At 46.2% G+C, this 114,080-nt stretch overlaps 1 protein-coding gene across 6 annotated transcripts; it reads right to left on the reverse strand.

Annotated features, from left to right (window-relative positions):
* Positions 1-2,921: 2,921 nt before the first annotated feature.
* Positions 2,922-108,232, reverse strand: TET3 (tet methylcytosine dioxygenase 3). 6 transcript variants are annotated; one of them, XM_083453566.1, is made up of 11 exons: positions 106,843-108,232; positions 83,154-83,210; positions 39,507-42,222; positions 29,706-29,796; positions 25,438-25,531; positions 24,572-24,780; positions 20,117-20,267; positions 19,070-19,159; positions 17,178-17,315; positions 15,627-15,963; positions 2,922-12,851 (listed from the first exon to the last, which is right to left on the reverse strand). In XM_083453566.1, exons 1-11 carry the CDS (start codon positions 107,155-107,157, stop codon positions 11,011-11,013), a joined length of 6,039 nt encoding a protein of 2,012 aa, XP_083309692.1. In that variant the 5' UTR covers positions 107,158-108,232; the 3' UTR covers positions 2,922-11,010. The 6 variants fall into 6 exon arrangements, with proteins under 6 accessions (XP_083309692.1, XP_083309694.1, XP_083309695.1 ...); XM_083453568.1 differs by lacking the exon at positions 106,843-108,232 and adding an exon at positions 84,032-84,121; XM_083453569.1 differs by lacking the exon at positions 106,843-108,232 and adding an exon at positions 83,639-83,833.
* Between the last annotated feature and the right edge of the window lie 5,848 nt (positions 108,233-114,080).

Raw genomic sequence — 114,080 nt, forward strand, 5'->3', positions numbered from 1 at the left:
TAAACCACAGAGCCTAGGACTTGCCGATCAGAAGGTCGGCGGTTCGAATCCCCGCGACGGGGTGAGCTCCCGTTGCTCAGTCCCTGCTCCTGCCAACCTAGCAGTGTGAAAGCACGTCAAAGTGCAAGTAGATAAATAGGTACCGCTCCAGTGGGAAGGTAAACGGCATTTCTGTGTGCTGCTCTGGTTCGCCAGAAGTGGTTCAGTCGTGCTGGCCACATGACCCGGAAGCTGAACGCTGGCTCCCTCGGCCAATAAAGCGAGATGAGCGCCGCAACCCCAGAGTCGGCCACGACTGGACCTAATGGTCCTTTGACCCTTTTTACCCAGATGCTTGGAAAGTTGGTGCGAGTTTTAATGTTTTCAGTCTACAGTTGTTTTAAACTTTTTAAAGTCTTAAATTATGGTTATTCTTCTTTCTTATTGATATTTTTTCTTGTATCTTTTTAGTAAACTGCTTTAACCATTAAAAAACAAACAAACCAGCATATACATTTTGTGAAATAAACAAACGAACTGTGGTTGCTGCAACACTAAAAGATCCATTTCTTGCAAGTACGGAATGAAATCCTGGGAGAGCTGTTGTGCCCTAAGAGCACAAGCCCACAGCACTCTGCATGCATTAGGTAGGTTGTGTCCGTATATGTGCGAAGTCTCCAAATTTTCCTATTTCATTTAGGGAACCGGCATCCTGGCTCATTGAGGCAACAGGAGAATGCTAGCTTTGCTTTTAAGGCTTCCTTGATCCTCATTTGTTAGGCCACAGCACCCTCTTGTGTCTTTGTGCAGTCCCTGCGCCCTCCTATGATTTCCCCCCTGCACCAACTTCAAAACAAGACCTCGGGGTCAAGGTGGTGAAGATGCCACCCAAGTGCATGGCAGCAACTGTGAAAAAAGTGCATCCCATCCTGAGGATCGCAAAACTTTAATCAAAAGATCTACAATGAGCCAAGAAAGACTGAGTAACCTAGCAATACTGTCCATGGAGAGAGCTTTCAATGTAGATTTCAAGACTGTTATTGAAAAAGTTGCCCAAATTTAAACCAAGCAATTATAAATACATTTAAGTATACTATCATTAAATGCATCTTATTTTAATTACATCAGTATTTTCTTAAAATACAATGCATATGCTTGGGGGTAAGAAGGGGTTCAATACTGGACCAGTGGAAGGGACTCAGGAAGTGCTAACGGTCCACAGGTTGGGGATGCAATGCTTGCCTTGTCCTGGGCATTGGCAATCCACGCTATGCCCCAGAGAGTCACTCTCCAAGCCCAAGGCAGAGGGAGATTGCTGGGGTAGCCCTAATCATCACCTGACTGAGAAAGAGGAAGGCAGTTTGTGTGTATGTGACACAGAGGAAAACAGGCATTGGACTTTGCATCACAGGCATACTTAGGCTCCCTAGCACCCTGGGCAAGGAGCCGTATCAGCACCCACCCCCAGTCCCTTATGCTCCTCCACCAAGGTGGCCAGAGGAGACTGCACTCCTCAGCCAGCCGGCCAGCCAGCCAGCCAGAGGAGCAGCTCAGAGAGCCTCCTAAGCCAGAGTGCAGGAGCATGATTTTTGCACCCCCTGGGTAGAGGCGGGTGTAGGGCCGCACAACTGGGGGGGGGGGGGGGCACCGCAGGGTGTCACAATGAAGACTCGGTGGACATGCCCAGGAAAACTAAGTGTGTCCAATGCTCTTTTAGACCTCCGTAATAGGGACGCGGGTGGCGCTGTGGGTAAAAGCCTCAGCGTCTAGGGCTTGCCGATCGAAAGGTCGGCGGTTCGAATCCCCGCGGCGGGGTGCGCTCCCGTCGTTCGGTCCCAGCGCCTGCCAACCTAGCAGTTCGAAAGCACCTCCGGGTGCAAGTAGATAAATAGGGACCGCTTACCAGCGGGAAGGTAAACGGCGTTCCGTGTGCTGCGCTGGCTCGCCAGAGCAGCGTTGTCACGCTGGCCATGTGACCCGGAAGTGTCTGCGGACAGCACTGGCTCCCGGCCTATAGAGTGAGATGGGCGCACAACCCTAGAGTCTGTCAAGACTGGCCCGTACGGGCAGGGGTACCTTTACCTTTAATAGGAAACTAGCCAAATGAGTTGAGCAAGCAGTCCAGCCACATTATTCTGTGTATCAGGAAGGGTGAAGGACAGGCATCCCACATGCCCATTGTTGTCCATGAAGGAGGACCACGCAGTTGAGTGAGTGTCAGCATGGCCAGGGCAGGATTCTGTCCTCTGAGGCCCAGGGCATGAGGGGCATAAGGCAAATGGCAATTCAGCCTGATGACTTCCATTACTACTTCAATACCATTTAAATGTAATGTGAGAAGAAATCTTAAGCTTGGATGATGGAGAGGGAAAAAACACACAGAATTTGAGTGCAAAAAATAAATATAAAATTTATTAAAACACCCACAATAGTTTAAAGATATCGGGAATAATACATTTCACAAACCAGTTGGTTGTGTAACATAATAAAATACAAATTAAAAAAAAGAAGGGTCCATATTTGCAATTTTTAGGCATCCTAAAAATAAATTTTCAGAGACACTGAAGGGAGAAGTGTGAAAGGAAAAAAAATACAGACAAGAGGGGGAAATTATACAAAATAAAATTATCAGCATAAATTTACCATACTAAGGATATCTACAGTTTAATACACAAGTCCTATTGCCTTGAGACATTGTAAAATCTACCATTTGTCAACCAACCCCAGATAAACTTCATTTCAAGTAGCCACAGTCACAAATCAACAAAGAAATCTTCAAGTGTGGTCCACAAGGTGGCCTCCACTGGAGGTCTCCTTTACCAAATGTGAATTCAAAGAGACAAGAAATCAAATACGTCGAGAAGTTACAGCCTTCGGTTAACTGAACTGAATTAGTCTGCCAAATCCAACCTGTTTCTTTTCCTCATTTCTCTTAAATTAAAAAAATAATGTATTTAGAAGTCAGCTTTATACCTTTTTAATTAGTTTTACACGCAAAAAGAAAATCAAAAGCCAAAAGCCAGCTGGACAGCAGACATTTTCCAAAGATTGAACAGCAGTGAGTAAACTCTAAACAACAGGTGTCAAAAAAGGAGGAAAAGGATGGCAAACAAAAATCACTTGTAAAATATATCCCTGATATTGGAGCAGAAGACAAAACTGGCCAATTTGCTTTACTATTCTTAGGCAAAAAAAGAGAAACAACAATTCACATCTTGACCATGAAATATTCTTAATGCAGGCAAGACTCTTGTTGCATTCCACAGAGAACTGCCTTCCTAAGAGAATGCAGGAATGTTGCTCTCTGCTAATTACCGCAAGATTTATAATTTGCTGTCTGGAAAAACAAGTCACATACTGTCCATGAAGTGGGATAGCTCTAAGAGCACTATGCTGAGCAATATGTCCCAATCTAGCACCAACATTTCATCTTTGCCCCTGGAATCTGTTTCTTAGTCCACCCAGCGTTGTCATTTCTGCATTTTCAAAACTACTTAGTGGAGTAATCCAACTGGATGGCATATTTGAAAAAATAATGCACTTTTTGCTGGCGGGGGGAGGGGGTGGTGATGAATAAAGTCAGGATTTTGCTGTCCCCGGATCAAAACCTCATTGGAAACCTTTGCAAATTCTGCAGCAAAAAGAGTTTGAGAACATTCTATTGGGGCAGATTTTTTTTAACCAAACGTGCAGAAACTATTATTTGATTACTGATAATATAGCTGCTTAAGATCTTATTTCTAAAAATGCTTTCCCATGTGGGCCATACACTGTTCTGAGGTACTTCAGTAAAATCTACTGTTTACTGAAATGAAAGCACCACTCTCCCGGTTCACCTTTTTATTAGTTCTGTACACTGATTCCTCATTATGTTTCATTATTTTGAAAGTGAGAACTTGCCCAAGAATAGAACAACAAAGGCCATACAGTTTATAAGATGTCAAGTACAGTGTTGACGTAATAAAATACACACCTTGTTTCTAATATTTGTATCAATCCCATTAGCTATAACTGAATCACAGGTTGCCACAATACTCTGTTTTCTGAGGTATTTTTTGTATGTATTGTGATAACAGCAAGCTTATTATATGATGAAAACCTGGCTTCTGTACACACGTAAAACAAGTCTTGTGAACAAAAGAGAGAGAAAAAGTGAAAGACAGAGTGAGAGAGAAAATAAATAGCACCAAAAAGGTATCTTGTAAAACTTTCAGACACAACTACTCACAAATAGCAATATACAAAGAAAAAGCCATCATAAAGTAGCAGAATGAAGCAGGCATTTTAGACTAAAGGGTAGCAAATCCATGTGTGGCCAGACCCTGGTTCCCTTCTCCACTATGAACCTTCAACAGGTTGGGTCCGTTGAATTCTATAGATTAACATCTATAGAATAAACCTGTTTACACTGAGATGCAGATGTGGTCCAAGAAGGATTTTTCCTTGGTTAAGGAATGCAGGACTAAGTCATAACTTTTTGCTGTTAACTATAAAAGCAAGCAAGCAAGGAAGCAAGCTGGAGAAGACGCAACTACATTGCTTTATAAATAGCTGCTCTGTCTTGGAGTGACCTCAAAACTTCCAATTCACCACCCATTGTTTTTGCATAATAATTACCAATACAGAATGTTACATATTCCTGCACCGTGCACACTTGCTAAACTGGCACAAGTGTTATCTCAAAGTAGTTTGTAGTACCTTATTTTCCAGCTGCTTAAGGAAAGCATTTTAAATTTTACTTATTCATAGTTAAACTTCCTTTGAGCTTGATCCCAGAAGCCCTTTTCACTGGTGGTAGTTTTGCCAGCACCTGATTCCATCGTGCGAAGCAGGACTACTTAAATGAGTAGAAAGATAACTCTCAGCATCTGATCCTGAGCTGTGCTGCTCCATTTATATCAGCTTAGGATCGAGCCCTGGGATGTGGATAGTTGTCATTTATACCAAAGTAACCTCTGCTGGATCTACACACATGTAAATGAGCTAAAAATTATGTAGCTGTAAATTTTAGACTCAGAGCATAGACTTTAAAAAAAACATGTATTTAAAACATTGAAACGTTCTATTATCAGTTCTCTGGTTTGACATATACTGTAGCACCATAGCAAGAGGGAATCTGGCAAAAACAAACAAGCCCAAACACCCTTTTTTAAAACAAACCCACCAAGATAGCACCATTTCATCAGAAGATTTCGGTTATTAAAAATTATGTCTTTAGCCTACAGTGCAGACATTGCACCAGCTGAAGCAACTCAGGGCTACTTTGCTCATTTTTCTCTCTCTTTGCCTTTCTATGGGACACAGTTACAACCTATGATAAATAGAAAGAAGGGAGCTCTCTAACTCTACTGATATATTGGGATAACCTGTGTCTCATTGATGCAGCTCCTCAACTGTCTGCTAACCAGAGACAGCAACACAACATTCCTGTTACACACACACAAAAGTTCATAGCAAGTTCACAAGCAATGAGCCTTTTTGTCACCTTCCCAAACTGGACCCCCTGTATGCGGAATTGTTCCTTTGCCTTCTATACTGTTTGGTCCATGCATTTTTTCTTCATAATTTACCATGATCTGCTTGAGCTCTTGATTGACTCAGAAGAGTAAGCGCCCCAAAGCAAATATTTTTAAACAGCTGACACTCACGGTGGCCCAGTACCTCAGCAAAAGCATACAGAGGAAATAAGAATCCACTTAAAGAAGGGACCTTAACGGACCCAAATTTCTCCCAGAGAGGTTTATGGGGAGTTTGCTAATAACTTCAGCTGGAGCACCACTGAATCCCTTTTTCAAGATTTTTTCCCCCAGGGATTACAGTTTTGTTTGTAATTTTAGCACCATCAGCTATTATGATTGAGGGTTAGTTGCTGTTAACTTGTTTCACATCACTACCCCCAAAAAATACATTTCAAAGAAATTTCTCACTACTGCCTGCAGAGGTTGCTTGGCCTTTGACAAGGGCTGCAGTCAGGATTCATGATTTCTGAAAAGGCCAACATGATGCTCAAGGCCCTGGTGGTCTTGGCTTCCCGTACCTCATAATAGGATGTTCAGTGGGCATATAGAGATGTACGCGCTAAGGCAGCCTTAGTTTCGTGCTCTCCAACTCCCATCACCTATGACCATGGACTGTGCTGGCTGGGGTTGATGGGTCCTTCAAGGGCACCAGACTAGGGAAGGCTGCTCTATGCAACAAACAGCATAATTAAGCTCACAAATGTTGCTGCAGATTGAGGGAGACCTGCCATAATGGCACAACCAACTTCCTATGACTGAGAAGTATAACCCATTGGCTTTAGTATGGTCAGGCCAACGTGGTGCCCTTAAGACACCTTTTACAAGCACCTTTGTAAATAAATACATATCTGTTTCCATTTACTTTTCTAAATGTCCTTGACCACAACAGGAGCTGTACTTGTCCATGTGTAAGCAAAAAGATGACTGCCAAATAAAATAATTCTCTTTTTCTTTTTTAAAGCAGGAGTAGATAATCTGTGCACAATTCTATTCATAAATCTGAGGCATGGTAACTTTTCCCAACAACTGAGATTCGAGGTAGGTTATATACGTAGTGAGAAACAACCTCAGATTGCACCCTACTCGTAAATATACTAAGTACATCAATTTATTCAGGATTTTGAGAGTCAGGAGTTTTGCTTTTACTTCTAGTAGCCTTGTTTTAAAGTGTGTGTGTGTGTGTGAGCACATATAACGCATGTGCTGCAGAAAATGATGGTGGCATTAAGATAATGCTGCTATAGATTTAATACTGCCATTGCCAGAATCAAATAACATGTGGATTGCCTCCTATCTGCACCAAGATCAACCAATTATACTGGTAAACACCTGGCACAAAGGGGTTGGAGAGCCAGATTTTTATTTATTTTTTAAAAGAGAGAGAGAATCTCAGTCCAAAAGTCTTAGAGAAACCCATCTAAGATGAAGCAAATGAGAATTTTGCCTTAGACACACAATTTCAATAGGGAGAAATTATTCCAGTTTTATTCACTCTGGACTTGCGTCAGTGTGAAGGGAAAGCACCATTTGGTCTTTTGGATTATTTGTGTGAGACAAATAAAGGACTTGCCCTGCCAATTTGTTTTTCTCCTTTTCTCTATTCCTATTGTGAAAAAAACAGTGGAAATGGACACAGGCAAATTTGGAATAATTCATGGGTCTTCCTGCGTTGCCACCTTCTGACTCCCAAGACAGCTCCTGTTCTTTAAACTTGCCTCTACAAAAAGGTATTTCCCTCATCCAGAGATCTTAAGGGCACCATTGCTAGGTCAGAAAGTTACAGCTCCAGAGCCACATTATGCCATGATCAGACAGCTCAGGAAAATACCTAAACGGAAGCTGAACACACAACAGGATTTCAACAGGTCAGATGCACAGCGACATCCCTCCAAACGAAACACCTCCCTTCCCACATATATTACAATTTCTTGCTCTCCAAAGTCATGCAAATGAAGCTTCCAAGGCACCCCTGCAACACCTTTAAAATAGGAAAGTCAAATGAGACGTTAACAAGGAAATTACAGAAACAAAAAACCCAAACTAAAATGTTTTTGGAAAGAGATACAAGTCCAATGCTTTCCCCCAACTACAGCCAGCTAACGGATCCACCCTACATCAGTCAATAGCAAGCAGCCATTGGCCTAAAAAGCCTGAGAAGATAGAATATGTGGTGATTTAACTGAGGGCTGGAGCTACATGCTTATGCAGAGAACTCCTGGATTTGGACCACATCAGACTTCAGATAGCAGACGCCTCAACATTAAATAGAAATAAACAACCCTCCCTGCATGCAGAAATCTAAAATAACAGAGAGAAAGCTGTTCCACTTCGTGTAGTTGTTTATGGGGTGAGGGACCATGTGAATCTTTAAAGAAATGTGATTTTCCCACCTGAAAGCCTGAAGTGGTATAATCGAGGCAGGCCTACCAGTCCATGATTCGACAAACATGTAGAATGGCCTTCAGAGCAGCCCCACTGAAATCAATGGCTGATTTACAGAAGTGGAGGATCAGGCCTTGCGTGGGACGACATCACTATCATCCTATGACATTCAGAACATTTCCTATAAATCTGACTTGGAACAATTCTTAACAAGCACGATACGCTCATGGGTATGCATATGAAATCAATTATCATTCATTGATTTTCCCCTTGCCAAAAAAAAAAAAAAAAAAGCATCTTTACAGAATACAGTAAAAACAAAAAAAGGACGGAAAAGCATGTTAAATATTTTGTTTCTATTTACATTTCTCCCGCAATAATCTGTTTTAAAACATACTGCTCTTCAAGTTATTGGGTAATTTTTTTTCTTTTAAATCTTGGTGAAAGTGCTTTTTTAAAAAAATCTTTCTCTATTTACAGTTTAAAATCAGAACCACATAAAACACTCAGGATGCTGTATAGAGATCCTGGTGCTGTTTAGTTTTTTTCCTGTTCCAGCGCGTGAGGATTGAGAAGGTTCCCTAGTAAACAAAATGCTATGTACAGGTTTTAATTTGCAAGCCATTTTTTTTTTTCTCAAAAGGCACCTGTTAAGTGCAGAAGGAGGTGGCCAAGGAATAATCAGTTTCAGATCTCGAACGTGTTTGATCTTCTGGCCTTCTGCAGTGTTGAGAAATCGCATGCACAGGCTTATCAAAGCCATAGGGGACCTACTCTGCTGAAGGAGTCAGACCTCCCATTTTTTCTACAGAAAGACCCGTAGTATAAGGCAGCAAAATACTCTTGCACCCATTGCCAAAAGAGTTGCCGCCACCCAATCTGAAGATGGCACCCATTTTGAGGAGATGCTTTGAAGGTGCTGCCTCAAGGCTGGAAGGTTCTACCCCCCAATTCCGATGGAAGTTCATGGAGATTTTCTGAGCAAATTTAGTGAGAGCACCTGAAGCCCAGCAGGGACTTCATCATTAACATTTTCCCAGTAAAGGATGAAATTCACACAATATGGAAAAGAACCACAGACTTCCTCTTACACAACACTTCTGTCCTTGAGCCCTGTCCTATTAAGATTTTTTAAATAAAAACAACAACAACAACCAACCCTGATATAAGTAAACTTTTTGGTGTAGTTTAAATAGTACAAGGGTTCTGAATGAGAGTGAATTTCATCCTAATTTAGGGAAGATTTCCTATCATCATTTTAGCAACACAATGCTTCTGTCGAGGCTTCAGAGAGTGTAGCCACTTACGTGAATCAGCTATTCTTAAGACAACTTGCATTACTGATGGGGAAAGGGAGGTTAACCTTAAAAAGTTGTGATTCAAAGTTTTAAAAGCACCAGCTGTTTTGCAGTAATCAGTTATCACACAACGTTGATATTTCCTCTTTAAAAAATGGCACAAGAAAAAGAAAATAAAACTTACAATAAGCCAATTTCATTTTTGCATTTGAAAATGTCCACGTGTAAAGGTTGGTGTGGTGTGGACATTTTCATTTGGTAAGCATGCACCTTTTGAAAACACAGCACAAAGGAGATCTATTGTGTCCTTCCTTTTCATTGGACTCTGCACCAGAGATGATAAAAAGAGGTTTGCCATGATGGTTTCTTAAAGATACAGGAGCTCAGCCCGAGATTCTTTTGTTTCCAGAGTGGCTTTTCTTTTACCACTACAGAATAAGAGATTCAAAAGTGAGGCAAACATCAGTTTGAAATAGTCAGGCCTAGCCTACAGAAAAATTAAGTGTGGATGGTTACACTGTATGATAAATTTGGCAAGAACCAAAACATTGCTAAGTGCTATTCTGTGAGTCCCACAGAGTGAGAGACATGAAAATCAAAAGGTCACTTCCTGGGCAAACACAGCACCTTCCAAATACTGTTTTATGATGCTTCTCTTCTACCCAGTCCTCCCCACCTCCCCTTCCACCTCAAATCTCTCCTTTTCTCAGTTCCTTCCTTCATGAATTTAACTGGGTAAGATATTTATGCCAGAACAGTTAATGGAGAAGTTGAAGTAGCTTAATTTTACACAGGCTGCACAGCCGCTGCCTCTTGCCTTGGCAAAAGAACTTCACTCAAGAACTTGCCTTTAAATAAAAACGTAACCACATGCAGTGGCAGAAATAATATCTTTATCTTCATTCCTTTCATTTCCACCTCCTCTGAAACTGGTTAAAGTTAGGCCACAAGCTCACAGCAAACCTGACTTTTCAGTGGTTTACAGCACGACATAATTTTTACACAGACAGCAACGTGGGCCAGCTGCACTCATGCCAGAGGACTGGTACTCCCCTGAGATGCTCTAGGCAGACTGAGTTGTCGTGAGGATTGAAACAGGCAAATTGGGTCACCTTTTTACAGCTTCCCCACTGTGTGAATCCATCTATTCTGTTGAGGCCCCCTCCCAAGTTAAGAGAAGTGTCACGCAAAATTTTATGCTCTGTTCAAAACCAATGAGGTGGAAACTGCTGCCTATTTCTAGTCTCTTGTCTTCTCTACTTAATTCTTCCACCAACCTTTTTCCTTCCTGGAAGAGATCTACTAAATCTCTAAGAAACCATCACACAGCAAATTATACAATTACTTTAATTGTAAGTCTTGGTTTCTGGGAGGTCTCTAAAGTGAGATTTCTACCCCACCTGGATGTGATGGACGGTGCATATTCTTATTGGCTTAGGGTGCAGCTGAGTTTTAAATTTTGCTTCTATGTCACATAATCCCCTTCAGAGTTGTAATAATTTCTGTTAAAAATCCAATATACACATGTGTATTTTGGAATGGAATTAAAAAGCTCTCCTTTGCGAAAGGACACTACAAATTTCTCTTGCCATTATCATGATGTACAGATTAAAAATGCACAGATATAAATATTTTTAGATTACTGAAAAATGTTAACAGCAATAAGTTTCTTCAGCTCAACTCCCAAGTGCAGATAACATACTGGAAATGTCACACTTGGCCTGGCTTCGTATTTCTCTCCGACACACGAAGGAAAAAGCACCACAAACCAGCACTGTGTTCCAGTGCTGCAGACTTTGAGGTAAAATGGCCCCATGCCAGCTGCGCTCTGCTCAAATCCAGCGACTGTACGGCCCAGTTACCTTGGTGTAGGCATAAGAGGACACAGTGATAGCTGAGTTTGTTGGGATGGCCAGGGCCTGCCGGGTTGGGACAGTGTCTTTCTTCTCCTTCTGCTGGGGCTCAGTGGCCAAGCTGCCGCCCCATTTCCGCTTCTTGCCAAAGGCTTTGATGTCCTGCTGGAGCCCAAGCCTGGCTGCCTCCTCCTGCCTCGCCCGGGCTCTCTCTGCCAGCTGTTTCATCTTTGCTTCCCAGAGGGCAAGTCCATGATTGGGCTGGTTTAAGTTCTTGTGCTGGTAGAAGACCAGGGAGATGCGTGTGGGGTGACACCGGTTGGGCTTCTTCAGCGGGGTGGTGGCATGTAGCTCTCGCCTTGCACACTCTATGAGGATGGAGCCGTGGGCCGGAGCCACTGCCACCCCGCCAATGTTCTCATCCAGAAAGTTGTGTTCACTGTCTGACCACACCTCTTCATCCTCCTCCTCTTCTTCCTCCTTGATGTTCTTCTCGGGTGTCTCTTCCATGCTGTCATCTAAGCTGAATGAGTCCCATGGCCTTTCTTCCTGGCCAGCATCCAGAAGCATTGTACCACCATCGGCTTTCAAGGACGGGAATGGCTTCTCCCCACACACACCTGAAGCCACAGAGGGCAATGAGCCAAAGGAAGCCCATGGCCTGCTGGGTAATCCTGTGCCCGGTGTAGGAGTCCTCCTGTCATCTGCTTTGACAGAACCCCAAAGTTCATCTTGAAGTCTGGAGTTTCCCTTGATGGAACCAAAATTCAGCTGCCCCAAGTTCCAGGGCTTCTCCTGAAGGTTTGAATTCACTGAAAAGGCTGAAGAGTTCTCGTTGACTTTGCAAGGGCTCCATGATTTCCCCAGCACATCAGGGCCAGGTGGCAAAGGCTGTCCTTCTGTAGGAAACATATTCCACTGTTTTTCCAAGAGGTGGGACTGTGGTAACCTGGTAGCATTTGAGTGGGAACCAAACAAGCTGGACTTATTCTGTGTGTTTGCATTGAGAACGCCGGCATTGTCATTGGGTGTAAACATGTTCCAAGGGCTCTCAGCATGACTAGTCCTGTCCGAAGGGGACTCATTTCTGTTGACTTTGTAAGGGCTCCACTGTTGTTCTGGGCCTCCATTCTGAGATGACATGGACAAATCAGATAGGTTCAGATTTGGATTTTGGCCATTAATAGCAGCCGCTCTCTGAAAAGACTCCATGTGTGACAAAGAGTCCATTGGTTCTTGCTTGATTGTTCGGTGATTGAAGCAGTTTGTGTTTTGTGCAAATGACAGGGCTTCTGCAGGGACAGAGTTACACCTCTGGGGCACAGCCGTGGGCTTGCCTGGATGCCTGCTGGATCTCTCGTAGGTGCGCTGGTGGTGGTTTTTGTTTCGTACAGTGGGTGGGATTTCATCTAAATGTTCGGAATTCTTGTAACCATGGCTCAAGTTATTTTGCAACATTTGGACATCAGGCTTCTTCTCGTAGCTGGTGCCTGCCCAGGATGCATTCCTTGTGTCACCATAATTCAAAAACTGGGAGTGAAACATGTGATTGCTGGAAAATCCATAATACCCAAAGGATGGAAGAGAGAACTTTGAATGCAACCCATTCATGGAAGGCAGGTTAGGCTGTGCATAGTAGGAATGGTAGGAGTAAACACTGTTCATGCTGTATGGGTCAGAGGGCCTGCAGTTCCCCAGCACCGAGTAGCTTTCCACGACAGCGTTCCCGTTGTACTTGAAAGTGTTGTAGTGGTTCTGAGGTTCCACTTTGATGGAAGGTTTGACTGACCGCTGGGAATGTCCACTTTTCAAAGGCGTATCTGCAGATGCAAAACAAGAACCAATGTTAATTTGCAGAAGCAGGATTGCTTCTGGGTCACTCTTCTGGCTAGCAGACTTTCTGTCCCTTGTCTAAGAACACCATTTAGGAGGGGGAAACTTAACCAAGTGGCTACATGCACATTGTGATAGTCTGCACTATCCTCCTAAGTGGCAAAATTTGACCACATTCAGGAAAACTTAGAAATCCCCTCTCTTTGCGCACTTGACTTGTGCAAGGCCTTTGCATAGTGTGACTGCGCTGCCTAAGACACATTACTAGTGTCTAAGATACATCATGGATATATCTCCTCCCCCACAGACAGGGTACGGGCGAGGGAATCTCAAATCATCCTGCAAAGCACATTCCAACCATATTTATTTCCCTTTGCAAAACCCTCCTGGCAAATCCTGTGATGTTGGCAGCAGTGCTACAATCCAGTCCCCACCACAAAAACAAAGGAAAGAGAACACTGGAGCAAGTTGTGATGCTCCAGAATTTTTATGGAACATGCCGTTCGCTTCTTGCCCTGGGGCTTCTCACAGAACTGAAGATAAGCTTTCTGAACAGGATTTCTGCCACCCAAACCAACAGTGGTCATTCGCACCATAATTAATTATCAATGCTGATAATTTCAAAACTAAGACAACCTAAGAGGCTTATATCTCAAACCTGGAAGGATATGTCTATTACATAATTACCTTACCGTCCTGGCTACATTCAGACATATTTCATATAGGCATCAATTTCATATGGTTACCTACTTGGACATCTGGATGGCTTGTATTAACTTATATGTCTCATTTTAAGATTTGTGTGCTGATGGTAACTGTATCTACAATGTGAATGGATGATGGTCTACTATTATTGGTATTATTAGTATATTATTATGATTATGCTGATTTTTTTGTTCCCCCCTTCTTTAATTTAATTTATTTTCTTTCTTTCTTTGTGCAAATATCATCATTGTCATCAACCCAGGTTCCATGAAATCCTCTGCTTTCCTGGCAGCTTTAGAGATTCATCAACAAGAATGTGGATGAGACAGTCATTGTGGTATAGTGGCTAGAGTATTAGACTAGGAGACCCAAGTTGAAAAACCCACTCAACCTAGAGGAAGCCTTGAGCTAGTCACTGTTTCTCAGCCTAACCTTCCTTCCTGCCTGGAGACGGTTGGAGGATGGATGGCGGCTAATGGATTGAAGTTGAATCCTGACAAGACAGAAGTACTGTTTTTGGGGGACAGGAGGCAGGCTGGTGTGGAGGACTCCCTGGTCCTGAATAGGGTAACTGTGCCCCTGAAGGACCAGGTGCGCAGCCTGGGAGTCATCTTGGACTCACAGCTGTCCATGGAGGCACAGGTCAATTCTGTATCCAGGGCAGCTGTCTACCAGCTCCATCTGGTACGCAGGATGAGACCCTACCTGCCCGCGGACAGTCTCGCCAGAGTGGTGCATGCTCTGGTTATCTCCCGCTTGGACTACTGCAATGAGCTCTACGTGGGGCTACCTTTGAAGGTGACTCGGAAACTACAACTAATCCAGAATGCGGCAGCTAGACTGGTGACTGGGGGCGGCTGCCGAGACCACATAACACCGGTCTTGAAAGACCTACATTGGCTCCCAGTACGTTTCCGAGCACAATTCAAAGTGCTGGTGTTGACCTTTAAAGCCCTAAACGACCTCGGCCCAGTATACCTGAAGGAGCGTCTCCACCCCCATCGTTCTGCCCGGACACTGAGGTCCAGCGCTGAGGGCCTTCTGGCGGTTCCCTCATTGCGAGAAGCAAAGCTACAGGGAACCAGACAGAGGGCCTTCTCGGTAGTGGCGCCCGCCCTGTGGAACGCCCTCCCATCAGATGTCAACGCGATAAATAACTACCTGACATTTAGAAGACATCTTAAGGCAGCCCTGTTCAGGGAAGTTTTTAATCTGTGATATTTTACTATATTTTTGGTTTCTATGGAAGCCGCCCAGAGTGGCTGGGGAAACCCAGCCAGATGGGCGGGGTACAAATAATAAATTATTATTATTATTATTATTATTATTATTATTATTATTATTATTATTATTATTATTACAGGGCTCTTTCTTATGAGGAGAGAACCATGAATGCTTGACATGAACTGCTTGGAGGAAGTGTGGAATAGAAATGAAATTTACAAATGAAAATAGTAATTGAGGACAGCAGTCTTCCAGGAATGACTCATCTACCATTACCAATCTTCCTCTAAGTTGTGCAGAAAGTGTTTCTTTGCCGTGCTCTTGAGCCGTGCTTTCCAATTGGTGGTGCCTTTGGAGTGAGTCGGGTGGCAGGCAACTAACTCGAAAAATATTGTTCTACAGTAGCATTTCCGGACCCAATGCCCTTTGGATGTTTTGGACTACAACTCCAATCAACTCCAGCCAGCACAGCCATGCCGATATGGCAGTGCAGGCTAGGGCTGATGGGAGTTGTAGTCCAAAACTTCTGGAGGGTCCCAAGCTAGAAAAAGCTGATAGAGAGTACACAGGCTGCACAGGAAAATGGTGAGGCCCAAATGGCCTAGCTAATAATCTGATTGGCGCCCAAGAATATGTCCCAGAATCCTTTGCTTGTGCCTAGCAGTGCCTCATCAGAGACATTGATTAATAAAGCATTCCCAAAGGGCAGAAACTCTGAAAACTATTGATCAGACTGCATCCCAACAGCAGCTGGGTAAGAAACCTAACCAGATTAGCACATCAAAAGCACAAGACAAGTGGCCTTCTCAGCTTCCAACCCCTGTTGCCCTCACCTGCATCCTGCTGAAGTGGTGGCATCTCAAAAACCTCCTGCTTGATTTTCTCAGGTGTAATCAGCTTCTCCTTCTGCATTTTCTTTTTCTCAGCAGCTGCCTTCCTGGCTTCCAGCTGCCTCTGCCTGCAAGACTTGGCTGGCTCAGGAAGCTTCCTCACCTCTCTGGGGAAGGAGGTGAGAACCTGGATTGCTCCCGTGCCCACCTTGGCAGCTTGATTCTCCTCGCTGCCAAACTCATCGGTGGGGGACATTTTATACAGTGGAAGGACATGCAGCTGTTCATCCTCAGGGATCCTCCCAGTGGTACGATTGTCTTCTTTTGTCAAGGTACACACCTAAAGAAGTGGCCAGACAACACACAGGGAGTCCCAGTTAGCTACTTCAATGGGGACACACAAAACGGCAAGGCCAGAGTCTAAAAGGTGACTTCAGGCATGCCTAGAAGAATGAGAATTTCAAGATGGCATATCTATTGCCAGCTGGTTGAACAAATACTTTCAGCCAATTAATCACAGGTTATACATTTAGGTCCAAAGGTAAACCCACAAGCAAGACTTGAGCACAAAAGGACTCTGCTCTCCTGTGCTTTCTAGCAGCTGGTACTTAGAGAAGGACTGCTGCCTCCAACTGCAGAGCCATCAAGAACCTTCTCCTCCATGGAGAAGGAGGAGAAGGTGGCCATCAAGAACCTTCTCCTCCATGAATCTTCCAACCAGCAAACATGACACGGATCACAGGGTCATCCATCCATCCCCATTCAGGCATCATATTTCATTTCCTTAAGGTGGCCTTCTCCAACCCGGTGCCCACCGGAGGCTGCTGGATTACAACTCCCGTCAGCTCCAACCAGGAGAGTTGTAGCCAAACAACTGGAGGACACCAGGTTGCCGAAGGTTGTCTTAAGACCTTTAATTTGGGTCTCCCTGAGCTGCGTTTCAGTTTCTGCTTCACTTTCACACAATAAAGACAAAGTATCTTTGCTTGGCCAACAAGCCCCCTACTCTTCCTTCCACAACTGCAGGGACACCTTAAAGTTGATTACGTCAGAAAGTTTCCATGGATTAGAGTTCATTTAGTCAAATGCACGAAGTCAGCTGCATCTTAAATTGGCTGATGGAAGCAGTTGTCCAAAGCATTTGGAAAGTTCCATGTTGGTGAAGAATGGCTTACAAGAATGGCTCACAAGAATGGCTTACAAGCTTTGCTGTAACAGGCTAAGACAGCCACCCCTGTGGAACTTTCCAGAAAGAAATGCCAAAAAAAAAGGGGGGGGTAAACCACACACACTAAAACCAAAATGAGAGCCAGATGTAGTGGTTAGCATGTTAGACTAGGATCTGGGAGAGATCAGGGTTCAAACCTCCAGCCATGAAGTTCACCTGGTGACTTTGTGCCACTCACTGCCTCTCAGCCCAACCTGCCTCACAGGATAAAAATATAGAGGGTGGAATCATGTAGGCCACCTTGAGCTCCTTGAAGAAAATGAATGCTGTTACTGTATCTTTTATGCAAGGAATAATTAATAAAATGAGCGATGATGCTTCCTTACCACAGTACACCCATTGTAAAGGTTATGCTGATCTTTGTGAGCGTGAGCACAGAAGTCCATGCACGCTGTCACACCAGAGAAGGGCCTCCCCTCTTTCAGTCCAAGCCGGCAGTCTATTGCTATATCCTCATTTGTAACCTGATGAGAGAAGACAGCAACAACTCAATTCACAGCAGTACCTTGGGAAAGACCTATGGTTTATTTGTTTATATTAATATGTAACTTTTAAAATCTGTTGTTGTCTATTATTATTATTATTATTATTATTATTATTATTATTATTATTATGTAATACAAAGCATGAAGTTGAACAAAACAAGAAAAACTCACCTAATTTCCCTAACCGCCCCCCCTCTCCCCACAGAACACAGTCAGGAGTAGAATAAAAATAAGACGATACTGAAGTCACCCTGGAGTTGACATCAGATGGAGTTTAATTATTTTGTAACAATTGTCTTTCATACATTTTCAAAATTTTGTATTTTATCTGTGTCGTTTTAATTTGTGTAAGCCACCTGGGAGAAAGCGGGCTATAAATAAATGTAAATGTGACAGCAGCAGCAACTCAAATGGCTTACATTAAAATAAAATAAAAACAACAAGTAAAAACACAGCAACACAAATAAAGGCTAAAAACATAGCTTTAGATGGAAAGAGGAGGCAGTGCTTACTACAGCTCCCGCACCACTAGAAGAGACCAAAAACCTGGGGAAAGGTAAAAAGCCCCTGCCTCCAATCTAAAAGTGGGCAAAGGTGGGGCTAGGCTCTCTTGGGACAGCTTTCCACAAGCTGGGAGAGGGGGGCATTTGTTAGAGCTGTAAAGGGACAAAGGGCTAAAATCTGAGGGCCAAGACAGAAGCAACAGCCACACTTTCAATGGACTCCTGCAGTCTTTCTCAACCTGGTGCTGTCCAGACATTTTGGACTCCCATCAGCCCCAGCCACCAGAGCCACCCTCCCATCTGCCCTGGAATCCAACATTATGCTGCCTGGAGCTGATTGGAGTTGCAATCCAAGACTGGACTGTCCTTGCAAACAAGACTGCACTGCAGAGGGTTGGCCTAGATGGCCATTTGGGTGCCTTCCAACTCTAGAATTCTATGATTACACAAAGACCTGAACCTTCATTTACCTAGCCCCACCCTGGGCTCCATCTTTTGTTTGCTCAATATTTTTATACTGCCTTCTTCTAGTGCCAATCTGGTTCTCTCCAGATGTTGCTTCCATCAGCCCCAGGCAGTGCTGGCCAATGTTTGGGGAGCTGAGTTGAGTTCCAACAACATCTCAAAGATAGCAGGCTGGGCAAAGACTGCTGTAAACCAGTCAAACCAGTATACAACGAATCAGAGCATTTCCTGCAACGGACCTTGGCAACAGCCTCATAGACAGTATAGGTCAATGGTTCTTAAAGGCTGTGGCACACCAGCAGGAGAGGATGGCAAGCGTGGTGGGAAGATTTGAGGATAATCAAAGAAACATTTAAACATTTCAGTATTGTATAGTATCATTTATTTATTGCAGAATATGGATAGCTATCTTTTAACATGTGAGCATCAAGTGATGCTGCGAGCTCACGCCTCTCACTGTGAGGCACATATGAAAGAGGTCCTTTATAATAATATTTTGGAATGACTTATGTTCTTATGTAGCTGCATTGTTTTATACTTTCTGGATGTCCCGTGAGCATATCAAGTAGATGTGTTCAATGTTACCAGTCAAGCACTGCTAGAAGCTGGTCCCCACCCCACCCCCAGCCAAAAATTCAGTGTGGCACAAGCAAACTTTTATTCTGAAATATGGCCCAGAGAAAAAAGTTTGAGAACCACTGGGATCTATACCTAAATCAGCAGCACAATAATAACAAGAGCTGTATGGTGGGTCATTCCAGGTACCTGATTTTTGTAGGCCTGCGGTGCCAGCCTCCTATAAAGTGGGGCGACTTCTGTGGCCAGGTCCTGGAAGCTTCTTCTGAGAACTTCTTCCTGCAGGGAGAGATTGGGAGAGTCATAGCTGCTCATTGATGAGTCAGACTACCTAGTTCAATCTCCTATGCCCAGCAGCCAACAGCATCTCCCTGAGGCCCAGAGTCATTTCCTACCTCGCTGTCACCACCTGTGATCCTTTTTCATGGGAGATGCCAGAGATTCATTCAGGCTGGGACTTTCTACACACAAAGCAGCGGCTTTTCTACAGGACAATAGCCTCCAACCCTTTCACCTTTTTTTAATGGATCCATAGTAAAGCATTTCAAAGGGGCTGCATCAAAAACTACTGCCGGCAAGGACATTTCCGAAACAAGGGGTAATACTTCCAAGCGTTTCACCAGGACCCAATCCTTTCTACCAAATATTAAAAGCTAGCATCACAGAGTTGTAGCCAAATGCCAGTCCTACTCACAGTAGACCCACCAACATTCATGGGCATGACAAGCTTAGGTTCATTCATCTCACTTGATCTACTCTGAGCAGAACTTAGTTGGATGCAATCCATAGTGATCAATAACCTATATTATTTATAAGAACTGTGAACACCTTTTAAATGAGGAAGCAAGAAATTCATTCTAGAGTAATAAGTACAATGGTTACAATTCGTGATGCAGTTTCCCTATTAGTGCCGCCAGCAGCCCCCTCCTTCAGTTCTTAAGTATTTTTGCCATTAGGACAAATTCCAAAACTTTTTCCATCCACTTATTTTTGGTATGGTTTGTAGAGGTTATTTTCCAGCCCTTTCACGTTTACAAGAAGGAAGCAATGACTTGCTTGACCAAATGCAAGCAGGTATTTGGTCAGCCTACTTTGGGGGGAGTCTCCCATAAACTTTGCGAGAATCCCATGTCATTCCTCTTCCCCTTAAGAGATGCTGGTGGAGCCCTAATCCCCTGTGAAAAATGAACAAGCAAAACAAAGGGAGGCGCAGTGGTGGGTGGGTGTCGCACTAACCTCTTTGGGGTTGTCTCCCTGAAGTCTGAATTTCCTGGGGGTTTTGCTTCGAGCGTATTTGCACCCATTGAAATACATGCTCCAAGAGCAGCCGAAGGAGAAAGAGGCACCACAGGTGTTGGGGTCTTTGCCTTGACATGCACAGGTCCGGCTGCAATGAATACAAAGGAAGGCATTTCAGATGCTGTCCACAGCAGCCAAATGGAGCTACTGGCCTGTGCTCTTGTCATTCCCAACCCACTGAATCCAAAGGTGTCAACCACAAATGAGTTGCGAGGGCCAAATCCCCCCATCAGGAGGTGCCCATCAAGGGAGCACAACCACAAACCAACACTTGACCTCTAAAAAGCATTGACTTATAAAGCAGTTAAGGGGATTTCCTTTTCTTTCCTTTCTGATAATCAGTGGCGTAGCGTGGGGGGTGCAGGGGGGCCGGCCGCACCGGGCGCAACATCTGGGGGTTAGGGTTAGGGGGCGCAAATCCACGGGTTAGGGGGCGCAAATCCACGGGTTAGGGGGTGCAAATTACTTGCCTTGCCCCAGGTGCTGACAACCCACGCTACGCCACTGCTGATAATGTGGGAGGTATGGGTTGTGTTCATATTAATGTGATGTGAAGTTTATTCCCAAGATTAACTCTTTTTTATATATATTATATTTTTATTAGTTTTCAAATACAAAAACAAATTTATGCATTCCATACATCTTAATTACATCTTACTTCTCTTTTTTTGACTTCCCTCAATTTGTCTGCCATTCCTTCCTATTGTTACTTTTTACACATTTCTGCCCTTTTAACCCTTTCCCCTCACAGAGCTTCCTTTATTCCCAAGATTAACTCTTAATGTGCTTGCAACGTAGTGTGTTATGTATGCCTGTCTTATCAGTGGCTAATACGTTGCAATATTTTAATGAGCTTAAATCTTTCTCTAAAGAAGTATTCAAAATCACGGGAGCTTTCTAACACACATTGTGTACAGGTAACTCAAAACTTACATGCAGTTAACATGTGCAGTTTCAACTTTACCTGGCTGAAGGCTGGCTGGCTAAAACTACAAAAATTGAATGCACAGAATGCAGAGAGCTTAAAAGCTATTTTTGTACAGGGTATTCCCCAGCACAGAAAGAGCTTTTAAGCTCTCTGTCTCGCAGAGCCGAAAGAAATGCCTGGTACAGCCTAATAAAGGCCTCACACAACAAGGACACATTCTGTTTCTGGTGTACCATATCAGGCCTACTGGAGCATGAGTGTAGTGGGCCAATTTGTACTGTCAAACCCCAAGAATGGACCCAGTACTACCGCTCCCTTTTCCTAGACCAGGATACTCAGCTTAATCACCCAACAGTATCTCCAGAAAACTTACCAGCTTGGGCCCCAGTGTCCACGACTGAGGTAAAAGACCTAATTACGCAGCTAAAAAACAATAAAGCCACAGGCATTCAACACCTGCCCCCAGAACTTTTCAAGTCCAATATTGACTGGTGGGCACCTCTGCTTGCGGCAATATTCTCTCACATTGATTCTTCTGGTTTACTCCCTGACAGCTGGGCAATTGCGGTAATCATCCCAATATTCAAAAAGGGCCCTACTTCGGATCCGGCCAGCTACAGACCTGTCAGCCTCTTACCGATAGTTAGTAAATTATATGCAAAACACCTCCACAATAAATTAATCAACTAGATTGATGTTGAGGCTATCCTTGTGGAAGAGCAAGCAGGATTCAGGCAAGGCAGATCTACTATAGACCATTGCTTCATCCTAACCCACCTCATAGATAAATATGCCAAGCAATCTCGCGGTGTGCTGTATGCTGCTTTCATTGAATTGAAAGCTGCTTTTGACTCAATCTCACGAGTAAGACTATGGCCTAAACTGAACACCTCAAGCATAGACAAAAGATTATTATATCTGATTAACTGCCTTTATAAAGACACTGTGCTGAAAGTGCGTTGCTCTACAAATGGCCAACTTACAGGATCCGTACCAGCCACAAAGGAATTCAAGCAAGGATGCATTTTAGCTCCGCCACTCTTCAACCTATGCATAAATGACATGGCCATCTCCAGAGTTCCATGCCCCTAAACTGGCCTCAAAACCAATCTTTGTACGATTAAATGCTGATGACACAGTCCTCTTATCCCAAACAAAAATGGGCCTAATAAGATTGATAAGAGAATTCTCAGTGTATTGCCAGAGAGAACACATGGTCGTAAACTATCAGAAAACCAAAGTTATGGTTTTCTCAAGAAAATATAGGCCCCACAGTTGGCGTATGGACAAACAGCCAATTGAACAGGTCAAATATTTGGGCCTTATCTTCCAGTCCACGGGGTCACGGGGAGCACACCAAAATGTGCAAAAGAAAAAGCATCCCAAAGTGCCAAGACATTGACTTGCTTTTTCCATACAAAGGGTGGCAAACATATACCATCAGCCCTAGAAGTCTTCCAATCTAAACCCCTAGCACAGCTACTATACGGGGCTCAGATTTGGACTGGTAACCACCTTAGCACTTTGGAAGCTGTTCAATCAAAGTTTCTAAGGCAGATTTTTTCTGTACCGCCATGCGTCCCAAACGCATCACTGAGACTGGAGGCGAGTCTCCCTTCAGTAGAAGTACAGACTTGGCAAAGAACTCTTAACTTCTTGCTCCGCCTAAACTCAAATCTCCCCGGTTTACTATCCCTAGTACTTCAAGACTCCCATAAAAGTGCCTGGCTTAAAACCATCTATCAAAAACTTTACTCTTGCGGCCTATCCCCACAACACCTACTCACTATGGGCCCTACTAAAGCAAACAGTCTAATTGGTCAACGTGTAAAAGATATCGAGCATCAGAACAACCCAGCCACTATAAGGAAATTCTGCCCTTGGTATGTTCATTTTCCACCTCTCCATTTTGATTCTCTGGCCCCATATCTACACAAACTTATTATCCCAAAATACAGACGTGCTTTTACACTTGCAAGACTGGATGTTTTGCCATCTGCGGTACTTGAGGGTCGATTTCAAAAGATCCCACCTGAGAAATGTCTTTGCCCCTGTGGAGATGGTAGCATCAAAACATCGGCACACGTCCTCCTGTCTTGCACTCTCTACAAAGACCTGAGGAATGAGATCATCACCCCACTCGTACTAACCATCCCAGGGCGCTCAGCCACGGCCACAATGTCCTTTCTTCTGTCAGATCAAAATGAGCAGATAACAGCAAAGGTTGCTAGGTTCATAGCAGAGGCAATCAGAATAAGGGCCACTAACTGACAGCTGATTCAGGACTTTAAATTGTGCTCTTATATCAAATTTCCTTTTCTGCGTATACTGTAATGTTTTACTGTTGCTATGGCCACTGGCTAATGTGAATAAAGTTTTATTTTATCTCTGTCTTGCTTACTGGAAGGCTCTCATGTGGGCTCTGAGAGGCTCTCATGATGTCTCACACATCCCTATGAGAGCCTCCCGGAGCTGGTAAGCAAGGCAAAGAACTTAAAAATTAAGAAAACCCTTTGCCTTGCTTGGGAGGGTTAAGGCCCATTTGGCACAACAGCTCCAGAAGGTAAAAGTGCTCTGGTGGGGGCGGTTCCATTGGTGTGGTTCTAGTATTTTTTTGTCTCATGTCAAGATTGTTGTTTTTAAAAAGGGGTTGCCAATTCCCGCTATCACTGAATCTGATAATTTTAAGCAGGGAAGAGCTCAAAATGTTGGTCTGGAGGGGGCAAGTTTGATATGGACCTAAGGATCTTTTTAAATTGTATTATGATAAATTAAAGATTAAATTGAAGAAGAGGGAAAGGATTTGTTGAATTAGATAACTTGAACTAGAATACAAAAAAGGGAGGTGCGAGGAAGTCGAGGAAATAAGCTAATGAAAGATGTGGATATAAAATTTGGGTATGTGTTTTTACTTTTGTTTCTTTTTCTTATGTTGTATTGTTGTATTGTTTTTATTTCAGTTTCTATTGCGGATGTATTGTTTGTTGAATTTATGTATTGCTTTTTTCTTTTTCTTTTGTTTATTTTTTATTGTCTTTCTTGTTATAAGTATAAAATACCCAATAAAAATCTTATTAAAAAAATAAAATGATATGGACCTAAGGATCTTCTAATTGGCCCCTGATCAATGGTAGTCGGGGGAGAGAAGGAAGGAGGGAAAGCAGGAGAAACTTGTTAGTTTTTGAGGTAACATGTTCACCTCTTCAGAAGCAGAAACCAGGAGTCAATAAAGGACCCGCCTCTCCCCAGTCCAAGGAAACTTTCAGTAAATCAATTCCATTGCTCAGGGAAGTGAGGCAAACTTCATATTGCAGAGTAAACCATGGGCAAATAAACACACACACACAAGCAGAACAGGGCTGTGGTTAGCTGCTTTGTCTCCTCCCGGCCAGGATCTCTGAGAAAATGCTGTGTCCCACCAGCCTCTTGTCTCCAGGAGCCTGGCCAGGGCTAAAGGAACTTACTCGTCGTTCAGCCCACATCGCCGGGTGGTGGGGTTTCCATATTTCGTGAGCGTGTCAGTGAGCTCCTGGTACAGGGTGTCCCCCAGGGCACGAGGGATCCCCTCCCAGGCCAGAATCAAGATAATGATGACAGCATTCTGGCAGTGATGACCAGCACGATGTCGCACCAGGCACAAGAGCTTCTCCTCTAAGTTGTGCCTCCTGATGACCTGGAAAACAGGAGAGGGTACTGCTTGGTTAAGGAAAATACAGCCTCCAACCTCACCCTGCCATCCTCCCCCAAAGAGGCCAGAGGGGCTGCCCAGCCTCTTGGCCAGAACTGCCCAAAGAGAAGTCAACATTAATGGGACAAAGCGACACATTGTAGACTTATTTTCCATACAATTGAAGGAACTGCAGTTGCTGCTGACTGCCCTGGCATGGCAGTGCTGCACTTTTGCTGGCTGGTGACAGTCTCTACATCAATGCCTGAGCGTAAGAGACACCTAACTGCTGGATCAGACTACCAAAAGCCCACCCAGTCCAGCATCTTGTTTCCCATGGTGGCCAGCCGGATCCCTCTGGAAAGACCATAAGTGGACTGTAGACACCTTCCTCCATTGCTTTGCCCAAGCAACTGGAGTGAAGTGGCATCCTAGCTGAGAGCCCTTGCCCCTCTCCTCCTCCTCCTCCTCCTCCACTACCACCACCACCACTATGAAATTGTATCTTCCTTCCACTATTCCTGCAATGAGAGTTATTGAGGGTCTTTTGGGCAGAATTTGGGAACATTCTTGTTTGCTGGCAGTGACTGCATAGGAACTGCTATTCGGCCAGGTTTCTGGGATAAATGCTAAATGCCAGGGGAAAGGAGGGCAGCCACTTACCCACTTCGCGATGGGGCAGCCGCGGGAGCTCTTTCCTTCCTTCCCTGTGTAGATCACTTTTTCAATTCTGATGGCTTTTCCCTTCTCACCATACCTGGTTGGAAAAGTCACAACATTAGGAAGACAAACAGGGCACATGACTGAGAGCTCTGCTCTAGAGGACTATCTGAGTGAAACCTCTTCCTGAAAGACTGGAGAAAGATTACAAGGTGGGTTGGGCTTCCACTTGCCAAATGGCTTTCAAACTAGCCAGCAGGGCCATCTTACCCATAGGCGCTAGGGGTGCGGGGCACCTGGGCACTGGGATCTCAGGGGTGGAAGGCCAAGAGTCCGGGGCCCAAGAGTTGAGTCCGGGGAAGAGCTGGCCTGTTGGTCGGAGCGCCACAGTGGGCTCTTCTGCTGCGGGTGGTTCTGTGCTGCAAGTTCAGGGGCGACCGAGCCAGCAAGACGCTGAGACGGCCAGCCAACTCCACCCTCCTGCGTGCCTAGGACTGTGCAACCTGGGGAGGCAGGTGCCGGGCGGATCTTTGCACCCCAGCGCCACAGCCCTTCTAGCCAGGATAGTAAGCTAACTTCAAAACCATGGTTTAATATTCTAGCTCGTATGTGAGCTGTTCACCATAGTTTAGGAGTTTGGATGCAACAGGAAGCTGTGGTTAGGAAATGAAACATGACTTGTTCAGCTTCTGGTGTGAAAGGAAGAGCAAAGGGAGGCTACATGCAAGTGCAAGGCTTATGAAAGCCAGGACTGGTTTGTGTATGTTTCACCCAACATGTACTCTAAAATGCTTGGCGTGGTTATTGTTTTGCCATCCCAGTGCTTCGGGGCATCATAGCTATGAGACAGGCAAATACTGCCTTAGTTCTATTAATTGCAACTCAACCTTCCCAAAGAGCAGCATCTCCAGGATACCGGAGGTCACACACTGGGGCTTTGCTATTCACTGGGAAAAGGTTGCATTTCACTTTATTGCAGAAGACGTGCTTCTCAAAAGGACTCACTGAGCGTGGGAGATGTTCTTCATATCAGTTATTGATGCACAGAGGTACGTTTCCCACCTCCGCCTTTAGGATCGTCAGCCTCCCAGCCCTGGTTGTGCTGCCTGCGATGGTGATTCAGTGGCAATGTGTTTAGAGGTGACTCAGCTTCTTCAGCAGTCTATGAGTCGACTGCAGGGGAGTAACCTAATGAGTCTGAACATGTGTCGGCCCACCTGCAAGCAGTCTGCAGCACTAACCCTCCCTGTTGCCTGGGTAAATCTCCTCAATGGAAACAATAGGGGAAAAGCACCTCTTTCTTGTATGTTATACTTAAAATTCAAATGACCTTCTGGATGAGCCAGGGAGACAACACTTCTACTGGCAACAATTAAAAGAAGTACCTGAACATCTTACATTTTTAGTGCTGAGAGGATGTGAGCCTCAGCCCAACCTTCCCTTTTTTAAAACATGGCAGTCTTCAAACAATTCTCCAAACCATGATTTGGAGGATGAGAAACAAGCTGCATGCTCCCTCCTCCCTTCTCAGAAAACTCATGCGGATTTTATTTATTTATTTACTTTATTGTATTTATATCCCACCGTTTTCTCCAAGGAGCTCAAGGTGAAGTACATGGTTCTCCCCTTGCTTAATTAAATCCCCACACCAACCCTGCGAAGTAGGACATATGTTGTCTTCCAATAGATTTCTACCACATTTCACAAGTAATTATTAAACCTTTTAAAAAAAAAACAACAACACCTTAATTTGGGAGGTTTTTTTAATAATCTAAAGATTAGAGGCGTATCTTCCCTTTAAAAAAAAATTTAACCAAATTTAAAATTGAAGGGTTTACTTTTACTGAATCTGAATATGCAAAAAAGATGTGTGCTGCCCCCCCCCACCCCATGTAAATAATATCAGTGGGTCCTACTCAGAGAAGATCCATTGAAATGAATGGACATGACTAACACAGGCCCGTTAGTTTCAATGCTTCTACTGTGAATGGAACTTAGTTGGAGGCAACCAACTAAGAGATAACAGACTTCAACAACTGTTACTTTTACATACACATATATAATTTGTGTAGTATAATTTATATTAAAACCCTTCTCTCTAAAGGAGGAAACCAATTTGCTAGTATGTTTAAACTGTTTTCTCATGCGTTTTTAAAAGTCTAGGTGGTGGGAAAGAGTGATCAGGATCAGTAACACACAAACAAGTTCAGATCGGTTCAACTGGGTTGGCTGGTTTCAGACCACAATGCATGTTGCCATATAACAGGAAAATGAAGAGGTCTGCTCAGGCCCTTTGTCTTTGGGCTGAATGCCTGACTCAGCATATATGGACCTGCCAGTCAAAACAGAGGACTGAGACTGTACGCCTGCAGCACTAAGGGCTAAAGCAGAAAGGAGAAGAGGCAGAGAGGTCTGTAGGTCCAGAGGCAGAGGAATCTCCACCAAGGCTGCACCAACACTAAAGTATTGCACTTGGGCAAAAAAAATGAGAGGCACAAATACAAGATGGGTGACACCTGGCTTGAGAGCAGTACATGTGAAAAGGATCTAGGAGTCTTGGTTGACCACAAACTTGACATGAGCCAACAGTGTGACGCAGCAACTAAAAAAGCCAATGCAATTCTGGGCTGCATCAATAGGAGTATAGCATCTAGATCAAGGGAAGTAATAGTGCCAGTGTATTCTGCTCTGGTCAGACCTCACCTGGAGTACTGTGTCCAGTTCTGGGCACCACAGTTCAAGAAGGACACTGACAAACTGGAACGTGTCCAGAGGAGGGCAACCAAAATGGTCAAAGGCCTGGAAACGATGCCTTATGAGGAACGGCTAAGGGAGCTGGGCATGTTTAGCCTGGAGAAGAGGAGGCTAAGGGGTGATATGATAGCCATGTTCAAATATATAAAAGGAGGGAGAAAGGTTGTTTTCTGCTGCTCCAGAGAAGCGGACACGGAGCAATGGATCCAAACTACAAGAAAGAAGATTCCACCTAAACATTAGGAAGAACTTCCTGACAGTAAGAGCTGTTCGACAGTGGAAATTGCTGCCAAGGAGTGTGGTGGAGTCTCCTTCTTTGGAGGTCTTTAAGCAGAGGCTTGACAACCATATGTCAGGAGTGCTCTGATGGTGTTTCCTGCTTGGCAGGGGGTTGGACTCGATGGTCCTTGTGGTCTCTTCCAACTCTATGATTCTATGATTCTATGAACACTAGGACATTCAAGGTTTCAGGCATATATGGATCACTGTTTCCACATTCACATTTGTATACCTTCAACCATCTATGAGCGCTTTCAAAATTATTATGCCTCCCAAGCCCATCTTGGTGCTTCCTGTCCACACTAGTGGGTAGCGCCTGATGGGATGTATTCATGCTGTGTGCTGCTGTTTGCTTGTTGCATTAATATCCCACCTTTTTCTCCAACGAGCTCATGGTGGCATACATGGTCATCCAATTGCCATCACCCCTTCAAGATAGGTTAGGCCAGGCTTCCTCAACCTCAGCCCTCCAGATGTTTTGAGACTACAATTCCCATAATCTCTGACCACTGGTCCTGTTAGCGAGGGATGATGGGAGTTGTAGTCCCAGAACATCTGGAGGGCAGTTTGCCTATGCCTGCTCTAACCACTACACCACACTGGCTCCCAAATAGTACCGTACTTCCCCCCCACACACACACTGTAAGTTCCAAACGCCTGAGGCCCGTTATGGGCACTGTGTGCAAGTATTTGGTTCTTTGTGTGTAAACACTTCTTTAATTTAATTTTGAACTACAAGTTTTCCAATATTCCAGATTCCCACAGAATCACAGAAAAGTCTACTGGGGACATGTGCACAGGTATTTGCACACCTGTCAGACACACATTCCTTTTCATTCTTCTTTTAAATGTAAGTTTTTCAATATTACAGATTTGCACAGAACTTCAGTAAATATATAAAATTTGTGTCACTCCAAGTCAGGCAAGGATTTGGAGTCACTTGCATAAAAACCTTATTCTTACTTTCTTTTCCTTCCCCACCTCCTATACCTGACAAGGGAAAATTTCTATTTTTAACACAGCTGTTTTGTGCAATACCTCTTCTGCTGAAAATGCCTGTTTTAAAAACTTTTTTAAAAAATTATGGGGCATCTGCACCCTTTTCCTATTGGCTCCCTTTTATAGGGAGTTACAAAGATCACAGGATCAAAGTGTTGAAGCTTATCTATGTTGATGCAAGAATTTTAAAAAAGAAAAGAGAAGAAATCTTTTTAAACTGCACATGTTTTGCAACTTACCGTTCTTCCATGAGTTCCCTGATGGCTGCCACAGTTGGTCCAGATCCCAGGTGGGTGTAATAGGGCCCTTCGTCTTTTTCCACTATTTGCTCTGTTTAAAAACAAAACCAGATGAATTATTTCACCTCGGTGTCTTTGCCTTTTTATAGCAGGTGTAACTGAAAATTTGTTAAGCTGAAGGTGGGCAGAATGAAGCCCTTGGTCAGATGCCCCACTGAAACTGCAAAAACGAGGGGGTAGGGAGCGAGAGAGCAGACGCACAGCTCACCAAAACACAACTGGGATTTTAAACTGCACTGTGATTTACACAACATGATAAATTACAAACTACTTTGCGAAGCTTATGCTCAAAAGTGGCCTAAAATTATTTTCAAAGAAATGAATTTCCTTTATTCTAGGAGTAGAGGACTGGTGCCTCCAGATGTTGCTGGACTACAACTCCCATTCTCCTGACTCACTGGCCAGGCCGGCTGAGGCTGACAGAGTCCAATAACTGGAGGTCATTGGCTGGAGGTTCTCCAGTCCCAACTACTCCCTTGCTGCCACCGCAGCAGCAGCAAGAAAGGTCAGTTAGGCAGGCAGGCTGGTTGGAGTTTCATAGGGGAAGCTGTGGGAGACGCCTGACTCTGTTGCCTTCCCCGTGACATCACCAAGAACAGGCTAAGCGTTATACTAATTCTCCAAGTAAGAGGGGAACTCTGCTGTTTGTGGCTTCTTTCTGCAAGCTCAATTCCAAGCCTGACCAGGGAGGGGAGGGAGATGGGTACCAGCCACAATGGCTACGCTCTGCCTCCACAGATGGAAGAGAGGTGAGTGCCCACAGGAATCAGACTTGGCAGCCCCACCACAGAGCCACCCTGACAGCTTCTCTGCGGACAGCCTGCAAACCCCCCTCCCCCCCCCCAGAACAAGGCATCTACTGCATGTCACAGAGCAGAGATCCAGGCAGAAACAGAGAAGGTCCCTTAGGAAGGTGCTTGACACAGAGGATTAGAGAGTGAGGGGGGGGGGGGGGAGTTACAAGCCAGTCCAGGCAACTGGTTCATCTGGATCAGGCATCCCCAAACTCTGTCCTCTAGATGTTTTGGGACTACAACTCCCATCATCCCTAGCTAACAGGACCAGTGGTCAGGGATGATGGGAACTGTAGTCCCAAAACATCTGGAGGGCCGAGTTTGGGGATGCCTAATCTAATTAGCAGCAACCCTTAGAAGTCTCAGTGTTTTCTCTGTTCTGCTTCCTTAATAAAGAAACTAACTGTAAGTTAGCAGCCATATCACTGTCATTCTCTGTTCTGCAAATGACCTGTTCTCCCTGTTGGCTCCTTGAGAGCTGGTGGCATTTTATATATAAGTAGTGTCAAAGAAGCAAAAGTACAAGCTAAAAGATGTGCAGACCTCCCTCTGCAATACTGCTGTGTATTTCATGATATTCATTCAAATGCCTTAAGAAACATGCAGGAGATCCTAAAGTGGCAGGGACCTCTCACCTACTTGGAGTAGCAAAAAGGACTGGTCCCAGGCTGATATTTGCAACCCCAGACAAAAGTGCAGCCACATCTAGAGGCCCTAAGCAAGATCAGGAAAGCCCTCCTGGTTAAGATCTCGGGTCTGCTGACCTAGTAATTAAGGTTAGCTACAAATACAAAATTTTTCACTGCTCAAATGGCAACCCTGACCTGAGCTCAGAACTTATTTCTCCTCCTTCCCTCCCAGCTCTGAAAACAAAGTGCTTCTGTTTTCTGTTTCCACAGAGCACAACAAAGGTATCTGACTGAAAAACAGGAATGCCTTCAGCTCTGCATCTCTGAAAGGCTCCCAAATGGTCCACATTCCCATCTTAATAAGCCAGTTCTAATGAATCCCATACCAACTAGCTGGGAGCTCCCAGCATCCTTTGTCATAAGATAACCTACAATTTAGTAAACAAAAACTACAACTCATTGATGGAAAAAGAGGATGGCTGCCAATATCTTCTGTTTCCTAATAAAATAATGTTATACAGTGGTTCCTCAGGTTAAGTACTTAATTCGTTCCGGAGGTCCGTTCTTAACATGAAACTGTTCTTAACCTGAAGCACCACTTTCGCTAATAGGGCCTCCTGCTGCTGCCACGCTGCCGGAGCACGATTTCTGTTCTCATCCTGAAGCAAAGTTCTTAACCCGAGGTACTATTTCTGGATTAGCGGAGTCTGTAACCTGAAGCATATGTAACCTGAAGCATATTTAACCCGAGCTACCACTGTATTTATAACAATAACAAACTGGAACCAAAATAGCAGCAGCTAGCTATCTATGTAGCCTCTCTCAGCTGAAACTGCTTTCACCAGTTAATTAACTAACGTTGCAAATATCTTCACCTCACTTATCTGGGAGTTAGCTCCATTACATGGGACTTTACCTCTAAGTAGACATGGTTGGGACTAGGCCTGGGCAATGTATTGATACGTTGCCTGAAACTGGTTTAAATTTAAAATTACGAGAGCGATTTTAAAATTTCCAATCAGACAATGTATCACTAATCTCTGGCCTTGCTCACACCCACCCACTCACACCCCACAGCCCAGCCGCTGGCCTCAGGAGTAGGGGTTTGCCTGCCTGCAAGCCAGTGCCTTCATTTATTTCCCTGGCCATGTGAGTGCCGCTTCCTCCCTCCATTCCTCCTTGCGCAGAGCAGAACAGTGGTTTGTGGTAGCCGCCGCTTGTACAGTGAGAGACTATCATTGGGGCGAGCTGTGGCTGGCAGTTCCAGTGCCAGGCCATGTGGTGCCCTGGCTGCTGTGCTCTGCCCAGGGTAGTATCACCTGCCCAGCCTTGCCAGGAAGAGGTAGAAGCTGCACAGGGTGATGCTAATTGTATCCAGGGCTGGAAACTGCATTCTTCCTCCCCATCTCCTTTCTGACATCGTCATATACCGCCACATCATGAAGTTTAGCTGGCGATATATTACGATGTTGGAAAGCAGATATCACCCAGCCCTAGTTAGGACTGCATCCTTAAACCTTAATTAAAGGTAGCAGCCTCAGTGATCTGCTAAAACAGTCTGGGGCAAAACAAAACAGCACAGAGAAAAATCCTGCAGAAAGAATGGCCATGTTGTTTGTGACATTTCACTTGGTCCTAATAAATTTATTGCTCTCCTATGACTTTGGGATCTTTTTCAAATAAACCAACAAGGCTACTCATGGAAGTTATTTTTTATTTGATTTATTTATTTCATAGATTTGTAAACCATTTTTCACCAGAAGCCCCAAAGAATTGTACAACAATATACAGTGGTACCTCTGGTTATGTACTTAATTTGTTCCGGAGGTCCATTCTTAACCTGAAACTGTTCTTAACCTGAAGCACCACTTTAGCTAATGGAGCCTTGCGCTGCCGCTGCGCCGCCGGAGCACGATTTCTGTTCCCATCCTGAAGCAAAGTTCTTAACCCGAGGTACTATTTCTGGGTTAGCAGAGTCTGTAACCTGAAGTGTATGTAACCTGAAGCGTATGTAACCCAAGGTACCACTGTTAAGGTATTTCAACAGACCAAGGTCAGTTAAAAGCATTTCCATGCAATAAAAACAACGTTACTGCACTAAGACCATGAGGTGTACAAAAGCATCTAGACCTAAGGCAGTATTAGCTGGCCTGGGAGAAAAGGCAGGTCTTAGTAAGATGGTGAAAAGCCACAGCAACATTGCCACCCATGCCTTCAGGCTTAATTACGCCAATTTGGTCCACCAGACCAAGCCTTTCCCATCTTACACTGCATTAATGCCAAAAGGGCTCCAGAAGCTTTATTTGCAAGCCCCTTGAAAGCAGCTGTCAGAGATCTAGGACAGGCATAGGCAAACTCCGACCCTCCAGATGTTTTGAGACTACAATTCCCATCATCTCTGACCACTGGTCCTGTTAGCTAGGGATGATGGGGATTGTAGTTCCAAAACATCTGGAGGGCCGGAGTTTGCCTGTGCCTGGTCTGGGAGCACGTCAGGCCAGTTTTAAGCATTACACAAAATGAAATAAGGGTCCTCAGCTGCCACTTCCCTGCTACTAGGGCTTCTTCAACTTCTCATACATCATCAGAACAATGGCAAACCCATGCTGGCTGGTGCTGATGGGAGCTGTAGCCCCAAAAAGCTGGAGAGCAGCTGGAGAAGGCCTGACTAGAGCTTAAATTGGTTAATTTCATTGGACACAGTAAAGGTATTATTGTTATTATAAATGGAGTTCCAAAATCATTGACCATGGATCAGATTTTGGCCCACTCTGTCTCATCCATTTCATGCACAAGTTGGCAACAGTGACCCAACACCATCTGTCAGGCATTCTTTATTGTGATTCCTGCCTTGCAGGGGGTTGGACTAGACAATGCTTTAGGTCCCTTCCAACTCTGTGATTCTATGAGCTTGTGGACTTTTGGGACACCATATCACTTCATACCTGGAAATACAAGAGTCCCCACCTTGGGTTGAGCTCACTGCTATGCCACTCTCTTCCCCTCAGAAACAACAGTTCAAGTGCAAGTGGAAGTCCAAGGCCCAATTCTGCTGGCAGAGTCGCAGGTAAAGCCCTGGAAACCACCACTTGCTACCTTCCATACCTTTGACTCTGAGGGTAAATGGAAAAGACAGTTCATGCTGTTAAGCCCTAGAAGCTCCTGGGGGATTCACAGTCCCTTTCAGCCAACTACCACACCAAAGGCTCCTGCAATCCTAACTGACTGAATCAAGCAAGTGCTTGGTGGTGTTAGAAACTCAGATATAAGCAGGGCACCAAATGGCGCTTTAAACCTAGGTTATGGTCACCACAAGATGTTGATTCACAGGAGCTTGGACTGCATGACCCTTGGGGTCCTTTCCAATGCTACAATTCTGCATGTTTATGATCTCAACTACATTGCTTGACTGTAGCTTGCTCTTACAACATTTCACTTGCCCCAGTATGCAAGACGGAGAAACACACACAATCGAAATGGAAATGATATTAACTATGGAACAAGGCAGAGGTTTTTAAACAGTGGTTTGTGAGTTCCCTTTGGGTGGCCTGCGGAGAGGCTGCAGCACAGTCAAATATGAGGAACGGCTAAGGGAGCTGGGCATGTTTAGCCTGGAGAAGAGGAGGTGAAGGGGTGATATGATAGCCATGTTCAAATATATAAAAGGATGTCACATAGAGGAGGGAGAAAGGTTGTTTTCTGCTGCTCCAAAGAAGCGGACACGGAGCAATGGATCCAAACTACAAGAAAGAAGATTCCACCTAAACATTAGGAAGAACTTCCTGACAGTAAGAGCTGTTCGACAGTGGAATTTGCTGCCAAGGAGTGTGGTGGAGTCTCCTTCTTTGGAGGTCTTTAAGCAGAGGCTTGACAACCATATGTCAGGAGTGATCTGATGGTGGTTCCTGCTTGGCAGGGGGTTGGACTCGATGGCCCTTGTGGTCTCTTCCAACTCTATGATTCTATGATTCTATTCTATGATATCTGTACTCAGCCCTGCTCCTACTTTCCTTGACATGATGATGGAGGACTGCATGCAAGTCAGTTGGCTCAGTTGCCAACCTGGTGCCCAAAACTCTCCACTTGGTTGTGATTGGACCTGTGCCAGTAGCAATATGCGCCTGGTACCTACCTGGGAATTTAGAACACTGGTGTTTGGCTCTCATCAAAACCAATTCAGCAAAAGCCACCAACCTAGGTGCAGCATGATTTCCGCTTTGTGGCAATTGTTGGAAGCTGCACCTACGGTGTTGCCTTTCCAGAACTGAGAAGCATCATCTCCTTCTTCCCATATTAGTTCTTGAAACAAGCAAACAAAAAAGCAACCAAACCCTCCAGTAAGGTGAGACTTGCTCCACTCTTGCAGGCTGCAAGGATTTGCCCTCTGTTGGGTGTAAACACAGCTGGTCTTTTCTTTGAAGTCTGATGGAGACTGGCTTCGGCCAGACTACACTTGGCTCAGTTGCCAAGCTATTTTAAAATAACAAGAGACCCAAAACAGAAATCCTTAAATCTTGGCCAGTTCCATTGCTAGGGCAGGAAATACAAAGGTATCAGCATGGTTGGTCCATGCTGACCAAATGGCCTGATCTCAGCAATTAGTGGCCAGCTAAAGATCAGTTAATCAGTGACATAACAACATGTGAGATGGCTTCATAACTGTTAAAACAGTAAAATTGTTTTGCAAACAAGTCCACAAAAGTTGCAAGGCCACCTGCCCAGAGGTCCTTAACTTAGTAAAATACCGTATTTTTTGCTCTATAAGACTCACTTTTTCCGTCCTAAAAAGTAAGGGGAAATGTGTGTGCGTCTTATGGAGCGAATGCAGGCTGCACAGCTATCTCAGAAGCCAGAACAGCAAGAGGGATTGCTGCTTTCACTGTGCAGCGATCCCTCTTGCTGTTCTGGCTTCTGAGATTCAGAATATTTTTTTTCTTGTTTTCCTCCTCCAAAAACTAGATGCGTCTTGTGGTCTGGTTCGTCTTATAGAGCGAAAAATACGGTATACCCTAAAAGAAAACAATTGGCATTGGCTCAGGTCCACTCACTGGTCACTTGCAAAAATTTCTTGCTCACCATTGGCGACCAGGTACATAGCTACTTACAGCCTGATTCAGCCAGTCACTCATTATCAAATCCCTTCATTGAACCTTTTTTCAGATTGGGGGGGGGGGAACTTGATGAGTGGTCATTACTCCTCTGAAAATACAGTGAGGAAGGAAGAAACTATGCCTGTTTTCCAGGTGGAAAAAACTGAGCCTAATACCAGGCATAGGCAAACTCGGCCCTCCAGATGTTTTGGGACCATCATCCCTAGCTAACAGGACCAGTGGTCAGAGATTATGGGAATTGTAGTCTCAGAACATCTGGAGGGCCAAGTTTGCCTATGCCTGCTAATACTGTTGGGAAGCTAAGGACAGCCTTACTGGACTGGGTCCAGGGCAGGGCTGAAGGTCTAACCTGAAAAGCAACTCCCCCAACAAATTGAAGGTGTGTGACCTGCTGTATAACAAAATATCCCAAGAGACTTAGCAGGATAACACAGATAGGCTCACTGTAAACAGCTGGAGAAGGGAATTTCAATGGCACTTCTGAAAGCATCACTGCCTGGAGAGGTTGCTAGAGGAAGCTGGCAGAGGAAGATATCAATCTATGTAAAAATGCAGACAAAAGATATTCACAAGAGCAGACAGCATGAAGGCCAGAGAGGTTGGCTGAGTCATAGAGGGTGATCAAGATGATCAAGGGTTTGGAAGCCAAACCTTATGAAGAATGGTTGAGGGAGTTGGGTCTGTTTAGCCTGGAGAAGAGACAAGCTGAGAGGTGCTATGATAGCCAACTTCATATATCTGAAGGAATGTCACACAGAAGAGGAAACAAGCTTGTTTTCTGCTGCTCCAGAGGGCAGGACCCAAACCAATGGATTCAAATGAGAAGGAGGGAGACTCTGACTAAACATTAGGAAGAACTTTATGAAGGTAAGAGCTGTTTGACAGTGGAATGAACTCCACTTCACTGGGGGGGGGGTTGTTAAGCAGAGGTTGGATGGCCATCTGTCAGGGATTCATTAGCTGTTATTCCTGCATTGCAAGGGGTTGGACTAGATGACCCCTGGGATTCCTTCCAACTCCACAATTCTATGATTCTATGCAAAGAATGGATGGGCAAACTGATGCCCTCCAGATGATGTTGGGCTTCAGGTCCTGTCAACCCCACTGAGCACAGCCAATGGTAGCAACATGCATCCTAGAATTGCTTTTTTGCTGCTGCTGCTGCTGCTGCTGCTACTGCTGCTACTAGCTGGAAGGCTTAACACCATATATTCCAGTTTTGGCCACTTGGTAACTTACAGATAACTTTGAACATGCTTAGGAAGGCTGGCTTATGAATTTGTTGGGCCCTGACCACACACAGGTCCCCACACCCCAGAATTGCCCCTTCACTATGGGGCAGGAATTCAAACTAAACACATAGCCATGGTAAAGGAAAACCAACATCATTTATATATTATAACTATGAAAGGCAGGGATGATTGACGCTAGGCCTTCCAGATGTTGTTGGATCCCAACTCCCATCACCCCCAGGCAGCCTGGTCAAAAGTCTGGGGTGGTGGAAGTTGCAGCTCAGCAACATCTGGAGGGACCAACATTAGCTACAACTGACGCAGGGCCAGTAAGTGGGCTGAGACCTGTGGCCACCATCAGAATTCTCTGCTACATAATGCGCGGTGTTGGTGGAGATCACACCAAGTGCAGCTTCTTCAAACATTGTGGCAGCCGTAGCAAGAGAGTTTGGAGATATTTCAGAACTTGCCCAGTACAACATCTGGCCCATGGCTGGTGCTCTACAAACTTTACATTGGCCTTTGCCAACCTGATGCCCTCCAGATGTTTTGGACTACAATTCCCACCATATGGCCCCTTGGGAGTGCGCCATGTTGGCATAGGCTCCTTTCCACAGGAGTTAAAGCACTTTCAAAGTTGGAAGTCGCTGACTTGAAGGTTTCTGAGGGACAAAGGAACTCCTGCTTCCCCCACGATCGCCCTTTTCTCACCCAACCCTAATTTTTATTCCAAGCACATCTTTGTGGCCCAGTGCCAAGAGAAAGAGAAAACAAATCTCAGCTGGACAGCAGCCATCCAGACAAACGACCAATAATGGACATGCAGCGCCGTCTGGTTTTATCACCAGCAGCTGATGGCATAAGTCCTTAGTAAACTCCTCTTGGCTGCCTTCTCTCTTACTGCATTATTTCTCCCCCATATGGAGAAAGCTGATGTGCACAGCACAAAGAGCTGACTTTTCCATGTGGTGTATTCAGCTCACAGCCACCACCCTGCAGGGCAAAGGTGCCATCTTTGGGGGGGCCGGATGCCCAGCCAGGCAACCCAAAGGCAACCCAAAACATTGCGCGTGTGACATCACATGGCATGACATAGGCGCCATCTGCATGGGGCCAACAGAGGCCCTGTCCCAGTCACTGCCGTTACGCCAGACAGTGGGCAGTTACGCAAGGCAGTGGGCGCCATATGGTGACGCAAGTGACTCAATGACATCATGCCGTGCATGAGCCGCTGGGCACCCACAATCTGGGGCCCAAGTTGGCACCTCTGCTGCAGGGGTCATCAATGGAAAGGGCAGAGCTGCCAGCTCAAAACCCTATGGGGCCCTTCCCTTCACCTGTACTCAGCTGAAGGCTCTTTTCCCGTACAGCTAACCCCACACCTACAATCAGATGCTGTGCAGGCAACATGGCCTTATAGTTCCTTATTGTGTGCAAACAACTTTAAAGCTTCCTCAGTGGTGGCAATGGTGCCCCTGCACTCCTTAAATGCTACAAGTCCCATGCTTCTGAAGAAGATGAAAAGGAAACACTTATTCACTTCATGCACAGTTAACTGAGGGAACTCACTGCTACAAGGTATGGTGATGGTCACTGACTTAGATACACGTAGTTTAGGCCCCATTACCCTACCAGAAGAGCAGTCAGTTAAAATGACTCAGCTAGTTGTTTTGTGAAAAGTAAACTTTTAGAAGGGACTGGCAACACAGGATGGTTCGCACCTGTGCTGCAGATTCATTTCTGTTTCAAACTTGTGCCAGAGTTAACACAGAAAGCCTCAGCATTATTTGCAAGAGCTCAAAATCCTGATGTGGAGAGTGCAAATGCCATGCAACTCCGCACATGTGCACACGCCAGCACAGACACAAACACCCTCTTCCGAAACCCACCCTCAGGCAACACTTGTTTTCGTTTTTTAGAAATCAGGATTATTCCTTTGCAAGACACAAGGGGGCAGGGAAATCACATGACTCACCCACGCAGTCACAAGTCGGGAACTCCGCTTGAGCGCGCTTGGCAGGCGTGTCCAGCAAGCTCTTGGTTGGCGTGTCCAGGTACTTCAAGGGAGATTCCAGAAATCCACTGAGTGTAGGCATGAGCGGCACTTTATCCTTGGTTGGTGTCCCTTCCATGGAAGCGGTATCTGTGTTTTGGTTTTCATCAGAGTAAAAGCACGTGGTGGACACCACGGTAATAGCACCAGAAGATTCGATTTTTATCTGCTTAGGGGACCGAGCTGCAAAAGGGTTTTCAAAAGGCTGCCCAGCCCCTGGCAAGAGGGGTAACGTTTTGTGACCCGCATTGGCAGCACCTGTCAGGGGCAGAGGGCAGTCCTTGCTAGCCGGAGGCTGGAGAGCTGCATCTAAGCCCGCCGTGGGCTCTGGAGAATGGCTCAGAGAAGACAATGAGGGCAGAGGAGAAGGAGGAGGAGGAGGGTGGGGGGCTGAAAGTGGCCCATCCCCAAGGAGCAGTGGGGCAGGAAGCTCGGAATTCTGAAAGCTGAAATTTTCTCCAAACTCCGCTTCAAACTGCTTGATCAGCTCCTCCAGCTTGTCATCCATCGCGATGGAACTGTGGGCGAAGAGAGGGTGGTCTGCTGGGTTTGCAGTCCTGTGGAAGGCTTCCTCGTGCCCATTGCTGCAGGCCACGGAGGATGAGCAAGGGGCAAAGCCAGGCACAGGAGTGGCCAGGGAAGCCGTGTTGCAGGCAGAGTTCTCAGGGTAGTAGCAATGGCTCTCCTCCTGGTTGGGACAGCATGTTTCCTGAGTGTTGGGAGCCGGGCTTCTGTTTTCAAGTAACTTCTGCAATGGAGACTGCTCTGCAGGGCTGGCTGGCATGGGAAGAGGGGGCAGGAGCCTGGGAGGGGTGCTGGAGACCAGGAGCTGCTCAGGTGGCATCTCTTTGCTCGGACGCTCTGGAGTGGCAACCGAGCGGAGTCCTTCCAAGCTGATCTGGCTGACAGGGAGGAAGAGGGGCTGAGCATCCTTCTGCTTGGACCTCTTGATCTGGACTTGCTTGCGCAGCGGCTTGGCTGGAGTATTTTTATCAGGCTGGGCCTTCTTCTTCCTCTCCTTGACAGGCTTTTCTGATGGCTTTGGTAGTGGTGGTGGCTGGGCCTGGGTGCTGGGAGCCCACCAGTTTGGCATCTGCTCCTGGGGGCTTCCTGGAGGTGTCTTCTGGTCCACGAAAAGGCTGCGCTTATGGTGGAGGTGGTGCTGCAGAGCCTTCTGGGTCTTCTTGTGGAAGCTCGTCTCCTGCAGGAGCTGCGATAGCTGTGGGCTGGAGGAGGCTGCCTTGGGGTAGCTGGGGCTGTCGTCCTTCTGGGCGAATGGCTCCTGCTTTGGCTTGGCAGCTTTGGCTTTGCCGGGCATTGCTTCAGGTCGCTTGAACACGGATTTGATGCAGTCCGTGGCGCTGCCCAGTAGCTGCTCCAGCTCAGCCATGGGATCACTCACCAGTGGAGAAGGAGGGGTGTTGGAATGCAGGCCCCATAGGCTGCTCTTCAGCTTGCCTTCATCGCCCCACTGCTCGGGGAACTCCACTTTTTGCGGGGTGGAGGAGTTGGGGAACAGCTCTGATGGCTCCAGATGTCCGTTGTTGCGATCAAGGCAATAGGGGGCCATATCCTGAGCAACCTTTGCTCCCTGCTGCCAGGAAGATGGTGCTGATGATGCAGGAGCTTGGAGCAGGTTGTGGCTCATGTATGATTTCGAGGCCTGGCTCTGGTACAGCTCAGCACCGGATTCAGATAGCACCGAGTTGGGGTGGTTGTGTGCCGGGAAACGGGAAGGCTGCTCCAGCTGTTCCTTGGAGATGAATGCCATGGCTTGCAAGGGACTCTGGGGAGGGGGAGGAGTCTCTTGGGCTGGCTCAGGAAGAACAGCTGACAACTGTGTGAGGGCTTCAATAGCAATGGCTGTCTGGAGGCTGATGTTCTTCTCCTTCGCAATATTCAGTGCATTTTCCGTAAGAGGGAGGGCCTCCAGGGAACACGAAGCCTCCTTCTCTTCTGTAGCAGGCATCAGCTTATGATTAGCACCATTGTCTAAGGGGGGTTGGCGTTCCTGGCTGAGAGGCTGTGGGATGCAGCTCTGGTCCTCTCCAGTGGCCAATCTGATCTTCTTCTCAAGCCACTCCAGGTAGTCTGGGCACTCGGGTCCATCGCAGTTGCAGTTGGGTGGTTTGACGCCATGCTTTGCATAATTCAGAGCAGCTTTGAGAGCAGTCAGGTCCTCGTTGCCAGAGCAGGTGCTGGAAAGAGGCACCGCCAGGTCATTGTCTACCCCACTGCTGCGATTCATCTCGGCGTTGAATTTCTCATACAGCTGCATACTCAGCAAGGAAGGGGACCGCAGAGGCACCATCCCGTGTGAAGACATGGCTGCTTCTGCTGCTGCCGAGAAATCCACCAAGTTCTGAGCGCCCTCCAAGTTGGCATTGCTGGAGGAGTCTCCCTGGCTTGGGGCAGATGGCAGCCTCTCCCAGTTGGCTTTCTGCTCAGCGCAGGAGCTGTTGAGCCATGCAGGTGTTTCCATCAGCATGGCCCCTCTTCCAGAGGCTTGGGATCCTCCTCCATTGGCCAGGCCAGGCAGACGGTCCTCGCTCAACCTTCTTTCTTCAACATGGCTAAATGGCCCTTCTTCCATTTGGCCTGTTTTGGGTCCATCAACTGAACTGCACTCCAAACCGGTCTGAAACAAGAGAAGAAAAACAGAAATAATGAGGTCTAGTGGAGCAAACAAACCTAGCAGTCTAGCAGCATCTTGGTGGTGATTATGTTTTTATTTGAACCCCACCCATCTGACTGGGTTGCCCCGGACAGAAAGCTTTGGCAATCCCATCCGCCATGAACTCAGTGAGTTTTGACTATACGCAATTTTGGCTTTAGGTGTGATCTCCAAACCTTGACGTTGGGAAAGATTATGGGCACAAGGAGAAGGGGACGACAGAGGACAAGATGGTTGGACAGTGTTCTCAAAGCTAACATGAGTTTGACCAAGCTGTGGGAGGCAGTGGAAGACAGGAGTGCCTGGTGTGCTCTGGTCCATGGGGTCATGAAGACACAACTAAATGACTAAACAAGAACAACAACAAAAACGTAAGCCCTCTGTAAGTTGTGGGCTTACTGTATGTGCCACTTGAGTTCTCACTCTTCCAACTGGAGCCTCTCAACCAGGAAGAAGGTGGTGCTCTAAATAAACAGCCAGAAAGAGCCAGGTAGGTGCTTCCCCATCTCACCATTCCAGGAAAGGCCATTGTTGTACATATGGTGGATTCTTCAATTGACATTCATTTCCTTATACGCTATTGCTTTATGCAAGTAGCACCATCCATATGAACACATAGGAGAAAGGCCTGTTATTTTAGTAGTGTTGCCTAATAGAATATATTGACTAAGTATCTCGTTTTAGGGAAACATTTTGATAGTGTTAACTGTATCCCTGAAACAGAGATACTTAGTCAATATATCCTTTAATTCAAGTTAACACAAGCCTTCAAGGCTGCTTCCTTGACCCCTCAGAGCCATTCAAAATGGGCCTAAGCACCGCTGCTACTCTGGTTAAAAACCATTACAATACAAAGACTCCCCTACAATGAAAGTTTGCAGCATTTGGGATATTTTAATTTAGAGAAAGTAAGATGTGACATGACAGAAGTTTATAAAATTATTCATGGCATGAAGAAAGTGATAGAAAGGTTTTCTTCCCTCTCTCATAACACTAGTACTTGTGGACAGCCAGAGAAGCTGAGGGTTGGAAGCTTCAGGACAGAAGGAAGAATGTCCTCCTTCACACCGCACAGAGTTAAACTACGGAACTCTCTGACACAGGAGGCAGTGATGGCCACCAAGCAAGACGGCTTTAAAGGGGATTAGACAAATTCATGGAGGAAAGGGCTATCAATGGCTACAACCCCTACAGTTGGAAGAAGCAATGCTCATGTGCTTGAATCCTGCTTATGGGTTTCCCACAGGCTGGCCACTGTGAGAACAGGGTGCTAGTCGAGATGTTCCACTGTCCTGATGCAGCATAGGTTCTAAGATATGTTAACTTAAGCACGTCTATGGAAGAAAAGTTTACTGCCTTCTCTCCATTACAGCCACCTACAATCCCTAAAGCCTGTTCAAAAGGAATAGACCAAACAGGAAGGGAGCATTGTATATAAAGGATGTGCGCACTTCTGCAGAAATCCATGACCTGGAGCATGAAAAGCAGATTGAGAGTATATGGGTAAAAATTGTAGGAGCTTACAGATGAGCTGGGAGTTAAGAAGGGCATGTATAAGAAATGGGAAATCACAAGGGAGGAGTATATACGAGTAGCCAACAGTTGCAGGGGGGAAGTCAGGCTGGCTAAAGCTCAGAATGAGCTCAGGCTTGCAAGAGAGGTTAAAAATAATAATACAGTGGTACCTTGGTGGATCACAAGCTTAACACGAGTCAACAGTGTGATGCAGCAGCAAAAAAAGCTAATGCTATTCTAGGCTGCATCAACAGAAGTCTAGTGTCCAGATCACGGGAAGTAAAAGTACCACTCTATTCTGCCTTAGTGAGACCACACCTGGAATACTGTGTCCAATCCTGGGCACTACAATTTAATAATAATAATAATAATAATAAATTTTGGAAGTGGCTCTGCAAGATCCCAGGCAGGGAATGTTTCCTACCTGGAGAAGCCAGAGATTGAACTTGGTGTCTTCTGCATGCAAAGCAGATGCTCTACCAATGAGTCATGGCTCTTCCCATTACTGGACTGGTCAGTATGGGAAGAGGCACTCCATCCCAAATCATTTGGGTCCCAAATCATTCAGGATTTGTAAGTTTATATTATATATTACATTTTTATACCACCATTTCTTCCAAGGAGCTCAAAGTGGCATACATAGTTCTCCTCCTCCCCATTTCATCCTCACAGCCCTGAGATTAGGCTGAGAGACAGTGATTGCCTAAGGTCACCCAGTGAGCTTCACAGCCAAATGGGGATTTGAACCCTGGCCTCCCACGTCATAGCCCAACACTCTAGCTGTTGCACCACACTGGCTCTCATTAAGCCAACATTAACACATTACCGTATTTTTCGTCCCATAGGACGCTCCGTCCCATAGGACGCACCTAGTTTTTTGGGGGGGAAATAAAGGAAGAACCGGGCGCTCTGCTTTCAGGGCACCCGACGCCCCGGGAAGCAGGCTGCTATCCGCAGCCTAGACATCCCTGCGGGACCTCCCACAGGGCTGCCTAGGCTGCGGATGTCTTCCTGAAGCCTGGAGAGCGAGAGGGGTCGGTGCGCACCGACGCCTCTCACTCTCCAAGCTTCAGTGAAAGCCTGCATTCGCCCCATAGGACGCACCCAGATTTCCCCTTCATTTTTGGAGGGGGAAAAGTGTCCTATAGGGCGAAAAATACAGTAACTTGGGCCCAGTAACTTCTAGGCAGCCACAGAAGAGAGTTACGTATCAGAGTGCTGAAACTGTGTGCCCAGGACCTGAGAAATCCTCTGTCTGGGAGTTCTAACTCAGTATGGGAAAGCGCTCCAAAGATTGCAAGATTCCCCACTGTTATTTCACTCTCCTGTGCTGCTGCTGCCGCTGCCGCCACTGTAGGCCAGAAGCCTGTTAAGCGACTTGTGCTCTGCACTGACAGGCCAGTGGAGTGGGCAAGCTCCAACAAGCCTCTTCTTGGAGAAGCTGCCTGTGGTTGTCTTGTAAACCAGTCTTTTGCTACCCTGCACATAAACCCACTCACAGGTGTGCACGCACACACACACCCCACACGCGCACACCCTCTCTGTGTGAGCTCTTGCCAATGTGAAGCGCAGCCCTGCTCAGAGAGCAGATCAGGCAGGTCTGGAAGCTTCCTGGGCTCCATCCAAGTCGGTCAAGGATACAGCAGCTGTTCAACCCTCCTCTCGCAAAGGCTGCTCAGCATTCCTGAAACAAGCAGGGCTGCCGGTGTTTACTGGGGTAGCTTGTGCACAGGCAGGAAGGTGGGGGTTGTGGCTACTTCTGGTTGACCACAACACTGGCTGTGCCTGTCCTGCAAACCCCACATATGTCTCTAACCTAGGAAATGTTATAGGCTGATTCCCTGCTAGGTTATATTGCAGCCAGTTAGAGCCTGATCCCAACCTATTGATGAGGCCTGATGCTGTGGAATTGAAAATAATGGGGAAGTCAGCTTCAGCGACTTTGACCCTTCGTAGCTTAGCGTTCCTCCACACGTGCCCAGATGAAACACCACCTGGCAGTACAGACAGCTCTCAGCTGGGTTCACTGGGCTCCAAAGAGGTTCGCTGTCTCTTGCCTATGCATTAAGAGCCTCATGCTCTACCAGCTGAGCTATTCAGAGACCTTGAACATGTACTGGTCACCAGTTTTGTTTCTGAGCCAATAAGAAAATAATCATCAGGACGACCAAGGCAGTTTCCTAAGTAAAGCCTATTTCAGAATCCTAAAAGCTGAAATGATCCATGAGTTGCTTTTTGTTTCTCCTGCAAAAACCATGTGGGGAAAATTCACAATTGATCAAGTGCCCTGAAGGTTAGGAGGAAGGGCCATTGCTCCTCCTTTGAATTTCATACTATAATACTCCAACACCAGTCATACAAGCAGTCTATTATGTCCACTAAACACATTGCCAAGAAACATCTGAAAGCCATTTCATTAGAAAGAAACTTGTTGGTAGGACCCAGAGGAGGCGCAGCCCTCTTCAAAGCCATCACTTCAAAGCACAGGCATAATTTTTCCCCAAAAAAAGAAAATGAAACAACTACAAGCAAAACCACTGAATATTTTCCAAGTTAAGATTATGCTGTAGAGAAGCTATCAAGTGCTGGAAAACTATTTCAGGTTCCAAGAAGCCAACCTAAAACATTTCAGGAGTAAAATTCCTGGGCTCCTCTCCCTTCCTTTGACAAATTTAATCAAGTTTATCATGGCTTTCAATGTCCTTGCAACTAAGGCTGTTTCAGTTGATAAGGCCGGTTTAGACTTTCTAAAAGTCTTTGACAAAATCTCTCACCAGAAGGTATTCATGAAACTAAAGTAGTCAACAAAGGGCAACAAAAGAGGAATGGTATTTTGTGTGTGTAACCAGGAAAGAAGGAGAAGGCATCAGTTAACTTCAGTAGCTCCTCAAATGAACAAACTTTTTGGGAGAGAAATGCTCCCTTTGTTTCACTCCTCTTAGTAGATTAATTCCCAGTTCAAAAATTAAGGTTGTGAGGCAGCCTTCAACAATTTGGACTACAGCTCCCATCGGCCCCAGCCACCATGGCCATATGATGCTGGGATTGATGGAAGCTGTAGTCCAAAAGATCTTCAGGACCACAGGTTGGTGAAGAATGCTGTAAGGCAGGGGTTTTCAACCAGTGTGCTGTGGCACCGTGGGGTGTCTTGAATGATAGTCTGGGGTGTCGTGGGCAACACTGGTTTCTGTCCCTCTTTCCTTCCCTCCCTCCTCTGATGCTCTCCCGCATCTCTGCCTCCCAAAGGCTTGCGCAGCTGTTTGTTGCAGCAGCGCTGGCTACAAGCTCCCCAGGCGAATGGTGCCTCTGGGGCTGGCCAGGGGGTGCTTCCCAGGCCTCTGAGGGGCAGTGTGAGGAGGCACCTCTCTTTGGGGCAGGGGGGGCAGCTCAGAGATGAAGGGTGGCAGCAGGAGTCCCAAAAAAGGAGAGAGGAGGCTGAGGGAACACTCCACAAGGGAGGGTGTTCGGAAAGGGGTGAGAGGCTGCCCACTCTGCAGACAAGAGGTGACCTAACTGGCCTCCTGAGCCCCATAAGAGTGATAGGAGTGCCCTAGAAAGAACGTAGTTGGTCAAGGGAACCATGGACTCAAAAAGGTTGAAAATCTCAGCTGTAAGAGAACTGAAGTAGCATAGTGGCTGACACTGAGCAGATACAAAGACGAGGACAGTGGAAAAGCAGCATCCTGATAGCTGCAGTTTGTGGCTTACCATCTGCAATCTAGGACTAGTAATACAGATCTCTACCTCACACCTCACACCACTGTTTTCATAACATGATAATGTATGTTCAGTGCCTTGAACGTGATATATTATGTATCATCTACTATAGAATATATTATTGTCTGCTCTCTTCTGTTTAGTAGTCCCATGGCTGCTTTTCCAATTCAGACACCACACCAAACCACAGTGTGAGCGTAATTCAAACACTGGTTTCTGATTCTGGTTTACCAGCCCAACACAAGCCATAGTTTATCAGTTCCTTTATCACAGTGAATCAAGTTAAGTTCTCTGATCTATGTCTGAAATGAGCTTGTGTAGATGTAGGAAAGGTTTCCCTCTGTATTCGTGATTCAAAGAATCATAGAATTATAGAATTGGAAAGGATATAAATGGTCATCTAGTCCCACTCCCTGGCATGCAGGAATTTCAATGAAAGCATCCATGACAGATGGCCACCCAATCTCTGCTTAAAAACCTCCAAGGAAGGAGAGTCCACAACCTCCTGAGGGAGTCTGTTCCACTGTTGAACAGCTCTGTCAGAAAGTCCTTCCTAATATTTAATCAGCATCTCATTTCTTGTAGCTTGATGCCATTGGATAAAACAAGCTTGCTCCATCTTCCATGTGACAGCCCTTGAGATATCTGAAGAAGGCTCTCATATCTCCTCTCGGTCCCCTTTTTTCCAGGCTAAACATACCATTCTTCCTCATAAGACTTGGTTTCCAGACTCTTGATCATCTTGGTCGACATCCTCTGCACACCTTCCAGCTTGTCAATATCCTTCTTAAATTGTGGTGCCCAGAAATGGACACAGTATTCCAGGTGTGGTCTAACCAAGGCAGAATACAGTGGTACTATTACTTCCCTTGATCTGGACGTTAGACTTCTGTTGAGGCAGCCTAGAATAGTGCTAGCTTTTATTCTGCTGCTGAATCACACAGTTGACTCAAGTTAAGTGTGTGGTCTATTAAGACCTCTAGATCCTTTTCACATGAACTACTGGCAAGCCAGGTGTCCCCCATCTTATATCTGTGCAGCTGGTTCTTCCTGTCTAAGTGTAGAACCCTACATTTGCCCCTACTGAAATTCATTTTGTTAGTTTTGGCCCAGTTCTCCAATCTGTTATAGTCATCTTGAATCTTGATTCTGTCTTCTGCAGCATTAGCTACTCATCCTAGTTTGGTGTCAATTGAAAATATGATGATCATCCCCACAATACAACCCAAGTTGTTCATAAAGACGTTGAACAACAATGGGCTCAGGGCAGAACTTTGCGTACCCCACTTGTCGCTTCTTTCCAGGATGACAAGGAACCATTAGTGAGGACTCTTTGGATTCGGCCAGTCAACCAGCTACAAACTGTCCAACCCACAACTTTTCCCCCTGCCATTCCTAGTTTTGCTTGATTCCTTCAGTTCCCAAGCCAAGCAGGCCCAATTCAAGGTGCTTATGTTGCCATTTAAAGCCCGGATTAAGCCTGGGGAAGAAACATCTGAGAGAAAATCTTCTCCCCCATCACACAAGCCATGTTTTGAGATCAGTGGGAGAGACTCTCCTGGTGTTTCCTACATAAAAAAAGGTATGTGGTGCAGGCATCTCTGGAACATCCTTTTTGGTGGTGGAGTGACCTCGCCACAGAAGTGTGTAGCTTTGTATTCTTTCAGACACCAGATCAAAACCCCATATTTTTTCACCAGGCTTTTAGTGGCTGATGGGGTCAAGTAATTTTTATGGTGTTTCTAACTATGCTACTTCTATAATTTATGAGAATGTTTTAATGTTTCCATTTATTATGTTTGTTTTTGTAAACCACTCTGTGACCAGTTTGGGTGAAGGGTGCTATAGAAACTTATTATTAGAATAAAATACATAACTACCTAGTATTGTTTGTTTGCTTGTTTGCCTGACTGTGCTGCCTCAGCCACCATATTGTTCTAGTATTATTAATCTGGAGAAATCCTAGCTGAGCTGATATTTCTAATTCTTTCCATGCAGCTTATTCACTGGGTTGGTGAAGCAATTCACGTAGGTGCCAGATTTAAAAGGTGGGCTGTGAGGTGGCCTTTGGGGCATGAAGGGAGGAGAGCTGAGAGAAGATTATCCAGGGGACAAGAGAGGAATGAGGATATGTGGTTTTGGGAGTAGTAAGCACATGGAACTCACTCCCACAGGAGGCAGTGATGGCCAATGATTTAGATGGCTTTTAAAGAGCACTGGACAAATTGATGGAGGGCTATTAATAGCTATTAGTAATGCTGGCGATGCTCTACCTCGACAGCTGGAGGCAGCAGTGCTTCTGAATTCCGGTTGCTGGAAACCGCAGGAGGGAAGAGTGCTCTTGTGCTCAAACCCTACTCGTGGGTTTCTCACAGGCATCTGGTGGGCCACTGTGAGAACAGGATGATGGACTAGATGGGCCACTGGCTTCATCCAGCAGGCTCTTCTTAGGTTCTTATGAGGTACAAATCCAATCTCTCTCCCACCCTGTGAACCCAAAATGCTATTTGGGATCAACTTTATTTATACCACACCATCAAAGTTACTGAGCAAAGAAAACAGGTCCTAACCTTGCAGAACGTATATTTAAAACTTGACGAAGGAAGGGATAGGAGGTCAAGGAAGGGAAAGAATGCCCATTGGTTACAGCTACATGGACTTTTTAAAGGTTTCAGTGGGTTGCAGAGACAAATAACTGTGCCAAATATGATTATCATTATGTGTCAAAGACTTCCGAGAAAAGTCATGGGGGTGTTCATGTAGGTGGACTATTCCAGGCACAAACCTGCCAGCAACTGGTATCATTAGGCAGCACCCGCCAGGGCCCAAACCCAGCAAGGGGCACACCATTCACTATGGCTGCTGCTCACTGGCTTCTCTCTTTCTCCCTGTGGCCCGGACAACAACAGCCACCATCTCTCTCTCTCAGCACAATCCTCACCACCACACACAGGGAGGAAGAGAGAGCAACTGGCAAGGGAGAGCAACTGGCCACTGTAGAGCTGCCTTCAGATGTCTTTTGAAGGTTATATAATTACTCATCTCTTTGACATCTGATGCGAGGGCATACCACAGGGTGGGCACCACTACCAAGAAGGCCCTCTGCCTGGCTCCCTGTAGCTTCACATAATCACAGTGAGGGAACTGCCAGTAGGCCCTCAGAGCTGGACCTCAGAGTCTGGGCTGAACAATGGGGGTGGAGACACTTCTTCAGGTATACTGGGTTTTTATTTTAGGGCTTCAAAGGTCAGCACCAACACTTTGAATTGTGCACGGAAACATACTGGGAGTCAATGTAGGTCTTTCAGGACCGGTGTTATATGGTCTCAGCAGCTGCTCCCAGTCACCAGTCTAGCTGCCACATTCTGGATCAGTTGTAGTTTCTGAGTCACTTTCAAAGGCAGTCCCACGTAGAGTGAACTGCAGTAGCCCAAGTGGGAGATAATCAGAGCATGCACCACTCTGGCGAGACAGTGCGCAGGCAGGTAGGGTCTCAGCCTGCATACCAGATGGAGCTAGTAGACAGCTGCCCTGGACACAGAATAAATCTGTACCTCCATGGACAGCTGTGAGTCCAAAATGACACCCGGGCTGTGCACCTGGTCCTTCAGGGGCACAGTTACCCTATTCAGGACCAGGGAGTCCTCCACACCAGCCCGCCCCCAGTTCCCCCAAAACAGTACTTCTGTCTTGACAGGATTCAACTTCAATCCATTAGCTGCCATCCATCCTCCAACCGCCTCCAGGCACTCACACAGGACCTTCACCGCCTTCACTGGTTCTGATTTGAAAGAGAGGTAGAGGTGGGTATCATCTGCATATTGATGGACACCCAGTCCAAACCCCCTGATTATCTCTCCCAGCAGCTTCATATAGATGTTTAAAAGCATGGGGGAGTGGACAGAGCCCTAAGGCACCCCACAAATGAGTGCCCGGGGTCCCAACACCACTTTCTGGACATGGCACAGGAGAAAGGAGCAGAACCACAGCATAACAGCACCCCCAGCTCCCAACCCCCCTAGACAATCCAGAAGGATACCATGGTTAATGGTATCAAAAGCCGCTGATGAGAGATCCCGCAGAACTAAGAAACAGCTTTTACCTCTGTCCCTAGCCCGCTGGAGATCATCAACCAGTACAACCAAGGCAGTTTCAGTCCCACGATGAGGCCTGAACCCTGACTGGAAGGGGTCCAAATGGTCTGCATCCTCCAGATGTGCCTGGAGTTGTTCAAGTGACCACCCACCTTGCCCAAGAATGGAAGATTTGAGACTGGGTGATAATTGGCCATAATGGCCAGGTCCAAAGATGGTTTTTTAAAGAAGCAGTTTAATAACCGCTTCTTTAAGTGGGTCCAGGAAGACTCTCTCACAGAGGGAAGCATTTACCACCCCACAAAGCCCATTGCCCAGTGCTTATATGACGTGTTGGGAGTGGGAGCACGTGTGTCTACACCTCAAAAGTGTTCAGGGGAAGAGACATTGTTCAGTGGTAGTGTACCTGATTAAAGAGCACATGAAGAGAGTGTTGGATAGGACCATTGGCCCATCTAGTCCAGCATCCTGTTCTCACAGTGGCCAACCAGATGCCTGTGGGAAACCCACAAGCAGGGCCCAAATGCAGGAGCCCCCTCCCCTCCTATGGTTTCCAGCAACTGGTATTTAAAAGCATACGCCTCTGACTGTGGAAGCAGAGTGTAACCATAATGGCTAGTAGCTATCAATAGCCCTCTCCTCCTCCATGAATTTGTCTAATCCTCTTTTAAAGCCGTCTAGATTGGCGGCCATCACTGCCTCCTATGGGAGTCAATTCTACAGTTTAACTCTGTGCTGCATGAAGAAGTTTGGTTTTTTTCAGCTGTCCTGAATCTTCCAACATTCAGGTGAAACTGCATGTGGACAAACACCAGGTTGCAAAGTAAATACCTCCCTCAAGAAGCAGGAGGAGCAGAAATAAAATGCATCCCCAATTATGCTTGCAGCCCATGTTAAAAAAAAGAAGCAGCAAATTTGAGTCCAGTCTTGGCAACAAGCTGGGGCAAGTTTACCTTATCCTGAAATCACAAGAATCTAACTTAGGCTGGCCAACTTCTGAAATGCTAGATAAATACACCAGCTTTTATGGAACGCTGCTGATTTTTACAAGTATTTTTTTTTATTATTTTTTTGCAGATTAAATTTGCCCATTTTTGTTAACCCATTCCTGTGTTTTCCTATCCATTCCTTTGTTCTTTCCCAGCACAGCAGTAGCAGCAGGGTCTGCCAGAGCCTTTTGTGCATTCATCCCCCTCCCACCCAGCTCCCTTGCAAAAACTCCATGATCCGAACAAACCCTTTGGTTTCCTCTCCTCCTCTGCAAACAAAGATCCCCGGGAGGACATGCTGGTCCCAGAGCAAGGATCATTTATGTGGCATGCACTCCCTTGCTTAAATGTTCCTGGAGGAAGCAGCACCCCAAACACAAAGTCATCCTAATGCTTTATAACAAAAACATTTTCCCCACCACACCTCACCGTGGCTTGGGGGGGAAGGGAATAGCAATACGAGAGGAAAATGAAAGCGGGGAGGGGGGGTCACATATTTCCCACCCCACCCCCAACACAAAAGGCTTACATTCTTTTAGAATTTAAAACAAAAAAAAATGTAAAGAACTCCCAACATTAAAGGGAAAATGACCTCAAGGATTTTGGCAAAGGTTTCAAATCCAACTTCAAAAAGTTAGCAGCCATTTGTGGTTTGATGCAATTATGGGAAAGCTCCACTGCAAAGCTGCAAGGTGCAGGAAAAGCAATAAAGCAAAATGACAGAGTAACCTCCACACCACAAACTGCATCTGCCTCCCTACATACTCGGCACAATTCACTCTCTGGGCTCTGTCTGCAGATCTTCATGCCTCAAGCCCTTCTGCACAGCGGCACTGCCATGGTTCAGAAACAGCGAGCAAAATGTTGACAGAGGTTCGCGTTTCACAGGGCTTCCAAAGTGCACTCAGCCTCCCCTAATGGTGCCCCAATTTTCTCCTCCGGTTTAGCTACAGTGCTGCAAATCCTGTTTGTTAAAAATGGCATGTGTGTTTGCTGCCTTACACACCAGATTTGTGAACTCGGCTTACAAGAGGGCAGCCCATCCTGTGTGCAGAAAAAGCTGCCTTTGGCTAAGTGCTCTGTGCAAAGAACAAGCCAGTCAATCGCTTCTCCAGCGAACACAAAGAAGGAGACAGACAGACATCTTGGAAAACTGCAGGCAAGAGAGGAGAGGGGGAGAAGAGGGGAAAACAGCACAAGGAAGCACTTACATTTCCAGAATTCGCCAAGAGAGAACCAAACGCGGCGAAGGAGAAGAAAAGCAAAGCATGGAGGAATCCCGAGGAAAATGAGATATGCCACAACTGAAGACCGATTGCAGAGGAGGTAACAGTGATCTAGTTATTCAGCCTACACAGACCTCCCCCTCCCCTCTCCGAACAGCTGTGGGGGCCATTATCCCTCCTGCACATTGCACGTACATCCCCAGGATGGCTGCAGTGCTGCATAGAGTCAGAGAGGACTGGATTGCTGCAGGAGACAGGAAGAGACTTTTCCCCCCTGGAAGGGGTGGGGGAAGCCACACCCCAGCAGGCTTGGAGGAGGAAGGCCTTCACCTTTCCAAAAGGTCTTTTGAAAATATGTATTTTTTAAAAGAATAAAATCTAATTCCACAAAGTGACGTACGCACAAGAAGTCGCCCACTCTTCAAAGCACTGCGTCTTGCAAGTGCTGTGTTTTCCTACTGCAGACATCTACAAAACTACCTCAGATGACCCTCCTGACCGCTCTGTTAAAAGGAACCAGTTGCGCTCGCTGCAACAGAAGCGCGGAAACATGGCTGTGGCCAATTGCAGCTCCCTCCCCCCCCCCCATCCAAGCACCACAAGTCTGACGTCAGAGCATCGTCTCATCCTAACGAAATCCCTTCCAAGGTAAGCGCAGTGGAGAACCCGCCTCCCATCCCCGGTCTCTCTTCCGTAAATGATCCCTCTGACGCGATCCAGAAGTCCCCAGTACTGCAGAGACATTGCTCCTCCTCTACATCACATGGTCGCATCTCCAACCCTGTTTCATGGGGCATGTGGTCCTGGGTCACACGACTCCAGGCTCAGTTCCTCGCTGCTGGTGGGAAGCGCCAAGTTTAAGGACAGCAAGGGGGAAGTGTTAGTCATCACGCTACGGGAGTGACACCTTTTCCCATTGCAGCCAATCAGAAGCCAATCGAAGTTTTCGTTGCATCAAAGCGTCAAGTTGTTACGCATCAAAGGCTACCTATCCTATAACACTCTAGTAAGTGAAGTTTTTGAGCGCACGTGTACAGTACAGGCTGCTACTGCAAAAGCCCCTCTCTCAAATCTGAATGCAAGGACCTTGCCTATCCCACTTGGCTTGGCTTGTTCTACGCTATGTTCGTGCTCCGTTAGGAGGAAAGTATCATGCCTCTATTATTAACTGTAAGGTGCAAAAAGTGCTGCTGTCTCATACAATATAGGGCTCAGACTGGGAATATCTCTTTAACCATTTCGGAGCACATTCTGAATCCCCCATCTTGCAGGGCCAGAATAAATGTCACATATCCATATGGTTCTAAAAGACAACAACTATACTAGAAAGGAGATTCCAACTAAACATCAGGAAGAACTTTATGACAGTAAGAGCTGTTCGACTGTGGAATGGAGAAGGTGGCGGACTCTCCTAGGAGGATTTTGAGCAGAGGTTGGGTGCTTTAGTTGAGATTCCCGCATTGCAGGGGTTAGACTAGAGGACCCTCGAGGGCCCTTCCAACTATATGATTCTATGACTGTGAAGTATCTTAACCATTTCAAACCCCCAGTCAATTAATGAATGAATGAGGTGCACAAACCCAATTATTCAGAGGCCAATCCTTCAGCTTCTGACAGATAAAATTAGAGACGTTCTTCTGACACCCTAGTTCACATACCAAGGAGAACCACAAACACATACATACACAACCAAGCTAAAAGCATTGTTCCATGTGCTGTATTTATCATGTAATAGCATTCACTTATTTACTGATTATCCCTGCCCTGATTTAAAAGCCAAGCAGGAGGCCCACTCCCATTTCACAATTGGCTTGAAAGAACACAAACAGGCAAAACCTGCCTAAGAAAGGCAAAAATGAGATGTGTGTGTATATGCTCCAATTCCGGAGCTCCATCTCTCCCCCCCCCCCCCAAATCTTCTACAATCCTCTGAATAAATATTTCTGGTCTTCTTCCGAAGTGTCAGTGTTGCTAAAAGGTATTTTAAGAGCTGTTTCCTACATTTGCACACAAACCCGTCTTGAGAATTCTGGAAGGACTTGGCTATGGTAGTGAGCGAAAGGGCTTGGCTATGTGGCCTTGAAACAATCCCCTCCTTCACCACATGGCTCTAATCAGGAGCAACCTTGGAACCACAGCTCTGAGGCTGAACTAAGTCTGTTAATAGCTCACTTATTTATTTATTTTACTTTTTTAAGGGCACATGCAAATACTGAATCACACACACACAGAGAGAGAGAGAGAGAGAGGGAGGGAGAGGGAGAGACTTTGGAGCTGCCTCAGCAGGTTCTGAGTCTTTAAAGAGCCAAAGAGCATACCTGCCAACTCCCCAAAAGAAAACAAAGGGAAATTAAACATTATAGTGGGCTGGGACTGCACCAGCCGGTTTTGATATTACACTCAGACAAGCAGCAAGCAAGAGACTCAAGAGGCAAATGAAAAATAAGCCACTATGAGGACTGCAGATGGGAGGCAAACCAAGGCTGTGGGTTTAACCATTGGGGTGAGGGGAACCCAGAAACAGAAGCTATGTAAGAAGAACTGGCCACACACAGGGGCGCCAGCTCCTGGGGGCTGAGCCCTTTTGGCCACCACTCCAAATATTATTGGAATAGGGGCTGGGGGCCCTCAATGACCACAAAGTGCAAAGGCGAAGCATGGAGGCAAGCATGGCACAGCTCCAGTGGCTGGCTCCTCCTTCTCCTCCTGCCACAGAAAAGTGAGACATCTGCCTTAGTGGCAGGATCCCACAGGGGCAGCAGATCCCAGTGTCAATCTCCCCCCCCCCCTTTATTCCTTGTGTAGAGGCAGGGAAGAGGGCACCATTTTGGGATCTGCCTCAGGTACCCTGAAGGTTCTTGCTGGACAATTTGTATCCAACACTAATCAAATATGATGCTGATAAGAATTTATCAGTGCCATGACTTTCCCAGCCTGAGCCCTATGATGTGTTCCACTGAACTCCTTTGTGTTAGCTTTCTTCGCCCATGGTTCTTCACAAAGAAGGCCATGAGCAGCAATCCTGTTTCTAAGATGGACACACTTCTTGAACTGTTCAATTTGCTTCGCTGGCCCCGCCATGCTCTCACCACAGAAGGCTTGCAAGTTCACGAACTGTCCAGCAAGAATGCAACCTCAGAACTGCGCAAATGGAAGGAGGGCAATGTTCTGAAGATACCTGAGGAAGAGTAACTGCAAACAGAGTATAATCACTACAAGCATAGGGCTTAGTGTCCCCTTTGCTTGTCACCATAGCACAGGGAGAACGTTTTCAGACACCTGTGGTTCATCTGCTCCGTATGCTTTCCAAAAAAAGTCTGGAAAACTCAAAGCAGCACACGCAACTGGCCAGAGCCCCAAGCCCCAACGAGTGCAGTCACTGCTATGCCCAGTTCACATGCTGGGCATCTTCTCTTGGGCAAGAGATGTGCTCCAGTGAAACCCAGAGAATACTGGAAGTTTCATGATGCTGGGCATGAGTCAGTGCTCTTCCCACATGACCCGCGGCAAGGCCTGCCTGCACGTCTGCAGGACAGGAGCCTAATCTAATCTTGGTTTCCTCCTTGTCCCAGGGCAGGATGGTGTGGAGCTTGCATGTGTACACACACACACACACACACTCTCCCTTATGTTTCTGCATGCCTGCTGCTCAAATTCTATGGCAAGAAAAGCAAAATTCTATGGCATGATTTCTTACTTTGCACAATTTCTCTGTCTTTTTCTTTGTGCGTAAAGGAGAAATCCCTCTTTAAAATGGTGTTTCCTATATATACCATAACAAGAAGAGACTATCTGTAATGGAAAGGGCCAAATTATATAGATGGTGCAAGAGTGCATGTCAGTCTTCCAATTTTATTTTATTTTGTAGTGAAAATGCATCCTTAATTGGAAGAAAAAGAACGGTAGAAAGGAGGGGCTGCTAAGTCTAGTCCCTCTTATTCTTTCTCCACTCCAAAGTGCCTTCCAAACTGCTTTTTTGGAGGGGGGGGGGGAGTCTTAGGCACTTCACAGCCAAAGGAATGTTAACTCTTGACTGTCAAAGATAACACAGTTGCTTCTACAGCTCTGGATGCCAACGCACACCAATCTAGCATCTAGGCTTCTATTCCTAGGTCAACACTAGGGGTCGGCAAACTAAGGCCTGTAGGCCAGAGAAGGCCCACCTGGGTCGTAAATCCAGCCCGCACCCCACGCCACAAAGCCGAGACTCCCAGCGATGGTGAAGGAAGGAAGAAGCGGCGGCGGCTCTGCCACTCAATTGCCGCGCCTGGTTTAGCTCAGCAGCGTTTGATTGGCAGAGCTGCCACCACTCGGTCTCTTCTTCCTGTCACAAGGAGACAAGGCAGTGCCCACCTCCAGCTCCTCCCACCTCGCCCACTCAGGAGTCCGCTTTCCCTTCCCTGCCAGCTTCTACCTGTGCCGCCAGAAGACGGCGTGTAGCCGCACCCTGCCCTGCCGTTGGATGCACGGACACCAAGAGCCCTAAAGACATGCTTGCTCACAAGTAAGCCGCAGTTGTTTCAAGGCCACTTGTTCAGCGCTTGAAGAACTGCTCATGCCCACTGAGATGAAATGCGCTACGGATCACGCCCCTGGGAAGGTAAGCACAGCGGCTGGCCCCCTCGCCTCTTCCACCAGCTTACGTACCTTCCCCAGATGGGCTGCACACATGCAGCCAGAGACTGCACCTATGTGAAAACTTCCTCTGCTAACCCCTTTTCAGTCCCCTCCTGATTCTGGGAGAAAGTGGTGCAGGAGAGGTTGGGGAAGCACCTAGCTTGCCTCTTGCCTGACCTGCCTCTTCCTCCAACCCATCTTGTGCTCAGCCTCCAGCTCTGAAGCATCCCCTGCCTCCAACTCTTTCCTCCACAAATCACTGGCACCCTCTCCCACCCCCATTCCCCTGGTGCACACTCCTGCCAGTCCCTGACAGGAGAGCACTGATACAAGGTCCTCCACTGCTCTTCATATATTTATAATACATTCTGTGTATTAAAATGGAAGGATTTGTAATTGTTCTTTCCATCTTGGCCCATCCTCTCCCTGGAGAGTTCAAAGCCTTGAGATCTATGGAGGAAACGGTTCTTGTGGTTCTGTAAATTAGGCATTGTCCATTGTGCGGCAATGTGGTGGCATTCCAACTGTGGAGCTCTCATCCTCTGGAGGTGTTGTTTGTCTCCTTCACTGACAATCTTCCGGTGTCAAGTCACATGTTTTTACCCAGACCTTTAGGGGGAAATGGATACATAAATGTCCCTTGGTTTTCCTTTATGTCACTGTTGAGATGTTGGAGAGTTTTCACTGTGAATATGCTGGGTTCAATGAATAATAAATATTTTAAATAACTGTGCCATTTGTATTGTGTGTTGTTTCATCTGAATGTTTCACAAACCACTCTAGGTTCCCAATGTCACATCTCACTTGGTCATCAGTCCCAATATCTTTAGACTGCAGCAACACAAGAGAAAGTTTGGAATAAGATCAAGAAAGATTTGGAGATTTGGAACAGAATGGACCTTTCCCTGATGGGAAGGATAGCAGTGATAAAGATGAATGCACTACCAAATATGTTATTTTTATTTCAGTCAATACCGATAATAAGTAATCTTGTCTGCTTCAGAAACCGGCAAAAATATATTTCTAAGTTTGTCTGGAATGGGAAAAAGCCTAGAATAAAATATAAAATACTTATAGATATAAAAGACAAAGGAGGCTTTTCCCTCCCAGACTTTAAACTGTACTATGAAGCAGCATGTATTACGTGGATTCGGGACTGGATTAAATTAGAGAAAGATGAAATACTGGACTGGGAAGAGCACAATAATAGATCTGGTTGGCATTCATATTTATGGTATGGGAAAGATAAAAAAACATAAAGGCTTTCATAACCATATAATAAGAACCCAAACCCCATGGTGGCTTTTGCCAGTGGAGGCATTAGCATTAAAACCACTCAACAGCAGAGGCAGCCGGCTAACATTTAGAGAATTATTGGGGGGGGGGGGAGGGTATACCAAAAGAGTATGAAGAATTTAAAGTCTTTTTTGCAAAGTTGGCTACATCATAGACAGTTCAAAGAGGATAATAAGAGAGATTTTGGCTACATAGTTTCAAACTTTGAAAAAGAAATTATCGAGAGTGATACAAAATTCTTAAAAAGAGGTATAATCTCCTGCTATATGGGGAAACATTGGATGAGATGGTAAAGTCAGCACAAATAAAGTGGGCTCAAGATTTAGGTCATAATATACAATTTGAAGATTGGGAAAGGATGGGGAAGCTGAATTTAAAATTTACAGACTGTATTTATTGAAAGAGAATTATATGAAAATGATGTATACAGTGGTACCTCAGGTTACATACGCTTCAGGTTACATATGCTTCAGGTTACAGACTCAGCTAACCCAGAAATAGTGCTTAAGGTTAAGAACTTTGCTTCAGGATGAGAACAGAAATCGTGCTCCGGCATTGCAGCGGCAGCGGGAGGCCCCATTAGCTAAAGTGGTGCTTCAGGTTAAGAACAGTTTCAGGTTAAGAACAGACCTCCGGAACGAATTAAGTGCTTAACCTGAGGTACCACTGTAGATGGTACATTACAGCAGAGAAAGTGGGTAAAATGTATAAGACGGGATTGAAAACTTGTTGGAGACGTAAAGAAAAAGATGGTACATTTTATCCTATGTGGTGGGAATGCAAAAAGGTCAGAAATTATTGGGAAATGATATATAATGAACTGAAAAAAAAATGTTTAAAAAGAAACCAGAAGCATTCCTCCTAGGGATTTTAGATCAAGATATAAGAAAAGACAACCGGAAATTATTTATGTATGCAACAACAGTGGCAAGAATTTTATTAGCACAAGCTTGGAAGACAGAAGAAACCCCAATGAAAGAACAATGGCAAGAGAAACTCCTGGAATATGCAGAATTAGCAAATTTACATGAAAAGGACAACAAATACTTTAAAAGAGAATGGGAACCATTTACAATATATATGAAGAGACAACATGAAGAGTTGGACTCATTGGCAGGGTTTGAGTAAACAGTCACAAATGTATAAAATAAAATAAAAATAGATGTAAATGTATTAGGAATAAATTGGGGAAATAATAGGCAGGATGAATAAATTGAAAGTAAAACGAAGCAGAAGTATGAGGGAAGTCCATGGGAGGGGGGCAGGAAAAAATGGAAAACTGTTAGAGAGATATTTCATAAAGGATGGATATATCGAAAAACCAATAAAAACTATTTTTAAAAAATAGATTGCGACACAAGAGGCTGAGTCCCAATCCGTATGGAGCTGAAGGCTGTAAAAAACCGCACCCACCAACTTAAGAGCAACAACATCTGTAAGCTTGAATGACTAGCTGTCAATGATTCTTTAGCTGTGATTCCTGAACTAAAGATGACCTTTGGGGTCCCTACAATTCTATGATTCTGTAAGCTGCCTATCACATGGATCCAGCCAGTTGCGCAGACTCAGCATTATTAGCACCACACACACCACAAGCAACTAAAGTGGGGGCATGACAGAGATTGACAGCTAATACATGGCAGAGAGGAAAGTGTACAGAGTTTCTCTTCTCTTTCTCCCGTAATACTGGAACTCAGGAACATCATAGGAATCTGACTGGCAGGAGATCCACAAAAGACAAGACCATCCTCATAAAATCATAGTGTCGGAAGAAATCCCAGTCCAACCCCCTACAATGCAATAATCACAGCTAAAGACTCCCTGAGAGATGGACATCAAACCTCCTTTTAAAAACCTGTGATGAATGAGACCACAACTTTCTGAGAGGGTCCATTCCATTGTCAAAACAGGACAAGAAAGGAGATTCCAGCTAAACATGAGGAAGAACTTTCTGGCAGTGAGAGCTGTTTGACAGCGGAATGGTCTCCTTTGGGAGTTTTGTGGGCTCTCCTTCCTTGAAGGTTTTTAAGCAGAGGTTGGATGGCCATCTGTCATGGATGCTGTAGTTGAGATTCCTGCATTGCAGAGGGTTAGACAAGATGACTCTTGAGGCCCCTTCCAAATCTGCAGTTCTAGGATTACATAATTAATTTACAGAACTGAAAAATGTGGGAATCACCCCTAGCTTAGATGGCTTAAAACGTAAGAGGAGTCGGTTGCTTCAAGCCAATGGTCCATCTAGACCAGCATCCTGTTCTCCCAGTAGCCAAACGAAACACCAGGCGGGTTGTGTCCCTGGCGTGGGTCAACTGCAACCACGTGGAGCTCTCTGGGTGCCTGGCTGGCGGCTGACAGCTCCATCTGGCAAGCCCCACCAGCTTTCTTAAGCTAGTGAGCCACAGCTTATTGATTACATTTATATCCCACCTTTTTCTCCAAGGAGGACATGGTTCAACCCCCTCCTCAGTTAATCCCTACAACAACCCAGTGAGGTAGGTTAAGAGGCTGTGACTGGCCCAGGGTCACTCATTGAGCTTCATGACTGAGTGGGGAATTGAACCCTGATCTCCCAGGTCCTGGTCCAAGACACTAACCACTATGCCACACTGGCCTCCTAGACTACTTCTGCTATGGGGGAGCTATATAAAATAAGTAGGTAAATAAATATGGGGAAAGCAAAATGTCCCTTGGAGAAGGATCTGAAATATTTTCCTTGAAGCTTGCAGAATTTATTTTATTCTGGGTTGTTTCATTTGGTGTTTTAATGCATTGTAAAGCACATTAAGATTTTTCTTTAAAATTTAAAGCGGTATGGAAATGGAATTAATATAATAATAATAATTTTCATTGTAAAAAAAGGCACCCCGGCATTTCATTGTGAGAACTGGGTCCTAGGTTTAAGGTGCCATTTGGTGACTAGCTTATATATTTTAGTTTCTGACACTGGTGGGAAACTCACAAGCAGGATTTCTCACCTCCTGTGGCTTCCAGCAACTGGTATTCAGAAGCACGGCTGCCTCCATCTGCAGAGGCAGAGCAGAGCCATCCTGGCTAGTAGCCATCAATAGTCCTCTCCTTTATGAATTTGTCTAATCATTCTTTAAAGCCATCTAGATTGGTGGCCACCATTGCCTCCTTTTACAAAAGGGATCAGACAAATTCTTGGGAGAGGAGGTCTATCACACATGACCTCAAGAAGTGGAAGCAGCAGGTCTTTTATTACCTGCAGAGCAATGCTGGCAAATGGATGTTGCCTTCACCCCCTGCTCTTGGGTGCTTGGCTAGATGGACCTTTGCTAATATCCAGCAAGGCTCTTCTAATCTGCTAACACCAGTGTTGAGGCTGCCCACAAAGCCAGCCCAACCTCAAGAACAACAGTCTACAGAGGTTTGGAGGAATTCAGTCTAATCTGCTAAGCAGATTGCTCTGCCTGCCATTTCTGCTTGCCTAACAGAATCATCTCCCATCTTCTCCTCCTGCGTGCTGTTTTGGGGGTTCTCTCCCCAGAGCCAGTTTGTAGGAGGTGGTGGAGGGGAGTCCTGTTGCGCTAGCGGAAGTCCTTGTGTATGCTTCCACTGGTGGGGTTCATTAGCTGAATCCCACCCCTAAGCATGCTCATGCAAAACATCTTTGGTGGTCTCCATGCAAGGCCCGTAATTTTCCAACAAGAAAGCCCCTCTGCCACAAACTTGGAAAGTAGCTGGGAGCCAAATGATACTCAGGTGGATAGACGGACCCTTATTTCAGCTCAGTAAGGAAGTTCCCGATGTGTCTTGCTGTAAATTGCGCCATGCGCACAAACCTTCCGGTGACAAAGTGAAACCACGATGTCGGAGAAAAGGGCTGCCAGGGAAAGGAAGCGTCTTCAAGAACACAGCCATTCATGCTGGTGCCCAAACCGTAACTTGAACTCCCCATCATAGTATCCACACAGCGCACAGCAGAAGCAAGTATGTCCAGGGGGAAGCCAGCTGGCAGGGCAAACCCTGTGGCTTTCCAAGCTCCTTGGAGCAGCTGTTTGAGTCAGAACTTGATGGAGCAAGTTCCAAGGGAATGAAAAGACTTGGAGTCAGTCCTCTTCCTTACATCTAGACCAGCTGTCTCCCCCAGCAGAAGCACTCTTAGCTTCTGAACTCATGTTTCCAACACTTACTCAGGGAAGGCAATGAATGGCTTAAAACAAACCATCATTTCTTCCTCTGGCTACTTGGAAGTGTGGCTATACCAGGTTAGCAGCAATGGGGGGCAGGGAGAGAATTAAACAAAAGTAGTAAGGAGGCCTTTGAATGACAATAATTCTGAGTTCAGACACCCCCCAAAAGAACAGAAGAGCCTCCAAACTTGGATCAAACAATTCTTGAAGAGCAAAGTAAAAATGCCCTAAATCAGTGGTTCTCAAACTTTTTCGCGCCACAGCCCACTTGGTTCCATAAACTCATTCCAGGGTGCCTCCTATCCTATCCTATCTTGTCCTATCCTATCCAAAGCATTATTCAGAATAATGGTTTGCATAGTCCACAAAGGCAGTTAATAACACAAAAAAATTAAAAACATCAATTAATTGCACATTTATGCAAAATCCAATTAAAACTATTTAATTAATTCAACAAAACTAATGAACGTGATCCAATGACACCAACTTTTCAAGTCTGATAGTCATGTACACCTCCAGTCCCCTCCTGCCACCCCCTTGCCTCTTAGTGTGCCCCTAGGTAACCCTATTGCCCTCCCCCGCAGGGGGCACTACCACTCGGTTTGGGAACCACCGCTTTAAATAAATGATTTCCTAATATTTAATCTGTAACATTTCTGAACACAGTTACTGTATACAACTACAGAGGTCCACTTTCCAGGTTCTCCCCGCAGTGTGGCAGTTACACTCCCCAGAAGCAAGCCCCCTACCCCTGCAAAGGGGTAAGGTAAAGGTAAAGGTACCCCTGCCCGTACGGGCCAGTCTTGACAGACTCTAGGGTTGTGCGCCCATCTCACTCAAAGAGGCCGGGGGCCAGCGCTGTCCGGAGACACTTCCGGGTCACGTGGCCAGTGTGACATCGCTGCTCTGGCGAGCCAGAGCCGCACACGGAAACGCCGTTTACCTTCCCGCTAGTAAGCGGTCCCTATTTATCTACTTGCCCCCGGGGGTGCTTTCGAACTGCTAGGTTGGCAGGCGCTGGGACCGAGCAACGGGAGCGCACCCCGCCACGGGGATTCGAACCGCCGACCTTTCGATCGGCAAGCCCTAGGCGCTGAGGCTTTTACCCACAGTGCCACCCGCGTCCCTTGCAAAGGGGTAAATGTATGCAAAGACTACTAGCATGTTCCAAACTTTCCCATATCATTCCAATACTTCTGGCAGCTGTGCACTTTCCACACTGCTTAGCCCTCAATCCTCTTAGCCAGTCTTCACCACTCTGATGCCCTCCAGATGTTTTGAACTGAATCTCCCATCAGTCCCAGCCAGTATGGTTCAAAACATCTGGAGGACACCAGGTTGGGAAGAAACTGCACAGATAGTATTTCTAGCGAGTCAAGAGGGCCAGGCATCCTTATTACTGTTTTTACTTTGAAATGTATATCCTGTCACCTTCACTCAGTTCTCAAAACTGCTTCTGCCATTAAAGCACACAGAAATCCCAAAATCCAAGCACAACAACAATATAAATAAGGCAGAAGGGCAACCAAAAACAACCAGCAATCGATAACAGATCCACCCTTAAGGAAAACATTCTGGTAGTCCAAAATTCTATGTATTCCACCACCCACTCCAATACAGCCAGAGCACAGAAACCTTCTGCATGATCCTCCATAAAGAACAGACCATAGGGTGTCACCACTGAAAAGGCCCTTGTCCTTCAGCCTGGACTCATACAAGGTCAATACCTGGATTAGAACCTCTTCACCTGATGACATCAATGCACTGCAGAGCTCACAGACAAGGCGGGAACGGCCCTTAATCTATCACGAACCCCGGCCTGCTTTTCAAGGCCAGTACCAAAAATTTTGAATGATAAACTATTTCAAACAAGTGTTGCAATACCTCTGGGTCATTCTCATCAGAGGCAAGGGGACACCATTTGAACCAATGTTGGTGTCCAAACAATCTTCAACAATGGCCCCACATAGTCTGTTAGATCATGTGGTAACTGATAGGCTAGGCTACTGTATCACAATGGTCCTGTTAGCCTTCTTTAGAAGTGGCTGAAGTTGGCGTACCTACCGATGTACAGAAATGCATCCTGAAATGCTCCCCCATCACCCCAGACACACACAACGGCTCAACCCCAGTTCCAAATCCAGCTGATCCAGAGAGGTTTTTGGAGTCCCTCTCCCCTCCCTGCCCCTCAAAACCAGATGCCTGGCATTCTCATCCCGTTAACTCTTTGTGTGGCTCTTTCACACCCAACCTTTTTCTAAAGCCAGTCTCCCCGCTACTTGAAACACAGCTCCAGGAAAGGAAGGGGGGAGGGACTGTATGACTGTCACAAGAGACAGCCAATTAGCACTCTTCACAGCCGGCTTCTATTGGAAACAGTTTGCCTGAAAGTTGTCTTCTCTGAGAAAGTTGTAGCTAGAAAGTGATTCACAGCAGACTTGCCATTCAAGCCATGTATGTCTGTTTGTCTACACTCCTAATTTATAAAATTCTACCTGGGCCTTCAGGAGCAGAGCCCCAAAATGCTTTCCAGTCTTCGACAAATTAGAAACTTTTAAAAAGAGATCCAAATGACTTCCGAAACCATGCACAAACCCCATAATTTAAAGTTGAGGGGCTCTCCTAGACAGGGTAGTACTCTGGGGCAGCCAGTACCAATGCAAAAATTTGCAATGCTCAGGTTGTCTTTGAGTCTGACTTGCATGGAAGTGCACACCTGAAAACATCTCACTTAAATGGGCTCCTGACACAAATTGCTCGTGAGTGTTCCTACCAGAATCCACTTCCCAATGAGACATTCCCCCCCCCCATGTGCAACTACAAGATTTGCTCCTGAATCAAGCACATATATCTTTGCAGAAGTACAGAAGTTGAGGCATTCTCTCAGCTGGTATAATTGGCCTGCCTGCATAGATTAGCCTTCTTTCAAGAATTTGGAGAGGCACATGTCATATCACAGGAACAGTGCTCGCTGAACTTCCATTTGCCATCTCATGGCTACAGAGAAGGCAAAAGGAACCTTGACATGTTTTGCTACTTACTCATCTTCAACTGGTTCACACATACAGGAACGCCACTTCACTGCTCTCACCTTGGTGAACAGCAATTAGATATGTGCACATGGAAATCACATGGCTGGGACAATGCAGAAGTTTATGAGGGGCAACAGATCTGCGAGAGCCCATTGGCACACAAAGGTTGCCACTTGATATCCTAGCCAGAAGCAACAAACATGCTTCTGGTTAATCCTACCCAAAATACTGGCCTGGGACCTACTTCTGGTGTTGTAAATAAAAATATGCCCTTTTCCCTTATGGGGTATCCAAGAGCCCATATAGAGTCCTTACATAGGTTCCCTATTGGTAGGAGAAAATAACAGAGGCCAACCAGAGAATATTGAGAAGCAAAGCAGCTAGTAAGCTTGATCTTTATTGATCTGTTGCAACATGGTACTCCCCTCACACGCAGGAGAGGAAGAGGACCTCCAAAATTGCTGTGCAAGGGCTTATAAAGACTTTTGAAATTCCCATTCTCTAGATCAGGACCACCCCCAGAAACATTATGCATACATCACAGAAGGGGTGTAACCTAAGACCACCCCTCATATACATTCCACCTACATCAGAAATTTAAATGTTGTTTTTCTCCTTGTCACAGTTTATCTCCTGTCTGGCAAGTTACTTGATTGGATTGCCTGGGGTGCTGGCACTGAGTAAATGTAATGCAATATGGACAAGTGCTATGTAAAAGCTATGTAACTATCTAAGCCAGCCTCCCCCAGCCTGGTGCCATCCATAGGTTTGGACAACAATACTCACCAGCCCCTGTGAGCACAACCATGTGGTATTGTGTGGGAGCATGCCCAGGGTGGCTGGGCCTGATGGGAATTGTAGTCCAAAACATCTAGAGGGCACCAGGTTAGCAAAGGTTGTCTTAGGGCAAATTGTATCAAGTGAGACCTGTTTACTTTCTCCACTCCACTTTTCAAGCGTGTCCTATAATGTGAATCATATTTAAGGTCACATGAATGGGATGCATTTACTAGATCACAACAACTTGATCTCAAGTCATTGCTTGATATCAGACCGGAAAGGAAGGGAAACTTTTAATGGGCTGACACTATGCAATGGTGGTTGTTTCAACGCTATTGGTGGGCCTCTGCTACACACACAGCTGCTAAAAAGTCCACCCCCTGCTTTTTTAAAGTGCTTTTTCAACATGATCTAGGCATTGCTGGCAGGGGCTGGTGGAAGGTGTAATGCAAAACATCTGGAAGCCACAAGGCTGAAGAAGGCTGACATGGGCATAGCCAGGATATTTGTTAGGGGGAGCAAGCTTCTGTTAGGGGGGCAGGCTTTTGTTAGGGGGGGAAATGTCTGATTTGTATTGATTCTGGGGGGCAGCTGCCCCCTCCTGCCCCCTTGGCTACACCCATGAAGGCTGACCTAAGCAAAATGGGTCTATTGAATTAATCTAAAGAGCACCTCATAATTACAGGCTTCTAAGAAAGACCACATATTTCACAAAAAGGTCTCTAGACCTTTGCCAACAACTCACCCGAGTTTTAATTTGCATGTGTTCACACTGCGTTCCTGATGTAAGGACAGGTTCAGCCTGGTTTTGGTACCCAAGCTAGCCAATTCAAGTGACACCTCCCCTCAACTAATGAATACAAGGCACAAATCAGTTAGGAAAAAGAGCCCCTCTGCAAGCCCCACTGAAAGCAGTACTTCTGTGTTCTTGCGCAGTTAACAGCCATATCAATGTCCATGACTTCCAAAATCCAGCACCTCTGATGGTTGCCTCCCCTTGCCTCACAATAAAGCTGCCCCCACTAGAGAAAACCTCCCAAAATCTGAACACAGCTGTAAATCAAACAACATGCATCCAGTGTGCTTCAAGAATTAATGCGGCTAAGAGGCCTCCAAGAAATGGATGCCAGAGAAATTCCTCTGCGTCTCTCTCAATAGTCATGTTGTTTCCATTAAGGGAAGAATATATTCTTCTCTTCCAGCAGATCAGGCAACACTGAGAGAGGGGGGGGAGGGAGTATATATATTGGTGCATTATTGAGACAAAAAGGGATCTCTGGCTAAGCCCCAAATCTAGTTTTCACAACCCTCCTCTCATCTTCCCCTCCCCAGTGCCAGAGGATCAAACGTGAGTGAGCTGCAGGGGAAGTCTCGCTCACGCACAAGAGCTATGGCGTCACTCTTTTGGCCATTAATGCCTGGAGACGGGTGGCTAAAAATAGCCCTTGTGGAAAAGGCTCTCTTCAAATGCAGCAGCAAGGAAGGGGGAGGAGAGAGCTCTGCCTGCTGCTGAGCCAACACAACTCTCACCTGCCCCACATCTCCCCTTCAAATAACCGATGTGTTTTGAATGTGGTGGTACCTCCTGCCCACCCCCTCTTCTAAATTAGCTGACTCTAGAGGACACAATTTACTAGGTAGCCTTGCTTGCCAGAATTGGCTGTGCATCGTTATTTTCATTTTCTTTCTTCCGCTTCTTTGTCCCCCAATCTCTCAGCTCCCTTTTCCAGTCACTATAAAAGCAACAAAATAAATTTAAAAATAGCCGAAGTAATTAAATCCCAGCCAATGCCCCAAAAAAGCACACACTTCCATCTTCCAAAATGCTTTTATGAAAATTTGTTTTTTACTAAACACAAACAGCAGGCTGAACATGAAAGTGTATATCGCCCATTATGTAGCAATAACAGTTGGTCCAGCGTTAAGTCCTCATATTTTCTATTCCCAGTGTGCCGTTCCAAAACCTAAGATTAAATTTGCAAAAAGCAGGCACTTAAATAGTCTTCTGCATGCAGGCAAGCGGAGGTGGGGGGGGGTGAGAGGTCTGCTTCTACAAATCACTTATGCAGAGGAGAATCCCACACACTTTCTGGCAACACCATGACTTGCACAGATTTCCTGCTGCGTCTCCCAAGTAGCCAAATGAATCAACAGGAAAGGAAAAGGAAAAGGAAAAGGAAAAGGAAAAGGAAACTGCTTAGAGCAAGATAGGTTTTGGTGCCACCATCATTTCAGGGATTGGGTCCAAGAAGCAAGAAAATGCTGCTCTCCCTTGTCTTCCAGCTTCTCATCCCCAATCTGCAAGCCCTAGGACCATGCTGAGGTTTGCTGACTCACAGGGAGGTGTACACACAGCCTGCAATGTTTGTAAACCTAAAAGCCACGTGCTGGCGGGCGGGCGGGCGGGCGGGCAAGCAAGCAGACTGCAGCAAGAACCAATTGGTAGTTTTTGCCAACCACCGCTGCGTAAGACCTCATCTCCAGGCAGGTGGGAGGAGGAGGAGAAGGGATACTCTTTCAAATGTCCCAAACACTCTAAAATGAGGCACGCCCATTATCCAAAGTGCTTCTGCAGTTTTGGCCAGATTTGTGGCCTTAGGAAACCAATGTGGGAGACAATGCCAAGGCAGCAGCTGAAAGCTTCTCCCATTTTAAAAAGGCACCTTCCTTCCTCTCTTGATTTTGCCTTTAATGAAATAGTTATAGCATGGATAAAGAAAGGCAAATTCAAGCTGTGGCTCCACCGAGCAATAAATTATTGATGTTTGTAATACTGTATTGTAATATTGTAATACTTTACCCAGGTGCATACATAGGAGGAGGAGCCAATAATGTTGTGTAATGTGCTTTAACCACTAGAAATGAGTTCTATAAATGCTAAATATTATCATCATTTGTCTTCCAGTAGACACACAAATACAACAAAGGATAAGCAGGTTAGGTTTACAGGCATAGAGACTTTTGGAACATGTGTGCGGGGGGAGGGAGAGTACTGAACAGATCAATTCTCCACATTCGAAAGAACAATTGTAGAAGAAGCCAGCAGAATCTGGGACAGTTCCACTTCAGACTGCAGTAGTGGGCGGGTGGGTGAGGGAATCATGTTTTTCATAATGCTTCGCACATCAATAAAAAGTTCCTAGCAATATCTGAGAGAAAGTTTTAGAATAGTAGTTTTTCAAAAGCAAACAAATGGGAGGTGCAATCACGTAACATAGCATACCCTTACTTAACTTCTGCAATTATTATTTTAGTGCACACTCAAATAACTAACTGCTGTGTGGGAATCCCTTGCAGACAATTGCAGTGCCTGGAGACAGCAGTCAGGGGTCATGCATCCACAGCAGTGGCCAGAGAAGGAATGACCACTGGAAGGAGCTCAGAGAAAATAAACGCCGTGGTGTATCAGACACTTGCATCTGCCCCAGCAGCAGCAAAACATGTCTCTCCCATATTGGTCTCAAAAGCCACAGCAGGCGCTGTGACTTCGCCCCGGAAGGTGCACTCTTCCATTGTCTTCTGAGACAGACAGATGCCAACAAAGATACTCAAACATATTTTAATGTGACTGACCCCCCCCCCCTGCTTTCTAACATGGGTCAACACAGAATTCTACTTGTTCAGTCTATCACAGGGATGCAGAACCCTGCAGGTGTTGTTGAGTGACAACTTCCATAATTACAGTGGTACCTCTGGTTAAGAACTTAATTCGTTCCGGAGGTCCGTTCTTAACCTGAAACTGTTCTTAACCTGAAGCACCACTTTAGCTAATGGGACCTCCCACTGCTGCCGCGCCGCCGGAGCACGATTTCTGTTCTCATCCTGAAGCAATGTTACTAACCAGAAGTACTATTTCTGGGTTAGCAGAGTCTGTAACCTGAAGTGTCTGTAACCTGAAGCATCTGTAACCCGAGGTACCACTGTATTTTATGTATTTATAAACTTTCCATGACATACCAATGGTATGGAAGATATTATTGAGGTGAACAGCACAATATCTGCAATAAAAATTACATTCATAAAGGCACCACAAATTGCTAGATCAGCTTAATACGAGGGGCGTTCATTAAAGATTTCCCCTGACATACCGTATTTTTTGCTCTATAAGACTCACTTTTTCCCTCCTAAAAAGTAAGGGGAAATGTGTGTGTGTCTTATGGAGTGAATGCAGGCTGCGCAGCTATCCCAGAAGCCAGAATAGCAAGAGGGATTGCTGCTTTCACTGCGCAGAGATCCCTCTTGCTGTTCTGGCTTCTGAGATTCAGAATATATTTTTTTCCCCCTCCTCCAAAAACTAGTCTTGTGGTCTGGTGCGTCTTATAGAGCGAAAAATACAGTACTTCCCGTGGATTGAGACAAACGAAACTGGACACGATTATTAGTCCTTCTCTACATAGCTACCAACAAGAGTCTGTGGAGACGTGTCTACAGAAGTCAGCAGGTTGCATTGGAAGCCACGACTTGACCTCAGAAATCAGCATTTCATCATCTGGAAAAAGCTTGCCCTTGAAAAATAACTTCATGGTTGGAAAGAGGTGGAAGTCCAATGGTGCGAGATCAGGAGAATAAGGGGGGTGAGGAAGGATTTCATAGCCACAGGACCGTGCTTCAGTCTGAGCAACATGTGAGTTGTGAATCGGGGTGTTATCCTGCAGGAGGCAGACACCTTTGGTCAGCATACCACACCTCTCAATTTTGATGGCCTTCTGCAATCTCTGCAGCAGTGAGGCATAATATGTCACAGTAATTGTGGTACCCTTTGCCAGGAAATCCATCACCACTCTGCACTGGTCTCAAAAGACCAGGAGCATGACCTTGCCCGCTGACGGTTAGGTATGTGCCTACTTTGGAGGTGGTGAGGCAGAGTTCTTCCATTGTTTGGACTGGGATTTAGTCTCTGGGTCATAATGATGGACCCATGTTTCGTCCTGAGTAATTAATCTGGTGAAGAAGTCATCATGGTTTTTGTGACACATGGCCCAAAGAGCCCATGAGCATGTGACTCATTCCTGCTTCTGGAAAGACGTCAGCAGCCAGGGAACCCACCGTGCGAACACCTTTCCCATGTGCAAATGGTCATGGATTATTTTTTCTACAGAGCCCACACTGATCTTGACATCTGCAGCTAGTTGGCGAAAGGTTATGCGATGATCCTCCAAAATGGCGGCCTCCACTTAGAATCATAGAATCATAGAGTTGGAAGAGACCACAAGGGCCATCGAGTCCAACCCCCTGCCAAGCAGGAAACACCATCAGAGCACTCCTGACATATGGTTGTCAAGCCTCTGCTTAAAGACCTCCAAAGAAGGAGACTCCACCACACTCCTTGGCAGCAAATTCCACTGTCGAACAGCTCTTACTGTCAGGAAGTTCTTCCTAATGTTTAGGTGGAATCTTCTTTCTTGTAGTTTGGATCCATTGCTCCATGTCCGGATGGTGTCTTCATCAATGGAGGACTGTGGTCACCCAGGAATGGGAGCCATTCCACCGGAGTCTGACCACACTTGTACTGACAATGCCAGTGCTTGACTACATCATACAATGGGGCATCCCCCCCCATAAGTCCTTTTCATCTCATCGAACATCTCCCATGGTGTCCGCCCTTTCAAGTACAAGAACCTGATGACCGCTGCATGATGTGCAGACATTACTGCACATTACCACCCGTAACAGAGAAACTGTTAGTAATTCAGAGCTACAAATTACTACGTTACCTATGGAGAGATGTATGCGCAATTTCATCCTCCTACGATCACCGGAAGTGGGTCAGGGGAAATCTCGTACATCAACACAACCCTCAGGGAAAGTCTGGGTGAACAAACGAGTCTTCCGTGGGTGTTGAAATGCCAATGCCCGCCTGATGTTCATTGGGAGCACATTCCAAAGGGCAGGTGCTACCACACTAAAAGCCCTGGTCTTTGTGGACATAAGGCAAAACCTCATGAGCATACAGCACTACTAATGATGCTCTGCCAAGGATCCCCCACCCAACCATTGGCCATAACTAGCTGGAACTGATGGTGATTGTAGTCAACAATATCTAGAGGGTCACAGATTTCCCAGCTGGGCATCACATTTCGATATGGGCTCTCAAAGAATTAGAGATCCAACCAAACATCCAAATATAAAAGGATGTCACATAGAGGAGGGAGAAAGGTTGTTTTCCGCTGCTCCAGAGAAGCGGACACGGAGCAATGGATCCAAACTACAAGAAAGAAGATTCCACCTAAACATTAGGAAGAACTTCCTGACAGTAAGAGCTGTTCGACAGTGGAATTTGCTGCCAAGGAGTGTGGTGGAGTCTCCTTCTTTGGAGGTCTTTAAGCAGAGGCTTGACAACCATATGTCAGGAGCGCTCTGATGGTGTTTCCTGCTTGGCAGGGGGTTGGACTCGATGGCCCTTGTGGTCTCTTCCAACTCTATGATTCTATGATTCTATGATCAGCATCCAATTCATGTGTGGGACAGGAACAGTCCAAACCCAGGAATCAGAGACAGTAAGTAGAAGCAGACTATCACAGATGGCTGAAGAAGATACTGGGGGTAATTCATAGGTTTCATAAAACTTTTCTTATCTCTGCTATAACTTGGCATTCCAACCTTTATTTAAAAAAGAAAAACTCCAGGTTTGCTCTGGACTTCTTTGTTTCCAGCAAATTAGCCTGTTTCTCCACGGAAATAAAACAAGAATTATGCCAGTGACCTACCACATAAGGTTGCTGAGGGGATACAAATGAGATAAGGAAATGCTGCTATCCAAAGGAGTTGCACAGGACAATGAACTATGTGTACTTAAAAATATGAAAACCAAAATCCTATACAGTGGTACCTCTGGTTGCGAACGGGATCTGTTCCGGAGCCCCATTCGCAACCTAAAAGGAGCGCAACCTGCATCTGCGCATGCGCGGGTCACGATTCGCCGCTTCTGCGCATGTGTGTGATGTCATTTTGCATGTCTGAGCATGCGCAAGCGGCGAAACCCAGAAGTAACCCTTTCCGGTACTTCCGGGTAGCCGCAGGACGCAACCTGAAAAGACAACAAATGTAACAAGAGGTATGACTGTACCAGGAAATTAGCTGAGATTCCTTCATTGCAAGGGGTTAGACTAGATGACCCTTTGGATTCCTTCCAACACCACAATTATATGAAATGCAGGATTCTGAGACCCGGATCAGCTTTGTAAATTAAAGTGGATATATATGTCTTGTTCTGCATAGTTTAGCCTGATCTACTTGCAATGAGAAAAGCCTGGAGAGTTTGCACCAGGCACTAACAGTACACCTCCCCCCCCCCCCATCGCTACTGCACACAACACCACACCACACACACACCCCTAGGTAGTTTCCGACATCCCACCACGTATGGTCCACAAACTTGGTTCAGAAGACGTGCTTTGCAATTTGTGTTTCTTTAAGAAGGGGGTGGGACTGAGGTTTTCAAGAAGCCATTTTCTGTGCTCAGTATTATTATCATACTCCCTTCTGGGCCAGAGCTGCAGCACACACAAAGCCCTGATTATAAAAGTACATACTGTACGTACACATATTAAACAGGCCTTGGGGTCTAGCTCCAGGAGACAAGAGGATGCATCTCTCATCTTTCTTTTTCTTTCTTTCTTTCTTTCTTTCTCTCTCCTCCCCGCCCCCAACTTGTTTCACTTATATTTGTTCTTGATGAGAAACTCTGATAGTTAGCCCTTCAGAGATTATTATTTGTTTGCTGCAGCGTACATAGCTTGCTCTGAGCTGGATTGCGCGATGGGATGGCTCCTGAAGAATTAAAGGTCTTTTGCAACTTAAAACAAGCCTTTGATCTTTTGAGCACACGCCCACTGCCTCTCCTCCTAAGAGCAGCACCTGGACTTATAAGAGCATTTTATGTCTTTTTGGCTTCCAGCATCTCTGCTTCATCCTGCAACAGCTCCTTGTCTTTGTGTGGCACTTCACACCAGAGCAACTTTCCCCAGTCCCAGCTGATGTTGTTGGACTCCAACTCCCATCATCCCCAGTCAGCATGGTCAATGATCAGGGATCCTAGGAGTTATAGTCTCAGAAAGGATCTATAGCTCAGTGCAGAAGCACAGGCTCTGTAGGCACCAGGTCACAGATTCAATTTCCAGCATCTAATCCTGTTAAATGGGTCTCAGGAGGCAGTGGCTGCAAAAGGACCCAACCTGGACCTTCAGAGCCATTATCAGAGAGGGAAACCTGGGCTGTACTGACCAATGGTCCAACTAGCTTGATCTATAACCATGCCACCAGCTCAGTTTGTGACCTTGCAACAAGTATTTTTAGGAGTCAAAGAGGAGAACACCGTCTGAGTCTAAATTATTGCTGCCTCCACACATCAGCAAAGCAATCACAATTAAGACCCTCTCCTGACAGCAAAGTGGAGGAGTCACCTTCGCCTCCTATCTCACTCATTAAGCTAAATTGCATGGGAGTCAAGTATCCACAACGTGGGATGCAAGGAAGACTGCCAGCGGCAAAGAGACATTCCTTTGCTTTTCTTGCCCCTCTGACACCCACGCAGCTCAGCCAGAGACCACAGCCTTCATCAACATCTGAAAACCCCTTACAGCATTACAAAACAGACATAGGAGGCTCAAGGTGTTCAGTCCTGTGGAGCCAGCAATTTTCAGCAACACCCTTACACTGCCCCACTTGTGTTTTGCTTCCTGACAACTGAAAATAAACAACTGAAAATAATTTGTCAAACATACATAAATTTAGAAAATTTTCTCCTGGACTGACCCAATTACACAAGCAACCTAAACAGTTGCTTGGGGCAATTATATATTTTAAGAGCACAAGCAAAACCTCTGAAAGTTCCAGAACCTCTTGCTACATCCCAGAAAATGCTTGGCTCATAAGAGGCACCCAACTCTTGGATCACGAGCAGCATAATCTTGGCTTAGCGCAAGACACTGCACCGAGTATTATGGTCCCCTTTCACAAGAGCATTGGAAAAAACAGTATAACATGCAATGTTACAAGTATGGGGCTATAAATATGCACTGAGCTACAGAAAGGGAACAGGTCTCAGAAAGGGGTCTTTTAATCCAGACCCAACAGATGAATAATATTCTTTCAGAGAAGGGTCGTAACTCAGTGGTGGAGCATCTGCGGTGCATGCAAAAGGTCCAGATTCAATCCCCAGCATCTCTAGGTAGGGAAACCTGCCAGTCAGTGTTCAACGTTCTGACTCAGAAGAAGGAAGATTCTTGTTCTTGGTGGTGGAAGTTTCAGAAGAAGGAAACACATCTGGATCACCACACGTGATGGCAGGCACAGAAGAAATTGGAACCCAACTGAAAATGTTTAACCCAAGCATAGGGCTGGGCCAATATATTGATCGTCCAATACTGGTTTCTAGACCACATCATGATAACAGTTTGAACATAACTGATGTGGCAATACATCACGGATCACAGCGTGTGCGTGCGTGCAGTGTGCGTTTGCCTGGAAGCAGCTGGCAGAAAGCAGGGCTTTGTGAAGCCACTGCCAATGCTGGGTCGCTGAGATGCCACAAAGTAAGTAGCCCTGTGTCATTCCAGCCTCCTTCCTCCCTTGCTCCCTTCTGTCTGTGTGTCCTTGACTTACCCAAATGCCTGATCTTCAAGCCCCGCAACTGCCCAATCTCCATGTTCCTTTGCCCACCAACACACCTGATCTCTCTCCCCCCCCCCCCGACATACACACCTGTGCAGTCTCCAAAGGCTGCTCCTTCGCACACTCCCCACCCGCACTGCTCTTTCACCCCACCTAACCCCCCATGGCTGCTCCTTCGCCTGATGATGATGACAATTAATTATTGAATTTATATACTGCCCTATACCCAGGGGTCTCAGGGCAGTTGATCTTCCCACCCCACCCCACGTAGCTCAATGTTTCAGACATCATTATATATCACCAAATTCCAATAGTGATATATCGCTGTGTTGGAGACAAGATATTGCCCAGCCCTACCCAAGCAATTAGAAATCAACATACATGGAAACTCAAAGCATTGTATTTAAACATCAATTACTAGTACTCTATTGATCAGGACTATTTCATGCACTTACTATGAAACATAGGATCTTAGAACAATAGAAGTGTAGAACAGCCCTTGCCGTCAGAAAGATCCTTCTAGCGTTTTGTTCAGGCTTCCTCAAACTCGGCCCTCCAGATGTTTTTGGCCTGCAATCCCATGATCCCTAGCCAGCAGGACAAGTTGTCAGGGATAATAATAATAATAATAATAATAATTTATTTATTCCCCAGCCAGTCTGGGTGGCTTCCAACAGAAGATTAAAATACAATAGTATATTAAAGATTTAAAGCTTCCCTAAACAGGGCTGCCTTCAGGTGTCTTCTAAAAGTCTGGTAGTTTTTTTCTTTGACATCTGGTGGGAGGGCGTTCCACAGGGCGGGCGCCACTACCGAGAAGGCTCTCTGCCTGGTTTCTCGTAACTTGGCTTCTCACAGTGAGGGAACCGCCAGAAGGCCCTTGGTGCTGGACCTCTGTGTCCGGGCAGAACAATGGGGGTGGAGACGCTCCTTCAGGTATACAGGACCGAGGCCATTTAGGGCTTTAAAGGTCAGCACCAACACTTTGAATTGTGCTGGGAAACATACTGGGATGGTGGGAATTGTACTGGGATGATGGGAATTGTCATCTCAAAACATCTGGAGGGCCGAGTTTGAGGAACCCTGGTTTACTTGAAATCTCCTTTCTTACCATTTGACTCCGTTGATCAGGTCCTACCCTCTCGAGCAGAAGAAAACAAGATTGCTGCACGTTCCATAATACAGACCTTTAGATATGTGAAGATAGCTGCTATATATCCTCTCGGTCTCCTCTTTACATACCCAACTCTCTCCACTGTTCCTCCTAAGTTTCCAGACCCTTGATTATATTGGTCTCCCTTGTTTGCACACGTTCCAGTTTGTCAATATCCTTCTGGAACTGTGATGCCCAGAACTGAGCATAAGACTGCATAGGAGAGCTATATTTTTCAGGTTATAACTGCATGCTTTACTGAACAATTGCAGATGGTCATTATCATGTCTGAGACTAATATAGCAATATTTTACACAAATTGCACTGCTATGCTTGCAATGAGCTTCTTGAAGAAGGGCATATTACAGTGTATAGATCTCCAAGCATAAGGCAGCTATGTATCAAAGTACAGTAAATTCAGGTTTTAACTGCAACAGTTCATGAATGTCTTTTAATGTTTTGGACTTACTCCTGCTGCAAAAAGGGAGGGGCACTTGTTGCTTCCACAGGACAATGTAAGAGAAGCAGAAGCAAATGAGCCACCAGGAAGAACGGAAAATTCTCCTATTCCAAATTTCACCTCACCCACATCTTCATCAACTAACTCTACTACCCACCAGCCTATGATGGGGGGGTAAAGAGCTCAGCCTGCCCACCAGGGCTTTTTTAACGGTGACTGAGACTATACTGAATGTTTTTCACTTTGGACTTTTGAAATGCACTCTAAAAATGCTAAGTGGTATTACTGTCAATAGGTTTCAGCTAACTTTGAAATGCTGCAGTCAAACATGGTGGAGTAAGATATAGGATACTTCATTAAAAAAAAAAAAAAGTTCAGAGGAATAGACAAACTTTGAATCCCACCCCACGTATATTAATTATACAAAGCCAAGCTCAGAATGCACAAAGGGAGCATTCTAAGGTCCTGCTACACATGGATGGAATTTCTCAGTACTCCTCAGTGATATTTTTCTAGAAAAAGAGGGGCCGGAACTCACCATGAACACAGCCTTTATTCTCTTATAATAGCAAAGGAGCCCACCTGAGAGGTGCCAGGACTGAGCTCCAGTGAGTTCCGGCTGAAAAAAGCACTGGCACTGCTACTATACCTAAGAGGTGCTGCTTCTGACTGATGGGCAGGAGACAGGAGGAGGAAAGGGGAATGCTTTCAACTCTACTGTGTTCCAAGCTGCCACAAGCTAACAGGAATCACAATTCTCCATTTCTTAGCTTTTCCTACCGTACAAAGATCTTTGTGTTTCCAGAATTCTTTCCATTATCCTCCCTCCCAAACCCCCACATATATGGATGTAATCTGAAAACACAGAATAACAATCAGATAATGAAATTTTACAGCGGCAAAGAAACACTCCAAATCCACAATAGGGATGTTGAGTTTAATATGGACCAATTAAAATATCACAGAATTGTGAGCAAACCCTTGAGTTATTCAGCACTTCTCAGCAGGCAAGATGCTATAAAACGGAGAAAGGAAAGAGAAAAGCTGAGAGTGTTATATGACATGCGTGAGAGGGATACTGAAACCACAAGGAAATGGTAGTCTACCACCTGAAGATGGGAGTTAACTTTGGATGTGCTCCACCCATTAGGCAATGTTCCTGAACGTAGTTCCTATCTGATTTTCTCCATAGCATAGCAGCTAAAAACTAATATCCAGATTTGCTAATATGAAGACAATTACACTGCCCTTTCTCTTTTTTCACTCTGCCTTCCAAGGGAACCCAGTTAGGATGATTAGGGCCTGAACTAGACCTGAGTAAAAACTGTAATTTATATGCTCTCAAAAATGAGAAAACATAACAGCACTAGGTAACAACCTTTCCCTTTTCCTTGTGGGAGGCAGTGTTTCTGGCAATCTCAAAAGGGGTGGCAAAGGGGAGTTCACCCCCGGGGGGGATGTCACAAGGACTGCCCCATTGACATCTTTCTTGAAAGGTTCCCTCCTCCCTCCCTTTTCCGGATGTTGCAGTTCCAAGGAAAACCTGCTGTCTGAGAAGCTGGTGGTCCCATTTGGCAGGAGCCCGGTTATGTGCCTCCAAGAGAGAATATGGATTTCCAGAGGGCCCTGCGGGCTATTCCGCCAGACAATGCTGGCTCTCCAGTTGAAGTCCTGGTTGAAACGTGGAATGCAGAAGAGAGCTGAGCAGCAGCTGGCACAATTGCTCCTGAGAAGGCTTCCTTGTCTGGCAAAGCTCAGAAAGCTCTTTGGTCTCCCCCAGATCTGAGAGTGATAAACCAGGCTGGGAGACAGAGGAATTCCCAGTGAAGACAACCAAACACTGGTATGTGTTCCTGTTTCATGCGCATTCAGTAGCAATGGAGGTGATGGGAAAACCCTCTTTTCCACCTCTACTGCATCCTCTTTATGCCATCCAGCTTGACCTTTTCCAGATAGTTTGGAGCTCAAAGGAGGCTGAATAGTGCCCATTGTACCATATCTGTAAGATATTTTGCGGATAAAGCTGCTTGCATGTACTAGAGATTGGATCCCACTATTGCAGCAAGCGTGAGATCTAGAGAAGTATCTCCTCTCTGGTTTTACTTGAATGAATTTCTGCTGGTGAAGCCCAAGGACAAAGTGCAATTCTTGTTCATGCAATTACTTGTGTATTGCATCCTTGTGTCTTGTGGCTCATTAAAATCCAGTCAGGAGGTGATGTCTCAATGTCTCCTTGTGGAAGGGAGAGGTCCTAGGCTACCTAAAAGAGGCAGTGACACCCTCCCTGGAAGACTTTAATAACTTTAGGACGTAGGCAAGTTCCCCTTTCCTTGAACCAGCCAATCTTCTGGAGCCATTTCAATTGGGGAAGAGGCCTTGTTTTGGCATAGAGACTGCTTTGGCCACCTTGTACCAGGAGAGGGGCCGGGGAATCTGACCCTGTTGGTTCTTCTTGATCTGTCAGCAGCTTTCCATACCATCAACCATTATATCCTTCAGCAGGGACTATAAAATTTGGGAGGGTGGACACTGCTTTGCACTGGTCCCACTCCTACTTGAATGGGTAGCTCCAGCTGGTAGTGCTGAGGGGATACTGCTCGGCCCCACCGATTCCCCAGTATGATATTCCCCATGTTATTTAACATCTGCATGAAACCATTGAGTGGGGTCATCAAGAGGCTTGGAATGTTCTGTCATCAGTGCACAGACCACACACAGCTCTATTTTGCCTTTTCATCCTCAGCAAATGAGGTGATTACATTTTTCTTACGTTACAGGTCAACAAAGAGCAATATAATAACAGAACCATCACCACCTCCCCAAAGTGCCCCAGGATACTCTGATGTCAGTGCCCATTACATATCAGAACAGATTATAGCTTAAAGTTATACCAACCAACACTTTTGCAGTGTGAAGGAGACTCCAGCATGTCTTCTTTAGTAAAGGCACACCAATCCATTGAAAATATGTCCTTTTGTTTCAAACCCCTCACTAATTATAACTTTTTAGTCAGATATTTTTCACAAGTGCTAACTGGCAGACTTCCTTATACCATGTGGTTATTGCCGTTCCCTCCAGAAATTTCCAGTATCTTCAGAATACCAGCCGAGCTGCTGGCAATAAGTGGCCAATGAAAGGAAGATTCATATTGTTTCATAAGAAAATATTAAGTAAGTCCTGGGAATTCAGCCATACGGTTTTGTTTCTAACCTTTGCATGTTTAAATTGTAAGACACCTTGAGCCTTTCTCTAGAATAAAGTGTCTAGGAAATTTAATAAACCAAACTCAAGGGGAACCTGAGTGTGTAGTGTAAAGACAGCCTGGGAAAGGACAAAACTGTGGATAACAGGAAATAGAGAAATGCAACCCACATATCACCTGCGGTTGGTAGGATGGCAACTATTGCCAAATCTTAGGATGGTTGTGCGACCTTCTATCAGACCAGTCAGAAAAGTCAGCCTCTCCAACTCACTTTCCCCTCCCTCTCATATCTACCAAGAACACCCAACCGCCACAAGCTGCAATGCTGAGCTTGGTGTTTCATCATCACCATAACTGCCTCCTCTTAGGGATTTTCCCACTAGCAGCTCTCAGATCTGGAGCAGCCCATGAGACCTGATTCTGCTGGGGGCACATGGAAAATAAGCTCTTCAGTTGTCAAGTTGCTCTTCACAAAGATCAACATAACAGGAGGCAGAAACTGGCCTTGTCCTGAACAAGCACATGGTCAAACTGCTCACCTGCTTTCCCCCTTTTTGATGCCTCCCCAAAATTAGGAGAGGGAAAGTTCCTGTTTTGCACCATCGCTACCAAGCGGTCACTTCAAGCCACATCACAGAAAGGTTAAGACAGTCACCATGGTTACATCAGGATGATGTCACACCTGTTTCAAAGAGTCTCGTCTCCTTTGATAATTTTACGAGCTCATACAGAGATCTAGGGAACAGGGAGAGAGGGAAATCATGGCTTGCCTGTCATAAACCCGGGGCACCTTTTGGATGCTCTTTGGATGCAAAGGAACTCCAAGAAAATCCACACATACACACCAACTGTGGATGAGAAGCAAGCCTCAGAAGCTGACAACCAGGAGGTGTGTGTGTGTGTGTGTGTATCATTTAGTGCAATATTACACACACACACACACACACACACACACACACACAAACAGCTTTCACAGTTGGCCGTACTTCCACTTCCAAATCCCCCTTCAGTGCTTTTGTCTTTTTAAAAGTATACAAAGAAACAGTACCTCCAGCGCTGGCTTTCGATCCCGTGTGCTGGCGTCTTTATTGTCCTTTATTTCCACCTGCAGAGGAATTTTTTAAAAAGAAAAAGAAAGAAAGAAAACAACAACTATCAAAACTAAATTTTAGAAAGCAGCCGAAGCAAAACAACAACAACGAGGTATCCAGCAAGATGCAAGAGAGCTTTAATTTGCCAGGCCTGTGGTGGGTTATTTAAATGTTCATCCTCCATTTACAATAATCCTCTCAGGCGGCGGAGGAGGAGGAAGGGATGGTGCGGGAGGCTTGCATTTATTTTTTTAAAGGTCTCTGAACATAAACATAAGAAAGGAATCCATTTGTTACCTCGCCCCAAACCTTCCTTCTGCAGCTTCCCACTCTGCCGGCCCGCTTCCCTTTGCTGCCTCCCAGCCAGCTCGCCTCCCCCCAAAAGCCAGCCTTCCTTCAGCCCCAGGGAGCCTCCTCCATCGCTACCAAGCAGCCATCTTGCCTCATTCTCCTTGAAGCGGCGGCACAGACACCCTGGTGCAGTCAGGGGCTTTTCTCCTGCCAGACTCTAGAGTCATTATCATACTGCCGAGCTCCCAGCCCTCTTCCCCCCCTCCCCACCAAACAAGCAGGGTGGACGTGACATGCATGCCCAGGCTTCCGCCTGCCTGCCTGCCTGCCTCACAGGAGGAGGGGCAGGGCGAGGGGAGGGGTGGGGTGGGGGAAACCCAACCCTCCCAGCAGCAGCAGCAGCCAGAGCAGCCAGAGCGGTGAGGGTGGGCAGGGCTTTGCAGCTGCCTCCCCAGAGCTCTCACCTGCCTCACAGAGGCAGCAGTCCAAAGCACGGAGAAGGACGAGGAGGGTCACCCAGAGCTGTCACCACTGCTCTACTGACCCAGTGCCACTCCGGCCAAGATCTGTCCACCAGGGACGGAGCTGGGACTCTGCTACTTCCCCTGCATGGACACATTACTGAGGGAAGCAGCTCTCGGAGGAGGAAGTCCACAGCAAGGATGAGGCCATTCGCTCACGTGGGCCAATTCTCGCGGAGGAGGAACTGCGCCTGCCAGGGCCAGTTTGGCAAGGAGTAAGGCAGGCATCTCCAAGAATGCCATGAACGCCTGGCAAGGGCACCACGGCCACGTGTGGCTCTGCACGAAACAAATAATGCTGTGCATTTCCCCCACCACCACAGTTTTTAATATTACGACAGTACAAAAATTTTAATAACAGATTGAAAAATGCACCCACAAACAAACCACATACAAAGAAAAAAAATCAAAAGATATAAAGTTCAAAGACTTGGTTAGCAATAATTGTTCCTATTAGAACTCTTTAGGAACCATGCAATGCATGTAATCATGAGAAACAGTGTGGTGTAGTGGTTAGAGTGCTGGACTGGAACCTGGGAGATCAGGATTCAAATCCACACCCAAAACATTACAAATCCGCCCTTTGACTGGGGAAGCAATGTATTTCCCCCCTCCCCCGGTCACAGGGTTCAACAAATGGTTTCCAATTTTATTGCTGGTTTTTCTTTTATTTGCTCACAAATAACATGTCATAGATTTTGCCATCACAGCAAAGATCCCAAACCTTTTCTAGCAATGCTCTGCATTTTTTAGTGGTCAGAGCGATTCAGCTTCCTGGTCAGGCAGGTCACCCTTTATATTTTTTTTATATAATATTTTATTAAGACTTTCACATAAAAAAAAGAAAAAGAAAAATACAAAAAGAAAAAGAAAAACAAATAAAAACAATTCCATTTTCATAATATTTCTTACATTTGCTTGTTTCCTAGACTTCCCCACACCTCCCCTCTGTATTCCAATTCAAATATTTAATCAGCAAATCCCTTCCCTCTGTCTTATCTTTATCTTTATCTCAATGTGTTATACCTTTAATTCTTCATCTTTTTAACCTTTGAATTTTCCATACTCCTTCACCACGTTATTACTAATAACCCTTTAACCTCCATCCAACGTCATTCTAACATTCATTAATTTTATAATATTTCTGTAAATAGTCTTTAAATTTCTTCCAATCTTCCTCCACCGTCTCTTCTCCCTGGTCTCTGATTCTGCCAGTCATTTTTGCCAGTTCCATGTAGTCTATCACCTTCACCTGTCATTCTTCCAGAGGGGTAATTCTTGTGTCTGCAGGTCACCCTTTATATTCCCCACACTGCAGGTCTGTATTTCATGTGTCAATTCTCCTCCACACTATTGTGGAGAAACCGTCCTTGCTCCAAAGCAGCCTGCCAAGGAACCCCTCACTCTAACGCAATCATTTCCTTATCAGCAGATTCAGATAAAAGGAAGCACTCTGCTGCCATAAAAGCATGGTTGCTAGGCTCTTTCACAACTATGCTTTCAGATGCTTTTCTTTTTATTATTTTTACATTTATATCTCACCTTTCCTCCAAAGGGCTCAAGGTGGTGTGCATGGTCCTTCCCATTTCATTCTAACCCTGAGGCAGGTTAGGCTGAGAGCCAGAGATTGGTCCAAGGTCACCCAACAAGTGGGATTTAAACCCTGGTCAAAATGCAAGACGCAATCTGTCTAATGAAGAGAAGACATAGCCAGTTTAGGTGGCTTTTAAAGGGGGGGGGGTAGAAAACTTCATGGAGAGGACTATCCATGATGATCAGCCATGACAGCCTTTACATCCACAATCTCCAACCTGGTGCCTTCCTGATGTTTTGTACTACAACTCTTATTAGTTCCAACATCTTACAGCTCCATTGTTTGAGGCTGACAACATCTGGAGGGCCGCTGACTGGGGATGGCTGCCTGAGACAGAGACGGTACATCTGGGAATGCCAGATGCTGGATGAAAAGGAACAACAGGCGAAAACCGAGGTGTGTCACTGACCAGCCATTGCTGTAATCCAAATGCTGAACTAGGTGGATATTTGGTCCAATTCAGCAGGGCTCTTCAGTTCGCAACAGATTTCCCCCCCTGACAGGTAGGCTTTCTATTATGCAATTCCTCACATCCAACTCGAAACTGAGCAATCCAACAAAGCTTTTGCTGCTCAAGAGTCTGCTGAAAGTATAAGGTTATAAACTTGATCTAGGTAGCAAGGTGTGTGGAATGTGAGTCTTCATAGTATCATAGAATCACAGAACTGTAGAGTTGGAAGGAATCCCAAGGGTCATCTACTCCAACCCCCTGAGACGCATGAATCTTTTGCCCAATGTGAGGCTTGAACCCACAACCCCGAGATTAAGAGTCCATGCTCTACTGGCTAAGCAGTCCCAGGATAAAGGCTATGTTTCCTTAGGCTGATGGATCACAGTTTGCAGGCAATGTTTGCAGGACTAACATCATTCCTCTCAGAATGGTCTTTGTTGTGTCATTCAAACAAGAAAAAAGGTGTGTCCCTTATTGCAACAGAGGGCCCTACAGGAACACAGCAGACACAGAAGGGTGACACCCGGCTCCCAAACACATTTGCACAATCAACCTTCATAGCTTATTCCTCATGCACAGGAACATCTCAGACAGCCAAGCACATTCATGCAGACATGCAAAATACATGGAAATGTGCTCTTAAAGAGAAGGCTGCGTGACCAGTCACATTCTGCTCTACAAGATCTGCACAGACTTGTCCCATCATCTATAGAAATCCGTCCCAGATTGAAATCAGCTGCCTACATGAAAAGAATTCACTCTACCACAATCCAGCACATTTCTGGAATCAGCAGATGCAAGTAAACTGGTTGCCAGACCTGTTTGTGCCTGCCAGAGGCTGAATGCTCCTCATGACTACAGGTGCCGTGCAAGGGGGTGGCAAGCCTTTTCAGCTGGAGGCCTGCATTTCCCTCCAAGGCTTGCATGCCAGCAGTGGGCGTGGCCAAAGCAAAAGTGGGCATGGCCAGCCCATATTCACACAGGACCTGAGCCCGCACGCACGCAAGCAAGCACACACTACACACTCCCAATCCCAGTTGATAAAGCTGCCTCCAGGAAAGAAGAGGGAACCCACTGTGAGCCTCTGAGGGAAGAGACATAGGTGATGCTGAAAACACCGGAGATGAGAGTGCGCTCAAAACGTTGCCAAATGAAATGTCCAAAGCCAAAGAAGGCTGAGGAGCTCCAGCAACCAGGAGGTCGTGAGCCTGCCTGATGCCCTGCACCCCTGTCCACTGCTCTCTGCATGCCCAGCCGAAGGAGAACGCCTTATGCCAGCTAAGATAATGTGGGTAAAGCTGCTTAATTTGCATAATGCATACAAGTTGCATAGTTCAGATTTTCTTTTTTCCTTTTTCCTTTGTGATTTAATGAAGCACAGCCCTGGGTAGCAACATGAACAAGTTACTATAAGTTACTATTGCAAGGCATTGGAGTCTTATAAAGGAAGGAGAAAGATTGACACATGGGGTAAAAAAAGCCACACACAACATGCCATTGGGTGCCATTGAACCTGGGTCCAAAACAATTGCAGATTGCCACTTAGGGCAGTTGAGCTCACAGAAACAGTTAACTGGCCCCACTTATGCTTCCATAGGGTAGGGTTTCTCCCCTACAGCTGTATCCAAGTTTGGAACATCCATAAGCTCAATGCAGCTGCCTCTGTCCCCACCCTGCCTCTAAGCAGGAGAGGAGATGGAGGCTCTGCTCATCACCCTGGCTATAGATCTTCCATCATGACATCCCTTCCAGAGGGATTGTGGAAGACTGGGCAGCATATGTGGTTGCCACCATTTTATCTTCACAACAACCTTGTGAGGCAGGTTAGGATGAGAGGGATCATGCAGCCAAGTGCCATCAGGATTTCAATCAGGGTCTCCCCAGGCCTGATCCAAAACTCTTAATCACACAACATAGTGATTCTTTGTTAGCCAGCTAAGCCTCTAAGGCCAAAAACCAAGAGAAGAGAAATCAGGAAGCACCTCTATCTACTTGTGTGGAAGGAGCCAAAACTTCCTCCAGGCAAAGGACACATTTGCAAGCCTGTTCAAGAGCAATTTTCACCAGCAGGAAAGCCAGCAGGTATTAAGCTGGTCAATGAGGAACCCTATAGCTTTCACACTCCTCTGCCATCCTTAGCCTCTCCTTTTCCAACTTGGTGTCCTGCAGAGGTTTTGGAATATAGTCACAGCAACACCACACATTTAAAGCACTCTTACCAGCCATGGAGATTCTTTGGAAACATAGTTTGTTGGGGATGTCAGAGCTCTGTGAGGTCAGCACCTTTAACCAACAGCATGGCATAATGGTTAGAGGGTTGGACTAAGACCTGGGAGACCAGGGTTCAAATCCCCACTTGGCCACAAAGTTCACTGAGTGATGTCACTCACTCTCAGCAAACCCACCTCACAGGGCTGTTGTGGGGGAGGAAGAGAACCATGTAAGACACCTTGATCTGCATGGAGGAAAAGATGGCATATAAATGCTACAAATAAATAAATTAGAGGAAGCCATGACTATTATGGTGTTTTAAGATTCTTTTAAATATATGGTATGGATATGACCAGATAACTTTCATCAGTCTCGGTGAGCACAGCTCTTGTAGTCAGTAACATCTGGAAGGCACCAGGTTAGGAAAGGCTGCCTTAACTTGATTAAAGTTGCCTTCCACTGACAGAGATAATGTGAAGCACTTAACACTCAATTGCTAATAGAAAGTGTGAATATTACTATTACTCTAAAAGCGAACTTAACCACGGGTGGAAAGTTCCCAGTGCAATTATAGCTATGCTATCTGGGGTGGAATATTGGGGAAATGAATCAAAACTAGCTTAAGAACAATTTTTCACTGGACCAAATGACCCTTTGAGTCTCTCTAGACCCTGCAATTCTATGATCTCAATCAGTTACTGACTCTGCAGTGAACTGGGTAGGTTTCAAAACCACACAAACAACCAAACTTTAGAGCAACTGGACCCACCAAAAACAAAGAACTCAACACTAATGGCTCATACACCCTGTTCCAGACATGAGCTTTACCATTGACCCAACTGCCATCACCTAAAAAGTAATGAAGTCACTTTGGGGCTGAGCGGCTGCTCAGTCATTAACCAGCACCTCAATGTGGACAGCAGCTGATGTTTAAATGAGAAAGTCTCGCTGCAGTAAAAAGGGAAAGGGTGTGGGGAGAGGACAGGTTTTCATGGGTCAGTGAGTACTTGCTTCTTGCAGTGAAGATCCCCCACTGTGATCTTTTGTAATAAATAAAAGCCATGGTCATTCACCTTTCCCCCTCTAATCAATAGTGACCTCTAGAACAAAACAGGCAGGGAGGGGGGAGACCCATTCCTCTTTTCTTTTGCAGAGGTCCACGGCCCCTGCCTGCCTCTAACACACAAGCAGCTGAAAATCACCCCTATTCGCTACAGAAACACTGTATGTCTCCTCCCCTTGCATTTAAACAACACCCGTGACAGCCCCACTGAAAGAGCTCTGCTAAAACCCACCCTTTATAGCCCCAAAGTCCAGCTGAAGAAAAAACACAGAGCAAGCACTGTGATGATAAAACAATAGAAGTGACTTTTTGAGTTACACAGAACTCTTCTGCAGGCATGGACTAAAGAACAACAAATACATAAATCACAGCTGTTACCAGTGTGTCAAGGCTGGCATTTAACCCAACAGTTTTAAGACTAAGGAGCAGATATAACCAGAAGGATACACAGTCACTCCAAAAGAGAGAGTAACAATTTTGGAACAAAGTTGGCTTTCTGTTACAATTTCATCCAACTCATGGTGATGCATATGGCTACCGTAAGAGCCCTGATGGATCCAAACCATGCTCCAGCCAGTCTAGCATCTACCATTTCCCACAGTGGCCAACCGGTTGCCCTAATAGGAATTCCACAAGCAGGGTGGAGGCTCTGCTCTGGCCCCCAGTCAGAAGCAGCAATGCTTCTGAATACCCAATGACCCTCCCAATGTCCCTGCTTTCCAGGGACAGACCCGGATTTGCAGAAGCCAACCTGGTTTCTGATTGGATCCCAGAATGTCCCACTTTTCCTTAGGATGTCCCTATTTTCATTGGATAAATGTTGGAGGGTATGGCATTATCTGACCCCCTGAGCCAAGGAGATAAGTAACTATACAACCTTTAGGAGACATCTGAAGGCAGCCCCATATATAGGGAAGCTTTTTTTAATGTTTAATGTTTTATTCTGTTTTTATATACATTGGAGGGATGCGGGTGGCGCTGTGGGTTAAACCCCTGAGCCTTGGACTTGCCGATCAGAAGGTCAGCGGTTCGAATCCCCATGACGGAGTGAGCTCCCATTGCTCAGTCCCTGCTCCTGCCAACCTAGCCGTTTGAAAGCACGTCAAAGTGCAAGTAGATAGGTACCACTCCGGCGGGAAGGTAAACGGCATTTCCATGCGCTGCTGTGGTTTGCCAGAAGCGGCTTAGTCCTGCTGGCCACATGACCCGGAAGCTGTACGCCGGCTCCCTTGGCCAATAAAGCGAGATGAGAGCCACAACCCCAGAGTCGGCCACGACTGGACCTAATGGTCAGGGGTCCCTTTACCTTTATATACACTGGAAGCTACCCAAAGGAGCTAGGGCAACCCAATCAGATGGACAGGGCATTATTATTAATATTATTATTATTAAACGGGACATCCCTGTTTTCATCTGAGAAATGTTGGAGGGTATGGAGTTGCTGGGATCCCCAGCAAGGAAGAGGTCCTGTTGTGCTCAGGTTCTGTTTGCAGGCTTCCCACAGGCATCTGATTGGGCACTTTAAGAACAGGATGCTGGACTATATGAGCCATTAGTCAGATCCATCAGGCTCTTCTGTGGTCCAACATTCTGGGTCTCTCATTGCTGGGATCTAATAAAACACTTATAGAGAGAGCAGAAGACACATGATTCTTGTCATGATATTTGCAGAGCTGGAGATAAATCATTTCTGGTCAATACTGAACAAGCTACACAGCAATCAGAGGGTGTGCTGATGAAGCTCCTTGGAGCAAGGTTAGTCAACATGGTGCCCTCCAGATGCTGTTGGACCTGCAGCCAGCATGCTCAATGGTCAGGGATGATGGGAGATACAATCCAACATCTAGGAGGCATTTGGCTAATCCTGGCTTAGGAAATGTGTGAGAACAGGATTGGCAGTGCACTTCTTTTTTAAAAACAACAACAACTAAAAACAATCCAAAAATAGTACTTTCACTATGGTCATTATGCATCACATCAAGATTTAGGGACCAGATGATCAGTCAGATCTATTCCAGATTTATAAAACGCCTCTCTCTCTCTCACACACACAGAAGTTCAGATGCAAGTTATTCTTCATTTGTTTACATAATGGCAGTGTACAACAAGGCAATTAGACACAGAAATGAAAGCAAATTTCTACAAGCCACAATCACTACCTATCAAATTTTTGCAAAGATGGACCCAACTTATTTTCACATTCCTTATGCAGCTGGCAAACTCACACGTAACCCTGTAAACTGACTGTCATGAAACCACCCAGCCACCCCACTAATATGAGTTTGCCAGATAAAAAGCAATTTTAGACAATTTGAAAACATCATGCACTGTCGGCATGGTAACACAGCTCGCACTTTCCCAACTCCAGCATCACTCTCAAAACAGCCAGGGACATCAGTGATGCAGCAAGAAGGGGAGAGGTGGGTGGTGAATCTCTGCAGAAATCTCTTGGCTTCAGAGAGAGATGTGGAAGTAACAGAAAGCCTCGCAAGGATCTGTAGGGATAATACTGCTACTCCTGGGCAGTTGCAGAGAACTGCTTTTTGAAAGTGAGCATTTTCTGTGCACTGTTTGAAGAGTAAAGTACAGGTGAAAACAGCAGCACTTTGACAAGGATGCTCAAGTCCTTGAATGAGCAGCCACAAAGGGCAACTGAAAGCTGGGCTTTGTAGTAAACTGCTGTTGTCTATTTATAAAGCCACACTAAGGTCACATTTGTGTTTTATTATTTGCTGAAGAGCAGGATAAAAATGCTTTTAACTGACTAAATAAATAATCTAGCACTCTGTTTCCAACACTGGCCAGCCAGATGCATCATGGGAAGCTCACAAGGAGGACATGAAGGGAATAGGCTGTCTGACGGGAATCTGACATCTCAGTCAGTAGAGAATGGTACAGTGGTACCTCAGGATGCAAACGGGATCCATTCCGGAGCCCCGTTTGCATCCTGAACAGAACGTAAGACGCGATGGTGTGTCTGCGCGTGTGCAGGTTGCGTTTTGCCGCTTCCGCGCATGACGTCATTTTTAGTGTCTGCGCATGCGCGAGTGGCGAAACCCGGAAGTAACGTGCTCCATTACTTCCGGGTTGCCGCAGAGCGCAACCCGAAAGCACTCAACCTGAAGCACATTCAACCCGAGGTATGACTGTACTCTTAATCTCAGAGTCATGGGTTCAAGCCTCACATTGGGCAAAAATATTTCTGCATTGCAGGGGGTTAGACTAGATGACCCTCATGGTCCCTTCCCACTCTACAGTTCTATGATTCTATTATTCAATTATGCTAGAAGCAATGCTTTTGGGAGTTCCAACTTATCCTTCAAACAGGAGTACAAGGGGCTTGATGCCCAGGGACCCATGGGTGCATTGCTACTTTTTAAACATCAAGCATTTTCAGAAAGGTGAGTCAGGTGGCAATATTGATATTTAATATTGATCAGATGGCAAGAATTGGCTCCTGACTTTTTGTGAGCTGAGAATGAGGGTATTGTATTCCCACGCTTTGAAAGGTATTATAAAGCTGCTGTGTTAAACCATTTAATCATGGTTCACCTCAGACAAAGCAGCAAGATGGGAGGAACAGACACTATCAACACCTCTTAAACATTTCCTTTGGTACTGCACCAAAGATGATTGAGCTTCCATGAGCTTTGATCCCTCTCTCAATGTGCTGGATAATATCTGGTGTACTTATAAATGCAAATTAACCCATTTTGCCTACTGTGAGGATTTCGAACAGTTTCAATATGCACTTAGGGCATAGCTGTCAATTTACAGATTTGAAAATAAGGGACCAGCAGCCAAAATAAGGGGCCTGCGGCCTCACCTGTTCCAGGCACTCCAGTCTTCCTGTGCTCCTGCAGTCTGGTCAAACTCATGCTGGTAGCTTTGAGAACACTGTCCAATCATCTTTGTAACCAGAGGTTCAACTGAATAGAATCTGAATCACATGCACCACAAGGCCTATGCAGCCTCAGCTTAAGATGGCTCCCCGGCCTGGCTTTGCACTGCAAAGTTTGCAGCAGCACAAATGGCACAAATTTGCAGCAGCAACAAAATGGCGTCCAGCATTCAAAAACCCCCTTAGCTTGCATTAACTAGCCACACACAAGGCATGCAAGCTCCACCCCCCCCAGGCGTTCTTAGACTTCTTATTGGGTGAGCAACACAGCCAAGCAACACAGTTGGAGCCTCCCTCCTCCCTGGCCGGGAGGGAGAGGAGCTGCTTCCTTTGAAATTTAAGGGTACATCATTTAAGGGACATCCATCAATAAGGGACAGCAGCAGGACATGGCGCTGGAATAAGGGACTGTCCCTCCAAATAAGGGACACTTGACAGCTATGGCTTAGGGAACTCTGTGCAAGGAAGGAAAAACAGCAATTTAAAAGTTGGCTGGCAAGAGAATCAGGAAGAAAGTCATAAGCAAGGTGGAGGTGAAGGCCTACGATTGGAGCGTGCTAAACACATCATATATTTTTTTTTAAAAAACACAAAACCAGGCACTTTGGAGTAAGCCCCCTTGATTTTAACACTATATACATGTAAAGCCAAGGGTTAAGCCAAATACCTATTAATGACAGAAACAGACAGCTAGATTTGGAGTGTGTATTCAAAAACCCAAAGTGCTGTAACAGTTGTTCCAATCCTTTTCTGGTGGCTCTTATTTAAATAGTTCTTCCCTGCAATATATTATTAAAATATTGATGGCACCCATAAGAATGAATCTGTGACAGCTTTCCAAGTCACATGTGAATTCTGAAACATATACAGTTCAGTGCAAGCAGTCCCAACAAAAATTTTGATTTACAGAAACTGTCCAACAATACCTTACCTTCACCAGCAAATAAACTTTCACCAACGGTTAAAGAGAAAAGTTAAGGCCTGGTTCAAACAACATGGTTTGACTGTCATAAAAGCACTACTGCACCCCCTCTCCCAACACCATGAACTACAATTCCCTTCCTGTTTTAAGCAACCCGTGGTTTCCCCAATCTGGATATTACAAACTATGGTTTACACCAGGAACTCCCAAACCTGCAGATCAGCAGTGGTCCATGAGCTTTATGGAGGTGCTCTGCAGAGCATCTATAAGTACTCAGCAGCCCAGTCTGCCCACAAGGTGAGCAGGATAGACTAGAAACGGCCAGGGTGAACATGAGACACTTGGAAAAGGTTCCCTGGAATTCAAGTTGTAACACAATATGTAAGAAATAAAAGAGGCAATTAAAAATGCAATTAACAGTCATACTGCAACTAGCACAGTGTGTTGCTATTGCTACAACAGGAAGAAGAAGAAAATTCAGTGGTTCACCAAGACCCTCAGCTTATTTAAACTGGATGGGGGTGGTGAGGTTTGGAAAGATATTGGAGCAGGTGAGTCTGAAGTCTGTTCACAACACAACAAGCTATGGCTTGGCCACTATGTCTGTTTACAGTGCCAAATAGAAACAGAGGCCTCATTCTGCATCCTCCTTCCTCCTGCTCCACAGGAAGGAGCACAGCTCAGGGTATAATTGCTGTAACAACAACAACAACCACCATATCTTTTATTATTCAGTTTTCATCAAATTTATATACTGCCCTTCACCCAAAGATCATAGGGAATTCACAACATAAAAATACAAAACAAGACCACAAAATACATAATAAAAACAAGAACAAAAACAAGCCACTAATCCCCTTCCCGCAAACACATTTAAAATGGCATAGAATGTTAATCAGCCAAAGGCCTGGTTAAAGAGAGACATGTTTGCCTGGTGCCCAAAGATATGCAATGAAGGCGCCAGGCAAGCCTCCCTTGGGAGAGCATTCCACAAGTGGGGAGCCACTGCAGAAAAGGCCCTTTCTTGTGTTGCCGCCCTCTGGACCTCACATGGAAGAAAGGTCAGGTGACATGCCTACACCACACACTGAAATCCGTTTCAAAAACGATTTATCAACTATCATGGCTCCCATCTAAGAAAACTGGGCACCTGCCAGCTTACCCAAGTTTCAACACACAGCAACAAATTCCAGAGTTATTTGAAAGGAAAAGGATGCTATTTAAAACATCTTTCCAACTGGCTTAAATCTTTAATGAACACCTCTCGTCCCCAAGCTTTAAAAGAGGTTGTGTCTCCATAACAGAAGTGATGGAGGACTTGGGAGGACCTCAGTTCATGACTTGGTGAGCCTTTTGCAACTATCAAGACTCAGGTCATCATACAATTGGTGGTGAACCAGGTCTGAATCCCTGGCTGCCAGCCCCCAAGTCACCGGCACAAAACCCACTGAACAATCACATCCTGGACACTTGTGTGAGGCCCACAAAACAGTGGCACAGCCAGGTCTCAGAGAAGGTCTCTAGCTCCCTCTGCCTGCAAGCCACTGTACGCCACACCTCTGGAGTGAGACATGAGGCAGACTAAACTTTCTCTGCCTCCAAACACCACCCACCGCTGACTGATTTGGGGCAGGGCAGGGGGAGCCAGAGACAGAGCATAAACATGTCCAGAGCATGAGGCAAATCTGGGGAGAGGACTGAGCGCACCGTTAAGGCAAGCTGAGGCGGCCTGCCTCTGGGGGTGGCAGGGGAAGAGCCAGTTGTCAGCAATTGTGCTCAAAATGTAGACAGCTGTCTTGTCATGAGTTAGCCCACAGATGCTTCCAGCTCCACTCGATCTACAATGTTAACCCTCTGCTCCCCACCCTGCCACACATTGCCAACACGATAAAAACCCCACCTAACTCCCAAGTGTGGCAATCAGGCTTGGGGACTGGGCGGGGGGAGCATCCATAGACACCAATGGGAGCTTTTTAAATTTAAAACTGAAAACAAAACCTAATTGCCACTTCAGGGGAAGAAGAGAGAGAGAGAGAGAGAGAGAGAGATAGAGAGAAGGAAGGTGAATGGATGGGTGGAAGCATGCTGTGTGTGTGTGTGTGTGTGTGTGTGTGTGTGTGTTTTTAACACTTGTTAAGTTGTGGGTGAACATATCAGACGACACAGCGATTCTTCAAACAGCTCTTGCTTATGCACAGGCCAGAACAGAACAGAACTGAAGGGTTCAGCCAACCTGCTTATATAGAGTTCAACTATAAAGCAACAGTAACAACTTTCTGTAACTATCCAATCCCTGAACGTCACTTTCAATTCCTTATTTGCATATGCGGACCTGAGTGAAAACTATCTACAGTATCCCCCTGCTGGCCCAGGGTGAGAACTTCAATACGTAACAACACTGAAAGCTGATGATCCTGAAAGCGTCCCGTCCCCCCCACTGGGACCCCCCCCCACACACACAAACATTGCCGCCAACAGAATGTGGCCCTTAGCAGGGTGGGGGCATTCCCATCCTTCACCCACACTGATCAGCAGCAGCCTCTGCTCTCCACAGTCTCTGGCTTCAATCTTTCCCAGCCTGACCCGGAGATACCAAGGCATGAACCGGAATATTCTGCGCTCACAGCATGTTTTCTGCCACTGAGCTGAGGGTCCGTTCCCCACCAAATAATGGAGTTCATTATTTTAACTTTTTTGGGGAGGGGTGGCAGGGATGATGTCATTTAGATTTTCTGCCTCAGGAGCCAAATGCCTTTGGCTGGCTGGGAAGGAAAAGAGAAGGCAAAAGGAAAGTGAAAAGGAGGGAGGGGGGAAGAGAAAAAGGGGGAAACAGACACAGAAGCTTCTTGTGCTTGTTGTCGTCACAAGCGAGCTTTTAAAGGCAAGTGTTGACCTGCTCACAGATCTGCTGTGTGGGTGGATTTGGTAATTGACAATGTAGCATATTTCTGACGAGTGAGCTGGTGTGCTTAGTAAGTATGGGATGATGTGTTGGCAGTGCTGTGAAATCATGTGCATCATTTCACATACCCTGTTAAACCCAACCACGCTGGCTCCCCCCCCCCCAACCCCCACCTACAGTCGGCAGCCACCGTGTTGAAGGGCAAGTGATACGGTGGGGAGATGTGCGCTCCTGGGCGTCAGAGCAATTCTGAGTCATGCTGAGAGGTGCTGGGGTGGGGGGAGCTCCTCTGCAGGTGGGTCGTTTCTAAACCCCCCCCCCCCCAAAAAAATAACCCTTCTCTGATGTAAAAATGTGTACCCAACTTTGACATAGGGAAAGTACATGCTTCAGCAAGCAGCATTTTTTGGGGGGGGGGGGAACATGCTCAAAGCATGTTTTCTGTTGCTCCAGAGGGCACAATCCAAACCAACGGATTCAAAGGACAAGAGAGGAGATTCCGACTGAACTTTGGAAAGGGATTTCTGGTGATAAGAGCTGTTTAGCTGTAGAATGGAATCCCCTGGGAAAGTGATGGACTCTCCCTCACTGGAGGTTTCCAAACAGATGTTGGATTGCGAACTGTCAGGGATTCTTTAACTGTGATTCTTGCCTTGCAGGAGGCTAGAATAGATGATCAATGGGATCCCTTCCAAATCTAGAGTTCTGTGATTCTATGGAAGAACGGCAGCATTAGCAGGAAGACCAGGCATGGCAAATCTGCAGCAGGAAGAGGAAGAGGAAGAGGAGGAGGAGGAGGAGGAGGAGGAGGAGGAGGAGGAGGAATTGTATTTCTTTGTCACTTTTCTTACAGAGGTAACTCAAAGCAACTTACTTTAAGAGCAATTTAAAACAATAAAAACCTATAGACAGTATAAAAATGATGGGAAAACGCAGCTGAACTGTGGAGGTTCCTGCATTGCAGAAGGTTGGACTAGATAAACCTTTGTGTCCCTTCCATCTCCAATTCTATAAATCTATGAAAAATACAAGACTACATGTCCCACCTCACCAAAAGCAGCCACAATATCCCTCAAATTAAGGGACAAAAGTCCAAGGGAAAAGAAAATATTTGCCTGGCACCTAAAACTATATGGAGATGGCAACAGGCATCATTCCCTGCCTGGAGAGAGCATTTCACAAATGGGGCTACCACCATAAAGGCTTGCTCTTCTGTTGCCATCCTCTGAACCTTCCATGGATGGAGCACACAAATGTGGGTAAGGGGTCCCACAGGCCAGGCTGTGCTGCAATGTTGGGCTGCTGCTTCTTCCCTGGATTACAAGCATTGGGACAAAGCCTCCCAAAGATCTGCACAGGTGCTGTGGCGCACACTAGAGTGGCATTCTCTTTTGGGGGACTTGACTTGTGGGCACATGCAAGCCAAACGTCAACTAAAGTACCAATGTGGGTGATGGCCACCAACTTGGACGGCTTTAAAAGAGGACCAGACAAATGCATGGAGGACAAGACCATCAATGGCAACTAGCAATGAGCATGTTACTTCAAGGGAAGTAATAGTGCCACTGTATTCTGCTCTGGTCAGACCTCACCTGGCGTACTGTGTCCAGTTCTGGGCACCACAGTTCAAGAAGGACACTGACAAACTGGAACATGTCCAGAGGAGGGCAACCAAAATGGTCAAAGGCCTGGAAACGATGCCTTATGAGGAACGGCTAAGGGAGCTGGGCATGTTTAGCCTGGAGAAGAGGAGGTTAAGGGGTGATATGATAGCCATGTTCAAATATATAAAAGGATGTCACATAGAGGAGGGAGAAAGGTTGTTTTCTGCTGCTCCAGAGAAGCGGACACGGAGCAATGGATCCAAACTACAAGAAAGAAGATTCCACCTAAACATTAGGAAGAACTTCCTGACAGTAAGAGCTGTTCGACAGTGGAATTTGCTGCCAAGGAGTGTGGTGGAGTCTCCTTCTTTGGAGGTCTTTAAGCAGAGGCTGACAACCTTATGTCAGGAGTGCTCTGATGGTGTTTCCTGCTCGGCAGGGGGTTGGACTCGATGGCCCTTGTGGTCTCTTCCAACTCTATGATTCTATGATTCCAAGATTCTATGTTCTTTCTCCAGTGTCAGAGGCAGCATGCTTCTAATTACCAGGGACTGGGAAACACAGGTGGACAGGGCACTGCAGTTGCACTCAGGCCCTGCTTGCAGATTTCACAAGGCTTGGTAGCTGGCTGGCTGGCTGGCTGGCTGGCATATGTATGTATGTATGTATGTATGTCTATACCACCTTTTCCTCCAAGAAGCTCAAGATGATTTACATGGTGTGTCCCATCCCCCCCATCTTGTACCCACAACAATCCTGTGATGTAGGTTAGACTGAAAGATGGTGAATGGCCCAAGGTCACCCAGTGAGCTTCATGGCCAAGTGGGGATCTGAACCCTGGTTTTCCAGGTCGTGGTCAACCATTACACCACGCCGGCTGTCCAAATGAGAGAGCTGCAATTTGCCTTCTCTGGGGCTTGAACTCAGAACCTTCAGATTATAGGACTGACACAGTATCTGCTGTGCTAAGAAGGCTTCTGGCTGGCCGCTGTGGAAACAGGGTGTTGAACTAGATGGGTCCTTTTGGAGTGACCCAGCAGCTAGACTCTTCTAGTGTCCTTAGGTGGGTACCACGTGGCATAACGTGTAAAGGTGGCCCTAGGCGTTTCAGTGCCTTCCTCCCTCTCTCCTCCCAAGTAGGTAAACGTTGTGAGTCAGAAGTTCCTGCCTGTGCTTCTTTGCTCTGGCTGCACAAATGCAACATGCAAAAATTGGAAAATTAGTCACTAACTGACAGGAAGGCCAGCACCAGTGGCTTACGAGACAAAAAAGCACCAACAAAGGAGTTTCCTTTCTCTGAGAAGCAGAACTACATAATGCAGAAGTGTGACAAGGGGTTTTAAATTTAGTTTCAAGTCTCCCTTTCACAGAAATTCTCTCTCCACGTGCCTCCTACTCCTAGCATAGAAGAGCAGAACAACAACAGCAGCGCTGTCTCAGTTTTCATAGGTCAGGGAATAAGGGGGAAACCCCCGCAGAACATACGCAGGTGGTAAGTATGGCAGATACTCCTCCAACCTCAGAAGGCTACAAGGGAGGCAATTCTTGGCTGCAAGGCCAGTGAGTGGGCAAGGAACCACAACCTGCACACACACACTTAAACAAAACCCTCACTGCTTCAAAAAAACATTAGGCCCAAATCCCTGCTGTGGTTTTACTGACCAGACAATTGGTATATGCCTGGTATATGCAGACACGCCCACCAACTCCCTGCCATCCCAGGGGGGAGCAAATTTCAGATTTATGGGATGTACTTCATTTTTTACTAGAAGCTCAAGATCCAAATGCAAGAGACACACATTTGGAATGAAAAGAATTTTGAACCTAGCGATTTGCTTTGAGAACTAAATACAAATTCAGTCCTGATTCAGAACTTAATAAGAGCCAGCAGCCCATCTCTCTAGCATCTTGTTTTCAGAGCGGCCAGCCAGATGACAGTTTATCCCCCAGCTTTCTTCATCACAACAATATATTTTTGAGTTGGAAGTCATTTTGTTGTTGGCATTATTAAATAACTGGAAGTCAGAAAAGTCAGAAATCTTGGCCTATCTGCTGCAACTCACCCAGAGATCTGTCAGTAAATCCTTATGTATCTTAAGGTTAGGGACGCGGGTGGCGCTGTGGGTAAAAGCCTCAGTGCCTAGGGCTTGCCGATTGAAAGGTCGGCGGTTCGAATCCCCGCAGCGGGGTGCGCTCCCGTTGTTCGGTCCCAGCGCCTGCCAACCTAGCAGTTCGAAAGCACTCCCGGGTGCAAGTAGATAAATAGGGACCGCTTACTAGCGGGAAGGTAAACGGCGTTTCTGTGTGCAGCTCTGGCTCGCCAGAGCAGCGATGCCACGCGACCCGGAAGTGTCTCCGGACAGCGCTGGCCCCCGGCCTCTTGAGTGAGATGGGCGCACAATCCTTGAGTCTGTCAAGACTGGCCCGTACGGGCAGGGGTACCTTTACCTTTATCTTAAGGTTATCTGCCAAGCCCTGTCCTACACAAACCATCTCCCTCGTGCTCTAGTCTCTAAAATGGGCAGCGCCAACCACCAGTTGACAGTTTCTGTCATCATGACAACTAGATGGAACTTTCTACTTTGTAGAATGAAGGCACACAACCACAGTAAGGAAAGAGTCACGCTGGCACATGGTTGCAGGATGACCCAAACCAATCAGCCAGGTCCCTGGACTGCAGATTACATCAATTTAAACCTCACTTTTTCACATATATTTGCATCCAAAGTGGTGTGCATCAAAGTAAACAGTGGCAATCTCATACGTAATTAAAACAAGATCATGTTTAAAAAGATATAACAAGCAATCCTACTACAGTGGTACCTCGGTTTAAGAACAGTCCAGTTTAAGAACAATTTGGTTTACAAACTTCGCAAAACCAGAAATAGTGTCTTGGTTTGAGAACTTTACCTCAGTCTAAGAATGGAATCCAAACGGTGGAAGGGCACCGGCGGCAGGAAGCCTCATTAGGGAAAGCGTGCCTCAGTTTAAGAACCGTTTTGGTTTAAGAACGGACTTCCAGAACGGATTAAGTTCGAAAACCGAGGTACCACTATATTACAAACAAAATACAATTGCAACTAACAACAGAAAGGGAGGCAGGCTTTCAAGTCCACCTAAAAGGAGGAAAAGAGGGGGCACAACTGATGTCTCCAGGGGGACCCCTACTAAGTTTTGACATTGCCACTCATAAAAGGTCCTGCACCTCATAGCTGGTGCAGGACTCCCAATGCCAATCTCACGGCTTAGGCAAAGGAGACGCTTAAAATTGACTTGACCCCAGGCCATTAAAACCATCAGCACTTTAAAAATGAGCCCAGAAGTAATGTAGTTGATAAAATAAGATTGGCATTACAGTGGTACCTTGGTTCTCGAATGGCTTTGTTGTTGAACAAATTGGCTCCCGAACACTGAAAACCCGAAAATAAGTGTTCTAGTTTTTGAACGTTTTTTGGAAGCTGAATATCCAAAGTAGTTTCCACTTGAGTGCAGGAAGCTTCTGCAGCCAATCAGAGGCTGCGCTTTGGTTTTCAAACGGTTTCTGGAGTTGAACGGACTTCTGGAACAGATTAAGTTCAAGAACCAAGGTACACTGTATATCCATTTGCTAGGTTCCCAATAGCATTCTGGACCCATATTTTGAGCCAACTGAAGTTTCCAAACAGTCTTTAACAGCAGCCCCAAACAGTGCAGCCTCATGCAGACACAACCATCCTTCAACATGCACCATTCTTCTGTGCATGGCAACCACAAAACTTTCTTTCTCTCCCTCTCTTAAAAGATCAAAGAAGTTGCCTTTTAGTATATGCAAATGAACAAGTTAAGGTGCTCCATTCATTCTCTCTCTCTCTCTCTCTCATTCTCTCTCTCCACCATGCCTGGTTGGGTCTCAAACACATCTACTCTTGCCTAAAAGAATTGAGGATTCACTTGCCTAGGTTCTTGTCCGCATGAGAAAACAGAAGTCTATAGGAATGTGCCTGGACCCGGAAGGGTTAAACCACTATCATTCAGTGGCAAATACCCCCTTTCGGGGCAAGGTGTTCAAGAGGATGGTGGCTGTCCAGATTCCAGCACACTTGGATGGGGCTGAATAATGGGATACATTTCAATCTTGACAGCAGTGGGACCTGGCCCGTTCTTCATGCCTTCTCCCCAGCTTTTGATACCACTGACTATGGTATACCGAAGCAGCTCAAGGAGAAGGGGGTTGGGGGCACTGTACTTCAGAAAATAGTGATGGGGGCACTGTCCAATGCGATCGATGGGAGTTGTCCTGTTGTGTCCCACAGGGTTCTATCTTGCCTATCATTAACATCCATATGAAACCTCTGGGAGATGTCATCAGGAGATATGGAGTGTGGTGTCACAGATATGTAGATAACACCCAACTCTGTTCCATCTGAATCAGGAGAGGTGCCTGAGAGATGCTAGACAGGTGTTTGGAGGCGATGATGGGCTGGATGTGGGCAAAAACTTTGAGGCTGAATTCTGAAGAGACACAGATGTTATGTGCTCCAAGTTCTCAAATCCAGGACATGGGAAGATGGCCTGTTCTGGATGGGGTTGCACCCCCCCCCCCGAAGGAACAGGTTCATAGCTTGGGGGTACTCCTGTTCCAACATTGTCACTGGAGCCTACAAATGTGTATTTGCAGCGGCAGCTGTTTGGTCAGCTACAGCCCCTTTGGGACTGAGATGCCTTGGCCATAGTACTCCATGCTTTGACGACTTCCAGACAAGACTATTGCAATGTGCTTTATGTGAGGTTGCCCTCGAAGATGGCTTGGAAACTTCAACTGGTTCAAAACACAGTGGTCAGTTAAGTGGCTGGGGTTGCCTCCTATAGCCTCGTTCTAAAACAGCTGCATTGGCTGCCAGTTCATTTCAGGGCCCAATTATGCTCAAGTGTAAAGCCCAAAGTGACTTTGGCTCCAAATAGCTGGAAAACTGCCTCCTTCCCCACAGATTCTCTAGGGTGTTAAGCACAGCAGAGGAGGCCCACGTAGCAGTTCTACCTCCCTCAAAGTTTGGGGGTAGTATTTTCTGTGGCAGCCCCTGCTGTGGAATTCACTCTGCACAGAGATGCCTCTGGTACCTTCATAATATGACTTTTGGTGAATGCTGAAGACACATCTCTTTAGCTTGACACCTGAGATAACAAATGTAACAAATGTAATAATCATAATCAATCATAATAATTACAAGAAGAGCCAGAAGCTGAAGGTGGACGAGGCGTTACCTCTTAACCTTCCACGAAGAGAAATTAACAATCACTAACAACCTGCTCTGTTGGGCAAGGAGCAGTATTAGAAACTCAGAAGTATAAACTAATCACCAAATGACACCTTAAACCTAGGTTACGGTCACTGCAACAGAATGTCCAGGTGCCATTTTTTCACCAATGAAGTTTCTTCTTCTTCTTCTTCATTTCATTTATATCCTGCTTTATATTTTAAAGCAAAAATCTCAAAGCCATTTACAACACGTTGTAATGTAAAATAAAATAATCCAGAATAAAACCAATTCAAGCTTCAAGGGAAATGTTTCAGATCCTTCTCTGAGTTACATTTTGCTTTCCCCACATTTATTTATTTACTTAATTCGTATAGCTGCCCCATAGCAGAGGTACTCCAGGAAGCCAGTGTGGAGTGGTGGTTGGAGTGTCGGACTAGGACCTGGGAGATCAGGGTTCAATTCCCCACTCAGTCAGGAAACTCACTGAGTGAACATGGAGTCAGTCACGGTCTCTTAACCTACCTCACTGGGTTATTGTAGGGATTAACTGAGGATGTCAAACTTGACATGAGCCAACAGTGTGACGCGGCAGCTAAAAAAGCCAATGCAATTCTGGGCTGCATCAATAGGAGTATAGCATCTAGATCAAGGGAAGTAATAGGGCCACTGTATTCTGCTCTGGTCAGACCTCACCTGGAGTACTGTGTCCAGTTCTGGGCACCACAGTTCAAGAAGGACACTGACAAACTGGAACGTGTCCAGAGGAGGGCAACCAAAATGGTCAAAGGCCTGGAAACGATGCCTTATGAGGAACGGCTAAGGGAGCTGGGCATGTTTAGCCTGGAGAAGAGGAGGTTAAGGGGTGATATGATAGCCATGTTCAAATATATGAAGGGATGTCACATGGAGGAGGGAGAAAGGTTGTTTTCTGCTGCTCCAGAGAAGCGGACACGGAGCAATGGATCCAAACTACAAGAAAGAAGATTCCATCTAAACATTAGGAAGAACTTCCTGACAGTAAGAGCTGTTCGACAGTGGAATTTGCTGCCAAGGAGTGTGGTGGAGTCTCCTTCTTTGGAGGTCTTTAAGCAGAGGCTTGACAACCATATGTCAGGAGTGCTCTGATGGTGTTTCCTGCTTGGCGGGGGGTTGGACTCGATGGCCCTTGTGGTCTCTTCCAACTCTATGATTCTATTATTCTATGATTCTACGTACTCCTTGGATAAAAAAGTGAGATATAAATGCAATAAGTTATTCTGCTTACTTGCTTAAGGAAGCTGGAAGGACCTGCCAGATGGAGATGTCAGTCAGCAACCTGGCATCCAGAAATCTCCATGTGGTCACAAAATGCACCTGGCTAATTTCTAACACTGGCACAGAGGGCTCCTTCACATGGAAAAAAGTGAACAGAAAAGAGTCTTGTGCAAATTACAACTTCCCATGGCCGCATCTCAACATTGAATCACATGCAAAGCAGTCACAGAGCAATGACCTCCAGCATGTGCTACCATACTATCCAATAAAATCAACTTTGAAAGTGCATTGCCTTCATGGCGTTTAGCAGCAGCGTAGTTTGCTTTTGCTGCTTCTACAGTTTCCCATATTCTGATAAGAGGAAGCAGCTTAAAGTACTAGCAAGAATATTCATGACACACCTCCCATCTGGCTGAACATCATGTGTCTAATTGCTAACCATGATGTAACAACTACCCTTATACGGACAGAATCCCTTATTAAACATTCGCTTGCAGGAAGGGCAGCAGATGGTTTCAAGGTACAGTGGTACCTCGGGTTAAGAACTTAATTCATTCTGGAGGTCCATTCTTAACCTGAAACTGTTCTTAACCTGAGGTACCACTTTAGCTAATGGGGCCTCCTGTGGCTGCTGCGCTGCCGGAGCACGATTTCTGTTCTCATCCTGAAGCAAAGTTCTTAACCCAAGGTACTATTTCTGGGTTAGCTGAGTCTGTAACCTGAAGAGTCTGTAACCCGAGGTACCACTGTACTCAGCTATGAGCTACAGTATCCAGACTGAAGTGCAGGCAGCTGCTCTCTAGAAGCTCTCACCACTCACTTTGGCAGTAAGAAAGCAAGCATAGCTCCATTGGTAGAGCATGAGACTCCTAAGCTCAGTGTTGTGAGTTCAACTCCCACATTAGGCAAAAGATTCCTGCATTGCAGGGGGCTAGACTATATGACCCTTGCGGTCTCTTCCAACTCTACCATTCTATCATTCTAAGACTTAGAGGCTTTCCCAACTATACAGTACAAGCAACCATTTCAAGACACATGTTTTTAGGGAGACTGACAAGGCAGAACACAGTAAGAGGAGTGCACCCCATGATGAACCCTCAAAATGGCACGCAGCTGTGGCTCTTCCAACTATGTTCTATAGTCAACCACAATTCTAGTTTGCTCACCCTTTTGCAGACCACCACCTATAGCAGTTAGGTGGGGACAGTGTTCAGCAAGTGCCTTGGTCCAAATGCATCCCACCCAGGAATCAAACTCTGGTCCATTCAGTTTTGTTCATCCCCCTTCCATTCCTTGAACACAGTCACTTGCAGAAGAGGACAGCAGCCACTTCTTTTTAAACATTAAAAGTTTACACTTAAAAATGAGCTGTCTCTCAGGTTACTCCTAAGAAACCTCTCGCTCTTCAGCCACTGCCCTACGCTATTCCTCACTGTAGTTTCACAGAGCATCTGAAAGTACGCAAGGAACCCACAGGTGGCCCCAGATCCACACTTCTGCCAGTGCCACAGTGGGAGCTGAGCCACAGATCATGTGCAACTGGGCACAATCCAAGAGTGCACATCCTCTTCGATATCGCAAAGGGTCCCGGGGCTCCCGTCACTCCCAGACTGAGCAGTGCCACAGCAGCCCGGCAACAGAAGGAATCCCTTCAAACAAACATCTAAGAAAGCATCTAAGAAGAGGAACACTTACCTCTCTCATGCACCCCAGTTTCTTTTTCTTCAGAGCTTCACATTTCCTCATCTTGCAGACCTGGTGGCTGGTCCTTCGATTCACACAATGGGTACAAGTCCCACAATTTTCCTTCCTCAAGCAAGGTGTGCAGAGCCCACAGCGCTTTCGTTTCTTCCGGGACTGGGAGGCAGAGTCCACACCAATGCAGCCCTCATTCTGCACTGTTGCTGGGAAGCCACCGCTGGCTGTGCTCAGCATCTCACTGTAGTCAGGGTAGTGACAGGCCCCCTCCAGGGTGCTGCTAAGTGGCGGTGCGAAACAGATTTTTTTCATGACTTTGCAGTGGCAGAGAACGGCAATGGAGCCAGCTTTGGGTGATGCCCTGGCATGAAGCTGTGCAAGACTTTGCACCTCTTCAGAACAAAATCTTAAAAACACCTTGGTGAATAATCTGGGTTACCTAATGAGTCCAACTAGCTCCAACAACAAAAAAGATATACTATTCTCCTTGTTGTACTTCATCTACATTTCTTTCCCGATATTCTCTCTCTTCTCAGGGTGCTACACCCCCAAATGGTGGGATCTTTAGGACAACAGAGGTCAGAGGTGCTCTGAACATGGACCATCCTGGAGAGAAAAGAACTTTGGACAGGGTGAGTATCAAGAGAGAGTTCAGTTCGAGGCTCCACACCTGGTGGTCCAAAGTCACACTTCCTCAGCAAAGTATTCTAAAGAGGAATGGGGGGGGGCATTACTCACAGCACCCCCTCCATATGCACATCAAGGTTGGAGACACACGTCAGCCCAAGCTCATTCCACATCGAACTGGTGGCAACAGTTTTGGGTTTCCAAGACAGCAAAAATTTTAAAAAGTGTCGTTTTGGATTTGTTTTGAGGAGAAGGAAGCTCTTCCCTGGGAACGCCCTTTAAAAACTTTAGAGACGCGACCCTACCCCACCCCCACGCGAGATCCCCGCGGGAATCCACTCCCTGGTGGAAGGACCTTCCGCAGGCAAAGCTTGAGAGAACTTTTCTCCCTCCTCCTCCTTTGGCTTTCTAAAAGACTCTCGTTCCGCCAGAGAGAAGCGGGGGTTGGGTTTCGGGCAAACTAGTCTCTCGGCTGGTCGAGCCCCCCGAAGGAGCTTCCAAACGCCGCCCCCGCCCAAGACACAAAGGAGCCCTTTATTACCACCAGCACGAGCCGCCGCCGCCTCCTCCTGGGAAGGGGATCCGCTCGGATCGGGCCCGTTGGGGCGGGGGGGGGGAGGCCGGGAGCCCCCGCCTGCAGCTTGCTCGGCGGGGCGGCGGAGGGAAGCGTCTCGCAGGCGGCGGAGCGGGAGGAAGCGCACGTTGCTGCTGCTGCTGCTTCTTTGTTCTGGAGGTGCCTCTCTCTCCCCCCGCGGTTGCTGGGCGGGGGCTGGGCCGGGCCGGGGGAGCAGCGAGCGGCCTGCTGCCGGCGCGGGGCTGACTCAGCGCCGCCCGCCCGCCCGCGCCAGGCCAGCCAGACTCGGGGCGAGCGCTGCTCCGGACCGGCCGCGCCTCGTGCTCGCCGAGTTGCAGCTCCGTGACCCGCTCCTGCCCACCGGGGGGACACTGCAAAAGGGGCCCGGCCGCGGAGGCGCGCTTGTGGGAAGGAGCTCCGGGCAAGGCAGCGGGAGGGCCAGGGGGTCCCCTGGGTGCAGCCGCGTGGCCCCAGCCCGGCTACCGGCCCCGCGGCGCCTTCACACGAGACGCCTCAGCCGCGCTTTCCAGCCTCTCTCGCGGGGTGAGGGGAGGGCGGCAGAGGAGGAAAGGAAGCCCGAGGACCCTCGACGGGCATTTTAAAAACTTGTTCGGGCCGCGCTCTAGAAATGCTTCAGCTTCTTGAAGAGCCGAGCCTGTTCCCGCATGAGCCATTCACACGTGCACCCACCAGCGCCCTTATTGGGCATGAGCGCGCCTGCCCAACTAAGCCCACCTTGGAAAGGGGCAAAGGGCCGCAGCTTTCAGGGGCTTTTTAAAGGGGGGGAGGAGTGAAAGTGTGGCCGTGCTGGGCCACTCCAGCCGTCCAGTGGGGGCTCAAGGGCTTTTCATGCACGACAGAATAGTAGCATCATATGAGGGGAAAGATGTAACCTGGCCACTATAATATTACTTTGTTGTGTCTGAAATTTTTGAGGGTTGGAAGAGCATCCATTCAATTACAGGTCTCCCCCCCCCCCCACACACACCTGCAGATTAAAGTGGTACCGTCCAATCACACCATGAGCATCTCAGTGTCAAGTGGGCTGGATGGGCCTTTGGGCCGATCCAGGAGACTCTTCTTGGGTTTTTATACTAGGTTAGGGCAGTGTTTCTAACCAGGCATATGCGCCCTTTCCCAATGGGGGGGGGGGGAGCGTGGCTGTTTCCAAAAATACATACAGTGTAAGTGAAAAATGAAGAAAAAGTCAGAAGTTTTGCTCGGAAGAGGAGATTGTGTGTTACATGATCTGCACATCACCATGCGCATAGCCAGGATTTACCCCCAGCTATGCCCACGCACAGCGTCACAGGTCCACCGTAGTTCAGTATTATCTCATTGCGGACACGGAGCAATGGATCCAAACTACAAGAAAGAAGATTCCACCTAAACATTAGGAAGAACTTCCTGACAGTAAGAGCTGTTCGACAGTGGAATTTGCTGCCAAGGAGTGTGGTGGAGTCTCCTTCTTTGGAGGTCTTTAAGCAGAGGCTTGACAACCATATGTCAGGAGTGCTCTGATGGTGTTTCCTGCTTGGCAGGGGGTTGGACTCGATGGCCCTTGTGGTCTCTTCCAACTCTATGATTCTATGATTCTATGAAAATAAGTGCTCTGGTCCATGGGGTCACGACTCAATGACTAAACAACAACAAACAGTACAGCAGTTCGTCACACACTCTGCAGTTAAATCAGTTTCATCTTGATTTGTGCTGCTCTGTGGGGCTTGCCAGTGAGTAGGAGGGTGAGGAAGGTTCTTCTCATCTGGCAACACTGCAAAGAATATGACCTTGCCCCTCAGATCTATGGAATGCACACTCAACACACTCAATTTTATCAAGGAAAATGATTTTTGTTTTTGTATTCTTGGAGAAGTGCTACACTCCCCAGTTCTCAAACCCCACCAAGCACTTACAGAAGAGATGGGGAAAGCAGCAGAGGGAAAGATAGGAGAGGCAGAACTTCTACTACCGTATTTTTCGCTCTATAAGACGCACCAGACCACAAGACGCACCTAGTTTTTGGAGGAGGAAACCAAGAAAAAAAAAATTCTGAATCTCAGAAGCCAGAACAGCAAGAGGGATTGCTACGCAGTGAAAGCAGCAATCCCTCTTGCTGTTCTGGCTTCTGGGATAGCTGCGCAGCCTGCATTCACTCCATAAGACGCACACACATTTCCCCTTTTTAGGAGGGGGAAAAATGAGTCTTACAGAGCAAAAAATACGGTAATACCTTACTCCCTTCTTGCTTTGCTCACTAAACTCCCCATATGGGACAGCTGCATATTCCTGCACTGCAGAGGGTTGGACCAGATGGTCCTCAGGGTCCCTTCCAGCTATGATTCTATGAACCTTGGCATTTCATTGTTTCCTCTTAAAGCATTTTTATACCCATGTCCCCCATACCCATATCACAATGGCTGGCTCCATCTTTGCCCACATCCTGAGAGCTACTAGTTGACCACCTTGTTCTCCTTACAAAGCTGCAATTCCCAGAGTTCCCTCGGGACCACTAAACCACTATGGGAATTGTAGCTCAGCGAGGGAAACACAGGTCTCTTAACAACTCTCAGCACCCTTAACTACAACTCCCAGAGAAATCAAGCCTCCTGAGGAATGGTTGAGGGAGTTGGGAATGTTTAGCCTTGAAAAGGGGAGACTGAGGTGATAGGATAGCTGCAGTGGCGTAGCGTGGGGGGTGCAGGGGGGGCCAACCGCACCGGGCGCAACACCTGGGGGGGTAGGGTTAGGGGGCGCAAATCCACGGGTTAGGGGGCGCAAATTACTTGCCTTGCCCCGGGTGCTGACAACCCACGCTACGCCACTGGATAGCTGCCTTCAAATATATAAAGGGCTGTCTCACAGAAGATGGAGTAAGCATGCTTTTGCCTGATCCAGAGGGGGGAGGACCCAAACCAGTGGATTTAAATCATAGGAAAGTAGATTCTGGCCCAGGCTTCCTCAACCTCAGCCCTCCAGATGTTTTTGGCCTACAACTCCCATGATCCCTAGCTAGCAGGACCAGTGGTCAGGGATGGTGGGAATTGTAGTCTCAAAACATCTGGAGGGCCGACATTGAGGAAGCCTGTTCTGACCCAATACAGTGGTACCTTGGGTTAAGAACTTAATTGTAACCTGAAGCATCTGTAACCCAAGATACCACTGTACTGGGATGTGGTGGACTCTCTACTGGAGGTTTTTAAGCAGAGCTTAGATGGCCATGTGTCAGGGATGCTTTAGCTAGGATTCTTGCATGCAGGGGGTTGGACCCTCAGAGTCCTTTCCAACTAGTGGCATAGCGTGTGTGGTGGTGCCTGGGGCAGGAGGGTGGCTGTGCACCCAGGAGGAGCACTCACCCAGAGGGCAGGGCACAGAGCATGAAGGGTGAATGAAGCACATGCCCAGCACACACCGCCGTTGATCCCCTGCCAAGTGAGGCTGTGCTGCACCTCCTCAGGCAGCCCTGCAGCATCGCAAAGCAGGGCACAGTGGGCAGAGCAGCACGAGTGCGCTACTTGGGAGCATGCCTGTTGCGCTTGCCAAGGGCTGCAGGTGGACAGCGGCACTGCAGCATGCAGCTGGCAGGGCAGCAAGGAATAAAATGCACGCACCCCCCAAAAAATGTGCCTGGGGCAACCGCCCCTGTGGCCTCCCCATACGACGCTACTGCATCCAACTCTACAATTCTATGATTCTTGGGGGAAGCCATGTCTGTTTAAAGTGTTTTGATAGTGCTTTAAATGTCTGGTGTGGACATAGTCCTAGTCTTACCCAAACAGGTCCTCAAGAGCTGTCCACGAGTCTGTTCCTTCCTTTTTAACATACTGTATAAAGCATGTATAAAGGGACACAGATGGCGCTATGGTGTAAACCACAGAGTGTAGGACTTGCCGATCGGAAGGACGGCGGTTTGAATCCCTGCGATGGGGTGAGCTTCCGTTGCTCAGTCCCTGCTCCTGCCCGCCTAGCAGTTCGAAAGCACATCGAAGTGCAAGTAGATAAAAAGATACCACTCCAGCGGGAAGGTAAACGGCATTTCCGTGCGCTGCTCTGGTTTCACCAGAGTCATGCTGGCCACATGTCCTGGAAAAACTGTCCGCAGACAAACGCTGGCTCCCTCGGCCTGAAAGCGAGATGAGCACCGCAACCCCAGAGTCATTTGCGACTGGACTTAACTGTCAGGGGTCCTTTACCTTTACCTTTATAAAGCAAAAGTCACCAGCAACAAAACCAATCCTACCTGGATGCCCTTTCAGTGCTTTCAGCTCTTTGGTCAGCTTTCCCATCAAGGCATGAGGTCGGACACACCTTTGGAGCTTGCACCTGTAATGTAGTATTTGCTGATTCCCCCTTAATTCGCATGCTATAACTTGACAGTTGACAGGCTGCCAACAATAAAACACTTCAGTTCTTTATGCATCAGTTACACATTTTTTTAGTGTTGATGTTTTTATTGGCATTTTTATTTTATTTTTTTGTTATTCACTTTGGGATGTTTTGTGGGAAGTGATTCTTAATTCATTAAACAAATAGTATGCATAGCAGCCTCCAGATTGTAAAAATAATTTTTAAAAAGCCCTCAATGTTAAAGGAGCAGCCAGCTTCCCCTGGCCTGAAGACCAACTCGTCTGAGCATAAGCCTCCTTACTTTCAGATTAACTATGTGGACAGCAGTCAACCAAAAAATATTTAACTTATCACACTGATCTGGATAGGAAAAAACATTTGACTCCAAGACATCTCCCACCTAACAGCGCTTCACTCCCATGCTGGGACAGAGTGGTGTTCTTCCAGAGTCTGTCAGGCTCTGGAGCTGAAACACTTAATTAAACTCTAGTGTCAGGAAAGTGAGTTTGAAATAAAGCACCACCTAGTGTGCAGCCACAGCTTTGAACTTTTGAAATGCATTTACCAGACTGGTGAAACTCCACCGAATCTGCCTCTTGATTTTGGTGATGCACAAAATCACTTTGCTGGGGAAATAACTATTTGGTTATTTCCCCAGCAAAGCGATTTTGTGCATCACCAAAATCAAGAGGCAGATTTTTAAAAGGCATTTTCCCTTCACTGGAATCTTATTCCAGAGTGCTGTAACTTTTCATGTTCTGAAGAAGAGAAGAAGAAGAGTTTGGATTTGATATCCTGCTTTATCACTACCCGAAGGAGTCTCAAAGCGGCTAACATTCTCCTTTCCCTTCCTCCCCCACAACAAACACTCTGTGAGGTGAGTGGGGCTGAGAGACTTCAAAGAAGTGTGACTGGCCCAAGGTCACCCAGCAGCTGCATGTGGAGGAGCGGAGACGCAAACCCAGTTCCCCAGATTACGAGACTACCGCTCTTAACCACTACACCACACTGGCTCTCTGCTATCTTTTTGACTAAATTAGGAAGATATTTCATTGTCTCCCAAGGCAGATAAGTGCCAACAACAACAATGAATACTTTAGACTCAGCTGGCCATCAACACTTATTTGCTGTTTACTTGTTACATTTCTATCCCACCTTTCCCCTGAAGCATTCAAGGTGGCAAACAGCTCTTCTCCTCCCCATTTCATCCTCACCACAACCCTGTGAGGTAGGCTAGGCTGAGAGCGCGTTACTAGCCCAAGGTCACCCAGTGAGCTTCATGACTCAGTGGGGGTTTGAATAGGAATAGGGGGCTGCAGAAGGCTTTTCTCTCCCCTTCCTTTCAGAGATTGGGGGTCTCCTGCCCATCCCCACTCTCTCTCCCCCACCCCAACCCCCACTGCTCTTTCACTCTCTGCCCAGCCAGCCTAAGTCTGTCCTCACACTGTATTTTGCAGCAGCAAGAAACTGGTGGCCACGTGAACTGCAGCCGGACAACTTTTCCCCTACAAAAATATTATACACCGTGAGATATAATATGAAAGGGTGCTTTTCAAGTCCTGCCCTCTCCCACCACCGTCACCAGCAGAACAAGAACTGAGACCATCAGAAGAGCTTGCTGGATCATCTAGTCTAGCATCCTGTTCTCAGAGGGGCCAACCAGATGCCTGTGGTGAACCCATGAGGAGCA

Source organism: Podarcis tiliguerta (genome assembly GCF_965153285.1).
Source record: "Podarcis tiliguerta genome assembly, chromosome: 8".
Lineage (NCBI taxonomy): Eukaryota > Metazoa > Chordata > Lepidosauria > Squamata > Lacertidae > Podarcis > Podarcis tiliguerta.

What these genes read in the sequence shown, in the direction of transcription:
- TET3 (XM_083453566.1), bottom strand. Translation starts at nt 107,157, where the DNA reads ATGAAAAAAATCTGTTTCGCACCGCCACTTAGCAGCACCCTGGAGGGG. An exon ending in ATCGAAAGCCAGCGCTGGAG is followed by an intron (nt 42,223 to 83,153) that starts GTACTGTTTCTT and finishes CTCTTGTTTCAG; the next exon opens with ACCGGTTTGGAGTGCAGTTC. An exon ending in ACCACTTCAGCAGGATGCAG is followed by an intron (nt 12,852 to 15,626) that starts GTGAGGGCAACA and finishes TTGCATCTGCAG; the next exon opens with ATACGCCTTTGAAAAGTGGA.